At 36.2% G+C, this 123,287-nt stretch overlaps 5 protein-coding genes and 1 long non-coding RNA gene across 12 annotated transcripts; 4 read left to right on the forward strand and 2 right to left on the reverse strand.

Moving 5' to 3' along the window:
• The first annotated feature begins 7,594 nt into the window (after nucleotides 1–7,594).
• On the forward strand, nucleotides 7,595–11,593 carry LOC149930865 (uncharacterized). The gene is made up of 4 exons (XM_090158529.1): nucleotides 7,595–7,918; nucleotides 9,373–9,509; nucleotides 10,090–10,401; nucleotides 11,339–11,593. Exons 1-4 carry the CDS (start codon nucleotides 7,732–7,734, stop codon nucleotides 11,570–11,572), a joined length of 870 nt encoding a protein of 289 aa, XP_090014655.1. The 5' UTR covers nucleotides 7,595–7,731; the 3' UTR covers nucleotides 11,573–11,593.
• A 5,646-nt stretch (nucleotides 11,594–17,239) lies between these two features.
• Nucleotides 17,240–18,915, reverse strand: LOC149930866 (uncharacterized). The gene is made up of 2 exons (XM_090158900.1): nucleotides 18,784–18,915; nucleotides 17,240–17,512 (listed from the first exon to the last, which is right to left on the reverse strand). The coding sequence occupies exons 1-2, from the start codon at nucleotides 18,854–18,856 to the stop codon at nucleotides 17,259–17,261; spliced, it is 327 nt and encodes a 108-aa protein (XP_090015026.1). The 5' UTR covers nucleotides 18,857–18,915; the 3' UTR covers nucleotides 17,240–17,258.
• Nucleotides 18,916–22,173: 3,258 nt separating this feature from the next.
• LOC149930867 (uncharacterized) lies at nucleotides 22,174–23,771 on the forward strand. The gene is made up of 3 exons (XR_016474132.1): nucleotides 22,174–22,262; nucleotides 23,242–23,541; nucleotides 23,618–23,771. It is a non-coding gene; the product is annotated as an uncharacterized LOC149930867 (long non-coding RNA).
• Nucleotides 23,772–37,269: 13,498 nt separating this feature from the next.
• Nucleotides 37,270–43,004, reverse strand: LOC149930868 (uncharacterized). Of its 2 annotated transcripts, none has more exons than XM_090158806.1 (5): nucleotides 42,932–43,004; nucleotides 42,671–42,786; nucleotides 38,068–38,251; nucleotides 37,879–38,006; nucleotides 37,270–37,670 (listed from the first exon to the last, which is right to left on the reverse strand). In XM_090158806.1, exons 3-5 carry the CDS (start codon nucleotides 38,184–38,186, stop codon nucleotides 37,543–37,545), a joined length of 375 nt encoding a protein of 124 aa, XP_090014932.1. In that variant the 5' UTR covers nucleotides 38,187–38,251; nucleotides 42,671–42,786; nucleotides 42,932–43,004; the 3' UTR covers nucleotides 37,270–37,542. The 2 variants fall into 2 exon arrangements, with proteins under 2 accessions (XP_090014932.1, XP_090014931.1); XM_090158805.1 differs by having other exon boundaries at nucleotides 42,859–43,004.
• LOC149930869 (ATP-binding cassette sub-family C member 1-like) lies at nucleotides 41,591–88,602 on the forward strand. 3 transcript variants are annotated; one of them, XR_016473898.1, is made up of 8 exons: nucleotides 41,591–41,662; nucleotides 43,755–43,931; nucleotides 44,857–44,967; nucleotides 51,309–51,446; nucleotides 56,040–56,186; nucleotides 59,641–59,702; nucleotides 81,942–82,090; nucleotides 85,771–85,851. XR_016473898.1 is itself a non-coding variant. In XM_090158804.1 (8 exons), the coding sequence occupies exons 1-8, from the start codon at nucleotides 41,639–41,641 to the stop codon at nucleotides 88,563–88,565; spliced, it is 825 nt and encodes a 274-aa protein (XP_090014930.1). In that variant the 5' UTR covers nucleotides 41,591–41,638; the 3' UTR covers nucleotides 88,566–88,602. The 3 variants fall into 3 exon arrangements, 2 of the variants coding, with proteins under 2 accessions (XP_090014930.1, XP_090014929.1); XM_090158804.1 differs by lacking the exon at nucleotides 81,942–82,090 and adding an exon at nucleotides 88,538–88,602 and having other exon boundaries at nucleotides 85,771–85,908; XM_090158803.1 differs by lacking the exon at nucleotides 81,942–82,090 and adding an exon at nucleotides 86,298–86,647 and having other exon boundaries at nucleotides 85,771–85,908.
• Nucleotides 88,603–97,028: 8,426 nt separating this feature from the next.
• On the forward strand, nucleotides 97,029–119,210 carry LOC149930870 (ATP-binding cassette sub-family C member 1-like). Of its 4 annotated transcripts, none has more exons than XM_090158386.1 (10): nucleotides 97,029–97,395; nucleotides 97,765–97,941; nucleotides 98,101–98,268; nucleotides 99,571–99,785; nucleotides 105,036–105,147; nucleotides 112,706–113,251; nucleotides 116,382–116,581; nucleotides 116,825–116,951; nucleotides 117,036–117,137; nucleotides 119,018–119,210. In XM_090158386.1, the coding sequence occupies exons 1-10, from the start codon at nucleotides 97,363–97,365 to the stop codon at nucleotides 119,171–119,173; spliced, it is 1,836 nt and encodes a 611-aa protein (XP_090014512.1). In that variant the 5' UTR covers nucleotides 97,029–97,362; the 3' UTR covers nucleotides 119,174–119,210. The 4 variants fall into 4 exon arrangements, with proteins under 4 accessions (XP_090014512.1, XP_090014513.1, XP_090014514.1 ...); XM_090158387.1 differs by lacking the exon at nucleotides 119,018–119,210 and adding an exon at nucleotides 117,497–118,483; XM_090158388.1 differs by lacking the exons at nucleotides 117,036–117,137; nucleotides 119,018–119,210 and adding an exon at nucleotides 117,497–118,483.
• The last annotated feature ends 4,077 nt before the right edge of the window (nucleotides 119,211–123,287 follow it).

Below are 123,287 nucleotides of genomic sequence, written 5' to 3' on the forward strand. Positions count from 1 at the left end.
TAGTTTTAATTTGATTTAATCCCATTATCAATGATATCTATGCTACAACTGAAAATTTCTTACGCACTTCAAAACAATCCGATCAAGATAAACAGGAAATAAGGAGTCTAATCAAAAATTCGTTCAAACACGAGAAACAAGTGAAAAACTTAACTCCATCAAATCTAAACAAAATTGAAAGAACAGCTCTCAAATTCTTTAAAGAAAATAAGGACATTATTGTTTTAGAAGCGGATAAGGGTAAAAAAGTAGTTGTTATGGATAGACTTGATTATGTTCACAAGATGGCTGAGTCTTTAGATAAGAACAATTACTTAAAGCTAAAAAATGACTGTACTCAGGACATTGATAGGAAACTTAGGATTATTATAAATCAAGCGGTGAAATCAAAAGAAATTACGGAAAAGGAGAGATTTAGATTCTATAATGACAATGTTCAGACCCCTCATATTTATGAAAAACCCAAAATTCATAAGCCGAATAACCCACTACGAACTATAGTAGCTTCATATGGAAACCCAACGTACAACACGGGAAAAATTTTATGTAATATAATTTCCCCTTTAATTGGAAACAATATTTCTTGTTTAAAAAACTCTGAAGATTGTATTAAAAAACTAAAATCCCATTGCCCTGTCTTATCCCAGAATGACGTCTTAGGGAGTTTTGATATAACCGATATGTATGGTAGTATCCCTATAAATGAAGCCCTTAAATTATTGGAATCTAAATTGAGAAATGACCCTAATTTATTACAAAGATCTCCTCTTAAAATCAATACAATTCTTAAGCTTTCGGAATTATGTTTAAATAGTACTTATTTTGACTTTAATTCCCAAATTTATAAACAAAAAGACGGCCTAGCAATGGGGAATCCATTATCACCGGTTATAGCAAATCTCTTCGTGGAAAATCTAGAGGATACCATTTTTGGGTCGGACATGGACAAAAATCATTTGGCTTGCTGGCTTCGTTTTATGGATGATATATTTTTTGTATGGAAGGGAGACTTGGATTCATTAACGACTTTTCACAATGATTTAAATAATTTACATAACTCTATTCACTTCACTCTTGAACTAGAAGTTAACCACGAAATTCCTTTTTTAGACCTATTTATTAAAAATGTTAATGGTAAACTAACCTTTTCATTATTCCAAAAGCCTACTCATTCAAAAACCTTTTTAAACTTTAATTCAAACCACCCCAACCATGTAAAAACATCAGTCGTAAAAGGTTTAAAACACCATATTGAATCCATATCTGATAACCCAATTGCGGATAAATTAAAAATTAAAAATCAGTTAATTGAATCAGATTATCCAAAAACACTTATAGAAACCATATTTGACAGAAACTTAATCAGCATGCCTTCTGATATGAAAAGTAAACCTAAAGAGGAGGTTTTAGTTTTACCCTATATACCTAAAACCACAGAGAAACTTAAACGTAGTTTGAAAAATTATAAAATAAACTTAGTATCAAAAACCACTAATATACTAAAAAATCAAATTTCTCATTTAAAACCTAAAATAGAAGATTCCGCCATTCGAGGCGTTATTTATGAAATCCCTTGCTCATGTGGAAAAACGTATATTGGTGAAACAAAACGTTCCATTTTAGACAGGATACGTGAACATAAATCCTGCGTGGCTAAGGGCGATATGAATAACGGAATTTCAAAACATATTTGGTCTACGTTAAACCACTCTATTAAATGGGATGATTACAAAATTTTAAAACGGGAAACCAATTGGTACAAAAGAAAATTCTATGAAGGATTGTATATTCGTAAACTAGGTAATTTAAATTTAGATAAAGGATGTCAAGAAGTAACTAATTGGGGTAATATTGTGATTTAAAATTTTATTTTATTTTATATTTATATTTTAATAATTCACACTGACTTACATATACTTTAGATTTATCGGTTACATTGATTCTATTACACACGTAAATTGTTAAAATCAGTAAAACTTTTGTTTATTTTTTAACACGCTGACCTTCTGCTCGCGTGATATTAGAACTTGAATATGGCGCGTGGTAAAATTTTAAATCAAATTAAAACTAACGAACGACTGAAGAAGAGCCTCGGCTCGAAACGTCTTGTATAAAATAAGTTTTATCTTCTAATACCATGCCGTTTTCTCTGAATTAAACATAATTTCTACTAATAATTAGTAATGTTTTCACAATGAAGGTGGCGCTTGGAAACCTATAATTCCAATGGGGATAAAAGCTGCAGTACGTAACGGTCCCCCTTCTTTAGTACAGGCGAAAGTACACCGAGTTCTAACCTGTGTAGATAAATCGTGCCTTTACTGACAAGGTAATAAATGTTAAAAAATGGTGTAGCTCAACTTAAGTAAAAGTGTTTATGCAGGTTGGTTATTTTTTAAACTTACATGTTTTGTTAGTTCATGGTGGGGTGGCAGAATGGCTAGCACTTTCACCTCGCAGGAAGAGGAACCAGGTTCAATCCCAGCTAGTGGCACTGCGTAGGTTGCAAGTTATCTTGCCACTGGTTAAAGGGGTTTTCCTCCAAGATCTTCAGTTTCCCCTTCGTATAAAAACTTGTTGAGGTTAACGGTAATACCCAGAACCCATAGACATACTAACAATTGTAAGAATGGAGGAATGGGAATTTTGCTGGATCGCCTCCTAATCTATATTTTTTTAGGAGGGTGGGCTATAGTCTTCTACTACTAAATTGTTACTTCTATTGCCATTGAAAATTATTACGAATTTAATTCTGTAGGAAGGCTCATGCTTTGTTCTGAATTAGAACCATTTTATTTCTGCCTTAACTTTTAATATTCTGGCAAAGTAGATGGCGCGAAAGAACTAAAGACGGGTAAAAGAAAAGGCGGGCTTATTTTAAAAATATAGATTAGGGGTTTTTCTATTTATATAAAAAAATAATTTACCTGTCATTGTGCCCTGGTAGATATCAGGAAGTTATTATTTAAATTTGGGAAATAGTAAAGTTAAAAAAAATCTACTTATCCATTTTGCGCTATATAGGGTAGTTGAGAAGGCTTTGAAAAAGTGTACAAGGACGAAAAGGAATTTTTGTGGTAGAAATAGTGTAGCATTCTGCATCAAGCAAAACAGCTTTTGCTTTTCTACAATTCCTTATTTTCTTGCCCAACAATACACGAATGAGAGAATGGGGCCAAAATTTTTAGCACGCCATTTTAAAGTTTTGACCCACTTCCGTTTCAAAAAATTAATCTGGTAATATTAAAAATGGTGGCGGGCGTGAGTTTGTGTTCTACTATTACTCCTAGCAAAGGCTTAGGGATCGTTTTAAATGAGCAAGTACCTGGATCTATTGAAAATCGCTTAATTTTTCCAATTACCGGTTATTTGAAATCGCTAGAAAAGATACCAAAGCTTTCGGTAGAAATTGTTTTAGCATATTACGAAAATAAATATCACCAAACGGCAGTTCGAGAGGAGTTAAAAGTTTGCCATCGAAATTATGTGAACAGTGAAACTGTTGAATCCTCATTTAACAGGTGTGTATCATGTGTTTATCATTCTAAAGAAATTTCATTTGCGTTACATTTATTTGAAATATCATTATTTTAGTGTTTCCAATGTCGCTTATGTCAAAGCAAAATGCTTTCGAAGCCAACGCAAAAGCCTAGAACCTTACACTCCGATGGTTGCGATGTCAACTCAGCCCAGACGCATAGTTGATGGAGCATGTGAGTGCAAAGCCGGAAAGCTTGGAATGTGTAACCATATAGTAGCTCTATTAAGACTTTTGTGTCTTTTAAAAGAAAACCACCAGCGCTTGCGTGCACTGAGTTACCACAGAAATGGAATAGGTCCAGAGGAAAATGCGTAAAGCCACTAAAGCTACGTGATGTCAATTGGGGAGCGCCTAAAGAAAGTAACACCACGCCCAATATTAAAAGTCGATTATTTGAAACTCGTAGATACGGAGAAAGAACGAAACTGAATTGAAAGAGGCGGTGAAAAAGCTTCAATCAGACCTCTGCGCTAGTGGTCATAGTTCATTCTACGATAGTTTAGAACAAAATTATACCACACTAGGATAGGAAAAAACACAGTTTGGTAGGGCTGGTCTACCTTAGGTTTACAAATACCATTAATCGAATATGTTTTTGATTTCTAGTTCTCTGTTGATGTAATGCGTACAGATTCATATGCCAAAGACAATATTAATTTTTTTTTTACCTAGCCAGAGAAACAGCTCGATTTGGGAGTTAACGAGTTACTATTTACCAATTCCCGAGGATGAATATCAAATAATTCAGGTAAATTTAAATTAATTGAAATGTATTTCCTTTTTTTTAAATAATAAATATATATTAGATCAATAGTTTTTGACATGGTATAAATTTAAATATAAATTGAACATTTAGAGAAGATAAAACACGTGTAAAATAATAAAATACCACTATGGAAGAATTTACTCGTGTAAAGTCATTAGAGGGTGAAACTAATTTAGAAGAATTCACTCTCGTAGAGATGTTAGCGGGTGAAGCTGATTTGGAAGATTCAACGCTCGTAGAGATTTTAGCCTTTGAAGCTGATTGTGAACACTTAACGCTTATAGACTTTTCCAGGTGATAAATTAGACTTAGGCTGAAAATTGCTTGAGGATTTGTTATGAATAGGTGAAACATTAATGGAGCTATCCCAATCAAAAACTGATGGAATGGCGTTAGCTTTTAGACGTGGTCTTTCAGAGTCTAACGATAAAATGTCTTGACCCAACAAAAGCCACCCAGTACTGTAGTCCGAGAGAAACCAGTGCTATTGTTTTTCACTCAAGCTAGCCTTGTTTTGAATGTAACTCACAGCCTTTCCATTTTATAATAGATCTCACCTGGTCTACATTTGCTTTAGATTTGGCCCCGAGCCCACCTGATTTAAGCAGTTAATGCTTAGACACTAGTTACAAACTGTTCCATACACAAAGGAAAAGTGCGATTGCTCAATTCTTGTCATATTGAATCATAATACGAAAGAAATACAACAAATCGTGTGGAGCACATTTGATAATCTAAGTTGAAATAAAAATAATTTTATATATAGAAATAATGAGTGATGGTACATGGTTTAAAAGAAACGATTGGTAAATTTTTACCAGACATTTTAAAAATATATATGTAACAAAAAAATTAATTTTCAGTAAATTGTATAATGCTGTTTAAATCAGTGTTTGACAATACAAATTACTGAATGAGGCACAGTATTTTGTTGCTAATGTTTTTGGCACGTTATCACTTACAAGTAATTTTTTTAATTTGGAATGAGTTCAGAAGTATCTTATCCAGCACTGCATACTTCTTCTAAACTTCTTAAACAAAAAAACCCAATACTCTTTGCTAAAGCTCAAGAGCAAAGTAACTCGTGATGCAGGATCTTATAAATGCATTTTTTATTAATAAAATACTTTATCTACAAGATCCTGCACTACATATCGCTACCATAGAGCAAGAAAGCCTGAAAACCCCTATTTGAGGAAAACCAGTTGCAAGTTGAAATCTAAAATAGTAAAACAATGATAGTCTAATAGTGAAAATTGATAAAAAAGAAAGTTATTTTATTTAGTTCGATTAAAGCCCGACAAAGGGTTAAAGAACCCATCACGTTGAGAAGAGGAGTAGCGCTAATCCTACAGGTCCAAGTACGTAGCAAGGGCCTTCCGGAACTGAGCACGGCCGGGAATGTTAAAATATTTATTGAAAATTATGTACTTAGCCAATTTAATTTTAAAAACACTCTAGGATTCTTATTTTGAATTTGTTTCAAAAGTCACGTATCTCGACTCTTGCTCTCAGGTAGCGATAGTGTTTACCTAAGAGTCTATTCTATAACATATTTTATATCTTAAGTTCATCTGCTTTTTAATTACACGACGAAACCCACAGCCATCGTCTGTGTGCAACAATATCAAGAAAAATCAATGTGGATTAACTTCACAACAAAGTACGAGAATATAGGGTTAGAATCTCTGCCAACACATATTCTTAATGTACCTGACGTTCCTGAACTCTCTTTTTGGTCTACTACATCAGTTCAATTACCATCCTATGCGACCCATACTATTCATCTCTACAGAAAAAAAACATCCTAGTCAGTGTTGCATTCACTCGCAGCAAAAAGTGTAGTATAAGAAACACATCAACAAAATTGCAAAATTGGTGGTTCACAATGTAGTGATTCCGGGGCCCGTGGTTAAATTAACCATAAGGCTCAGTACACTTGAGACTAATGGTTTGGTGTTAATTATCTGGGCAAAATTTCAAAGCTAAATGTAGACCTCAGAGCCAGCAAGAGTATACTTGGTTAATATCTCTATATAATCCTTTAGAATTTAAGACAGTTTCTCTAAACAAATGTACATCTAATTTTAACAGAAAACTAACTGAAAACTTACTATAAACTAAGTATTATAAATAGTTAGGTCTATGCGACCAATGTAAAATTCCCAAACAAACAGTGAAGAAAAATTTAACTTTTAGATATGAGCTAGCTAGGTAACATATAATTTCATAACATTACCTTACAAGACTCAAGAGTGACAGAATCAGATAGCAAGGCTAATCCTAAGCCTTCCAAACTAGCCCTAAATACAGTTAACTATTTTTTTTTAATAATAAAGATAAGTTGCAACAATTACTCAAAAGATAATCTATCATCTCGTAAAATAACAAAGAAATGTTGTATTTACCATTCGAACAATATGAATTCGAAAACCACATTCTGGATAGTTGCAGCCTTCTCTCGCTTTGTACTTACAGTTAAATCCGTTAAAGAAATTGGAAAAGACCACTAATGAATCAACAACACCTGTAAATGTTTATTTGCATCAGTGCCTACGTTATTCACAAAGTAGACCTGATAAAATAAGCTTCGTGCGCGCAGCGCAGATGGCGTTACTGTCGTTTTAGCCAAGAATCTAATCGGTGCCTTGTCAGCCATTCGATTAAGCGTTCTAGTTTGTTATCCGATTTCTATGGGATTCTTATTTTGAATTTCTTTCAATAGTCACGTATCTCGACTTACTTGACTTTTTCTCTCAGGTAGCGATAAGCATGAATAAAGTTGGGGTGGCGCCGCGTCCCAGCACGAGACTTTAGCGAACGACCTATACTTAATTTATAAAAAAAAAACGTTTTCCGGGTACTACTACTGATAACGATAATGTAATTATTTAATATATATATTTTCAATTTATTTTTTAAGTGTAGTCCCAGAAAGTACAATTATTGTATTACAGTCTTTTTAGAACTTAAAGATTCCAACGGATCGAAAAATATATATTTTACTATTAAAACACATATTTCTTCGATCCATTGAAACCTTTTACCCTTCACTATTAAAAAAATATTTTTTCGATCTGTTGTAACTTTTACCTTTTTTTATTAAAAAAAGTGGCATCGATCCGTTGGACCCCCCTTGGATCGCTTGGTCTTCGGCCCACTGGATCCAGATCAATCAAAATCATCTTAACAAACACAGTAAATAACAAAATCTACGGACTTCCCTAAAAACCTTCAGCTCGTTATTCATCATAAATGCGTCATATATTGACGTATTCTCCTGGAAAAATAACAATAAAATTACCAGTCGATTTGAACTTTGCTTATCATAAACAAGGCGATTTTATCTCGTTTTCTAAATTAAAAAGAAAATAGGATACATGAAGACTTTCACCAGAGACTCTTTGGCCGACGGCCACGCAACATGTTTTTAAATTTATCCCTCGCGCTACTCTTCGCAAATGCGTTCGTGGCGTTTGGTACACCCGTTCAAGAGTTTGAATTGACTTCACGTATATCACCGGTGGAAAACAGAACGAAGGAGGTCTGCAGCTCCGGAAAAGTAGACGCTGCAACCAGAACTCAAGATGGTACCACATACTTCTTTAAAAGTAAGTACATTTCCTTAATCTACAAAATGGCTTGTGATAGTTTCCACGAGGGTGGCTTACGAAGAGTATTGGCGAGACTTGTTTTTCTATCTCGTCATTTTAACGATCAATACTTCAAATATATTAAAAAACTCAAAGAACAAATGTAAACGAAATAACTTATCGCATTTTCTTCTAAAAAGTGTTTCACACTTCAATTTAATTTTAGGAGCAATCTCGTACTTGGCGGAATGAGTTGCAATCGTACATATTAATATAAATTTTATGGCGGGTACCGATAAATATGTTTTAGAGCTGATGGAAAAATATTCAAAATTTGACCTTAGTCAAACGTTGAAGTATAACTTATAATGAATTTAAAAGAAGACCAATTTTTTGGATATAACCAAAGGGTTAAGATGTGCCTTTCCACACAGTGTTTTCGTTAGTAGAGTTTTTTGATATTTTGTTGTATATTAAGTAGGCTTTTAAATTATGACTAAATGTTTTTTTTAACGGAAACCACTAATTCAATATAAGTTTCAAACGAGGCGGATTTGTAACAATTCCTTATCTATATTTTTGGAATCTGAAACGCAGTTGAAATACTAATAAAAATCTGCTTTATTGTAAGAAACTGGTCTAAGCTAAAGGATGAGAGTTTCGTTTATTTAATGAGATATTTTATTATATATCATTCAAGGATCAAGAGGGTTTATATTGTACATTGAGGCCCTTTAAAGCGAGTTATAAAATATTTAATACAGGCTTGGAAATGCTACACTTCGTTTTCAACGCGTATAACGCCTAAAATTTATTTAATTCCTCGTATTTTCTCCAAAATTTATAAACATGTTCCATTCATTTTCATTAAATTTACTTGTCTTAAGGTAACAATTATTTTAAAAATTAAAGTTTAAAAGGTGTACAGGTAGGAACGAATGAATTTTCTAACACGGTTATACAGCGCAAAGCTGTGGTAGCTGTTACCCCATCTAGTGTCAGACACTTAAAAACATTCGCAGGTTTTCACATTAAGATTTCCGAAAGAATGTTACAGAAATTCGCCAAATTCTTAACAGCAAAGAAATTTACAGAATTTGATTTATTAAGTTTTTACTATTTAGAAACGTTTGGTGTAAAACACATTCATAAGCTAGTTATTTAAAGTCTACAATGAAGATAAGGCTAGACATATTTAGATTAGATTGATAAAACTTTATCAATCTTTTTGATAAAATTCTAATTTAATTTAAAATACAGCTGTTATTGTTAAATAATCTTTTCGAGTAGGTCACCCTTGCTATTTACATGAACTTAATCGCATGCTTAGGACTTCAACATAAAGATAAATAATATCAAAATTGCAAGTCGTACTGGAGTTCTTAGAGATTGGTTAAGTGAAAGTATTTTTCTAGAAATTTAAGGGTTTATTTCGAACAAGGCCTAAGTGAATGCTTTTTTTTAAACCAAAGGTGATTACTATTGGAAATACAGCGAAAGAGATGGAGGAATCGTGGACTTACGCTTGATAGCCGATGATTGGAAAGGTGTCAAAGTTCCAATAGACGCTGCTTTAACCTGGGACGACGGCACAACCTTTCTTTTTAAGGTACCCAATCGCATTTCCTTTAAACAAGCGATATCTTTCCTGCACACTCATTTTCTTACATTATATTTGCCAATTGTATTTTTATATTTAAGTTCTAAAAAATTTATATATAACATGACAAAAGCTTTAATAATTTACTTCATCCATTCTTCACAATGACAATGAAAGTTTATTGAAAATGCGATAACTGGTAGCAACTTTAAGAAATACACTTTTCGTTTACTTCATTTTAGGTCAAGGCCTATCGACATTCGCACCGACATTTTGTTGTCACAATTAAGCAATTCAATCTATTTTAGTTCCACAATTAAGAATAATTTAAATAAATAGTGGTTGTAGAATGAAATAACATAAATTTCGTTAAAACTCTTTAGATTTATTTCTTTTAATTTGTTTCAATTTGCTAAATATGGGCGATTTAAAATTTCAACATGAACATTCGAGTAAATATTTGATTTATGATAACAAAAAATCCCAAATATTGTTTGATATAAACACATTACGAGTGAGATTTCCATTTTCTTAAAAAATACTAAATCTGAACTTCGCCAAATCAATTTAAAACTAAGTTACTTGTCAGGGTGAAGATTACTGGAGATTCGTGAATAAAAAGGCCCTTCCAGAATACCCCCGAAAAATCAACGACGGCTTCCGAGGAATCCCGAATGACCTTGACGCCGCCCTGGTGTGGAGCAAAAACGGGGTCTCGTATTTCTTCAAAGGGGACCAATATTGGAGGTACGACCAAAAAGCAGGCACGCCCACTGATGGTAAACCCGCCCTGATCAGCTCTTGGAAAGGGGTTCCCAACCACGTTGAGGCCGCACTTCGATGGGAGAATGGACTTACGTACTTCTTCAAAGGATCCAATTACTACAGATATGATAACGACGTAAGCTTTTATCGAAAATAAAATATTTTAAATTTATTAAGCATTTAATCAGTTGACGAACATAAACATTTTATTCGTTTAATTTTGTCCTTAGTTTTATTAAAAATTGTTAATTAAATAAAAATAATTCATCGCTTATAGATAGTAACACCCATAAACGCCTGGAGATATATTATTTGCTTGATAAATTAATATTGAGAAATGCCGAAATATTTCATTGTTTTTAATCATAAAAGCATACTGAATATAGAAAAATCAATTCAGTGTAGTGACTACTTAACCATTTTTTAAAAGCTTAACTTTAGTTTGCGAAGATCCTCCTAGCCAAACCGTGTCGCAATGCAAGAGTAAAAAACTACAACCTTAACCAAAACTCGGTAACTTCTAATGCTACTAATTCCTTAAAGTCCGCAAGAGTTATATGCTTAGATTTGCAACTAAAGGAAAGAAGAACAACTAATATAATAGTATTTAATACAAATTTGCACTTAAGTCGGACTTGGTACGAAACACTTTATAATTGAACATAAAAATAATCTTAATATTAATAATTGAATAAAGCTTAAATTTTCCTTAACAATAAGCAGCTAGCAGAGGGCCATTATAAGTTAACCTTAAAATAATCAGATAAGCTACCAAAGACTCGCATAGGTCCAAGTAAACTAGCGACTTTTAATGCATTAAGTTCCGGTTGGTCAGTTACATAACGTAATAGGGTTGTGGCAACCCCTTATGTCAGAGCTCTCTCCACCCACTTTTACCCTCAATAAGTTTAACTTCTTTAACTATTGAAAAGGGTACCTGCAATTTAACGCTAAAGCAACCATTCAACGTGATCTCAATCAAATGATAAATCTGTCTTTAAAATGGCCGTGGGACCGTGTTTGCCAATCAGTGCGTTTCCATTTAATATTTACCTATTGTTATATCGTCACAGGTTGAACAAGTCAATCCTTCTCAATATCCGAGCTCTACTGTTAAAGCTTGGTTCGATTGCGAGAAGCAGACTCAGCTCTGGAAACACTTCGAAAGAGAAATGCCTAAAGAAATAGAAACAACACCCAAAGATATAATTGAAGCCATTACGGAGCTGATGAATGGCATAGAAGGAGTCTCTCCTGAAATTCAGGCTCGATCCAATTTGGTTCGATTATTTTCGAATTCCAAGTAAAAATGCGATTGCATTAAAATTTATTGCATAATAATAAATAAAATTTATTTCAAAATGTTTATGAGTAGTAAATATATTCGACTGTCAAAGAAACAAAACAGACTTGATATGAAATGAGTGAGAAATTAACGATTTAATTATCTCTATAATTATTTGTTGCGCTTTTTTTATCCTTGCGAGAAAATATTCGAAGAGTGTATTTTTCTACTGACTTAATTAATAACTTCTTGAAATATTGGCACTATTTAAATTTGTAATTTTAGTTATAGTAAAAGATATCTTTCATTTTTTTCGTGTGTGCTTCCGTAAGATTACGCAAATTGTTCTCCTAATTGCCTTTTAACCCAATCCGAAAAGATTTAAATATGCTTCAAATATTTATTTTTATTTCATTGCTCACATATGTGGCAAATAAATATTGGTGACGGTCACGCCGCTGCCGCTCCCAGCTGTAGGACCGATTCGGGGGCAGGAAGGGAAAAGGGGGACCACAAGGGAAAATCTCCTACCGGTTTTACCTAGAAAAGCCCATTTAAAAAAAAAGTCTTCACCGAAATTTTAACTCACGTCCCTCCACATAGCAGCTTTAAAAACTCTCACCTTTCCGATCTACGCCATCCTCTAGCTCGTATAAATAGCTTTAACACTTATAGTGCAAAATTGTTAGAGATTGGAATACCTAGTTGATAGGTGGAGCGAAATACTATCTTGACCGCGAAAATTTAAATATCGAGTGTCCATATCTCGCCATTGATAGCTTTTCATAAATTTTTGAAATCGAAACCCAAGAAGTTGGGCATTTGCCCAATTTACCGTTTTCGGTAGTTTGGCTTTGGGTGGTAGATATTTTGTTAAAAATTAAGTCCGGTAACGTTAAAAATTTACAACGTATGACCTGAAGTAGCAAAGAAGTGTGACACTTATCGGAGTAATAGGCGATGCTTACAACGTATGACCTGATGTAACAAATAAGTGTGACACTTATCGGTGTATTAGGCGATGCTTACAACCTATGACCTGAAGTAACAAATAAGTGTGACACTTATCGGAGTAATACGCAATGCTTATAGCGTATGACCTGAAGTAACAAATTTTTGTACAAATTCCTTAATCACCTTGTTTTTTATAATTAGTGGAACCAAAATTAGAAAACTTTAACTTGTGGCCAACCTGACTTTTGTTTCTACAGATTCCTCAATCACCTTGTTTTTTAGAATATTAGGTATATTTGCCAAATTATGATAAGCAACATTTCTAATGATAAAATAAACTTTAATGATCTTTTTAGGTATATTTGACAAATTTCTAATGATAAAATGATTTAACATTGAGGCTCTAGTTTATTTAATAAAGAAAAAATACGTACATAGGCGAAATTAAATAGTGTTAAATGAAGACATGGCTCAAAGTCATACTATTTTCCGAATATTAAAATTCCTAGCTATGATGAGATTTTCTAGCAAATTTAGACAATGTAACACGACTTGTTTTGGAGTTATTAGCGCTTTCTTGCAATTTTCCCTTTTAGGACCTTTTTAAATTTTGTAAATTTATCTCAACTTCCTATTGGTTGAATCCCATTGGGTCTACGCTACGTAGATCCAAAACGTGACGGGGAACACTTTTCTAATTGGAACCAACTTTCTAACACTTGCGGTTCTCGAGATGGTTTTTGGATGACCTTAAAGACATGGTTCAATGTCATCGAAATTTTGAAAGAAGGTTTCCCCTTACACACACTATGCGACCAAAAATTTCAAATTCGTACCTTAAACTGTTTTGGTGATATTCACCCTGGTCCAAATTTTTGTGGACACCCTGTAGTGTTTGTCGAGATAATAATTGTAGACGCTATGGCCTAACCAGGGAACACTTACAGAGGGAAAGGCAATGACCTGGCGGAGAGCGTCTAAAAATACCTTCTCGCTCGTTTCTAAACGCACAGGCTTATTTTACCTTTGCGCATGCGCGCGCTTCGAATAAGTTGCGTACTTATATTGATAGCGGTCACCTCGTAATTCGGACTACGCGGTTCTCAAGGGCATTGTAACTGCTGACAATTTTGACAGCGCTAACAATTAAATTAAACTTTTCTTTGTACAAACTACAATGAATATGGTATAAATTAATAAAATAAAGTTGCTTAGTTTTAATTATCCTTTAACTGGATCTCCACCTAGGTTAGAAGATGTCATGACCATTTTTGTTTGTTTCATTGTGATCCCTATATTTCCCTGTTTTTCATAAAACTCATTGCAACAATCATGTTTGACGATTGTTCTCCTAACTTTAAAGATAATGAATGTTCATTCACTAAAACATGTAGTAAATGTTTTTATGAATTTTGGAAACCTTGATCCGTATTATCCCTTTCCCTTGGTACACTTTTCGTGTTTTGGAATAGGAATTTTCCATTTTTTCAATAACATTCATTTTAGAAAGTTCTATGAAGCATATTTAAAATTGATATAGCTGATTTTTTTGGGAGAGGTGCCTAAGCTAAGATTATGCTATGGAGATTTCGTTCCAATGGAAAAACTGATCCTGAAGACGAGCAAACATAAAAACAACTTTAATTTTAGTACATGGATTGCGATAAATTACTATTGTATTAATATTAACTTACTTGTGACTGCGCATGCCATGAGATTGTCCGATAGATTACCCTGATGAAGGAACCTTTATTGTCCTAATCAAGTTCTCCAAATGTCTTGTGGCTTTATTGAAAATTTATAATAATTACTAATTTTATAGTCACAACTAGAGCTGATTACAATTTATAACTAACCACTATTTAAGTTGTCGCATTTTGCGCAGTTTGAACCTATTTGACTTTCAAGTTCCTTTATTCGTAGATCTCTTTTCTCTGTTTGAGTAAAATAGATATTAGCGACTATGCAAAGTATGACTAAAAAATCCAACTTGTGCATTTATGATAAATAAAATACACAACGATTAATCATTGTGTATTAAATTTAAATGAATTGTAAAAATATCATAGTAATAATTAATGACTTACTTGAAATTTTCATTATAATTCCGTTGTATAACTCATTTCCATAAGATATTTTAGTACGTGCCCCTTCATATCGGTTTGATATGAATTTTACTGCAGTTAATGGAAGAATTGTTGTCATTTTTTCTTCAATCCAGTAGATAATTGCATTTTAAGCGGCAACACGTGTTTTCTTTCTTTCTAAGCCTTGCGTTTTTTTAAGGCATTTGCATAATATTTCTTTCACTATTAGACAGAGTCTTAACCGACTAAGGTTTAAGAGGTCTTTCACATTTAAAGAAATCTTATCTTTTTTTTTAATTAAATTGAAATCACTAATTTTAGAATTTAAAGCGCTAGCGTACATTACCGTTACCGTATCATCACGCACTACGCGCCAGTTGAAGAAGCGAACAGAAGAGTAACCCGAAGCACGGTCAGCTGATTCCAAGCACAGCCAACTTTGTCTTGCACAGCGCCAACAGCATGAGTCAAAGTTGGCTGTGTTACAAGTAAAGGTAAATTCAAAGCGCGGCCAACTCTAATAGCGCTTTTGCCTACTTGGAAGTGCATTATCAAAGTTGACCGTACCCAAGGGTTTTTCTGGCTTTAGAAATATTTCACACAAAGGCAAGTACGAAAACGAACTTAGCACTTCCGCAATTTATTTAATGCTGCGAATTTGGTGGTTACTATTACTATATTCGTGTCTCTTATTTGTATTTTGTCTTAAGAACTTATCGTCCGATTTAATTATAAAAATTAGAATCAAATAATTATAATGAAACTTCATAAATATTTATAAAACCTCAGGCATATTTAAAATATAAATATAAAATTATGATTATAATTATTTTTTTTACAACAGTATACAATCTTTTTCGCGGTATTTTCTGGGCTCGTCCATGTTTGATTTTCCCCCATTCAGTACCATCCTCCATCACGGTGACCCAAAGAGTGGATGCTAGAGGGCAGAAGCAATGACCGAATAGCGGGAGGCAAGTAAGAGGGGTAAAATAAAGGCGCGAAAAAGAGTGTATATACAGAAATTTAGAAATAGGGTAAAACAAAAATGGGCTGTAGAATCACCCTTAAATTGCTGTGGAAAGTTTTAATCAGCTAATGTTATTATCTATAAAAGGCTGGAAATGCCGAAATAACAATCACATTATACAAAAGTGACAACTGTTTCAAATCGACTTCTTTAAAAAAAATTATAGGCAATGTGGTTTTTAAAAATTTAAACAATGATATATAGTTTTCTGGAAAAATTAGCGAGCTTGAGGATAACCTTGTCGAATATCCGCTTGAGTCTCGGAATATTTATAGGAAAAATCGAAGTTGAGACCAATACATTTACATCTCACAAAAAGGCTTACGTCTACCCAATAAAATAGTTATGTTTATCATTTTACCGTTATTGCATGATTCATAATATACAATTTTATTGATCAGAATTAAAAAAATATAAAAACTTAAATATTTTAGATATTAAAACACTATAAATCAATTTATTTGTGTTTTAAGTCATATGCGCTAATTGTAATCAAAATGCATGTTGCACATATGAATTAAACTATATTTTACGCTATTTAATTAGATGTTTGCAGTTATTAAATTTTACGGGGACCGCTCAGATGAAGTTGTACTACTATAATTTGTAAATGACCACCAAAAAGTACTCATTAGGAAGGATGTTAGAAATTTGAGAACCAGTAAAACGAGATTGGGATGATCAGTTATAAAAATCTACAAGAAAGTATGTAACTAAACATTGTTAATACCATCTAGAAAAACGTTTCATTAGAGTACTCTCGTTTTTCTTAACCCTATTGAAATTTACTAAATATTTATATATATTTGCATTAGGAATGACATTCTTTTAAATTAATAAAAATTAAAGTCCTCTTAGCTTTGTAAACACTTTAATTCGTATTTGCAACTAAATTACCCTATCTTGTCAAAATTTTAAATTATCCTATGGATTAATCCATGTCATATTCTGACTTATTTACAACTCTTTATGAGACCATTAACTCAAATTAATATTGAATGTTTTACTTTAGTCTGGTCTGCGTGGAAAATTTGTCCATTTTAGATCAATTTGAATCAACCAAATTTGGCCTTATGAAGCTAAATTAAATTTATATTTTAAGTTATAGCCCTACTATTTCACAACTTCATGGCCATTTTGATTAATTTAATTAAAAAAAAATATATATTTAAAGTAAATGTTTTAAGTTTTTTCAACTTCATTATGTTCCACACATAGAACAAGAGCTTTAAGTTCCACGAATTCCCATAAAACCTATATATTTCAATTAAAATAACGCATAAATATATAATTGGTGTTGGCCAAAAATTTAAAATGGTGTTACATAATATTTTCGCAAAGCATTCAAAAACCATTAACACGTTCGAATTTTACAGCACTTAAACCAATTCTAATGAAAGGCGTTAAAATCTTTCTTTAATGATGTATTGTAGTAAGTGGTATTTTTCGCTTATAAGTGTAATTTTGTGTTATTTTTATTTTCAATTTTCATTACCATAACGATTTGGCAGGCCTCCTATTATGCTATTCAAATTAATGAACGCAACATGGTAATAGTGCGGTTGCATATAGTAGGTACTATTCGTCATTACATAAATCACATAAAAATAAAAAAGAGTTCAGATTCTCATAGCAGTTTACTCGTCTCCAGGTGGACATAAGCAGAATACAAAACTTTTCGTAGTGTTACAAGTAACCTTGGTTCCTCCTTTGCAATAATCTTTAGAACAGTAGTTTTCTGGAATATCGATTACATCAGGTTTTATATGGTCACAAACGCAAAGACAAAAACCCTGTCCATGTTCAAAATCAACTGGTTTAAAGCATGTTGTCGCATCTGGTCTCCCGGCTTCTTTGCACAGATAAACACAATCTTCGTCTTTAGCGCATTCTGGAAATTGAAGCCAAACAAGAAAATTAATTATGTATATGAATTCTAAGAAATGAATCGTGCTCCTATTTTATGTTAACATTTTTGTGAGTTAATTGGAATTAATTATGTTTTACTCGAAAGCAAATTTTTGTCCGTGATGTCACTAGCATAAAATCATTTTAAATATTCTCACTTGAATACTGAGAAAACGTAAATAGTATTTTCGGTTAAAAGAAAGAAATGAAATTTTTAGTTTCAAACACGAAAATATCCCTTACCTTTCAAATCCAAGATGGCCGATATGCTTTAAACTCGTTTATCCCTATTGCTTTATTAAAAATATTAATAATTTTCCTAGAGCACCCACAAAACGAATTAAGTTCGACAAATTGTTTTTTATTTCCAAATTTATAAAAGCGCAGTTTTAGAAGCAGCCAAAATGAAATGTCTCCTTGACAAGTGTTTATAGAAACCAAAATGAAAATATAAAGATATTAAACTAAATTTTAGGTGACATTCCATTAAGGGACCCTAATTTAAAATCAAATCTAAAGAAATTATGTTTTAAGAGCGTATTAAGACGTGGGGAATCGAATTTATATTGTCACGTTCCTACAAGTGGGCTTAACATAATTCCCATGGACACTGTAGAGTTAAAATCAGAACCCCACAGTTAGTCAAATGAAAGAAAATAAACTTTAAAAAAATTGAAGGACCGCTTTGTTATTTTTGACTACCGTAAAAATATACAGCTTGGTTCAAAGTCAATAAATATCACCTTAGTTCTACCAAGAACGTTGATCGATCAAATTGGCGCCATGATGCAATCGGTTACAGCATAACGCCACCCAAAAAACCGCGTGCGGCGCGCGCTAAAGGTTTAAACCGTTTCTTGCACGCGAATTTTAGGGTGGAGTTATTCTGTAACCGATTAAATCATGGCCCAAGTGATACCTTTTGTTCAACGTTCTTATACATATACACGTTCTTAATGCTTCTATGGTTTAATCTTACTTAGAAACATCACAAAAGATTATCCTAGCTTGTATGTTTTATTCGGAAAAGTAGAATAGACTTAGACCACATTTTTTCCAATTATGATCGTAACGCTGTAGTGTGTGACCCGGAAATGATTTTCCCAGGACTAACCAATTTAATTCAATGAAAGTCACTATTAACCTTAGTAAATAGTAAAACACTGTTAAGGAGGCCGTTATAAACTGATCACACGTAAACATTTTTATGTTTTCAAAAAAAATTGTATGTGATATTTTTCAATTAATACTTACTATACTCGCTAGGTACGCCGTAATGTCCTTTTAATGACATTAAGAAGATGATGGCAGAAACCAGGTATTTCATAGTTGTTAGTCCTATAGGGTTAAATTAAACAAAAACAACGTTACTGGCGAGAGTTAAAGTTGATTCTTCCAACGAAAAACTATTACTCAGCTCTTTATAGCGCAGGTCCTTTTTACTGTACACGCTTTTTATTATTTATGTCAAGGAAGAATTGTTCACAGCGCTTTTCCACCAGCTGGCATGACGCTGGCTTTTTATTTGTTATTAGGTACGTGAAGAGCTTTATAGTAGCTCTCCATTGCCAGGTTTGAAGCGGTTCTCTTAAAAACAGGTCGAGCAGTATTTACCTTTTGTGATAAAAACAATTATCGGAAAAATATACAAACGATTCAGCTTAATTGGGACACATCGGGAACAGACCATTTTGTCCTAATAAAGCAGCTGGCCCAATTAATCGAAATTATAAAAATTAAAGTGTAAAAATTATTTAAACAACAGCATTTGTTGACTTCTGCTTATTTTAATTTCTTTTTCAAATTAACAAATTAATCAGATATGTTTAAGGCGAAAGCTGGGCTCTCGTCGTCGTCTAACTGCATAATATAACGCTGTAGTCCGACTCTAAATTGTTTTGCCTCCAGAGTTAAGTCTTTTTTAGGAATCTCAAGAGTGAATACGCGAATAAGTATATATGAAAAAGGGAAAAAAAACGCGTAACCTTAAATCGAGGGGGAAACTACTTGCTGAAAAAGTGTGCACCAGAGTAACTTTTCCATGGGATTAAATCGTATTATAGAAAATAATACGGATTACCAAACAAAATTGGGATTATTCATTTTGAAGTAATACTATTAGAATGTTAAAGATTATTTCAGTATTATGGTATATTCAATGGGTAAACCGGATCACAGAAAATAATACGGATTACCCAAAAAAAAACTTTGGGATTTTACATTTTAAAATAAAACTTGGAGAATTTTCTAGATTATTATAGTATTATGATATATTCAATGGGATTACACTGATAAAGACGGGATTAAAAATATAATTATGGGGTGCCAGACAAAACTACATGTACCAAAATAAAACGACCAATACACAAATAGGCTAAAATTTTAAAGGCGAAAAAAAAATCGGCTAACGCTCCAAAACGGCTAAAGACCCAAAAAATCGTAAAAATAAACATTTATTGTCAAACAACTATACACCTAAAAAAGAAATAATAGCGGCTATTCCCTTTAAATATCTTTCGATTGATCTATTTGTAAAGTCTTGCGCAACATTTTTCAGTCTTTTGTCCGAGAAAAATTTAGTTTTTACTATCTGGTTTTATAATATTTAATATTTTTTATTTATTTTTAGTTTTTTAGCCTATTTTAAGCATTTGCCGTTTATTTTTTATGCCTTTTTAGATCTTTAGCCGTTTTCAAACATTAGCCGTTTTAATTTTTTCGCCTTTAAAATTTTAGCCTATTGTTGGATTGGCCATTTTTTTAGTCGTTTTGTACCGGATCCATAATTATGAATTAACGGATATTAAATTTTCAAAGCATGAATTTATTGTATTACACGTATTACACAATTTAAACAGGGATAATTTAGTAGTTCATTTCTAAAAGGTCTTCACTTATAATAAATAATTTCAGTGGTATTACACTTATTGAAAGGTATAAGCTCGTATTTTAATTTACTCTATTCCAAAAAACGTTAGTTTCACCTACCGTTGTTGGTATTTTTTACCTTTTCCGAGGTGTTTAATTTGAATTTACTCGTCGAGTTTTAAACACAATTCAAATATTACTTTCTTGGAAAATGTATTTGATGATGATCATGTTGGTGCAAACATATTTTGGTGAGAACCACAATTTCTTGAGAAATTAATTTTCAAATAAATCAATTTTACCAAGGGTATGAGTATATTTCCCCAGGTGGCAATCAGTTAGGTAGAGTTTGCAAACTATCACTGGTGGCGTTATTCCTTGACTACGCTTACTTTTATCACAATAGGTGAGGTTATTACCCTTGTACCATGGACTAATTAACTACTTGTTAATTAGTCCAAATGATTAATTAAAATAATAACAAAATGTACAGAAAACTCTACAGATTTGAACTAGTCCCCTGAATGGATAGATAATTAATGTAATGAAATGATAATTTAGGGTTAAGTAGTAGAAAATCGACGCCATATGGATCCGCCCCCCAAGGTCCAACTTTGCACCCTCTTAATTAGTTCTTAAAATTTCTACTCCGAAGCTACCTAAGACTTAAATTAACAAGGAATAAAATAATTTGTTATTTCATTAAATTTTACTATTCAAAATATAGGAACCTTAGCACCAGCATAACAAGTACACAGGTAAATCTATCAACATTGTTTCACGCCGTAATATTTTATGTACTTTAACTCTTTTTAATACTATAATTATCTTTTTAATTTAATATTAAACAGATATTATTTATATAGCAAATTGCTTATGTACTTTAAAGAAAAGAGTTACTAAATACTGTTACTAAAAATGTATAAAGTTAGTTTTTGAGTTTAACTTCAAACTCTTTCATATATTTTTTTATTTTAATAAGACTAGACGTCTCACTTTAGTTTTTGGAGCTTTTTTACAACTGCCTGATTTAAATCTAAGCCGTTTTCTTTAGTATCTGGGTGCGGTATCGTTCCCCTGTAGTGTTTTAAATCTTAGTATGGAAGCAGTATTGCCGCATATGCTCAACGGTATAACTGATTAGATAATCTTTCAGTGCGTGTTCTTATCGTTTTAAAAATGATTCAAAATTGTTGTTGGGATTCACCATAAAGGTGGTCTGCTCGAGGTTGATGTGGAGGCGCACAGTCATGTTGGCACCAGAGTCGTCCGTAGTTGACCAAAGGAATGTCTTCTAATGCATCCGCGACTTCATTATGTAACAAAGTTAAGTAACGCTGCCCGTTATGACAATTTGGCAGAAACTAATTAAAATTTCAAAGGAATTTAACTAAGGGGAAAATAAATTCAATATCTGTGAGACTGCTTTAAACGGATTTTTTCCTGGTTTTAGTTGGACCCGGAAATCAACTGGTCTGATAATATGTTAGAGTTAAAGCAGATTAAATGAGATCTGATCTATCGTTATTATTTGCGAGTGTCAGTATATGCAACTGTACTCTGATAATCGGTTGAAAGCACAAGATGGTTAACGCTTAATTGCTTTTACTTACGACCAGTAAACGGCTGGTATTTTTCATCGACTATTCACACCATAAATGCATTTAGTGAATAAGATTCAAGCCTAAACCTTTTATGAAAATTTTTGTTTTTAATGAAATTAATGTTTTTTTTCGTAACATAAGAGGTTTTATTTAGTTCTTGTTGTTGACCACCAAAATAATATTCTAGAAGTGCGGCTAACTCCTTCAAAGACGTTGCTTTGGACTTTATCGACGTTGAACCTGCCATGACAGAGGAAAAGAGTAAGTTAAGAAGAAAGCTAACATTACTCGAAAACGTATTTCTCACAAAAAGCTATAAGCCCAAATTTTTTCTAATATACGAAATGTGCTAACTTTATAAAATAAGTTAGTGTTATTGTGAGGCTCTGTCTCTTCATCTCAATCATGCAGCTTTTTTAATTCTCAGTCAAAGTGTAATCATTGGATAAAACAATTTTGGTTGGTCCATTACCACAAATGAGTGTTACACCATAGACAGTATATATCCCTAAGGGGACGAGAAATCGCTCTGATTTTTAGACCCATCACAGTCGCTTTGCGGCCAGCTGCAAGAGTTCGTGTCGATGCTAGGGCCCCAACTGAATAAAGACGGCCGTACTTTAAAAACGGGAACTTTCAAGGTCATTTGAAGCGCTTAGAAGCTTACGTGTTTCCCCCCCCCCCCCTCTTTCAATAACAGATCGTCAGTGAGAGAAACAGCGACGTTAATGCAGTGGAAGGTAGGCGGTTTCTCGTCCCCTTAGGGATATATACTGTCTATGGTTACACGGCCACCTGAATTTATGGCTTTAAAACTCACTCGATGACTAAGGCCTAAGGTTAACCTTAGCTAGAACAATTGTTCCTTGGGTATTTGTCTAGCTGATTCATATTATAATTATTATTGGCTAGCCAAAGAAACCAGTTACAACCCATACTTAAGTAGGGCCAAGTTCTAAAATAACAATAAAGTAGTAATTGTTTTCCTTAATACTGGACTTTATGTTTTTAAATGAAGAAACGTTTGGTGTAGAATCGAAAAATTGTCATATCATTTTTGCCTCAAGATTTGAAAATCAGCACATATTTATGGCACTGCTTTAAGCCCAAGTAGTAATTACTTTACAAAGAATAACTTGCTCATCCAAACTATGTATTCATACCTCCTAGCGAATTGCTGATAGGATTTAAATTAATTAAGAAAGCATTTTTATTAATTTGTTAGTTTAAAACCTGACAGTTTGAAACGCCCTGCTGGGAACGGCCCCGAACCTGGTCATCGACGGAACCAGAAAAGCAGATGCGGCCGCTATTCACGTGTCGAACCTGGTTAAGAATGTGGTTCGTAAAATGGGAATACCTACAATCAGCTTATCACCTACATTCGGCCCTTGGCCAGAGGCTGCACTGGACGCCACCGAAACTGAATATCTAGTCAAAGTGCTCCCACCAGATATTACTATTGCAGGAGTGGCTAAAAGCATTTCCAGCGCTTTCGATAACTACAAAGCCATGATGTTGGTCCACGACAGCAGCTTTGGTAAGGTCGGCTGATGTAGAATATCTGTTATTTTATAATCTTCTACACTCCCTTGGTAACCGCGCTGCAAAAAAAGGAGGGTCTAATTTTCGACAACATTGGTTGCACTGTGGCCATCGAGAATCTTGAAGACAAGAACAGGACAGATACGCTAATAGGGAGAATCAAGGCTTCCGACGTCGGAAACATTTTTATCTTCGCTGAAGTTAAGACCATTCAAACACTTTTGGAAAAGGTTATAAAATCATATGTATTATATTACTATTTTAAAGATTATTAATAACGGCTTCAAAATCTCCTTTTTAAAATACCAAGCGCATATTTACCTTTTCCATCGATTGAAATAATAATAATAAAATTGGTTCATTGGCAATTAGTGGCTACTATATTGTAATATGGCCAAGTTGCGAGACAACTTTTAGGCCATGTCGAGGCGTTTTTAAACAAATTTACAGATTTAATACATGGTTTTCACACAAAAAAGAGAAAAGTCAGGGAAAAAATAATAATAACACACAAAAAATAACTATTTACATTTAAAACTAGAGTACCCTAAACTACGAACTAGACAAATAAGTTCGGACATGTTTTTTAAAGAATGGTTAATCTTGTGATGTTTTTACATTAATGGTGTTAAATAAGACGGTTGATTTACAGAAGATTGAGTTTCGTTTTAACTCGTTATTGTCAAAGGGAACTTCTAAGATGTAATTATTTCGCGTAAAATATTTCGATAGAGCACTGAATTGAAAAGGGTTGTACATGTTTATTACTATTGATTTATAATTAAAAATTAAACAAAAGTAATTTAAAATTTGGTATACTGCTGTGAGTAGGTTTAATGATTTAAATAGTTGATAAGTATAATCGCGGCTATTTTATTTGCGATAATTCGGATACTCCGATTTTAAAGATTCTTAAATAAATGAATTAGATTCATATCTGATGTGTTTCCCCAAATAAAAAGCAAAAAAGATGAGGGTATACAATACTGTAGTACAATAGTAATAGATATTTCTTTGTCAAAATAGCTCGGAGGAAAGTTTTTTTGCTACGCTATCAGTGTGCGTATTTCACGAGAGTCGGGGGTCGAAACAAAGACCTAAATATTTATACGAGTTAACTGCTTTTAACCAATTATCTCCTATTTTAATTTCGTATTCATTATCCCTGGGTTTATTTTTATTTAGAAATATAATATAAACAGCTTTATCTTCATTTAGTTTTAGGAAATTATTTATTAACCAAGTTTTAATTTTTAATAAAATTAAAATAACACGACTGATACTTCATGGTTTTAATTTTGTCTAGAACTTTGCTGATTTATTTTATAGACTATTCCGTTGAGATTCGGACTGCCGACTAATACCAGGGTTTCATAGGCGTAAAGCGTAATGGATTTGGATAGATCAGTTGACGTTTTGTCATTTATATAATTATTTAACAGAAGGGGCGATAGAATTGAACCTTGTGTAGTTAATTTTTTAGAGGAGATCAATCCATTTAATTTCGTTTGACAGGTTCTTGTGTTTAAATAAGACTTTAGCCAATCACAGACTCTACCTCGAATTCTAATTATTGCTAATTTCTCCAGAAGTCGTTGATGGTTCACAAAATCAAAAGCTTTTAGATCAAGGAGTACCTCGATCGCGCAACTAAGAGTGTCTGGCCAGTTAAGGATATTCTTATATACATTTGAAACAGCAGAATCAACGCTGGAATTATTTCGAAAACTGAAGTGTTTATCCGAAAGAAGGTTAAATTTATCAATAAATCTTAAAAACTAGTTTGTCGAATATTTTAGCGAATATTGATAGTAAACATATCAGTCTATAGCTGTTAAGGGAAAGTTTGTCACCCTTCTTAAAAACTGGAATTATGATACTCTTTTTGAGGGCATCGGGATATACGCCATTTGTGAGATATAGATTAAACAGATATAGCAAGGGCTTAGTGATTAGGTTTATTTTATTTTTATTATAATTTTGACAGAAATACTGTCATATCCTGGCGCTGAATTATTTCTTAGTGTTTTAATAACATTACTTTGATCATTTTCAGTGACGTCAAAGAGAACCATTGAATTAAAAGTTCGTTTAATGTTATCTAGGTTACTCTCTATGTTTACTTGGGGCTCAATTGGAGCTGAGTTAAATTTAAAGAAGTGTTAGACTTGGTTGGTTATTTTCCTAGTAGTTTATTGATAATTTTCCACGTGGATCTAGCATTGGATTGAGAGCCTAGGAGTTCTCGATAGTATTGGGTTCTAGCATTTTTTGGCGTTGTTATGGTGTTATGTTTTAGCAAGTTGTAAAAATATTATAAAAGTTTGCATTTCCGCAACCGGTTTTACATTCTATAATGTTTACAATTTTTGTTTTGGAAAATAAAAATATATACACATACATATATTGTTGACAAACAACAAAAAAAAACCAAGAAAAAGAGGATTATCGTATCTAGACTTTGTTAGATATTTTTTTCCCCGCAAAGCCATATCCGAAGGTGTCAGTTGCTATCATTATAGAGTTCGTGGTAATCCACTTGAATTTTGTCTGTGGGTAATTAAGGCCGTTGCTTTTTACCCCCGATTTTCGGTGGTAAATAGCCCGTTTCTATTTACCACCGAAAATCGGGGGTAAATAGCGCACCGCGCGGCCAATGCTGTTTGCCACCGAAAGTCAGGGGTAAATAGTCCCGATCGCGCGGCCACGGCTATTTGACACCGAAAGTCGGGGCTCAGCAATTTCGGTGGCATTTAGCAAGCGCCGCGCGATCGAGACTATTTTGCACCGAAAATCGGGGGTGTCTGATTTTCGGTGGCAAATAGTCCAACCGCGCGGCCAAAGCTATTTCCCACCGACACGAACCGAGCCCCGACTTTCGGTGGCAAATAGTCTCACCAGTGACGACGGCTATTTTCCACCTTAAATCTGAAGTTTTTTCGTTTCGGTGGCAAAAAGTCTTCGCCGCGCGATCCGTGCTATTTGCCCCCGAAAATCGGGCTTGTATTTTAATGCTAAATTACAAAAATACGCTTTCATAATACGGTTCTTTTTTCAGTTTATTACATATATATTTTTTAATTTCTGGCTGCTCGTAGCGTCGGCTTATAAGGATATTAAAGTAGGGGTCGTCCCTAAAGGAAAACATGCTTCATCTTATTTTTTAAAAATAAACAAACAGGGACATAGATAATACGCGAGATTTTTTAAATGTTTATCATTCGACAGTGTCCGTTATAATAATAATAATCAGCTAGGCTAATACACAAGGCACCACCTTAGGCCTAAGTCATCATGCGACTTTTGAAGCCCTTAATTCAGGTGGCCGGGTTACAATGCGTAGGAGGGTGGTGAGTCAGGAAGCTGCTGTATTCAGGTCCTTCTGTTTCACGGGAGGACCACCTTGCGGTCAAGGGAATTATAAACATCAAAGAGCAACTACCATAGCGTCGTGATTGTACGGGAACGGCTGGTGGCTGCTGCGCCAGGACGGGAACAGCTGATTGCGGCTGCGGCTGGACGGAACGGCTGGCGGCGGCTTGGAGCACCGGTCTATAAATTCTGACCACATGGCTGCAGCTGGACGGAAACGGCTGGCTGTGACTGTGGCTGGACGGAACGGCGGGCTGCGTCAGAACTCGTTGTAGAATCGGTTTATTAGACTCGAAGTCCGACTCATTCTCCCTCCCAAATAATATTTATTTTATAAATCTGATCACGAATTTGAGAAAAGTTCGAGGTCGGAAGTTATAGCTTCGTGGCTGGATGGGAATGGCTGGCGCTGTCAAGACAGGAACGTACTAATTTTGTTTTCTTGTATACTTTTGCCATTAGTGTTAATATCATATACTCTTGACCTACACCAACGATTATAATATAAAAATTCCCCTGACTTATAGAAAATACTGCTCTTGACCATCTTGTTGTCGCGTATAAAGAGTAATGTTTAGCACATTAGTAATTATTAATTACATGTAATTCGAATGTTCAATACGTCAGACTTGAAATTTCAACCCCTAATAGATGGAAACTAGCCCTTGTGGTTTAAGAGTAATAAAAATTAAAATTAACCTTTAACCATCATATAAATTTCGAGCGATACATAATAAATTTAATTTATACAGATCATAGAATCAATTAAAAACGGAATCTAAATATTGAGATATGAAAAATTTTAATAAGTGTTTATAGTGTTATTTTATAAAATAGAAATATTTAATCTTCTGGTAAACAGTTTTTGCAGAAATACTTAATTAGGTAATTATTCACAGTTTCCTTCACATGGTTACAACAAGTGAAACAAATCCAGTCTTAACAATTCTTGCACTTTAATCCTTCATCGTTCTTTTTCCTCGTACTCTGAGGTTAATCACATGTAGCGCATCTTTTTCCACGCTTAGACGAGGGGCAGGTCACTTCCATTTTGGGTGCGTCTTAATCAAAGTAAAATGATTAAATCAGGATAATCGTGATTAAATCAGGGTTATCAAGATTAGAAAATCTAATCACGATTTAATCAATCTAATCATTATTTAAACGAGATTTAATCATTCTAATCAGGATTTAATTTTTTATCTGGGTTTAATCATTTAACCAGATCGAATCGTAATTTTATAATTAAAATCAAACTAAAGTACGATAATTTAAAAAAAATAACTTATCGTATTTTATTTAAAAAATCCGAAAACATCACAGCTTTGTAACAAGTTGTTACAGCTTGGTTAAACGAGTTATCACAGCTTAGTAATTAAGGTAACATTTTAATAGGAACTACTTTTTTTCATGTAACATTATTCTAATCCGCTCGTTCTAATCACGCACAATTGTAAGCATTCCATTCACCAAAATAATCATTCTGATTCTCCTTCAAATTTCTAATCGCGATTTAATCATACTAATCATTATTAAATCGTTTCAATCGGGATTTAATTATTTTAATAAGATTTTTCATTTAATCCTGATTATATCAGATTTTTCATTTAAACATGATTAAATCAGATTTAAACATACTAATCATGATTAAACGTGATTTAATCAACAGAATTGTGCTTAAATTGAATTTAATCAAAATAATCACGATTAAAACCGATTTAATCTTTCGAGGGGTGCGTCGTTAATCAAGATTTAACAGTTTTCTTTAAAATTTTCTCTCTCGGTTTCTCCGGCCTTAATTTTTTTACACTTCCTTTTCTCGGGCAAACGTTTCTATTTGAAGTTTTGCTTCTTCAAAATACTTCATACATTCAGCACTTGTTAGATGTTGTATAGTTTTCTTGACTTTCCGTGCCGAAGTTTTATTTAATTCAATTCGTTTTGGATATGTTATAAAAGTTAATATAAATTACCAATACATATTCTTAAAGAATTAATGAATACTAAGATGAAATGAAATAAAATGAAATGTTTTATTAACGTGTTTAGCAACAGTACCGGGGTTCCTACAAGGTTAAACCCGGGGGAGGGAAGAAGGGGGAAAACAATGTACATAAATATTAGTTACATATAAGTGAATTATGTAACGGTCATACCGAGACATTAGAATAGTTTACATTTTTTACCTCTCCGAGGGGACAAAGTCCCCTAGGAGGGGTTATACAACGACCGTGTCTGTCTGTGGGTGGGTCTGTGGGTGGGTCTGTGGGTGTGTCTGTCTGTCAGGACTGCGAACGCGTTCGCATTTTCGGTGCAAAGTGTAATCACTGCGTACGCAGTTTCTCAAAGGGTTGGCAAAACCACCGTGTGACGGTGAGCGTTAACGGATGCATTTGCGGTTTGGTTTGGATGGTGTTTTTTCGCTCACCGTCGTGACGGTTTGGTGTATTACGGTTTTTGTAATGTTTATGCGTAGGTTGTGAGTGTTGAATTTGTTGTGTTTGTGTTCTGATGGTTGTGCATGTTGAGTCTGTTGTGTTTATATGGGCGTTTTATCTCCAACTTCTTCTTAATGACTTTGGGACGGACCGAGTGCTGAGTGTAATGCTACCTCTCAACGTCCAAAGGCAGGGTTTCCACCAGTTGTACACGGTATTCGTCTTAGTATCAATTTGCGATCGCATCGGGCGGGATTTGAACCCGAGACCTCCTGATTGACAGGCGGACGTTCTACCACAGAACCACCGACACTTGTTACGCCTTATTGAAAATTAGACCTTCAGCTTTATCGGAAGCGTATTTAATAGAGTACGAAATTTTGGTTTAATTGAAATAGAATTGAAATTGAAATTATTGCATCGAAGAAATTCTAATTTAGCGTTTCTCTATTGATTAAAGAAAATGCGCCACCCAGGTTTCGAACCCAGACCATTCGGCTTGGCAGTCGAGCGCTCTACCACAGAACCACCGATAGCTGCTTAGATTCACTGAAATTAAGACAGGCATCGTAAGCATAATAGGTAATAAAGTCTTTTTTTATTAATGAATTTATGAAGGCCTAATCTGGTATTTTTTAAAGGTTAAATCTTGTTTTAGCGCAGTCAGCCGAGATTAGAGGGTTAAAGGGTAGACCCTGTGGGTGGTCCACTTTCTTAACGACCTATATATAGTTCTGTTAATTCAAAGGAGATAATTTAACGTTAATTGCTTTAAAAGCTGGCGGTTAGTCAAGTGGCTCTCTGTGCTTTGTTGATGGTAAGGTTTTTGCTTCTTGTAAATACATTTGGTGTGGATATTTGGATATCTACGATTTCTAACGCAGTCAATGATTTGTTGGGTGTGCGAGTCATTATATGATATTGGAAATTGGACGGCATTGGTCTTTTTCATGTGGTATGCGTCACAACGTCAACAGGAAGTGAACGAGTCGTCCACTACCAGATATCTACGGTATCTTCATCAAGGGCGAGTGTTGAAATAAAATGAGCGTTAAAGATGCGGCAAGTATTTCGTAAGCGAGTAATTCCAAAAAGCCTCTGTAGATATTTCATTAAAATTTGCTTCGTATTATATTTAACTGATAAACTTGTTCTGTAAAAGGGTTTAATTCAATTGTGCATTGTTATAGTACGTCTAACTTACTGTTGTAACTACTTAACTTATGATATTCTGAATAAATTAAAATTGGTCGTTTCGTCTCAATTATTTTAATTATAATTAAAATTTTATTCCGGGCGGGATAGAAATGGGTTAATATTTTTAACAAATAACTCTAAATTGCGGAGATATATCTTTAAGGGTTATCTCGAGAAATTAATACCACTAGGGACAATTCTTCCGAGGAGAGGTATATTTTGGCTTGCCAACTTGTTAAATGGTGTATTGGAGTTTAAAGATCTCGCTGAATTTACAAGAAAAAATGTCTCGGTTGCCGCGAGCTTTGTTGCACGTGTCTTGCATTCTTAGTAGTGGAGTAATAATTCTTCTGGAAGAAAATGTTTGACATTGACGAGTGCGCAGATCAGGAACGTGGAAATTGATAGAGATAGTCAGTTCTGGTATTTTATAAATACGAATAGTTTTCCAGAGGAATATTAACTCGCGCTTATTGTTAAATAGTCGAATCGTGTCCATATTAAGGTTATTTAAAAGGAATCGGTAATCATAAGGTTTTTTGAATAGAAAAAAAGAATGAGACTGACGTCATCTTAATCAGTGGGAATCTTAATTTTTCAACAGTTCCTTTCCGGGCCGCTACCCAAGCTGAAACGAAGAAGAGATCCAAATACTCGGCGCTTGAGTAACACTATATGTTTAAAGGAGTGGCCATCGAAACTCTTGGCTCTTTCGGTTTGGAACTGACCAACGCTATAGGTCGTAGGATTCGATCCGTCACTCAGTTTCCTACTTAATCCAGCGCTTCACCGTCGCGGTTCAACGAGGTAATGCCTCTTGGACACTGCACACCTTCTCACCGGGAACTTCCCTGGATCACTATTAGGTCCATCTTAAATTTTTTTTGTTTTTTGGAAATTGTAAAATTGTCAATAGTTCATTATAAATAAATTACACCAATTGACAATTAAAACTCTCAGAATAATTACAACTTGGACTTAAAAAGCTAGGGAAGCACTGATTCTATGATCTGTTTAAATTATATTTAATTCTTAAGTATCGCTCGAAATTTATTCCGTCCAGTCACAGCTGCCGCCAGCCGTTGCCGTACAGCCGCCACCACCGCCAGCCCTTTCCGTCCACCGAAACCACCACCAACCGTTCTCGTCCAGCCACCGCCAGCCATTTTCGTCCAACCGCCGCCGCCGCCAACCTTTCCCGTCCAGCCTCCGCCAGCTTTTTCCGTCCAGCCACCGCCAGCTATTTCCGTCCAGCCACCACCGCCGCCAACCTTTCCCGTCCAGCCACCGCCAGCTATTTCCGTCCAGCCGCCACCGCCGCCAACCTTTCCCGTCCAGCCACCGCCAGCTATTTCCGTCCAGCCGCCACCGCCGCCAACCTTTCCCGTCCAGCCACCGCCAGCTATTTCCGTCCAGCCGCCACCGCCGCCAACCTTTCCCGTCCAGCCACCGCCAGCTATTTCCGTCCAGCCGCCACCGCCGCCAACCTTTCCCGTCCAGCCACCGCCAGCTATTTCCGTCCAGCCGCCACCGCCGCCAACCTTTCCCGTCCAGCCACCGCCAGCTATTTCCGTCCAGCCGCCACCGCCGCCAACCTTTCCCGTCCAGCCACCGCCAGCTATTTCCGTCCAGCCGCCACCGCCGCCAACCTTTCCCGTCCAGCCACCGCCAGCTATTTCCGTCCAGCCGCCCCCGCCGCCAACCTTTCCCGTCCAGCCACCGCCAGCTATTTCCGTCCAGCCGCCCCCGCCGCCAACCTTTCCCGTCCAGCCACCGCCAGCTATTTCCGTCCAGCCGCCACCGCCGCCAACCTTTAACGTCCAGCCTCCGCCAGCTTTTTCCGTCCAGCCACCGCCAGCTATTTCCGTCCAGCCACCACCGCCGCCAACCTTTCCCGTCCAGCCACCGCCAGCTATTTCCGTCCAGCCGCCACCGCCGCCAACCTTTCCCGTCCAGCCACCGCCAGCTATTTCCGTCCAGCCGCCACCGCCGCCAACCTTTCCCGTCCAGCCACCGCCAGCTATTTCCGTCCAGCCGCCACCGCCGCCAACCTTTCCCGTCCAGCCACCGCCAGCTATTTCCGTCCAGCCGCCACCGCCGCCAACCTTTCCCGTCCAGCCACCGCCAGCTATTTCCGTCCAGCCGCCACCGCCGCCAACCTTTCCCGTCCAGCCACCGCCAGCTATTTCCGTCCAGCCGCCACCGCCGCCAACCTTTCCCGTCCAGCCACCGCCAGCTATTTCCGTCCAGCTGCCCCCGCCGCCAACCTTTCCCGTCCAGCCACCGCCAGCTATTTCCGTCCAGCCGCCACCGCCGCCAACCTTTCCCGTCCAGCCTCCGCCAGCTTTTTCCGTCCAGCCACCGCCAGCTATTTCCGTCCAGCCACCACCGCCGCCAACCTTTCCCGTCCAGCCACCGCCAGCTATTTCCGTCCAGCCGCCACCGCCGCCAACCTTTCCCGTCCAGCCACCGCCAGCTATTTCCGTCCAGCCGCCACCGCCGCCAACCTTTCCCGTCCAGCCACCGCCAGCTATTTCCGTCCAGCCGCCACCGCCGCCAACCTTTCCCGTCCAGCCACCGCCAGCTATTTCCGTAAAGCCGCCACCGCCGCCAACCTTTCCCGTCCAGCCACCGCCAGCTATTTCCGTCCAGCTGCCCCCGCCGCCAACCTTTCCCGTCCAGCCACCGCCAGCTATTTCCGTCCAGCCGCCACCGCCGCCAACCTTTCCCGTCCAGCCTCCGCCAGCTTTTTCCGTCCAGCCACCGCCAGCTATTTCCGTCCAGCCACCACCGCCGCCAACCTTTCCCGTCCAGCCACCGCCAGCTATTTCCGTCCAGCCGCCACCGCCGCCAACCTTTCCCGTCCAGCCACCGCCAGCTATTTCCGTCCAGCCGCCACCGCCGCCAACCTTTCCCGTCCAGCCACCGCCAGCTATTTCCGTCCAGCCGCCACCGCCGCCAACCTTTCCCGTCCAGCCACCGCCAGCTATTTCCGTCCAGCCGCCACCGCCGCCAACCTTTCCCGTCCAGCCACCGCCAGCTATTTCCGTCCAGCCGCCACCGCCGCCAACCTTTCCCGTCCAGCCACCGCCAGCTATTTCCGTCCAGCCGCCACCGCCGCCAACCATTCCCGTCCAGCCACCGCCAGCTATTTCCGTCCAGCCGCCACCGCCGCCAACCTTTCCCGTCCAGCCTCCGCCAGCTTTTTCCGTCCAGCCACCGCCAGCTATTTCCGTCCAGCCACCACCGCCGCCAACCTTTCCCGTCCAGCCACCGCCAGCTATTTCCGTCCAGCCGCCACCGCCGCCAACCTTTCCCGTCCAGCCACCGCCAGCTATTTCCGTCCAGCCGCCACCGCCGCCAACCTTTCCCGTCCAGCCACCGCCAGCTATTTCCGTCCAGCCGCCACCGCCGCCAACCTTTCCCGTCCAGCCACCGCCAGCTATTTCCGTCCAGCCGCCACCGCCGCCAACCTTTCCCGTCCAGCCACCGCCAGCTATTTCCGTCCAGCCGCCACCGCCGCCAACCTTTCCCGTCCAGCCACCGCCAGCTATTTCCGTCCAGCTGCCCCCGCCACCAACCTTTCCCGTCCAGCCACCGCCAGCTATTTCCGTCCAGCCGCCACCGCCGCCAACCTTTCCCGTCCAGCCTCCGCCAGCTTTTTCCGTCCAGCCACCGCCAGCTATTTCCGTCCAGTCACCGCCAGCTATTTCCGTCCAGCCGCCACCGCCGCCAACCTTTCCCGTCCAGCCACCGCCAGCTATTTCCGTCCAGCCGCCACCGCCGCCAACCTTTCCCGTCCAGCCACCGCCAGCTATTTCCGTCCAGCCGCCACCGCCGCCAACCTTTCCCGTCCAGCCACCGCCAGCTATTTCCGTCCAGCCGCCACCGCCGCCAACCTTTCCCGTCCAGCCACCGCCAGCTATTTCCGTCCAGCCGCCACCGCCGCCAACCTTTCCCGTCCAGCCTCCGCCAGCTTTTTCCGTCCAGCCACCGCCAGCTATTTCCGTCCAGCCACCACCGCCGCCAACCTTTCCCGTCCAGCCACCGCCAGCTATTTCCGTCCAGCTGCCCCCGCCGCCAACCTTTCCCGTCCAGCCACCGCCAGCTATTTCCGTCCAGCCGCCACCGCCGCCAACCTTTCCCGTCCAGCCTCCGCCAGCTTTTTCCGTCCAGCCACCGCCAGCTATTTCCGTCCAGCCACCACCGCCGCCAACCTTTCCCGTCCAGCCACCGCCAGCTATTTCCGTCCAGCCGCCACTGCCGCCAACCTTTCCCGTCCAGCCACCGCCAGCTATTTCCGTCCAGCCGCCACCGCCGCCAACCTTTCCCGTCCAGCCACCGCCAGCTATTTCCGTCCAGCCGCCACCGCCGCCAACCTTTCCCGTCCAGCCACCGCCAGCTATTTCCGTCCAGCCGCCACCGCCGCCAACCTTTCCCGTCCAGCCACCGCCAGCTATTTCCGTCCAGCCGCCACCGCCGCCAACCTTTCCCGTCCAGCCACCGCCAGCTATTTCCGTCCAGCCACCGCCAGCTATTTCCGTCCAGCCGCCACTGCCGCCAACCTTTCCCGTCCAGCCACCGCCAGCTATTTCCGTCCAGCTGCCCCCGCCGCCAACCTTTCCCGTCCAGCCACCGCCAGCTATTTCCGTCCAGCCGCCACCGCCGCCAACCTTTCCCGTCCAGCCACCGCCAGCTATTTCCGTCCAGCTGCCCCCGCCACCAACCTTTCCCGTCCAGCCACCGCCAGCTATTTCCGTCCAGCCGCCACCGCCGCCAACCTTTCCCGTCCAGCCTCCGCCAGCTTTTTCCGTCCAGCCACCGCCAGCTATTTCCGTCCAGTCACCGCCAGCTATTTCCGTCCAGCCGCCACCGCCGCCAACCTTTCCCGTCCAGCCACCGCCAGCTATTTCCGTCCAGCCGCCACCGCCGCCAACCTTTCCCGTCCAGCCACCGCCAGCTATTTCCGTCCAGCCGCCACCGCCGCCAACCTTTCCCGTCCAGCCACCGCCAGCTATTTCCGTCCAGCCGCCACCGCCGCCAACCTTTCCCGTCCAGCCACCGCCAGCTATTTCCGTCCAGCCGCCACCGCCGCCAACCTTTCCCGTCCAGCCACCGCCAGCTATTTCCGTCCAGCTGCCCCCGCCGCCAACCTTTCCCGTCCAGCCACCGCCAGCTATTTCCGTCCAGCCGCCACCGCCGCCAACCTTTCCCGTCCAGCCACCGCCAGCTATTTCCGTCCAGCTGCCCCCGCCACCAACCTTTCCCGTCCAGCCACCGCCAGCTATTTCCGTCCAGCCGCCACCGCCGCCAACCTTTCCCGTCCAGCCTCCGCCAGCTTTTTCCGTCCAGCCACCGCCAGCTATTTCCGTCCAGTCACCGCCAGCTATTTCCGTCCAGCCGCCACCGCCGCCAACCTTTCCCGTCCAGCCACCGCCAGCTATTTCCGTCCAGCCGCCACCGCCGCCAACCTTTCCCGTCCAGCCACCGCCATCTATTTCCGTCCAGCCGCCACCGCCGCCAACCTTTCCCGTCCAGCCACCGATTTCCTTTTCCTCAGAGCGCTCATTCTTCGATTTTGTTCCCCTCGGCACAACGAAAACGCTATATAATTTATTTATATATATATTATTAATATGGGTTTTTATTTAGGCGCTTATTCAACTATATGGTTCACTTTTGGCTGACATTAAACAACTTATTACTGTTTCCTTTGAAAAAGAGTGCTGTAGCGTCTTTGGTTGTTTGCCACACCTGATTCATACAGAAATCTGGGGGATCGCGTCGATTTATTTAAAGGGAATATGCACATGATCTTCATGGAATTCGTTGCTAATCTTTAATTACATAAAATGGCCATCTAATTTTAATATGGTATTGACATCGAATCATGGTCAAGAAAAATTCAAGTTCCCTGGTGTAGTGGGAGCAGTAGATTGGTGCAATATTGACATCACGGAGCCTGTGGAAGATAAGAGGGCGTATTACAACCGAAATGGAAGAACCTCAATTTTATTCCAAGGTACATTAATTCGTATAAGCTCTCAGAGGTTGACTAATTGTTCCAAATACTCCCCCGTTGGAAAATGTAACTATTACAATATACGTATTATTAATTCAGTTTTGGTTTCAGGAGTTTGTGATCATGAGCTGCTCTTCATTGATGTGTGCGTTGGATGGCGTGGTGCGGTGCACGATGCTCGTGTATGGCGAAATAGCACACTTTACAAAGATTTGTGCGAGGGAGTCAAGATTATTCCTCCAGACAAGCATATTTTGGGAGATTCTGCTTATCCGCTTGATAATTTTATTTTTACCCCGTTTAAAGACAATGGGAATTTAACGCAAATGCATAAAACCTATAATACAAGACACAGTTCATCACGCCAGATGCTTTTGCTCATTTAAAGGGAAGGTGGCGACGATTAAAATACTTGGATATGTCGCTAATAAGTAAAATATCTGAGGTCATAATGACAGCTTGCATATTGAACAATCTAATCTTGAAAATAGACGGAGATTTAGATATAGATGATTATATTAAAGAAGATGAAGTTACAGCGCCAATCCACGAGATAGTGAACAATAATGTTCCTGCAACAGCAACTATTAAAAAGAACGCAATTGCACACTCCCTTCTTATAAATTAACAAAGCAATATAAAATCTGGCATTTAATAAAACCTTTTATTGGTCTTTTTTAAAACTGGTCTAAAAATTTTGACATAAGGTCATTTTTCTTGGGAAGCCGTTTCAAAACCTCTACACGGAAATCGTCATTTTTCTTTTGAGCTTCCTTTTCAATTTCTTCTGTTTGTGCAGTCCAGTCAAGAAACCATTTGGGATCATCTTCATTTTTAATCGTTTTTCTTTTCTTATCTCTCTGTTTCACATCTTCAAAATCTTTGTGTGTCAACTCATCACTTAACAATAATCCGTTGTCAGTTACCAAAGAAGAACTTCCACTTGCTGAGACAAAGCCTTCTATTATTAGGTAGAGCTTCCTGCCAGCGAGGAAGAGCTTCCAGTTGCTGATGATTTCGCCATAGAAAGAATTGACGAAGCACTTGATATCGACGAACAGCTTGAACTATGGCGTAATGATTGCGAAGATGTACCTATAAAAAGAAATAAGAAAAAGTCCTTTTTTAGCGCATGTCTTAACACCAAAATTACAAAGATAGAAATCACGAGTTGTTAAAGAGAAGCTCTTTGATGAAGCAGGCTCGCAAGCTTCAAAATATGGAGTTCGCCCCTTTTAATTTTCAGTCAGATTCTCCCATATCTGGTTGAGGATGAAAGAGCTTCACCAAAGAACGTACTAACTTGAAAACATTAAATGAACAGGGGAAATGTCAGGATCTCTCTGATAAATATTATCCATTAGGTCAAAAAAATTCCACTTTTTTGCTCCTCGTCCAGTCTTGCTATTGTTGTCCTTATTTTTCCGATAACTTTATAAAATATTAAATTATTAAATATCAGCACTTATAATATACGTAAGGTAAAATTTACCTAGATTTCAGGTTTCTCCATTTCACATCGCATTCATCTGCGCTAAACTTGTGCCCTTTTTTGTGTAAAGCTTCAGAAATTTTCTTCCACACATCTTTCCTTCTAATCGTTCTTTCCATTTCTTCTTTAAATTCGTGGAACAATGAAATAAGTAAGATTACGGCTCGATCATTCCATCTTGAGCCTTTAAAATAATAAATTTATTATTATTATCATTCAAGCGATTTTTCAAATCTAACATAATCACTTTCTATGGGATCAATGGGTTCGATAGGTCTAACGGGCTCAATGGCTTCAACGCCTAGTTCAACAGTTTCATTTGCATCATTTTCATTACCAAGTACTCCTATTTCTTCTTCATCTGGCTGAATACCCATCTCAATTGCCTGATTTATACAGGACATGCAAAATTCTTCATCTATGATAGCAGTCTTTAATTTAAATATCTTATTATTATAAATATTTATGTAGATAATAACCATTTAAACATCTTTCATAATCATTCATTAAAACGCATACAGTATAAGATTTGCCATCATTGGCAATTAATTTGACACAAACTACATCGTTAAATTCGTTATTACTATAAAGATGCCATTGTCCAGCAGAATGATGTGTCAAAATGGAAGCTGAAATTAGAGCAGAAACTTTCGTTGAAGTTTCTAACAAAATTAAGCGAAATAATCGGCCCTCGGAGCCGATTAGTCCGATTACTCAGCGCTGACAATCGTGACGTCAGAACCGGAAGTTACAAAAGTCGTTCAACAACGTTTTTCGGATCAGCGCTGTAAGCGCTGACTCTTTTTTGTACTTACTGAACGCAGCCACTGATACTAGCGGATGAGTACAGTAGATACCCCTAGTAGATAATATACCTATTTTATATATTCAAATTTGAATTTGACTCATGGCGCGCGCGAATGTAAAAACACGCGTTTTAAAATATAAAAAGGCAGTTGGGAATAAAATATTAAATCTTGCAAAACCTTCTTTGGACCCAACCCTCCTTGTACCATAGCATCACTGTCTTTCGTAATTGGACCACTAAAATCATTGGAACACTACCTTCTTTCGACGCTACTGTCATTAAACGCTACCCTCTTTGGACCGTAACCTAACTTGAATCATTACCCTTATTGGTCCCTGTTGAGATTTGAAACAAGTTTCAAGTGAAGGATTGAATTTATGGGAGAGGAATTTGGGCGGACTGAAACACCGATGGTAGGGACCTTAATAACACTGCATCTCACACTCAAAACTTCCGTTCACTTGGTTTTATTTGAATCTCGCTTAGCCTCCTTTCTTGCCGAAGGAGAAAATAAAACTTTTTACAAACGATTTTAGTTCGAGACTGATTTTATTTATTTTATTTCGCGTGCTATGCACCAGCTCATGCCAAAAAAGTTTAAAATATTTTTACAAATTGTATACAACGTTTTTATACGAGTTGAAATGTTTTTATAACGGTAAATTTGAAATTGTTATAAACCATGTTGAAAATTCAATTTCCTAGCAGTGCAATTAACTCTTGACGCCAGATTTTTAACACTCCCGCCCGAAATGAAGCATAGCATTTCTAATATTTTTACCTCTCCGAGGGGACTTTGTACCCTAGGAGGGGTTATACAACCACCGTGTCTGTCTGTCTGTCTGTCAGGCCTGCGAACGCGTTCGCATTTTCGGGGCAAAGGATAATCGCTGCGTACGCAGTTTCTTAGAATTAGGGAAAAGGTTTTTCCAAAAGGGCCCGTTTTTTGTTGTCATTGGGTGTAGTATAAATATTTTTCAATTTGCGTTAGTACCGGGTGGGATTCGAACCCGAGCCCTCCTGCACGTCAGGTGAGCATTCTACCACAGAGCAACGGATACATTGTACACTTCACTGAAAATTAGAAACTCTTCCGAGGAGAGGTATATTTTGGCTTGCCAACTTGTTTTAATTGCACGCTTCCAATTTTCAAATTTCCGACGGTTCAGGTGTTGAATAGGGTTTCTCAATAAGGTACCCTTTGATGTGCGCACGACCAATTTCTGTCAACGCAAGCATTTTAAAATTATTTTTGTTGCATTATATTAAGGTATGTACTTGAGCCAATTAGGGTATTTGATATAATTTCATACATGAAAAAAAGCATTTCTTAACACACAGTAAGCAGAATACTCAGTGGCGGATACATATGGGGGCACGTTGTGCGCCCCATTGACGCTTAAGCTTTACATGTGACTTGATGATTTGTTACTAAACCCATAGCTCAAGATGTCTTTTAGCGCCCCCGCCCTTGAGTTTTTTCTGTATCCGCCACTGAGAATAATTGATGTAAATATATTTGAATAATTTATAAATACCATTAGGTTTTTATAAAATACTCAGACACCTTTAAGGCATGTAAATACATAGCTTTAATGTTTACAGAAAAGCCTTTTCTTTAGTTTGGTAATCAAGAAACCAAAAATACATAAACAACATTTAACACTGGCTTAATATAACTAGCTAAAACCCTATGATTAAATGTATTAAACCTGTAGAAGTTGCAAAAAATAAACTGGAACAGTCCATAAATCTGAAATTCTTAGCTTAGTTACGAAGCAAGGATTTTAGTGGGTCTATTAATTTGTAATAATAAAAAACATTTTTCTTAAAAATATTAAGGAAATATTTGATCATAACCCACAACTTTGATTGACGAAAAAATAAACGATGATTAAAATTCCTTTAATAAAAATCAATTAAGTTAACAACTATGTAAAAGAAAATAAAAATATAAAAAGTTGAATTATATAAAACTATTAAAATCATCGTCCCGCTATGTAATCTGATTGAGACCGATAATATTTATAACGAAATGGCAACATCAGCCCTTCTTTATGATTATCAGACTATCATAAAGACCATATACTGTTTAGTGAAACAAACTATAAATAACTGGGATTTATGAAAGATGAATTGTTTGGAAAATTTGGCCTCTCTTTCGTTGGTTGAAAACGAAAGACGTATTCGTTACAGAGAGAGGATGGAGACAGGAATACTGCCAAGAGTGCTGACACACACTTTAACAAGATAAATAAAAGACACAACTCCTATCAGAAATGTGTATTTACGCAACGTATAACGTTAGCGAACACAAAATAAAATAGTAGCACGAAATCATAATCTATATTCTATAAATACTACTCAAATCACGTTTGGTTCATTTGATAGTGAGAGATATCCCATAGATGGAATTTAAACACTAGCATTTGGAAATAACCGTATTACATCAATAACGATAATAAAAGAAATCTATAGAGTGTTAGTTTAGATTATCAAAGCCAAGGATGGCGCCTTATAAATCTGCTTCTACTGTTTTGGATATAAACAATCTCCAGACCAGATTGGAAGGAAAATGGACACTAGTTGTCTTAAAAGATCAAATTTCACAAAGATAAAAACTATCAGAATATTTGCATTTTTAAAGTTATATTTTTATTACTCATCTAATTTTTGCATCTCTTGTAAAGAATTTTAACGGTGTTTATTCTATCTTTCGTTCAATTAAAAGCACAACTAAATCTGTTAAAATTTTTCCACAACATGTTTTGCAACAGTACACTATGGGTAAGGAATAATAATTCTTTATACTTATACAATTACCATTCCTATAATACTAATATTTATTAAGACATATTATTAATAGCGATTTTTAAACCATTTTCTACTTTAAATTTATTTTATATATGTTCTGCTTTACGAATAAATAACCTTATTTTACAAAATATTTTATCGACAGAGGAGTTCGCTTGGAATAATTTTTCACAACGTGGTACGGGTAAAGCGCGGATTTACGACCGTAAATGTATGGTAGTAGTAAAAACGGTTGGTTGTTCGTAGCAATGTCGTATTAGCGACTAGTCGCGTAATATGTTATCTTAGTATAAAAACTTTTTGGTCTTGTTTCAAACAGTTTTTAAAATGACAAACGTTCTGCAACACATCTGTAATTCGAGTTTTTGGGTAAGATTGCGTATTTAAACTTTTATTTCAATGTCTAAGAAACAACTTAGTATTATTTCATATATTTTTGAAAATTTATTCAGACAACTTTATAACTTGATATAAACACGTTAGCTTACTTAGATAAAAACTTTAAACTATAGTTGACATTTTACTGCGATATTTTAATTTAAACTCTAAGAAAATATTAAATCATTTCACGACATGACCTAAGCATTCTTAAAGACTGGTATCCGTGTCGTTTAAACATCCCTCAAACTAGACTAACAGGTTTAAAAAAAAGATTTGCATTAAATTGTAAAGAAAATTTGTTAAGAGAAAATGTTATTTTTTTTGCCGAGCGCTTCTTAATATTATGTTTGAAATTGGCTCATATATAATTTGAACGGGCTTTTCCTCTAAACCATACGATAAAGTTAAAAACAGAAGATTTTAAAAAGTACATCCGTAAACTGCTTATTTTGTGAAACGTGAATCATCGCTTTTTCTAATTTTTCAAAATACGTTTCGTAAGAAATATTTGTGTTAGGTGAAATATATCATAAAGTTGTGTGTTACTTTGACCGTGGGAAAATGGTTTATAACGTCTTAAACATAACTACGCAGTTTTACCTCTACAATTAACCTGTACTTCAAAGTAGTAACGGCATTATGGCATGTGCACATCCAAGGCTAGGCGGCGTATTCCCTCCTATTGAAACGGGCCCTGTTGATGTCTCAAAGGAAACCTAACCATAAAGAGATATATTTAAAGGTTGGGTAAAACTTGGGTCTATTTGAAAGATCATGTTTAAATATACTCAAAAATATCTGTTGTAAAATTGTATCTTTTTTTAATGACGAGAAATTAATTTTTAAACGAGCCAAATTTACCCGCTAAGCGATCTGCCATTTTGTTTCGCGGTCACGTTTTAGGACTTTAATCACGCGCTGTTCGCGCTATAACAGCGCTCTGTTCCCTGCGCGCGCTTGCTCCGCGTGCGGTCTGCGGAGGGAAGGCGAAAGAAATAGGCAGCTCGCTTGGCGGGTAAATTTCGCTAGTTTAGAAATTAATTTATCGTCATTAAAAAAGATACAATTTTACGCCTGATATTTTTGAGTATATTTAAACATGATCTTTCAAATAGACCCAAGTTTTACCCAACCTGGACTCTTCCCATCAATATTCTTAATAAAATATACACAGGTGTCTTCTATTTTCTATTTTAACATGTCCCCATCAGATCGTTATGTATTTAAATTTTCAAAACAAGATTGGTACCCACCGGCATGATTTTAATTTTAATTGTTTTGTGTAATTATCATTTCTTGAAACAAAATTTCTTAATTCACCTTCATTATTTTTCTGCCTAAATTCAATAATAATAATAATTCTAATAATCAGCTAGTCTAATACGCAAGGCACCACCATAGGCCTAAGTCATCAAGCGCCTTTTAAAGCCCTTAATTCAGGTGGCCGGGTTACAATGCGTAGGAGGGTGGTGGCATGCCTTTCATGATACGCATGCCAACAGCTCTTTACACTAACTATTGCCGCTTACCTTAACAAGTTTTTATGGAAAGGGATACCAAAGACCTCGGGGGAAACCCCTTTAAATCAATGGGAAGATAACTTGCAAACTCAACGCAGAAGGGGTTGTTTCGAGCTGCTGGGAGGCGAAAGTGCTAACCAACTGACGATAAATTTAAATTTCAGGATTCCAATTTAACATGGTACACCAACAACCCCGATTTCACGCCGTGTTTTCAAAGCACCGTGTTGGCTTGGGTTCCTTGTTTTTTTCTTTGGCTGTTTCTTTTTTTCGAAGTTCGGTCATTCAGGAAGTCATTTAGAAGGGTTATACCTTGGTCCTACCTTAATCTTTCCAAAATGGTAAGCAAAAACGTATAAATCATTTTCAAAAATATGTATTAGTTTTTTTAGTATTCGACATTGTTTGTTATTTGGAATAAGGATCTCAGTTAGCAATTTAAAGTTCCCCTCATGTAAAGTTTCATCAAATACTTTTAAATAATCTCTAAATTTAAACTAACGTTAGTCATGATTTTTGTTTCATATATAGTGTAGATATTAGAATTGGCAAAAATATTGGTGGACCCTGTAATAGGTAGCTTCCAAAAATGTCCATTTAAATTAAGCGTCTGCGGCAGATATTAAACCGATCCTACCTTGACCGCTATTTGTCAAATGCTATCGCCGTACCAAGCGGCTGATCCTTTTACGCAGTAATTTAACGTGAAGCTTCAGACCACGCCCGAGAAGCGTGTTCGCCGATTGCTCAGTGATCAGCTCTAGTAACCATGTAATATAAAATAATAGTAACTACGGTATTAATGGACTTAACTATAAAATTTTACAGTTATTTTCAATAAAATGTTAAAAATTAGCTTAAATTGCCTTTTCTGGCCAAACTGACTTTTTTGGCCAGAAACTATAGTATTGAGTAGCATTTTTTCTGTTAATTGGTTTATGTAAGATGAAAGCTACGGTATTTACGCTTAAAGTAGCAGAGCTTTAAAGGTGATCTATGTATCGCATTTTTAAAACTTTAAACCTTTGAGATTGTTCCGGTGATAATTTGGGTTGGGTTCAGCAAAATTCGGATTGAAATGACAGTACTAATATCCTTCGGAAACTTGTTGCATCTCATTTATTCTCAATTGATCTCGTTGTACTCCGTGGCAGTAGAGTAAAATTTGTTCTAAAAAAATTCAAATCGTTTATTTATTTTTGGCTCCGTCTTTATAAAAGTTGATGAAACTCTCACATTTTGTAATTATCGTTTTTACTGTTTTAGGGAATAACAATTGTCCTTATAGCTTTAAGTGTTGTAAAAATAACCTTCAAGACACGCCTTGAAAATATATCAGCGGAAGTTTTGGCGGAATTAGTTAAATGCCCTACATATGTAAGTACAATTTTAAATTTTACATCGTTGTAATATTTCCATCTAAAATCTTTAATTTTGCGTCTCGTTTGCCGGAAAAACTCTAAAATAAAATAATGAAATTCATAAAAGTTTGCCATGCTTAAACTAACAAGATATTTCAAAAATCCCAAAGATACATCATTTTGCCAAGCATTCGAAAACATTTTTGTGAAAGCAAAATAAAAATTTTGACATATCATTTGAAAAGAACATGTTTTAAAATTTTCACTTCGAAAAATGTTCGTTGCATTAGAGATAGTTTGTGTTAAATATTATAAATCTCAGAAAATTGGTGTAATTTTTGTTAAACTCAAATACCTTATGACATTTCAATGAAGATACAAATGAAGCCTGGCCTGGAAAATAAATTGAGGAAATTAAAATAAAACACCAGTTTGTGCACAATTTAGTTAAAGGGACTTTCAAGAAAGGTGTGAGGGGTCAACTATTACTTTTATTTTCAATAGTCATCTGATTGGTTAATAGGCTTGGTGTATCCCTGTTTATTCGACTATCCGCTAAGCAATAAGATAAATCAGATAAAGTAAAAAATATGATCAATCGAGATAATCGTTTTGGTGTGATAGAGAGACGTGCAAAAGTGATAAAGGTCAGGACAACCCTTAGCGGTCCCAATCAGGTTAACCCGAGACTTGATTTCATAGTTGACAAATTGTATTCAACCCTTTCTGGCACTTCTTGGTATTTGACCATGTACAGCTATTCCAAAACAAGAGACAGATCAGTTTGGTCATGAAAAGTACCAAACAATAGGGAAAAGCCAAACTATTTCTTAAGCTCCTGGTAATCTCAGAGCTCAATTTTTAATGTTCCCCCTAAATAAATGTAGTGGTCAAAATTGTATAAGACAAACTATTAGCTGTGGTATGAACAGAACCTATTTTGAGTTTACCTACACTTTGAGATTCTCAAATATTAAGATCAGATTTATTATTTTATCACTAATAGACTTTCGAAAATGACACAAAACTTTTGATGATTAAGAAATAATTTACATTGAATGTTTGAATTTGTTTTAAAACATATGATATGATTTTGTTGCGATCCAACATTTTAAAGTATTGAAGACAAATAAAATTATTTCAATGCTCAGTAGCTGTATTTCTGGTATAAAACGCACTCTTGCATATTTTGTGTAGGTGTCCAACAGCTTAATAAGTAACTTATCACTTTTCCAGTAGGTTATTTGAATTATACAACAAGTAAAGGCTGTCGCACACTATGTAGTTTCCCGTACCGGCAACAGTTGCTGGTACCAAAACCGGCGGCTGCTTTCGCCGATGTATATCGCACACTATGCGAGTAAAATATGAGGCTGATACCGGCGATCCCGCGCTCGGATGAAATCCGTCACCCGTACCGAGTTCAACTAGCCTCAACTTTTTGTCGCTCCTCTCGAAGAACCGCTCTGACTTCACGGCATACCTTATCGAAACAACCAATTTGGAGAAAGAAACTATTGCACAACTTTTGAAACAACAGCGTGTTGGGATATTTCTTTCTTTCGAAAGGGTTTATTTGTTATCCGTATTCGGTCAGTAAAAACATGGCATACAATGAGTGTATGTCCATTTTATTAGAAAACGGTAGGGATGTGACCGATTCTGTTGAATCAGAGGAAATATTATTAGAAGACGATGAAAGATTAATAAAGTTAATTAAAGAAAAAAATTTACTAGATTGTTGTCTTAATACGTTTAAGGATCTTAGGATAGACAAATGAAACCGAATGTATGGCTGTAAGTAGCTGAAAAAAATCAAAAACAGGTTAGCAGACTTTATTTGATTATAATTCATAAGTATAAATAATAACTATAAATTAATCATTATTATAGTTGAGTTGGGATTTGGCAGTGCTACGTCACAGTTTTTTTTTCAATAGTTTTTATCGTGGGGAGAAAAATATTACCACAATGGCGGCCATAGCCAAAGCTACGGAGTGCCAAGTCTCTATTCTGCCAAAAGAGATGAAAGGCTCTACGGAAAAGGTTCAGTAAAGAACTTAAAGGATTAAAAATGCCCAGCGGGTCAGGGACCAAATAAAAAAAAGCAATGGCCACTACTAGAACAAATGATGTTTTATGAACACCTCATGGTTGATAAAGTGTAATAATGTCGTATTTAATTTTTAAGGATAGCAGTTTTAATCATGTTACTAAAACAATTTTCACAGACAGTATTACCGGTAATCTCAATTTGGATAAGGCTATTTTAAGTATTGTTGGTACAAACAATGGAATTGCGCAACAATTGTCAGATAGCGCTAGTATGTTTTGTCTATCATTAGCAACAATAATAAAAAATTAACTTGTATTGAGCAAGAAAATTGTAAGGCTGAATTAAATCAAGTTGTAATTAAATATTTAAAAGAAACTGCTCAAAATCAATAGTTAAAAATTAAAAGGGCCAAAGATTTAAAATATATTCAGTTTAAATTTTATAAATGCAAATGTTGTAATTTTCTAAATGCAATTAATTTATTTCTAATCCATAAACATTTTGATTTTTTGTTTTCTATTAATAACCATTTAAATTAATCATATCCAGTTCTCCCGCGAAGCTGCCATGGGAAAGAGCCCACTTTAGCTTCAAAATACTGATCAAAATAGTTTCTGATCGTTTCGGAGTCTCTGCCATGGGTATTTGTAAGATTACCATAATTTTCCAAAGCACCTCCAGCATCATTTACTCCTCGCCACTGACCTCCAATAACCTCTCCTAAACTATTTTCCCTGTCAACATATATTGGGTGCTACTTAGGCTCTCTTCTTTAAACTAAATTAGAAAAAATGTTAACGTTTTATATTAGATAAAAATTTTGGATGATCACCATTAAATAATTATGCAGACAGATAGTGGCTTGCACTACTGCTTCGCATGTTTTGATTTTAGCAATAATTGGCCTTCTATAAACCCTCCATTTCGTTGAAAGAATTCCAAAAGCATTTTCAATTACCCTTCTCGCACGACTTAATCGGTAATTGTCCATTCGTCTTCGTAAATTTAGTGTACATCAATAATTGGCATATTAAGATTTGGCATAAAATATAAACTGACTCCTAAATTGATTTTTTAGAGGAAAAGCCTAATCCCCTACTATAACATAGGGAAATTCAATATCTTTTGAACCTTTGATAGTTCTTGGAGGTGGAAATCCAAGCTGATTTTCATGGACAGCCTGGCCAAAGTCAGAGTTTGCAGATACTCCTCCATCCCCTGCCCGTAGCTCCAATATCAACGAGAGTGAATCTGAAAGGTTTTATTTTAAAAAACACATTTTATTTTATCATTTATGATTGATGGTTAGTATTTCCTTATGTCATAGTTAGCATCACACATTGCAAGTAAAACGATGCTAAATGTCCCTTTATAATTGTAAAACATTGATACGGTGTTGGCAGGTGCTTGGATCATAACATGTTTACCATCTACGGATCCTTTTTCAAAAACGTTAATGTAATAATAAGCCAATTATACATTTTGGTAAGGAACCAGCTCCTTCTCTGGCTACACCACCGACCTGTGCAATTAGGAATTTCTTCAAATTCCTCAGCTATCCACCTAGCTGTATTTGGAGGGCTTAAAAATAGTGGAGCTAATGCACTCCAAATAGATTTTGCCGAGGGGTCGGACACTTGCCATTATTTTGTACGGGATTTCGGGATTTCGTAGAGATTTTGGCGATTTTATCATTACTTTTTGAAGTGATTTTGGGATTTCAATGTTAATTTACCTTAGAGTGAGTTTAAAGATTTTGCGATTTTAGACAAAGTGTACGGGATTTTGGTAAATGTCCGACCCCTCGGAATTTGCCGTGTGAAAGACAATAAGCGAAATTGTCGAGGATGCAGCCCTATAGTTAATGCCAATTGTCAGCATTGCATCTCCGGTTGTTAAATAACTAATAAAAGTACATTAAAAACAAAATGTTAAAGGCATCAAAACCAATTTAGGTATACCTACCGTCGTTCCCCAAGAGAAATAGCACTACGAAATTTAGTTTATTTCTTCAAAATAAGGGGACCGACCATAGCTCATCAAATTAAGCGGGTACCATTCTAAAATACACATAAAATATATCGTGGTCTTCAAGCCTCATTTCCTGTACGAGGCGATGATATACTGCATATTGTTATCTTTTTCTATTAATCGCTCAAACCCATTCCCTTTTGTTTATTATCTTCTTTCTTCGCCTTCCTTGTAACAACATTAATTAACTATTGTTCGTGTTAGCTAAATTTTGTCGTATCCCTAGGAAATTTACACCATCTTCAGCTTGATTTTCCATAACCAAGGCTAAAAACAAACAATAACTTTCGTTATATTCGTATATCCATAGCAAATAATTAAGTATTTTTTCTTTCCTTAATAAGTTCAATCTACGCAGCTTTATCAAATAAGAATGTTTCACTAAATAATATAACAGTTATACGTCTAGAAAATCAAATTTAAATATAATATCTACAATACGAAAAGGGAAAAATTGTAATACTAGAAACCAAAAACGGATGAGCGCGCACTCCCGGTCTCGTGTATTTTATATCAGTGCTTCCTCCTAGTGTGCGTCTGCACGAAAAAATTCACCCAAAAAAAGTTTTCATGCCAGTACCAATTTCAAGATTTTTTGTATATTCACACGGGCAGTGTTTTCCTGTTTTTCTCGTTTTACCACCTTTTCCCGGTGTGCTGGCACACGGGAAAACAACTGTACACAAGGACGAAACTTGCCGCCAGGGCTGCCGGTAAACCAAAAAACGGAGAAAATAATTTTGCATTATCTCTATTTTATTTCCCTGGTTTTTAAGCACTTTTAGCTCGACCAATCAGCGAGCCTTACGTTGTCAAGTGATATAAAGAGTGATTTTGAAAGTCTTTAAAAGAAGGCTTGCTTACGAATTTTAGCATTTTTCACGCAACGGCATAACGCTTGCTGATTGGTCGAGCCCAACGCGCCTCAAAAAAGGTCCTCCGATTTTTCATTAACCGGCCGCGCTCTTGGTGTAAAACCAGCAACTTATGCACAGTCGTTTCCCTGTGCGCCAGAACGACGGGAAAAGGCGGTAAAACGAGAGAATAGAGAAAACCGTTTATTTAGCTCATTAAATAGTAATTTTGTATGGTTAAAGGTAGCGATATATGATAGGAAACTGTTTAAGATACTTTACCAATTCTACATGAAAGTGCATTTCAAAGCTTTGGTGAAACAATTATGTTTGTAGTCATAAATAAGGCTTTTGAAACAGCAAGGTAGAGTTGGAATAAAATAAAGAAATCTCCATGTATAAAAAAAAGATAATATATTTAAAAAACCTCTCGGAAAGTTCTAAATATAAACGAATGAAAAATCCGTGCAGAAGAAAAATAAAAAAAATATTTTATTTCTAATTAAATTAAAATTAAATTGATAATTAAGAATAAATTTTGAAAAGATAAAATACATTGCTGCACCTTCAAGTTTTTTTATGGAATAAATAAATTTGGTATTTTAATATTTAAAACTTAAAAATAAATTAATTAATTAATATATTTCATATATAGTTCATTTTTAATTAATTTATAATAAATACAAATTGAATACACATTTAATATACATATAATATATATAATATATTTTGAATATATAATTATTATTTTGTGTCATGTGTCATGTGAGTGCGCAGTTTCGTGTCTTTTCTTATCATCGATTAACTGATATTCCAAGTTGACTTTTACCGCGCTTGTTGAAGCTCGACGGCTCGACCGAGATATAGTAGGGCTTCATATAACAATAAAATATTAAAAAGGGAAATGTTTGTGCTCTCTTTGGCCATGGCGATTGAAATTGATTTTTCAACCCTAAATTTCAATGTTCTTATAATTCTTTATGGGTTTTATGCCAGGAAGTTTAAAGTTTTAATCCAACAAATTTCCACTGAGGGAGATTTTGGTTTAACAAAAATATGATAAAACTCCTTAACTGTCAGATGCCATTTTCGGTATTTTTCACTTATTTTTATTTAGAAAATAGAAGGAATTGAAAACTTAAAACACGAACTTGAAAAAAAATATTTTACACTATGAATGGTTCCTATTTTGGAAGATGTAATTAAAAAACATAAAATATAATTAACAAAATATGCTATAAATTAAACTTATACGAATAGCTTTTACAAATGAAACATGTTACATGTCACACAGTTTACATCGGAATCACGATAAGTTATGATTTTATGAAAATATTTTATATATAATATTGGTTTATATGGAAACCTTCGCTTTGTACTAGTAATCAACTCGTTGAAACATGTTTTTTTTTAAAGGTTTTGGTGATGATATTGCATTTTTTGGGAAAGAAATATGGCATTCGACGTTCAGGAATTCTAATAACATTTTGGTGTTTTTCATCAATATCAGTACTCATCACGTTAAGATCTTTTATGATGTCACACGACTACGTGGTAAGTACCGATACATGTCCATGTAAATAGTTATAAACACATTTAGTATTAGATTAATATTTATTGTAATTGTTTTTATTAAGCCACGCGCAGCCTCTGTAAAATCTATTAGTTCTTGAACCGTTGTTTAGATTGAAATTGACCCCGCTCTCTACTTACCTGATATCTGTGTGTACGTTCTATTACGGATTCAGGGTACGATGAAAACCAATACGATAATAGTCTTCAACAGAATGACCAAATTAAAAAATTTAAATGACAGTTCGGTTCAAAATACATTTAGGTACCCAAAATCACGGGTCCTAAAAGATGCTATTGCGCTTATGTGGCAAGACCTTGGATTTAAGATGAATCAATTCAATTTTCCACATTTCCTGATGGCAGAAACGCAAACAACTTTTCCACATTGATGTCGGAAAAAATGTTTTTTAGAAGAACTTATAAAGATACTATTTCAATGTAAAATAAAATTTTTGTGCTCATTAGTACTGTGAAGGAATCTAAGCTGTCTTAAGACATAAGGACTAATATGCTATCAACCAATATGGCGACACAGATGCGTATTAAACAAGCCAATCGAATTATGTTATTGACAAATGGGATGTTCTACTCCCTTGAAATGATGTAGTCCACTTTGTTATTTATGATTTGGGTTTCATAGAATAAGACTAACCATATCTTATAAGTTTCTGTACCATTTAAAAATGTTCGATTCGATTGTATTTTGTGATAAATAAAACCGTGGAATGTGTTAATATATTAGTTCTGACCTCGATAAAACATATACAGGGTATTACGGATAAGTATATCACAATATTTGAAGGGGTGTTCTTACGATCCTAGTGAGTCAAAAATGTCCGAACAACGTGGATCTTAAAATAATTTGTTTCCGAGTTTAAGGTCCACAAAAACCGGCCCAAATCCAAGAAATAGCCAGTAATGAGAAGTTCGGTGTTCTGCCTTGAACCCAAGAGTTTCTAGTTATTGTTAATTTGAGTGTTAATGGTTAAGTGATAAACACCAAAGCAAATGCCAAAATTGCATTTTTGAACTAGCAGAAGTGTGCCTAATCCTACAATGATTTAATTACATTACAAAAATTGTTTAAAATGGCCACCTCCGGCTCTAATACAAGAATGATCTTGTCGTACAAAATATTCTCGAACTATTTGAAAGATACCAACTGTGTGGCGAATAGTTTAAAATCCATCAATTATCCATTGTAGACGGTCGTCATTGTCCCAAACTTCAGTCTTGTATTCTAAGTAATATGCAGATTGGCACCACCTTAGGCTGGGTTTAATGCGTAGTAGGGTGGTGGCAAGCTCTTCATAACAAACGAGCCGACGGCTCCTTACTCTCAATTGTATCGTATACATCTTAAAGTTTTTATGAAAACGAGAAACCGAAGAGCTCTGGCGAAAACCCTTTTATAAAGGGGGGTGAAAACTCCGAAACTCAACGCAGAAGGAGCGGTTCTGAGTTTTCATCCAGTGCCACATGCGGAGATTGAACCGGGCTCCTATTGCTGCGAGGCGAAAGTGCTAACCACTCTACCACCCAACAACTATAAAATAGCCCCAGAGGAAAACGTCACATGGGTTTAAATCGGTAGATCGGGCTGACCTCACAATTGGTCCACCCTATCTTATCCACCTTAAAGAAAAATGAAGAGGAGAAACCACACGCGCCTTCTCGTTTCTATTGGCACGTTTTTAATTAGCTCGGGTTAATTATCTCAACAAATTGAAAGTATGCCTGACCATTTTACCTAGGCAGAAGGAAAAAAGGACCAAATAAATGGTTAACAACAATATCACAAAAACAATAATACTTAAATGCACTTGACTTGATCTAACACTAGCCCGTTGGGGTGTTTTCTTGAATGCACTGGTGAGTGTTGTGCAAATTGAGTAAGCCGTTATGAAAAAAAAACAATAATACTTAAATGCACTTGACTTGATCTAACACTAGCCCGTTGGGGTGTTTTCTTGAATGCACTGGTGAGTGTTGTGCAAATTGAGTAAGCCGTTATGAAAAAAAACAATAATACTTAAATGCACTTGACTTGATCTAACACTAGCCCGTTGGGGTGTTTTCTTGAATGCACTGGTGAGTGTTGTGCAAATTGAGTAAGCCGTTATGAAAAATTGGCTTGATGAACTGTTAACAGAAAACTCGACCTTCATTGTCAACTAACAACAGAGAAAATACAACTCACCCAGTATAGTCTGCGTCGTTCAGAGCTTTTCAAGGTGGTACTCGTGAGTGAGATGGATGACCATTTAGACTTTGGAACACCATAACGTCATTTACATCCAATTGTCTCCCAACTCGCCAGGTACTTGTCCCAGGATCGTTGTTGGCAATGGTAAGAACCTAAAGTAATTACTAATAAATCCACGTTGCTAAAGTAATTTACTAAATTTTAAGGTAAGACGAGTCATATCTATCAAAAACTAGTTGAACTTAATTGGTGTAGGTACCTGTTCCTCAATATCTTCTGATACGTTGTGCACTCTCTCACGAGTTTGTCCTGGTTTAACTTGTCCGTGTTCTCTCAAGCGTCGATCTGGTACCGGTCTTTGAGGGGACTGTACTCGGAATAATGTTTGGGCTTCTACACCCGCACATTAGGTACTGGGAAATAAAAAAAATGCACCGTACGTTTCAAAATATTTGATAGAAAATAATGGATTTTCACTACAGCACTTTATTTTGCTCTTTTAAAAGCACCCTACCTTTAATAGTAAAGAACAAAGTCTAAAGAACCTAAATGACTTTCTTAAAAGCAAATAAGGAAATTAAATTTTATCCCCCTGACCTAATGCGTTCAGATGAGATAAAGCTAGATACCACCTACACAACTTGGGGTAAATCTAATTAATTACAGATTAGGCAAAAACGTTCGGTGTGGTATTGTCAGTGTAATTTTTTATTTCGCTCTCGTATGCAGGGCCGCCGATAACCGACTCGGGACTCAGTGATATATAAGTTCTGGGTCCCAAAAGAGCCGTTTTCACTGGCCATTCTACTCGTACAAGTTGCTTGTTTAACAGTGTCGATTAAACTCGATTAAATAAAATATTGTAACTTAGCATTTATAAAATCATTGTATGATTTAGCACACTTCAATAATGATCTTTTGGCAATTTTTATTGCTTCACTGATAAAAGCAACTTAAAATTGTTGTTTTGGGGCAGGGTGTTTGTGGGCCCAAAACTCTGAAACAAAGGACATTTTTGAATCATTAGCATCCAAAAACACGTCCTTCAATTTAAGATAAGCTTTTACTCATCCGTAACACCCTGTATAGTTTAAATGTATGCTGTGATATGATAATTAACCTTTATCTTTAGTTTATTTTCTAAATAAAATATTTAATAGATTATTTTACAGTAGATAATTTAAATCGATACAAATGTTTAAAAATCTAAATACATAAATGTATTTATTTATACTAACGGAGAATGAGTTTGTTGAAACGATGCGTCGTGGCTAATTTTCCCACCGACCTGAAAGGGGGAAGGAAACAAGCCACCCAAGCTTGCTTCATTCGGAAACTTAAGCTTTACGGAACCAAAGTAAAAATGGTCTTATTTTATTAGGATAATGAAGCTTACTCTTCCAGCATGAATGGGTTTCAATCAACGATTAAAGTTGACTTCACATTTTCCCTGAGTATAAAACACACATTTGTTAAAGAGAAATGAGCATTACTTTAAGTGGATTATTTCACTAAAGTTCATTTAAACAGTTTAATACGTTTTACCCGACGACAAATTTTTGATGAAATTAATTAATTTCAGACGATTTAAATAGTAAATCATAAGATAATTAATATAAAGTTTACGTAACTAGTTTTTGAATTTATCTTAAGTGAATAATATTAACTTTTATTCATAAGAGCTTCCCTATACTTTCTTGCAATTCTTTTGAGAAGAGGATCTTTGGGAGAAGGTCACTTCTTTTGAATATTGATCAGAAATACACCTTTAGACAGTTCAACACTATCAAATTAGAACTGTCGTCGCAGGAAGATGAACGAGCACCGCTACAAAGTATGTTGATTAGGCAGTGGCGTAAATAGAGCCCCCGCAGACCCCGTGGCGCGGGGGGTCCCCCCGAGAACAAGGGGGCCCCCAAACTTTATGATTAAAATCGGTGTAATTTTAAAGGGCCAGATTCGTTTTTCACAGGGGGGGGGGCGAAGTTCCTAGTTACGCCACTGTGCTTAGGTCCTCTCGATATCAGAGTATGATTGTGGACAGACAATCCGATAACCATCTTGATCAAAAGGAAAATCTTGGCGTTGTTGAGAACGATCCGTGATCTATGAAGTGCACATATAGTTAAATTATACATGTATACGATCAAAATGGGCATATCTTTCAGAGGTATGGTTTTTAAAATGTAATAAGGAATAAATAAAGAACTAGCTCGGTTTTAAAAGGAGAAATAGATTTTCCGAAATATATTCTACAGGTAAAATTTTGATTTTATTTTGAAATAACATAATGTTTTAAACAATGGAAACTGGTAGCGAATTAGCTATAGTCTTGTGATTTTAAATGAAATTCCATTTCTTTCTAGGATTTTACGGATGAGCCATTTGATTTAATATTTCACATTGTTCAACTTTCATCTATAGTTCTTCTCTTCTTTTTATCATTACTAAACGATAAAGAAGCCAAGTATTTAAAGCCCATCGAGCAGGGTGGAACCTTTCTTCAACCAAAGGTATTCATTTTCTTTAGTCCTAAATATGAATACAAATGCTAAAGCAGCAGAAATATAAAATTTGGCGGTGCATAATTTGCCTGAAATAAAACCACATCATCTCACATTTCAAGTGAAGTTCAGGCTATAGTTCCGGTTGAACTGAGGTTCGGTTAGGTTAGGTGGCTGCCGCAGGCCTAAATTAGGCATATTTAATTTTTTCATCTTAATCGAACGGCCGAGAAGCTACGATTCGCTGTTTGACTGGAAATATATTCCTAAGATAATAATTCGACGAACGATATTTCACCTGAGGAGAACATGAAAAGCATGGGTATTTTCAGCGCGACAGGACCTTAATCGTATGCTAGCAGTTCAGGTGGATGCTTGATAAGGTAATTTAAAAAAAAACCCACAAACAACCCTTTTTCAAGGAAAAATGGTTTAATACGCCATATTTACCTCATGGCTTAATAGAGGCTTACAATATTTACGTCATGAGTAGCCGCGCAAACAGGCCCGTAGCCAGCGAGGGGGCCTGAGGGGGCCTGAGGGGGCCTGGCCCTCTCAAAAATAATTTGTGTCCCCTCAAAAAATCTGAGAGTGCCCCGTGGTGCCCCCTTAAAAAGTATCGGTGCCCAATTCAAAATATTATTGTGCCCTTAGAAAAATTTCAAAGTAAGTAAACAAAATCAAAAAATATGTCCTATTTACATATTATATTTAGTTCAGTCCAACTGTACAAAATATATTATTAGCTTTCGTGTACCTCGCTTTACTATATAAGTTCCCTTCCACGTGCGCCAAGTTGAAAATTTAAGCTGTAGCAGAAACAATAATATGAGACGTAATCATGTACAAATGTTGATCTGACTATACTAATTCAGGTTAATTTCCTAATTGCAAATGGTCGTCGTCGTCGTGTATTCATATGTATCCAAGTTATCCAACTAATTATGGCAGCGTATTTCTCAGTTTACAACTGCTTTAGAAAAATACTGTCGAAGAACGGACTTATCTTTATTCGATCTCGTTGGCAATTTAATCAGTATATAACATGAAATTATCGGTTGAACAGAACCAACGAAGTACGAAGTAAGGAAGAAAAGCAACTTGTTTGTTGTGAAATTAGTCCAAATCGTAAATTTTGAATGTAGTCTATATCGAAAGGCCATTATGGAGATTCAGTAGCGGCGCCAGGGTTTTTGGGGAGGTAGGCCAACCATTTGGAGGCCCCACCAAAATTAAAGAGGCCCTTCCCTCCCCCCCCCCACCACAATTTTTTTCAAATCCGTCCCCAAGCATAATTTAATTTTTTTTGAAGCAATTGGTGAAATATTTGGGTAAAATGGGTAGGCGACGAAAGAATTAGAGTTAATTATGAATATAAACATTACTAAAAACTGGGTGTGTGTTGATCCTCTTTTGTGTACCGATAACACTTAACAAATGAGGGGTTATTTACTTATTTCTACGACTGAATTCCAGTCTATCAATTTACATTCATTCTTTCGGTACTTCGCATGTACATCCCTTACAACAGAACGTACAACTTTACGAGAATGAATGTACGTAGGTCGACGTAGGTACACTAAGTAAAGTAAGTTTAATAACCATTAATTTGAAAAAATAAAATTAAAGATACAATTTCGATATAGTAAAACTTAAAAATCAATTATGGTCAAAGAAAAGTTACTCGTACCTTTGAAAGGAATAAAAACAGCAGTGTCGTTAAGCGAATCACTCGTGTTGAATATTGGGAAATTAAAAAATAAGTAAATTATTTCGCAAACAAATTACAGAATATTTTTATATTAAATAATTTGGAGGCCCATATATTAAATTTTGGAGTCCCCTTAAGACGACTTTTGGAGGCCCCTACCAAAATTTCAAGTAGGCCCAGGCCTACCCCGGCCTATTGCTGGCGCCGCTACTGTGGAGATTTCTAGTTGTTTAACAGACTTTAACAGAAGGGGTCTCTTACTTTTATAAAGAATTTTATCAAGATATCAGAAGATAATTATAGGTACTAATCTATTAGGTGTCAGTTTCTGTTACTTAATATTTTTAAAGTTCGCAACAAACAATCAAAAATTGAAAAGTCAGTTTATATGTGTGCTATTGTTACATGATTATCGTTTATTATAAAAGTTAGGCATATTGAATAGTTCTGCTATCCTAACATATTAGTAATTAAAAAACTAAGCCTTTCACATTAGTTTTGGTAAAATACAACTAACGGTAAAAGTTACGAACAGTAATAGTCCTATTTATAAAAAAAGTTACAATTTTTAAAAACAGGACTATTATTGACACAGTTCCTAACTTTCAATAAAAGTGTTTTAGTAGAAAATGTCTTAACGTAAAGCCATATGTAACGTAATCACTCATAAGTATGCCATAAAAACATTTTCGTTAATGAAACCTTGTTCACGCCGGGATATGACGTAAATTACGTCACTTACAACTCCGTGACGAAATACGCGTCATCCATTTTACTTATTTGAAACGGAAGTTAGTGAGAATTCCTCGTGCGTTTCTGGCTTTGCCCATGTCAAGTTTAGTTCGTGCCTCGCGATCACATGATTTCATTTCCATGGTAACCTTTTCTATAGCACAAGGATTTTAAGCATTTTTGCATTTTTGGGTCCGCTTAATGTATGTTCCGCGTGAAACAAGGTCTCATTGATTTTTTTCGATGGAAATGTTATACAGAGGCATACTTATGAGTAATTATATTACATATGGTAAAGCGAATGGCGATTATTATCGGAAAAGGAAAAGAGAAGCCGATGTAGAGGCTTATAAATCCAGTAAATTCATCGTGATTAAATCATTTATATTTCAATATAATTAAAGCAAGTGTGTAAAGAATACTTGTTCCTAATTTACTTTAATTGGGGGCGCCGTATACACATTTTGAACGAGGCGCCACAAACCCTCGGTACGCCACTGAGCGTGCCAATTTAGGAATTTTTCAGGCCCCCTCAACTGAAAAATCCTGGATACGGGCCTGCGCGCAAATGGAAACCCGCGGTAATGGGGAAAAACTAAGCATTGTAACCCGGCCACCTGAATTAAAGGCTTTAAAAGTCGCTCGATGACTTAGGCCCAGGGTGGTGCCTTGGGTATTAGCCTAGCTGATTATTATTATTATTATCTGCGCAAACAGTGAATGGGTAAAATGAGAAAACTGCGAAAACGAAGAGATGCGCAAATAAGAAAACCGCGCAAATTGGAACTTTGCAAATTGGAGCCCGCGAAAATGGGAACTCCGCATACGGACCCAATTCTATGCAAAATGTGGCCACTCTATAGAAATTTGAAACCCACCTTGTACCTATACTCCTAACAAAGACGTAAAATCCTTTCTGGCCAGTAAGATGATACTTTCTTTTTGGTGCGGAATCTTTTATTTATGTCGCACTGTGACAAAATGCGTCAAACAGTACTTTTATTTTTTCTTAATTTACAGAATGCACCTTTATTTGAAGATATTCATCTTATGTCAAAATTAACCTATACTTGGTTAAATAGGTAAGTGTGATTTCCCTTTTTTATTTTTCAGTTAAATTTTAGTCTATTACGCTTTAAGTTTTATATTTTAATGTTTTAAAATTTTCTTTTTTAAAAGAGTGTATTTTAAAACACGTAGACAAAAGATCTCACAAAAATTATGAATAATTAAGGAGCAAAAATGGTCGAAACCATTATTTGGCCGCTGAGGATAGAGAAATAAATAATTTCCAGCAAAATAACTGTACTCCTCAAAGCGTCTGCCCTTGTTTAACTATTAATTAATTCATGCAAATTCTACTTTAAAATAAAAAACTTCATTTCAATCACACAACCAAAGTAGTTTTTAATAATCTTTTGTGAAAATATAAAAATGTTTTTATATGTATGAAACAAATACTGTCGTGTAAGCTCTCAGTGATTTTTTTAAGTACAGTCTGTCTGAAAAGTTTGTTCGTCCTATAATTTAAAAATTTAAATGGGGATAATTTATTTTCTAGAAATGGTAGTAACAAAGTTCCTAGCTTGTTGAAAAGAACAGAAAAGCCCTACAATACACATATTTTGACATAAGGAAACGTATAGGTTTTGACCTATTTTCGTCTAAACTTTTTAAAAAGGGGAATAGTAATAGGAGAGAATACGCATTTAACTAATTGGCGCAGCACGCAATACTAACATGTAAAGAAGGTTGTTTCGTCGTTGCACTTTTATTCATCGACTTCTTAATATGTTAGTATTGCGTGCTGCGCCAATTAGTTAAATGCGTATTCTCTCCTAATATTTAAAAGGACGTAGCTCGCGAACTATTGGTTGAAATTAAAAAATTCAAACACTTTTCCTATTTAAATCGACCCAGAGGAATATGAAAATGACAGTTAAAAATCAAATTTCTAAGCGGCAAAAAAAGTAACTATTCCAAATTTTGGAAAGTTTAGACGAAAGTAGGTCAAAACCTATACGTTTCCTTATGTCAAAATGTGTGAATTGTAGGGCTTTTCGGTTCTTTTCAACAAGCTAGGAACTTTGTTACTACCATTTCTAGAAAATAAATTATCCCCATTTAAATTTTTAAATTATAGGACGAACAAACTTTTCAGACAGACTGTACATTTCGGAAAACAAATAGTGCCATGCAAAGAAATCGTTCTATAATCACCAACCTTTCTAATCGACAATTGACACCCGGCGAAACTTTGCTACTAGAAAAGGGTCTTAACTTCAAACCAACACAAACCAATCCCAATATCAATGATATCTATGCTACAACTGAAAATTTCTTACGCACTTCAAAACAATCCGATCAAGATAAACAGGAAATAAGGAGTCTAATCAAAAATTCGTTCAAACACGAGAAACAAGTGAAAAACTTAACTCCATCAAATCTAAACAAAATTTAAAGAACACCTCTCAAATTCTTTAAAGAAAATAAGGACATTATTGTTTTAGAAGGGGATAAAGGGAAAAAAGTAGTTGTTATGGAGAGACTTGATTATGATCACAAGATGGCTGAGTCTCTAGATAAGAACAATTACTTAAAGCTAAAAAATGACTGTACTCAGGACATTGACAGGAAACTTAGGATTATTATAAATCAAGCGGTGAAATCAAAAGAAATTACGGAAAAGGAGAGATTAAGATTCGAATCATTTGGCTTGCTGGCCTCGTTTTATGGATGATATATTTTTTGTATGGAAAGTAGACTTGGATTCTTTAACGACTTTTCACAATGATTTAAATAATTTACATAACTCTATTCAATTCATATCTGATAACCCAATTGCGGATAAATTAAAAATTAAAAATCAGTTAATTGAATCAGATTATCCAAAAACACTTATAGAAACCATATTTGACAAAAACTTAATCAGTATGCCTCCTGATATGATTAGTAAACCTAAAGAGGAGGTTTTAGTTTTACCCTATATACCTAAAACCACAGAGAAACTTAAACGTATTTTGAAAAATTATAAAATAAACTTAGTATCAAAAACCACTAATATACTAAAAAATCTAATTTCTCGTTTAAAACCTAAAATAGAAGATTCCGCCATTCGAGGCGTTATTTATGAAATCCCTTGCTCATGTGGAAAAACGTATATTGGTGAAACAAAATGTTCCATTTTAGACAGGATTCGTGAACATAAATCCTGCGTGGCTAAGGGCGATATGAATAACGGAATTTCAAAACATATTTGGTCTACGTTAAATCACTCTATTAAATGGGATGATTACCAAATTTTAAAACGTGAAACCAATTGGTACAAAAGAATATTCAATGAAGGATTGTATATTCGTAAACTAGGTAATTTAAATTTAGATAAAGGATGTCAGGAAGTAACTAATTGGGGTAATATTTTGATTTAAAAATAAATTATATTTATATTTTAATAATTCACACTGACTTACATATACTTTGGATTTATCTGTTACATTGATTCTATTACACACGTAAATTGTTAAAATCAGAAAAACTTTTGTTTATTTTTTAACACTTCTGCTCGCGTGATATTAGAACTTGAATATGGCGCGTGGTAAAATTTTAAATCAAATTAAAACTAACGAACGACTGAAGAAGAGCCTCGGCTCGAAACGTCTTGTATAAAATAAGTTTTATCTTCTAATACCATGCCGTTTTCTCTGGATTAAACATAATTTCTACTAATATTCACCATGGTAAATAATAAGTTAAATATATAAAAAAAAAGTGTTTTGCGCTAGTGCCTGAGTGAAAGTTTGGTTGTTAATTTTGGTAAGGAAAGGTACCTTACAGCCATATGGTCCAAAACAGTGGAGTCACTGATTTTCTAGCTCCGGGTATTTATGTACGGTAAATCTTTGAAGCCGTTTTCGATTTCACCCGTAATGGCGGGCCACTTTGTGTAGTATCGGTCCCCCGCAATTCTTCGTGGGTGCCTGAGCGAAATGTTGATATTTTGGGGCCATCTTCGAAATTCCTCATTAGATTAAAGGCGCTTCAATAGAAAGGAAATGCACATTTATCCCGATCTTGATGACTGTTTGGGCCCTGAAAGTGGGCCGTTAATACGAACCCTTAGATTCTCAGAAACCACTGTGGCGAGAAATAAGCTACGTTCGCACGTTAGCGGGAGAAAATGGTTTAAATCGGTTTAAAAGATTGAGCCCAGTTGGTTTTCCCAACTCCTTAGAAACGTTTTGATTCGATTGGAATCGATAACAAAGCAAAGTGTGAACGCGGCTACATAAACGATAGGAAAATATATGGTCAAATGAAATCTTTCTTGCTTGCTTAGCGTGTTTCGGACGTTAAGTTTCCCTTAAATTTGGCTCCTAAGTTCTCAGCAGCGCTTAGGTGACAAGTATGAACATGAATTTATTCATTTTACCCATGAATATAGAACTGTACCTTATCTGTATGGTGCTATCCCGATCCGGTAGAAGGCAGGGCTTACGAAGCTATGCCGCTACTACGTCAAATTGTTTAGCCAATTAAAAGATAGAGGAAATGCCGGACATCTCCATACAAGAGTAGGGGTTCAAAAATCAAATGGCTCTGCCGAACGACGAACTGTGTTGCAATTCGGAGACTTTTTAATAATTTTAGTGTTTGTACTCTACTATGAATTTTTCATATGATTGTTAGTAAGTTTCCAGGTTTGATTTAAGACTACTTTCATAATTTTCCCTTAATTATTTCACTCGTAATCTACTTTTCAAGTCGACGAAAATTTTAAGGCGAGGAAATGAATTCCCCGCCTTTGGGACCTGTATTTGTGCTAGGCCTCGGTTTTCATGTTTGGAATTTAAAAATCATTGCGCTATCATTGAAAAAGGCTGGTTCGTTACGCGTTTGCACCTATAGTGGGGTTTTAACTGTGAAATGAATTGGATATTAGGGCATTAAATGTTGTTTATGCTTTGTCTCTCACAGATGAAGAACATTATCTTATTTCCTATTTTTTCTTTGTAACCCAATTGGCAGTAAAAGAAATATTTACTATATTCAGAATTAACCGGGCTGTTCATTGCTTGAATGAAGAAGCTGCTTTTTTTTAAAGCAGAGCAAAGAAAAGATTGAAAATTAGATTAAACTTTGATTATCAGAGAGATAAGTGGGTGCGTCTACCGATAAGGGGCACCTGCGGGCGGGGGAAACGGGCCCCTATAGGGGCCCCATTTTGCGGCAATATTCGGCGGGGTCAAAAGGTTAGATGATTTACGATGTTAGGTCAATAGGTTATCTGCCCCTATGGCGGTGTGGACAATAAATAAGGGTGAAACAGGCCCCTGTAGGGGCCCCCATTTTGCGTACATTTTCGGCGGGTCAAAAGGTTAGGTCAATAGGTTAGATGATTTACGATGTTATACCACCTCATAAAACCTAGGTGGTAACCCCCCATTGTGGGTTAATAGGTTATCTGCCCCTATGCCGGTATGGACAACGATGTTATGCAAACAGCTATAAACCGTTTAATAGGGTGAAACGGGCCCCTGTAGGGGCCCCCATTTTGCGGCAATATTCGGCAGGTCAATAGGTTAGATGATTTACGATGTTACCCTGGGTCAATAGGTTATCTGCCCCTATGGCGGTGTGGACAACGATGTTATGCAAACAGCCTGCCCGTCATAGTTAATATCTGGAGGCACACCATTTTAGGTCAAAAGGTTAGCTGATTTACGAGGTTAGATGATTTACGATGTTATAACCCATAAAACCCAGGTGTTAACCCATTTTAGGTCAATAGGTTATCTGCCCCTATTCGGCAGGCGGTGTGGACTGACACGATGTTATGCAAACAGCCATTAAATAGTTTCCGTCATAGTGAATGTCTGGCACCTGTCTTTCGAGTTGGTAATAAATAGTTCAATGGGTTTTCGCCGACAAACACTTTCAAACACTTTCGGGCCCCTAAGGGTTGTAAAAGGGTACCGTAAAATAGCGGGTGGTCATCGGTAAAAGTGTTTTGGAAAAAAAGAGCAGAGTGTATACAAATTATAAGGTTTTATTATTGCTCCCAATCGCTAGAAATTGGCTTTTTTTTCCCATTCACTATAAATCGCAGCAGTTTGCCAGAATTAGTTTTATCTCTCCGAAATAATTAATGTACCCAAAATTGGACCGCCAGTTTATTATTCTTTTTAGGGGGATCTCTATGGGCGTTTAACATTACAATAAAGCTAAAAGGTCCAGTTTGGGGTACATTTGGTCCGAAATGGGGTACATAGGGGCGAAAATGGTGACTTTGGTCGTTTTTAGGGTACATTTGGTCCATTTGGGTCCATTTTTGGGTACATCCGAATTGCAATTGGAAAAACGAAGAGCCGTAATTTGTTCCACCCATCCCTAAACTCCTTAAATTTATTGCTATAATTTATTTATCGCTGGCGAACCCTAGAATATAATTAATAAGGACAAGTTATTTAAATTTAATTTAGAACTTTTGTTTACATGATTACGACTAATCCGATATGATATATAATCCGTTTAAATCGTAATTTATCTATATAATTGTAATTAATTCGACATTTTAAAGGGTTGAAACGAACTACCTTCTGCAACTTGTATAAATAATTTAATTAAAAGTTCTAACTCACGTATTTGTAGTGTCTAGCCGCAGTATCGTCTGACATACGAGGGACAGCGACTTCCCACCCCACCACACCCCACAGTCGCATTCGAATCTTCTTTAACTAAGAACTCTCTGCATAATTAATTTTTATAAAGTAAAAAAATAACCTTATTAATAGTTAATTAATAAGATATATAAATAATTATGCTTTATATGCTTTACGTAATGTGTTTACTTCTATATTAAGCTATTTTAAATACCATTATTGGGCTCAAGTACATACCATAAATATAATATAGCAAATTTGAGGGTGTGTATTGACAATACAAATACCAAAACAGTAAAAAAAATAACCTTGTTTAGCGTTTTTCGATTAGAAATTTATTATCAATGATCGTTATATAGTGATATACCATTTCTTATCTTGATAAGTTTACAGATAGAGGTAACCATTATTACGTTACAATGCGGTTTTTGTTATGGAACCAATGACAATAAGCTTTAAAATTTGCTTATCTTTGAAAAAAGTCTCTTATTTCCAAGAACTATCTTATCGTGTGTAGATGCTCTAGAATTTTTAAAGAGGAAATGGCTGTGCGATATAATATTATTTTGGCGTATTTCAATAGGTTTTGCTATAAAATGTTCAACGGCCGGTCTCCGTCACGCAACGCCAACTTCACTAATAAAAGTTGGCAGTACTTTTTTATTTCCTCTTGACCATCGAAATCTCATATGTATCTAGAATGCTGCCGCCTACGGCCGAGCTTGTCGCCAGTTCGTTTTGAACCTTCAGCCAATGAGAGGCCGTAGAGTGGTTCCACCAAGGAGGATAATAATTCTCCTTGGTAAATATAATAAAATATAAACTTACTTTTTTTTCTCTTTGACGGTACAAAGGGATACAATATTTCCATCAACGCGACTTCCCACCCCACCACACCCCACAGTCGCATTCGAATCTTCTTTAACTAAGAACTCTCTGCATAATTAATTTTTATAAAGTAAAAAATAACCTTATTAATAGTTAATTAATAAGCTATATAAATAATTATGCTTTATATGCTTTACGTAATGTGTTTACTTCTATATTAAGCTATTTTAAATACCATTATTGTCTCAAGTACATACCATAAATATAATATAGCAAATTTGAGTGTGTGTATTGACAATATAAATACCAAAACAGTAAAAAAAAATAACCTTGTTTAGCGTTTTACGATTAGAAATTTATTATCAATGATCGTTATATAGTGATATACCATTTCTTATCTTGATAAGTTTACAGATAGATGTAACCATTATTACGTTACAATGCGGTTTTTATTATGGAACCAATGACAATAAGCTTTAAAATTTGCTTATCTTTGAAAAAAGTCTCTTATTTCCAAGAACTTGTATAATTATCTAGAATGTACTAGAGCTATTAGATATTTTGGATGAAAGGCGATCTAAAATTTATGCTTGTTTACTTAATTATTTCATTTAACCTCATTTTGGGTATGATCATTCTAGTACAAACATTGATCATAATCGATATCCTGAAACAATCATCAAATTGATAATATTATAATTTTAATGATTAATTAATCGCTTGTTTTATTTTTTATTACCTTAAGACATTTTCTCGTTATTTAATAAATTAATTGTACATTATTTATCGTTATTTAGTTTTTCGTTGAGCAAAGTTTTTTGTCTATGATTATTTGATAAAAAACGTCTCTTATTCACAAGAACTTGTATATTTATCGAGAATGTACTAGCGCTATTAGATATTTTGGAGGAAAGGCGATCTAAAATTTATGTCTATTTACTTAATTATTCCATTTCACTCTAGCCTTAACCCAACCAGTGTTTATTCTTTATATTTAAATAAAGCATATGATGTTTTTTATATTGACAATATTCCGATTAAACAGAAGCGAAGATATAAGAAAAGGTTTTTATTGGAATATCCATTTCAGAAGACCAACGTCAGTGAATGAATTGGGCTAAATTTGGAATGATGTAATGAATAAGGGAATTATACATAACATAAAACTGAATTGTTGGAAGATACAGGGTTATATCAAATGAAGGTGCTGAATAAGTAAACGTTATCTGAAACACTTAACTTGGAAGAAAATCAAAATAGGGCTGATATTATTTCTACCCTCAGAACCCACATTTTATACTTTATATACGGAGATCCCTCAAAAATCGAGAACAGTTTATGAATAGACTCGGTTCGAGTAAAACATATGTGTTTGTCTTCTTCGAATATAATCCAAATGGGTGGAAACAAATATATTCAGTGTCCAAGTTGCGAGAAACGAATACGTGGCTATAGATTAAGAACCCATAAATGTAAACGTACATCGTGTACAACATGCAATAAATCGTTTAAATCACAACTGAGTCGGCATATTAGACGGTGCAGTCTAAGCCCTCACAAAGTAAACTTGGGTAAAGTAGAAGCGGAAATTGATAAACAACGAGTCCGCGCAGAAGCCGTTGCTCGATCGGGACTACCATCGCATCTTTTTGGAAATTTGACAAGTGCTTGGGTGGAACAAATGAAAACCCCTAAACGAATAAACAAAGATATAGAACTTAGACCATGGCAGAAAAGTTTATTGGAACATTTAATTCTCTCAGACAGAAAAATAATATTTGTAATAGGAAAAGATGGAAATGAAGGAAAATCGTGGATGTTAAATTACTTGAAATCCCGTAAGCCCGACTTTGTACATTGTCAGCAAGTGACAGTTTCGGGGAGTGAAATGCTTTTTCAATTGAAAAAAGTTTGCTCTGGTGTGAACCACTTTTTCTTTAACACCTTGAGAAGTATAAAAATATGCGACGAACACTTGGCAGTATTTGAAAGTTTAAAAGATGGTGAAATTGTTAGTACGAAATATAATTGTGTGAGTATAAATATTAGTACTCCAAATGTAGTTTGTGTTTTTGGAAATTATATGCCTGAATCTTACGGTTTAAGTTCTGATAGAATTGTACGATTTTATATAAAAAATAATTATTTATGTAAAAATTAATTATGAAATATGTATAGTAGAAATGTTAATATAAAATTTGCATAATTGAGGACGTGTGAATATAAAAATAGTAAACTTAAGGTTGTTTGTGTTTAATTCCCGATTTTTTTGGTATATGTTCATATTATAGCCGTCCTCAGGTTATCTATATAAAAACAAATGGTTGTACAAAAAAATGAAAAGAAAGAATAATAAAATTGTTGATTTCAACCAGAAAAGGTATGTCGGTCAAATGTTTGAGTTTTCTTAAATTTATTTCATATACATTTCTACATGTTTTTATTTCACTGTAATAAAGTCTCTAACACTTATGAATAGATAATTGTATAATTGATTTACAAGTTATTAGAGTTAGAAATTTAGTCTTAGCAATTGTTTTTTCACGCTTTATTTAAGTCAAGCAATAACATTTTTAAAAATGAAAGCTGTTAAACGAAATAAAATAAGCATTTCTGAACTTTTTATATTAATTATGTTTTATTATTTATAACGATATGGATTTCAATACATTTGAAGAAGCGAGTAAACTCAGCTTATCAGACTTGGGCAAAGTGGTTTTTAATTGATGGTGTTATATAATAAAATATACTTCAGCTTTTGAATAAGATTTTTTTCTATCCAACCGATATCCTTTATATAAAAGCTGAAGTAATTTATCCATTCAATTCAACAAGCATTAAAAAACCCGGTTCAAGTCAGAATAGCTGTGCAAAGTACTAATAACGTAGAAAATGTTTTTGGGGGTTCCATTGACCTGATGAAAAATTTTCATAAGATAAAGTTACTGGACTGATGGAAGCTTCAGTGTTTTCAGAGCGAAGTCTTAATTGCATATTCTAAGTTTTTTTAAAAACAAGTTTATTTCTAAAAATGAAAAGGACATGTTTTATCGGGGGCAAACTTTTTCCGTGCGAATGGAGAAATGATAATTAAAGAGTTAGCTATTTACGATACGGAAACGGAGAAGCATAACGTCTGGACCTTTAAACCACCATATCCATATTCCAGTCTTACGGAAGACGATAAATGGCATTGTAGATGGTTGTATTGGAACATTTGTGATCTCCGTTGGGACGACGGACAGGAAGACTACAACAGCCTAGGAGCCATCGCGAATTATATAAAAGAACAAGGGTTAAAGTTTTTTTTTTGGAAAGGTTTAGTAAAGGCCAAAGTTTTATCGGATTTCATAGGAGTTAACGTCAAGAACGTCGAGGATTTAGACTGTCCTACCATTCTTTGTATAAGTGCTCCTAAACATTGTCATTTTCACCGTGACCCTAATAATTTCGCCGTTGTGAAATCTCACAAAATCGCTGTGTGGTACCGAAAAATCGTGTGTAAGAAAATATAAGTCGTTTTAAGATTATTTTTGCTACTTTTTCATCACATTGGTTTTACGTTATGTCTGTTTTCTAAAATTACGTTTCTTAAATAGCGTAACGTATTAAAGTTGAATAAAGAGTTTTTCATTTTATTTTAATTTTAGTGTTTTTATAATATCTTTCTGACTACATGTGTATTGTTTAACTTCTTTCATTTTTAAAAATGAAATTGCTTGATTTAAATAAAGCGTGAAAATTATTAGTTTCGAAATGATATTTACAAATCTTATCCAATCTAAAGTCCATCGTTCGGGTATTAGTAAGTATTTCATACAAACTAACTTAATTCAGTATTTTTAGAAGTGAAGAGAAAACACATTGTAAAAAACCAAATGAAAAGAGGCTTTAAACGGTTTTAAAAATCTTAATATATATATTTAAAAAATCCAACGTTTCGGCAGTGTAGCATATGAAAGTATTAAGTTTCAAAAAGTGCATTTAAATTGAAGTGCGGCCTATTTTGGGATTCCCCTTGTTCCTCCTTCTTTCATCTCAGCATGTTTCCCCTTTTATCATGGTTTCTCTCCAAAAAATAGCCAAAAATCTTAAATCAGTAGGTCTCGATCCTATTTATCACCCACCGCCCAAATTGTCAGCTTTATTATGTAATAACAAAGAACCAACAAGGCCATCATTTATAAAATCTCCCGTGTTTGTGGTGATTATTACATGGGGGGGGGGGGCAATGCCGTAGCCCATTTCATCAAAGGCGTAAAGAGCCCCAAAATTATAAACAACCCGTACAATAATTCTCCCCCTTAGCGAACACCTTCGTGTTTTTGGTGCCATAATGCTAGATGGGACTCAATAGACATACTAGCTCAACCCAAAATTACATAAAACTCATTTCAATGTACGCGAATCCATCGAAATTTAAAAAAAAAATCTGCGCAATGTTTAAACCGTGACGATGGTTCCCTTTAACGTAGCCACGTTTTCTCCACTTTTTAAAACGTGTTTATGGTCCTCACCCTCTCTCACACACACACACACAACAAACCAATTCCTCCTCTCGCAGAATCCACCATTCCGACATAAAAGCCTCGAGCGCGAACGAAGATATCGAGCCCATATAACACTTCGACGGGGTCGACTCGCCTTTGAGAAAAAACGCTCGCGGCTAAAGAACAGTAGCCCCCACTATATGTATGCATAAATATTTTTTCGTCCCAAAGTTTTACCATCGTACTGTCAGACTTGTGAAAATCCCATGAAGAAGGAGGAACAGTTCCTCCGAAACGTTCGATTTTTTAAATAAATATATTGTGAATTTTAAAAACGGTTAAAGTCTCTTTTCACTAAGTATTTTTAAATATTTTAATATCGGAATTGTATTTCATTGCGTTAAAAGTAGAGTTTAGATGTATAGTCGTTTTAAGAAATACTCGTGATATAGGTTCAAGTGCCAAGCATATTTAAGTACTACAATGATATTAAAATAAAGTTACTTTAACAACGAATATTCTATGACGTCAAAACACACAAATCCATGTTTCAAAGTCAAATTAACCGCGCAAAACACTTAAATCTATGTTTTCATTTGATTTTTAAATTAACCGCGACGCGCCCCCAGACCGCGCCCCCCCGAGAAATCCGCGCCCCAGACCGCGTCCCCCCAGGGGAAATCAGCGCACGCGCGCAAGACGGCGAGGTGGGGAGGGCTTCGTATATCAACATATTGTGTTCAGGCCAACTTGTTCACTATGCTATATTGTTTTACTAGTCACTATATAATGTCTGAGTTTTACGCGCACTGTGATTTTCGCAACTAACCATTAATATATTAGCATCTCTGTATAATGTATATAAACAAGGTATTTCACAAGGCGTCGGTTAACGCCTTGCAGTTACATAAACATCGCTGCAAAATATCGCGCTAATCATTCAATCAATCAGCTAAACCACATATCGTGATGACTACATGTAAGTCGTTCCGGCTTCGTAGGTATGTCTCTTAAATAAATAACTAAATAAATAAATAAATCTAACCGTCATAAAAACATTTGTAACTACACATAGGGCACTTTCATTACTTGAAACTTCAGATTAGTTAGATTGTCTCGCTAATAATCCACTGAATATTTTAGTATCCCGTTTTTGTGAATAATTCCAAGCCGAGTTAGTTTTTGTTTGAAGTTACGAGCAGACCTGTTTCAATAAAGTATTAAAACGGAATTTATTTTTCCTGTGTGACAGAGAAAAGATTCGTTCATACCAAAAAAGGTAACGTCGTCCATCGTAAGTTAATGCGAACTTGCCCTATTGTCGAAAACGTATACCGTTAAATTGTTAAAGCTTTTAAAAGTTGGTTTCCGCTAGGGCAAAAAGGACATACCGGCGACGTCGACGCAAATACTTCCCGGAGCTCATCGGTTCTCCCCTTTCGATAATAACTCGTGGAGGTTTAAGATAATAATATGTAATGACTAAAGTGGCTAAACGCTAATAGTAAGTTTTGACTAACGTAGTTTAATGATAATAGTAAGTAATGACTAAACGCAATATTTAACCATGGTTAATTTAAACTAGTAAATAGTAATTAATATACTATAGAGACAGATACTTCATGGTTTAAAATAAACTTTTATTAAAAAGAATATTGGGGAAGCTTTTTCGAGCCCACTCGTTCCTTTTCAACCCAGATAGAAATGGCTAAAAAATCCAAATACAAACAGATAGAACGCGGTCTGGGGCGCGGATTTCTCGGGGGGGCGCGGTCTGGGGGCGCGTCGCGGTTAATTTAAAAATCAAATGAAAACATAGATTTAAGTGTTTTGCGCGGTTAATTTGACTTTGAAACATGGATTTGTGTGTTTTGACGTCATAGAATATTCGTTGTTAAAGTAACTTTATTTTAATATCATTGTAGTACTTAAATATGCTTGGCACTTGAACCTATATCACGAGTATTTCTTAAAACGACTATACATCTAAACTCTACTTTTAACGCAATGAAATACAATTCCGATATTCAAATATTTAAAAATACTTAGTGAAAAGAGACTTTAACCGTTTTTAAAATTCACAATATATTTATTTAAAAAATCGAACGTTTCGGAGGAACTGTTCCTCCTTCTTCATGGGATTTTCACAAGTCTGACAGTACGATGGTAAAACTTTGGGACGAAAAAATATTTATGCATACATATAGTGGGGGCTACTGTTCTTTAGCCGCGAGCGTTTTTTCTCAAAGGCGAGTCGACCCCGTCGAAGTGTTATATGGGCTCGATATCTTCGTTCGCGCTCGAGGCTTTTATGTCGGAATGGTGGATTCTGCGAGAGGAGGAATTGGTTTGTTGTGTGTGTGTGTGTGAGAGAGGGTGAGGACCATAAACACGTTTTAAAAAGTGGAGAAAACGTGGCTACGTTAAAGGGAACCATCGTCACGGTTTAAACATTGCGCAGATTTTTTTTTTTAAATTTCGATGGATTCGCGTACATTGAAATGAGTTTTATGTAATTTTGGGTTGAGCTAGTATGTCTATTGAGTCCCATCTAGCATTATGGCACCAAAAACACGAAGGTGTTCGCTAAGGGGGAGAATTATTGTACGGGTTGTTTATAATTTTGGGGCTCTTTACGCCTTTGATGAAATGGGCTACGGCATTGCCCCCCCCCCCCCCATGTAATAATCACCACAAACACGGGAGATTTTATAAATGATGGCCTTGTTGGTTCTTTGTTATTACATAATAAAGCTGACAATTTGGGCGGTGGGTGATAAATAGGATCGAGACCTACTGATTTAAGATTTTTGGCTATTTTTTGGAGAGAAACCATGATAAAAGGGGAAACATGCTGAGATGAAAGAAGGAGGAACAAGGGGAATCCCAAAATAGGCCGCACTTCAATTTAAATGCACTTTTTGAAACTTAATACTTTCATATGCTACACTGCCGAAACGTTGGATTTTTTAAATATATATATTAAGATTTTTAAAACCGTTTAAAGCCTCTTTTCATTTGGTTTTTTACAATGTGTTTTCTCTTCACTTCTAAAAATACTGAATTAAGTTAGTTTGTATGAAATACTTACTAATACCCGAACGATGGACTTTAGATTGGATAAGATTTGTAAATATCATTTCGAAACTAATAATTTTCACGCTTTATTTAAATCAAGCAATTTCATTTTTAAAAATGAAAGAAGTTAAACAATACACATGTAGTCAGAAAGATATTATAAAAACACTAAAATTAAAATAAAATGAAAAACTCTTTATTCAACTTTAATACGTTACGCTATTTAAGAAACGTAATTTTAGAAAACAGACATAACGTAAAACCAATGTGATGAAAAAGTAGCAAAAATAATCTTAAAACGACTTATATTTTCTTACACACGATTTTTCGGTACCACACAGCGATTTTGTGAGATTTCACAACGGCGAAATTATTAGGGTCACGGTGAAAATGACAATGTTTAGGAGCACTTATACAAAGAATGGTAGGACAGTCTAAATCCTCGACGTTCTTGACGTTAACTCCTATGAAATCCGATAAAACTTTGGCCTTTACTAAACCTTTCCAAAAAAAAAACTTTAACCCTTGTTCTTTTATATAATTCGCGATGGCTCCTAGGCTGTTGTAGTCTTCCTGTCCGTCGTCCCAACGGAGATCACAAATTGTCCAATACAACCATCTACAATGCCATTTATCGTCTTCCGTAAGACTGGAATATGGATATGGTGGTTTAAAGGTCCAGACGTTATGCTTCTCCGTTTCCGTATCGTAAATAGCTAACTCTTTAATTATCATTTCTCCATTCGCACGGAAAAAGTTTGCCCCCGATAAAACATGTCCTTTTCATTTTTAGAAATAAACTTGTTTTTAAAAAAACTTAGAATATGCAATTAAGACTTCGCTCTGAAAACACTGAAGCTTCCATCAGTCCAGTAACTTTATCTTATGAAAATTTTTCATCAGGTCAATGGAACCCCCAAAAACATTTTCTACGTTATTAGTACTTTGCACAGCTATTCTGACTTGAACCGGGTTTTTTAATGCTTGTTGAATTGAATGGATAAATTACTTCAGCTTTTATATAAAGGATATCGGTTGGATAGAAAAAAATCTTATTCAAAAGCTGAAGTATATTTTATTATATAACACCATCAATTAAAAACCACTTTGCCCAAGTCTGATAAGCTGAGTTTACTCGCTTCTTCAAATGTATTGAAATCCATATCGTTATAAATAATAAAACATAATTAATATAAAAAGTTCAGAAATGCTTATTTTATTTCGTTTAACAGCTTTCATTTTTAAAAATGTTATTGCTTGACTTAAATAAAGCGTGAAAAAACAATTGCTAAGACTAAATTTCTAACTCTAATAACTTGTAAATCAATTATACAATTATCTATTCATAAGTGTTAGAGACTTTATTACAGTGAAATAAAAACATGTAGAAATGTATATGAAATAAATTTAAGAAAACTCAAACATTTGACCGACATACCTTTTCTGGTTGAAATCAACAATTTTATTATTCTTTCTTTTCATTTTTTTGTACAACCATTTGTTTTTATATAGATAACCTGAGGACGGCTATAATATGAACATATACCAAAAAAATCGGGAATTAAACACAAACAACCTTAAGTTTACTATTTTTATATTCACACGTCCTCAATTATGCAAATTTTATATTAACATTTCTACTATACATATTTCATAATTAATTTTTACATAAATAATTATTTTTTATATAAAATCGTACAATTCTATCAGAACTTAAACCGTAAGATTCAGGCATATAATTTCCAAAAACACAAACTACATTTGGAGTACTAATATTTATACTCACACAATTATATTTCGTACTAACAATTTCACCATCTTTTAAACTTTCAAATACTGCCAAGTGTTCGTCGCATATTTTTATACTTCTCAAGGTGTTAAAGAAAAAGTGGTTCACACCAGAGCAAACTTTTTTCAATTGAAAAAGCATTTCACTCCCCGAAACTGTCACTTGCTGACAATGTACAAAGTCGGGCTTACGGGATTTCAAGTAATTTAACATCCACGATTTTCCTTCATTTCCATCTTTTCCTATTACAAATATTATTTTTCTGTCTGAGAGAATTAAATGTTCCAATAAACTTTTCTGCCATGGTCTAAGTTCTATATCTTTGTTTATTCGTTTAGGGGTTTTCATTTGTTCCACCCAAGCACTTGTCAAATTTCCAAAAAGATGCGATGGTAGTCCCGATCGAGCAACGGCTTCTGCGCGGACTCGTTATTTATCAATTTCCGCTTCTACTTTACCCAAGTTTACTTTGTGAGGGCTTAGACTGCACCGTCTAATATGCCGACTCAGTTGTGATTTAAACGATTTATTGCATGTTGTACACGATGTACGTTTACATTTATGGGTTCTTAATCTATAGCCACGTATTCGTTTCTCGCAACTTGGACACTGAATATATTTGTTTCGACCCATTTGGATTATATTCGAAGAAGACAAACACATATGTTTTACTCGAACCGAGTCTATTCATAAACTGTTCTCGATTTTTGAGGGATCTCCGTATATAAAGTATAAAATGTGGGTTCTGAGGGTAGAAATAATATCAGCCCTATTTTGATTTTCTTCCAAGTTAAGTGTTTCAGATAACGTTTACTTATTCAGCACCTTCATTTGATATAACCCTGTATCTTCCAACAATTCAGTTTTATGTTATGTATAATTCCCTTATTCATTACATCATTCCAAATTTAGCCCAATTCATTCACTGACGTTGGTCTTCTGAAATGGATATTCCAATAAAAACCTTTTCTTATATCTTCGCTTCTGTTTAATCGGAATATTGTCAATATAAAAAACATCATATGCTTTATTTAAATATAAAGAATAAACACTGGTTGGGTTAAGGCTAGAGTGAAATGGAATAATTAAGTAAATAGACATAAATTTTAGATCGCCTTTCCTCCAAAATATCTAATAGCGCTAGTACATTCTCGATAAATATACAAGTTCTTGTGAATAAGAGACGTTTTTTATCAAATAATCATAGACAAAAAACTTTGCTCAACGAAAAATTAATAACGATAAATAATGTACAATTAATTTATTAAATAACGAGAAAATGTCTTAAGGTAATAAAAAATAAAACAAGCGATTAATTAATCATTAAAATTATAATATTATCAATTTGATGATTGTTTCAGGATATCGATTATGATCAATGTTTGTACTAGAATGATCATACCCAAAATGAGGTTAAATGAAATAATTAAGTAAACAAGCATAAATTTTAGATCGCCTTTCATCCAAAATATCTAATAGCTCTAGTACATTCTAGATAATTATACAAGTTCTTGGAAATAAGAGACTTTTTTCAAAGATAAGCAAATTTTAAAGCTTATTGTCATTGGTTCCATAATAAAAACCGCATTGTAACGTAATAATGGTTACATCTATCTGTAAACTTATCAAGATAAGAAATGGTATATCACTATATAACGATCATTGATAATAAATTTCTAATCGTAAAACGCTAAACAAGGTTATTTTTTTTACTGTTTTGGTATTTATATTGTCAATACACACACTCAAATTTGCTATATTATATTTATGGTATGTACTTGAGACAATAATGGTATTTAAAATAGCTTAATATAGAAGTAAACACATTACGTAAAGCATATAAAGCATAATTATTTATATAGCTTATTAATTAACTATTAATAAGGTTATTTTTTACTTTATAAAAATTAATTATGCAGAGAGTTCTTAGTTAAAGAAGATTCGAATGCGACTGTGGGGTGTGGTGGGGTGGGAAGTCGCGTTGATGGAAATATTGTATCCCTTTGTACCGTCAAAGAGAAAAAAAAGTAAGTTTATATTTTATTATATTTACCAAGGAGAATTATTATCCTCCTTGGTGGAACCACTCTACGGCCTCTCATTGGCTGAAGGTTCAAAACGAACTGGCGACAAGCTCGGCCGTAGGCGGCAGCATTCTAGATACATATGAGATTTCGATGGTCAAGAGGAAATAAAAAAGTACTGCCAACTTTTATTAGTGAAGTTGGCGTTGCGTGACGGAGACCGGCCGTTGAACATTTTATAGCAAAACCTATTGAAATACGCCAAAATAATATTATATCGCACAGCCATTTCCTCTTTAAAAATTCTAGAGCATCTACACACGATAAGATAGTTCTTGGAAATAAGAGACTTTTTTCAAAGATAAGCAAATTTTAAAGCTTATTGTCATTGGTTCCATAACAAAAACCGCATTGTAACGTAATAATGGTTACCTCTATCTGTAAACTTATCAAGATAAGAAATGGTATATCACTATATAACGATCATTGATAATAAATTTCTAATCGAAAAACGCTAAACAAGGTTATTTTTTTTACTGTTTTGGTATTTATATTGTCAATACACACCCTCAAATTTGCTATATTATATTTATGGTATGTACTTGAGCCCAATAATGGTATTTAAAATAGCTTAATATAGAAGTAAACACATTACGTAAAGCATATAAAGCATAATTATTTATATATCTTATTAATTAACTATTAATAAGGTTATTTTTTTACTTTATAAAAATTAATTATGCAGAGAGTTCTTAGTTAAAGAAGATTCGAATGCGACTGTGGGGTGTGGTGGGGTGGGAAGTCGCTGTCCCTCGTATGTCAGACGATACTGCGGCTAGACACTACAAATATGTGAGTTAGAACTTTTAATTAAATTATTTATACAAGTTGCAGAAGGTAGTTCGTTTCAACCCTTTAAAATGTCGAATTAATTACAATTATATAGATAAATTACGATTTAAACGGATTATATATCATATCGGATTAGTCGTAATCATGTAAACAAAAGTTCTAAATTAAATTTAAATAACTTGTCCTTATTAATTATATTCTAGGGTTCGCCAGCGATAAATAAATTATAGCAATAAATTTAAGGAGTTTAGGGATGGGTGGAACAAATTACGGCTCTTCGTTTTTCCAATTGCAATTCGGATGTACCCAAAAATGGACCCAAATGGACCAAATGTACCCTAAAAACGACCAAAGTCACCATTTTCGCCCCTATGTACCCCATTTCGGACCAAATGTACCCCAAACTGGACCTTTTAGCTTTATTGTAATGTTAAACGCCCATAGAGATCCCCCTAAAAAGAATAATAAACTGGCGGTCCAATTTTGGGTACATTAATTATTTCGGAGAGATAAAACTAATTCTGGCAAACTGCTGCGATTTATAGTGAATGGGAAAAAAAAGCCAATTTCTAGCGATTGGGAGCAATAATAAAACCTTATAATTTGTATACACTCTGCTCTTTTTTTCCAAAACACTTTTACCGATGACCACCCGCTATTTTACGGTACCCTTTTACAACCCTTAGGGGCCCGAAAGTGTTTGAAAGTGTTTGTCGGCGAAAACCCATTGAACTATTTATTACCAACTCGAAAGACAGGTGCCAGACATTCACTATGACGGAAACTATTTAATGGCTGTTTGCATAACATCGTGTCAGTCCACACCGCCTGCCGAATAGGGGCAGATAACCTATTGACCTAAAATGGGTTAACACCTGGGTTTTATGGGTTATAACATCGTAAATCATCTAACCTCGTAAATCAGCTAACCTTTTGACCTAAAATGGTGTGCCTCCAGATATTAACTATGACGGGCAGGCTGTTTGCATAACATCGTTGTCCACACCGCCATAGGGGCAGATAACCTATTGACCCAGGGTAACATCGTAAATCATCTAACCTATTGACCTGCCGAATATTGCCGCAAAATGGGGGCCCCTACAGGGGCCCGTTTCACCCTATTAAACGGTTTATAGCTGTTTGCATAACATCGTTGTCCATACCGGCATAGGGGCAGATAACCTATTAACCCACAATGGGGGGTTACCACCTAGGTTTTATGAGGTGGTATAACATCGTAAATCATCTAACCTATTGACCTAACCTTTTGACCCGCCGAAAATGTACGAAAAATGGGGGCCCCTACAGGGGCCTGTTTCACCCTTATTTATTGTCCACACCGCCATAGGGGCAGATAACCTATTGACCTAACATCGTAAATCATCTAACCTTTTGACCCCGCCGAATATTGCCGCAAAATGGGGCCCCTATAGGGGCCCGTTTCCCCCGCCCGCAGGTGCCCCTTATCGGTAGACGCACCCACTTATCTCTTATCAGCTCATTTTGCCTTCCATTTTAAAGTTAAAACGAGTAACGAAGCAGCCGTTTTAAATTATTGCGCAATGGTTTTTAAATTCCAAATATTAAAACCGAGGCCTAGTACAAATACAGGTCCTAAAGGCGGGGAATTCATTTCCTCGCCTTAAAATTTTCGTTGATTTCAAAAGTAGATTACGAGTGAAATAATTAAGGGAAAATTATGAAAGTAGTCTTAAATCAAACCTGGAAACTTACCAACAATCATATGAAAAATTCATAGTTGAGTACAAACACTAAAATTATTAAAAAGTCTCAGAACTGCAACACAGTTAGGAAAACAAAGTCCCGTAGGAAAAGCATTGGGGAGAAAAACCAATTTTCACGAAAATTCGTCGGCAGAGCCACTTAATTTTTGAACCCCTACTCTTCTATGGAGATGTCCGCTCCTATTGACTGAAGGCAGTATCAGTCACGTGCTTCCTCCATGGTATATCCGTCACGTGTCAGAGGGGCGGAGCTTATAGTTCCGCCTCTTTCCGACAGAGATAGAAACATATCTAGAGCGGTTCTATATTCATGGGTAAAATGAATAAATTCATGGTCTGAACGATAATTGGATACACGGGGTATGCTCTTCTTTCTCAAAAGTGAAACCCGTTTGAAATTTTCATATCTCGGCAATAATAACGGGAAAAACTACAAAAGATCATCAATATATAGAAAATGAAAATTATTCGTGGTCACAAATTCAATTTGACAAATAGGGACCGATATATTTGACCATTGAATACACATACGTCGATGCGTAACTTATACAGGGTGTTACGGATAAGAGTACCGAAACTTTCTACATGCATTCTATGGGTCTCTATGCGAAAAAAAGTCTAATAAACATGGGTCCTAAAGTGCTTCGTTTCCGAGATATGGGCTCCCAAAATACCGACACAGCCTTAAATCTGGCAAACAATAGTCTTCCTTGAACCAAATTGTTTTCATTAAACTATCAATTGTTTGTTATCCGTGAGGCGAGAAACTTTAATAACAAGTGGCAAAAGGTCATTAATGTCCTTTTGGAAGTAAAATGAGTTTGAAGACAAAGCCATTTTAATTTAGTGATACGATTTTAATTATTTAATTTAAAGATACAAATGTCATAAAAATTCTAAAGGAATGGTTTTAAAAATTGTGTAATTCGTTCTGTAGCTAATATGGCACATTGGTCTTGGAACGCTTATTGCACGGACGGGCTCAAGAAAAATGGGTTAGAAGCTCATAGATGCAACCAGCAGTAGATACCTAAAAGACTGGCGTTTGAGTCTGTAGATAGACGGCGAAGAGAAATACAAGACATCAAATGAACGTCCTGGATACGTCCCGATTAATCTGATATTTAACCATACTAAATACTGTCGGACGTCTTTAGGCTTAACGTACACTCATCCTCGGGATGTTCACTAAAAAACCGACGGACGTCTTAGTACTGGTCATCGCGACGTACTTTAGCTCGGAGAAAATCAGACATATGCTCGTCTTTTAACCTCCGAGATACGTCAATATCTCTATCTCCATGAGGTTTTCGGGACATCATACGGACATCTGTTTTATAAACAAGGTACTCCAGATATCCCCAAAGAAAAAAATCTCAAGGGTTTAAATCGGGAGATCGAGGTGGCCACGAAATAGTTCCTCCTCGTCCTATCCACCTTAAAGGAAATGTTGCATCAAGGTGATCTTGCACTGCGCGGCTGAAATGTGGTGGCGCTCCATCGTGCAAGAACCACATTTGCACTCTAGTTGCCAACGGGACGTCTTCCAATAGCTCTGGTAACGATTCCTGAAGAAATCGTAGGTATGACTTTCCATTTAACCTAGGCGGAAGAAAATATGGTCCAACTAGATAGTCTCCGACAATGCCAAACCAAACGTTGAGGCTAAAGCGCTCTTGGTGAGTTGCGACTGTAGTTCCATGTTGGTTATTTTGGCTCCATTGATGATTATTGTGCAAATTGAGTATGCCGTTCCGGGGAAAATTGGCCCTTATCGATTGTTAGGATAATACTCGCGAACTGTGGGTCATTCAGTACTCTGTCCCCAAACCACTGACAGAAGTTGGTTCGTCTAGGATAGTCGGCGTCGTTCAAGTCTTGGACTTTTTGAAGATGTAAAGGGTGAAAACGATGACCACGTAGAATTCTCCAGACCATAACATGATTAACACCCAACTGTCTTCCAACTTGGCGGGTACTTGTTCCCGGATCATCATCGAAAACTGTAAGTACCTAACATTTTAACAGAAAAATGTTAAAAAATCATAACTAAAAAGTAGTTATAAACCGAGGTAGTTAGCCGTTCTTCCACGTCCAGTGGAATGCTATGCACTCTTTCCCGAGACGGTTGAAGTTGCCCGCGCTCTCGAAGGCGCCGGTCTTAAGCTTCTAAAGTTCGCCTATTCGGTACCCTTCTTTGTGGGTATTGTTCTTCTTTCGGCTAGTCCGTACATCAATTGCATATCCGCGTATTCAGCGTTAGAAAAATGTGCCATCAATATCGCAATTGTGGTTACAAAGTAAATAAGTTTCCCAAATAAACAAATATTTTATACTGATTTATTTGAAAAAAAGTTCAAAATACAAAGTTTAAACACTGTTTTTTATGATTGGCATATAACCTGGAGAGAGATACAAATAATATTTCGACTGGTTTTACCAAATAGACTAACGATTGAATCTTTGAACTTCTGACCCAATAAACCTTCTTGGACGTGCCATATTAACCACAGAACGAAATAGACAAACTTAAAAGCATTCTTTTAGAAATCTTATGACATTTGTATCTTTAATTTTGATTATGAAAATCGTTCGTAACGACAAAATGTTTTTATTTTATTTGGAACCGTGTCAATAAGATTAAAATTTCTTTGTCTTCAAACTCATTTTACTTCTAAAAGGACATTAATGAACTTTTGCCACTTGTTATTAAAGTTTCTCGCCTCACGGATAAAAAAACAATTGATAGTTTAATGAAAACAATTTGGTCCAAGGAAGAATATTGTTTGCCAGATTTAAGGCTGTGTCCGGGTTTTTGGGGTAGTTTTTTGGGAGCCCATATCTCTGAAACGAAATACTTTAGGACCCATGTTTATTAGACATTTTTTTTCTCATAGAGACCCATAGAATGCGTATAGAAAGTTTCGGTACTCTTATCCGTAACACCCTGTATAAGGGCTTTTTTTACTGGTTATTTCGTAGTTGAACAATTTTATCGTTAGAGATTTATTCTATATTTCGGATATAAAATATTTAAAATCAATGCTTCGTACGCCCAGGGAGTACTGAACGGGAGTCGTTTTGCCAGATCTTTTAGGGTTCTCAACCAAGAAGATAGAGAATCGAGTTGGGGTGGGTTGAAGGTGGGACAAGATACGGCTTTTTGTGCCATCTACCTAATTTTTGTGGCTTTTTTGTTTATGGAGGAAGTGGCTGCTGCTGTTTTTCATTAGATAATTTAGATCCTAATTGTAAATATTTAAATTATCTTACAACTGGCAATATTCCAAGTTTCTAAGGTAAAGGGTATCATTTTTAGGATACAATACAAATTAAATCATAGTACTAAATCAATGTAAATATAATTTTGTATCATATTTCAAACCTTAAGCCTTCAATCATGGCCTTATTAAACGCATTCCCTAAAATAGAAAAAAAATTGTATACAATGATATAAAATAATTATAAGATCTGTTAAATATTATGACGTGAGGTTAGTGAACATCAATTTTAGGTGAACGCTTCGATAAAAAATAGATCTAGAAAGACTGATAAATCTAGACCACTTCCGCTTTGAAAAAAGGCACCTACCCGCGAAAATTTTATCATCAATAAATGTTTTGACGTTCAAGACCAACTGTAAAGCAATTAGATACATAAATATCTATTAAAAAATTAATTATTTTAAAATATTATCTGATTTAAATTTACATTTAACAAATTATTGAACACCATTGTTCATGTATAAACCTATTCGGTTCCGGGAAGATCACGTTGAATAGCTAAATTTTCCCTCTTTAAATGTGTGAATTAACAGAGGGAAAATTAGAATTTCAATTGCTAAGAGCTAGATTTTCATGAATTCAGGATGACTTTTTTATTTACAGAAGCCTGCCAGCGAAATTTTGGGTAGACCACGATGATTATACTGTGATCACCCCAAATAATGAAACTTATTGGGGGTGTGGCCTATCTGGACGTGAAGAAACAATCCCACGCTACAATCTAAAACAAATCCGAGTACACGTCTGGCTTTCACTATTGGGGCCAACGTTAAAATAGATCTTAAAATTAAAGCTTTGTCTAGGGGTATGATTTGGAATAAACACTAAAAGGGATTTAAAGGTTACCAACTAAAACATTTATTAATAAAATACTTAGAAAATATAATTCAACACTACCTAAAACTAAAACTACGGTGCACCTATATAATTAACTAACTAATAAAATAATACTTAAATCTAGAACAATAAACAAACCTTTTAGGCAGGCTGTACCACGCGAATATAAAAGTTACAACGCACTCTCGTTAGGCGAGATGTGCTGATTCGAATTGGGATGTTAAACTAACAATGAAGCGAAGAGGAGATATAGCTTATAGTTTTTTGCATTACGATACTCAAGTGTTCGAGATATCAAAGAGGTGGATCATACGCTACTGGTGTAACACGTTGGAGCTTTGGTCCGCTCACTCACAGGAACACAGCAGTCACACACCTAGCCTGCGGTTGACTGAACGACGGCGATGTCCAGGTGCCACCCTCAGCGGTCGAGTATCAACTTGACTGAATACACTGGCGGGTTGACTGTAGATTTCCGATTATGTCCCGTCAAATCCTTAGAACATTTGCTGCGTTCCTGGTATTGACCGTATTAAATATTTGACTTCTTCACCAAGAGTTTAGCGGTACAAATGGAGGTAGAAACTTGGGACTGCTATTAATGGCAGTTCTTCGATCCGAGAGAAAGATTAACGAACTATAATAAGATTATTAAATAAAATAAAAGCACGAATTATTGCGTAAGTTAAGTTAGAGATTTATTCTATATTTCGGATATAAAATATTTAAAATCAATGCTTCGTACGCCCAGGGAGTACTGAACGGGAGTCGTTTTGCCAGATCTTTTAGGGTTCTCAACCAAGAAGATAGAGAATCGAGTTGGGGTGGGTTGAAGGTGGGACAAGATACGGCTTTTTGTGCCATCTACCTAATTTTTGTGGCTTTTTTGTTTATGGAGGAAGTGGCTGCTGCTGTTTTTCATTAGATAATTTAGATCCTAATTGTAAATATTTAAATTATCTTACAACTGGCAATATTCCAAGTTTCTAAGGTAAAGGGTATCATTTTTAGGATACAATACAAATTAAATCATAGTACTAAATCAATGTAAATATAATTTTGTATCATATTTCAAACCTTAAGCCTTCAATCATGGCCTTATTAAACGCATTCCCTAAAATAGAAAAAAAATTGTATACAATGATATAAAATAATTATAAGATCTGTTAAAATAATTACATTTTTTTCTTTTGACTTTTGAAAGTCGATTTATGTAACAATGATCCATGCTTATTTTCACCACGTGAGTGTAAAATTTGAATTTCTCAACAAAAACCGCATGGCCGTGGATAATAGCTGGCGTTAAATAGTCGAAGTGTCCCGTATTTTGCAGAGGCGCCTGCTAAAGTGTAGCTCATTGCAGCAGAACCAAAAAAAACCCTCTTTTCATCCCCCGTTTTGTACTCCAAAAAATAGAAAATTAGTTTTAAAAAAGCTTTTCTTAGATAAGGTTTTAATCTAAACATTCAGATTTATCCATTTAATATAAAAGAAATTTATCAGTCATAAATTTAGTTTTCAAATGAATAACATAAACATATATATGTTTATATACTCCCAATAGTTTAATGAAGAAGGGATTTAGAAATCAACTTAGCATTTCCGATTTGACCATTTTGAAAGCGGATTTAAGGGCAGAACGAACCAGTTCACTTCTCGAGAAATATCTCTATCCAACTTCCCTCTCTAAAGAGGAAAATAAGTAAGTATACGTTGATATATTTGAAAATATTTTCTCTAATAATGGTTTCTGAAGTTACATTTTCGTTTTAATATGTGGCAATAACTCGCTAAAGACTTGAATTTGAGATTATCAAAAGTCATTAAACTCAAGTTAAGTTAGATTTGGTCCGAGTTATTAGTAAGTTCTGTAATTTCTTAAAACTTGTTGAGGATTTAGCTGTATTATCCCTTTTAATTATGGACAAATCTACCTTTTCGCGTATTTTATCATTAAACTTAAGGCAAGCACAACAATTTTTTAAACTGTGTAACGTGGAATTCTGTTTTCAAAATTTGATTGACTATTTTAATTTTATTATTAATTCTACCATCCAGAATTCCACGGTCGTTTAAAACCTATATTTCTAGGCGCTTGTCACTCAGAGATTGTGTTTTGGGTATTCGAGACTTGTCTGGCCAGGGAGTTCCGATACCCGCGCTCGACCGTGGAATGTTTCCATCCATTTCTGGCGTTCACGTTTCCCGTTACTAAAATTTTTTAGCTCCCATTCATTTTCAATTATTCTAAATAAAAGGTTGCCAACATTATAAAAATTTTGAATAATTTCTATACGGCACGTGCCAACAAAATTCTTTAGTTTAATATGGATATAAATTGACTCTGTATACGTAAAACACGCGCGGAGGATTTGAAGTTTTGGCTCGTGTCCGAATTAGATTTTAAAAAGGAGAAAAAGTCGTTGAGGAGAATTTGATATTAGGAGAAAAGTAGTTTGTTAATTTTAAGCATAATTTTATAAATGCGTTTTATCCTTACGCTACTTGTATAATAAGATTATTAAATAAAAGCACGAATTATTGCGTAAGTTAAGACAATGGCCCTAACCACGACCAACTTAGATCTGTTCTCGCTGTACTCGCACAAGAAGGCCCGCCAGCTTGAAACGACTCAATGTTAACGAGCGTATGAGAAATTCACGTTTTACTCGAAAATATTCCGCTTGGGGCGCCAAAATACGGGAGAACCTTCCTAATGCTTTCCTATGGGAAAATATTTTGTAAAGTGGATCACTTTTCCGAACCTTTTTCGTAACTTTACCGATTTACGTCAGTGCCGAGTCTCATATATGATGTCAAGTAAGTTTCATTAATAAATTCAAGCCTAATATCGTAATTTTCCATCATTTGGTTCGCTCACAATCTATTTTTGAAATCACCGATATTTTTAATGCGAGGAAGCGTCTCCGCAATCCGCATCGGATTTTAAGCCTTGGAGTCGTCTCGCGCGTATCCAAGGTCCTCTACGGTGGAAGGTGCCGCCCAGCTCATCATTTGCGATTGATACCACTTTCTCGTGATGGTTTAATTTTTCCGCTTTTTCTCGAATTTGTTACTCATTATTATGTTGGTCAATTTTCTTGTTTAGTCTCCAAATTGTAGAATTGAGTTTATTTACAGTTTCCTTGAAAGCCCATCTGATTCTTATTGATAAATTATTTTTGTCATAAATATATAAATATTCTATGGTTTCCTCAGTGAGTTCTTTATTTAATACTTAAATTGAGTGCGCTTCTGGGTTTTCAATGATAGAAACTTTTGAATTGATCATAGTTTTTTCACTGTTTTCGGATATAAATAGAGATAAATCAGATCTCTCTACGGTTTTAATTGTGTTCTTGTTATCAGTTATCCCCGTAGATGTGATCTTGAGACTTTTTTCACCTCGCTTTTTCTAGACATACTTTTCAACTCAAATGCAATTTATTTTATTTTTTCTTTGGTAAACTATTGTCCTTGCAATGGCTTTAAGCCATTCATTACATAAGATAGGATTATTGGGAATCTAGAGGAAACTTTCAGGAAAGACAACCCAGCGGTTTTATTTTTATCTGTAGATTTACAGAACGGTAAACAACAAACTATTACCATTTTAAATGATTTTTATTACGGGGTTTTTATTGAAACATAATAATTGAAGTTAAAAAAAGAGGCAAAACTGTGTTTTATTTACTATTTTATTTACTGTTCTCAGTTTTACATTTTCAAATCTCACGCGTGCGAGACGACTCCAAGGCTTAAAATCCGATGCGGAGACGCTTCCTCGCCTTAAAAATATCGGTGATTTCAAAAATAGATTGTGAGCGAACCAAATGATGGAAAATTACGATATAGGCTCGAATTTATTAATGAAACTTACTTGAAATCATATAAGAAACTCGGCACTGACGTAAATCGGTAAAGTTACGAAAAAGGTTCGGAAAAGTGATCCACTTTACAAAATATTTTCCCATAGGAAAGCATTAAGGTTCACCCGTATTTTGGCGCCCCAAGCGGAATATTTTCGAGTAAAACGTGAATTTCTCATACGCTCGTTAACATATGAGTCGTTTCAAGCTGGCGCGCCTTCTTGTGCGAGTACAGCGAGAACAGATCTAAGTTGGCCGTGCCCTAACACAGCCGAAACTAGTCGAAAAACTTAACTTACGCAATAATTCGTGCTTTTATTTTATTTAATAATCTTATTATAGTTCGTTAATCTTTCTCTCGGATCGAAGAACTGCCATTAATAGCAGTCCCAAGTTTCTACCTCCATTTGTACCGCTAAACTCTTGGTGAAGAAGTCAAATATTTAATACGGTCAATACCAGGAACGCAGCAAATGTTCTAAGGATTTGACGGGACATAATCGGAAATCTACAGTCAACCCGCCAGTGTATTCAGTCAAGTTGATACTCGACCGCTGAGGGTGGCACCTGGACATCGCCGTCGTTCAGTCAACCGCAGGCTAGGTGTGTGACTGCTGTGTTCCTGTGAGTGAGCGGACCAAAGCTCCAACGTGTTACACCAGTAGCGTATGATCCACCTCTTTGATATCTCGAACACTTGAGTATCGTAATGCAAAAAACTATAAGCTATATCTCCTCTTCGCTTCATTGTTAGTTTAACATCCCAATTCGAATCAGCACATCTCGCCTAACGAGAGTGCGTTGTAACTTTTATATTCGCGTGGTACAGCCTGCCTAAAAGGTTTGTTTATTGTTCTAGATTTAAGTATTATTTTATTAGTTAGTTAATTATATAGGTGCACCGTAGTTTTAGTTTTAGGTAGTGTTGAATTATATTTTCTAAGTATTTTATTAATAAATGTTTTAGTTGGTAACCTTTAAATCCCTTTTAGTGTTTATTCCAAATCATACCCCTAGACAAAGCTTTAATTTTAAGATCTATTTTAACGTTGGCCCCAATAGTGAAAGCCAGACGTGTACTCGGATTTGTTTTAGATTGTAGCGTGGGATTGTTTCTTCACGTCCAGATAGGCCACACCCCCAATAAGTTTCATTATTTGGGGTGATCACAGTATAATCATCGTGGTCTACCCAAAATTTCGCTGGCAGGCTTCTGTAAATAAAAAAGTCATCCTGAATTCATGAAAATCTAGCTCTTAGCAATTGAAATTCTAATTTTCCCTCTGTTAATTCACACATTTAAAGAGGGAAAATTTAGCTATTCAACGTGATCTTCCCGGAACCGAATAGGTTTATACATGAACAATGGTGTTCAATAATTTGTTAAATGTAAATTTAAATCAGATAATATTTTAAAATAATTAATTTTTTAATAGATATTTATGTATCTAATTGCTTTACAGTTGGTCTTGAACGTCAAAACATTTATTGATGATAAAATTTTCGCGGGTAGGTGCCTTTTTTCAAAGCGGAAGTGGTCTAGATTTATCAGTCTTTCTAGATCTATTTTTTATCGAAGCGTTCACCTAAAATTGATGTTCACTAACCTCACGTCATAATATTTAACAGATCTTATAATTATTTTATATCATTGTATACAATTTTTTTTCTATTTTAGGGAATGCGTTTAATAAGGCCATGATTGAAGGCTTAAGGTTTGAAATATGATACAAAATTATATTTACATTGATTTAGTACTATGATTTAATTTGTATTGTATCCTAAAAATGATACCCTTTACCTTAGAAACTTGGAATATTGCCAGTTGTAAGATAATTTAAATATTTACAATTAGGATCTAAATTATCTAATGAAAAACAGCAGCAGCCACTTCCTCCATAAACAAAAAAGCCACAAAAATTAGGTAGATGGCACAAAAAGCCGTATCTTGTCCCACCTTCAACCCACCCCAACTCGATTCTCTATCTTCTTGGTTGAGAACCCTAAAAGATCTGGCAAAACGACTCCCGTTCAGTACTCCCTGGGCGTACGAAGCATTGATTTTAAATATTTTATATCCGAAATATAGAATAAATCTCTAACGATAAAATTGTTCAACTACGAAATAACCAGTAAAAAAAGCCCTTATACAGGGTGTTACGGATAAGAGTACCGAAACTTTCTATACGCATTCTATGGGTCTCTATGAGAAAAAAAATGTCTAATAAACATGGGTCCTAAAGTATTTCGTTTCAGAGATATGGGCTCCCAAAAAACTACCCCAAAAACCCGGACACAGCCTTAAATCTGGCAAACAATATTCTTCCTTGGACCAAATTGTTTTCATTAAACTATCAATTGTTTTTTTATCCGTGAGGCGAGAAACTTTAATAACAAGTGGCAAAAGTTCATTAATGTCCTTTTAGAAGTAAAATGAGTTTGAAGACAAAGAAATTTTAATCTTATTGACACGGTTCCAAATAAAATAAAAACATTTTGTCGTTACGAACGATTTTCATAATCAAAATTAAAGATACAAATGTCATAAGATTTCTAAAAGAATGCTTTTAAGTTTGTCTATTTCGTTCTGTGGTTAATATGGCACGTCCAAGAAGGTTTATTGGGTCAGAAGTTCAAAGATTCAATCGTTAGTCTATTTGGTAAAACCAGTCGAAATATTATTTGTATCTCTCTCCAGGTTATATGCCAATCATAAAAAACAGTGTTTAAACTTTGTATTTTGAACTTTTTTTCAAATAAATCAGTATAAAATATTTGTTTATTTGGGAAACTTATTTACTTTGTAACCACAATTGCGATATTGATGGCACATTTTTCTAACGCTGAATACGCGGATATGCAATTGATGTACGGACTAGCCGAAAGAAGAACAATACCCACAAAGAAGGGTACCGAATAGGCGAACTTTAGAAGCTTAAGACCGGCGCCTTCGAGAGCGCGGGCAACTTCAACCGTCTCGGGAAAGAGTGCATAGCATTCCACTGGACGTGGAAGAACGGCTAAACTACCTCGGTTTATAACTACTTTTTAGTTATGATTTTTTAACATTTTTCTGTTAAAATGTTAGGTACTTACAGTTTTCGATGATGATCCGGGAACAAGTACCCGCCAAGTTGGAAGACAGTTGGGTGTTAATCATGTTATGGTCTGGAGAATTCTACGTGGTCATCGTTTTCACCCTTTACATCTTCAAAAAGTCCAAGACTTGAACGACGCCGACTATCCTAGACGAACCAACTTCTGTCAGTGGTTTGGGGACAGAGTACTGAATGACCCACAGTTCGCGAGTATTATCCTAACAATCGATAAGGGCCAATTTTCCCCGGAACGGCATACTCAATTTGCACAATAATCATCAATGGAGCCAAAATAACCAACATGGAACTACAGTCGCAACTCACCAAGAGCGCTTTAGCCTCAACGTTTGGTTTGGCATTGTCGGAGACTATCTAGTTGGACCATATTTTCTTCCGCCTAGGTTAAATGGAAAGTCATACCTACGATTTCTTCAGGAATCGTTACCAGAGCTATTGGAAGACGTCCCGTTGGCAACTAGAGTGCAAATGTGGTTCTTGCACGATGGAGCGCCACCACATTTCAGCCGCGCAGTGCAAGATCACCTTGATGCAACATTTCCTTTAAGGTGGATAGGACGAGGAGGAACTATTTCGTGGCCACCTCGATCTCCCGATTTAAACCCTTGAGATTTTTTTCTTTGGGGATATCTGGAGTACCTTGTTTATAAAACAGATGTCCGTATGATGTCCCGAAAACCTCATGGAGATAGAGATATTGACGTATCTCGGAGGTTAAAAGACGAGCATATGTCTGATTTTCTCCGAGCTAAAGTACGTCGCGATGACCAGTACTAAGACGTCCGTCGGTTTTTTAGTGAACATCCCGAGGATGAGTGTACGTTAAGCCTAAAGACGTCCGACAGTATTTAGTATGGTTAAATATCAGATTAATCGGGACGTATCCAGGACGTTCATTTGATGTCTTGTATTTCTCTTCGCCGTCTATCTACAGACTCAAACGCCAGTCTTTGCGGGGGAAAAAAGGGCCAATGTCTCAAAGTGTTCTAACCTCGATCGCTCAAGGTTTAATCTACGCAGTTTCTGGTGGACAAAATTGACCTCCTAAGCACTTTTGCTTCCGTTTGATATAAAGTCACTTATCGGTAACGTTGAACTTATACGCATATACATCAGATTAGGCTACAGTGTCTCTTGTACCGTTTTCGAAGAAACTGACACTGCTTTGTGTCTCCATAAACTACAATCGTCCGTGGAATCAAATATTTTCACTTTGAAACCATAACAGGGGGAGGAACTTCACATCGTGCCAATGGTAACAGAATTCAAGCAGAAATAATCGGCCCGAAGCTAGACTTGCCAATTTTATATTTTAAAAAGACAAAACAAAGAGCTATAACAGATATTTCACTTCCTTTACCGGATAACTTTGCTGGGGAGAAATGGGGTCCTCCTCCTCCTATGGAAACAATTTAAATAACGAATGATGAAAACATCAGAAATTCTTAACTTAAAACATATTTATGGATCTTGAACCGAAATTTAAATTCATACACTCCAAGTTGGACGGACTTTAACATTATGATGAGAAGCATCGTTGAAATTCTTAAAAATTCAATTGGCTATCTACCACCTATAATCGCACCCGCGACAGACTTAAATTCCGTCAATGAAATTCTAGAGCGGTTCCCAAAGATAATGTCTTAACTTGGAATATAAAATGTAGTTTTCGTTTTCGACCAAGCCATATATACACGCTAAAGCGACGGAAATTGCCTGAAAACACCCCGAAAAATTTAACAGAATAGATTTGTGAATTGGTGAGGTACACACCATTTTTGTCCTCCGTTCAACAATTGGTAAGAAGTTTAAAGATTCGCGGCTTCGGGAATTATGTGTTGAATCTGGCAATATAACTAAATTAACAGTTGAAAGCGTTTTCGAAGGATGTCAGAACAACAGAGGTGTCCGAATAAATAAAAAAAAAATTAAGATCTAATAAAGTTTGACTGAAAGGAATTTGAATTGTGGCTTTTACAAAACCACCCAGGAGAAGCTGAGACCACAAAACTTTTAAAAGAAAATTTGGACAACAGTACCAATGACATGAAAGAAGAATCCTGGCAAAAGTTTTAGTTTTCTTTCCTGAGAATATCTTAATCGTATGCGTAATGGGAGCAAAGATTAATTAGCTGCATATTGTATGTCGTATATTGATAGGCTTCAAATTATGTTAGACATTTTGAGCGCTTCGAGAGAAGTTATTTCGAATCTACATTTGCACTAGAATCGAGCTATGATTCCTTGGGTATTTGCCTATGATTAAGTGAACTATGCGCGATATTTACCAGCTTATTAGGTTGTAAAACTAATCTTGAAGAAACGCATATCAACGTATTCAAACGTTTCAAGAATGGTGGAAATACGAACCCATTCGGAAAAATACCTGCAGGCTGCAGATCAAACTATAGAAGTCAATATAAACAAAGCTACACAGATGGCTGGCGGTACCAAGGGTTTCAGCCTTAAAATAGGCGTCATTAACCGATACTATTTAACAGCAGAAAACTATGGTCTTCGCGTTAAACAGTTGAGATAACTTATGTATTTTTCTGGCACTACGTTTTCACACAAAGACTTACAAAGAAGCCGAATAGACGAAGACCAAAACGCTGTTCAAACTTTAAGAGATATCTACATCGATGCTAGCTGCCACGGAAGTGCAAGTTAACCTTTTTAGAAGAGACTTGTTTTAAAAGAAGACACAGACAGCAAATTAATAGATGTTGTCTTAGACGTTTATAAAGAGCAATCCTTAAAAATGTTGGAGTGAAACTTGGGTGGATCCGACGGAGGACCTAAGTTTATGAAAATCGCACCGTCTCACAAAGTAAAAAAGTGGAGAAAGTTCCTAAGAGTTTCTTTTAACAAAACAACATTTATGGTCGAAGTGTGACAACAGCCTGCTTTTAGAACGAAACTGATGGACAGAATAGTTGTTGTGACGAACAAAGACAAGTAGGATTGGAATTAAAATCAACTCAAGAAGAGGACGATACGAAACAGGACTATAAATCTATCATTTTATCACCCGAGGACACTGACATTCTATTCATTAGCCAGTCGCTTTGCAGTGAGATACCTAGTCAGATGTTTAAGAAGGTAAATTACAAATGTCGTCGATATCTCCAAGCAACACAGTGCTCTCGGATCTAATGTTTGTAAAGCTAAAGTCGGTTTGTTCGTCTTTACCGGTTGCGACGCAGTGAGTGCACTTGCCGGTAAAGGTTAACTAAAAGCACTCGAAATTTTAAAAAAATTCCAAGAAACCTCCACAAGACTGGAATAACCTTGGGAACTCCCCAGAGGTTTGTTGGATCAGCTTAACTAGTTAACATGTTAGTTATACGCTCCTAAAGAAATACCTGTGATATTTATGAATTTGTTATTTTGCGACAAAAAAGGAGAGCCATCATCTGCTCAACTGCCTCCTTGCTGAGATTGCCTTCGTCAGCATGCACTATGAGAAACTACCAATATGATCTATGCGTAAGAGCCTTTAAAGGTTGCTATGATATTCCTGATCCAACCAAGCACGGTTGGAAGATTGACAGTAAAGGACATATAGACAAAGAATGAATGACTGGATCATAAGCTCCCGCTTCTGTCTTGCAATTTATGTAATTTAATTGCAGCCGAATTTGCAAAGCAGACCCGTGTAATTGCATACACAATGGCCTAAATTGAACCAAACTGTAAAGGCTTACAAAATGTGAAAACTAGGAAATACTAGAAAGTATTTAATGCCATACGTAATAATATAGTTAGTCTTACTTACGCTCGTGAGATTCATCAGGGCTGAAGCTTTCAGTCTCGAAGACTTTATGACCACGAACCTCCGTCGGGCCTGCTCGACGTATTATGAAAGATTGCCCGATGTTCGACATTGAAAAACTCTCTTTTACCGGAGTGCTTGAACTTGGAACAGGTTGCCCTCTGTCATCCAGGAGAAGGCCAACGAACACTCTATTCCTGAGTTGCGTCTACTAATTTCTGGATTTCTTTTCGCTCATTGGATGCTTCAAAATTCTCATTGACGTTTTCTTTTTTTTTCGATTATTTTAAATTGCTGTACTTGGTTTTTTATTTAATTACTGTTTATTTATTACATGTCTCGGTAACCACCTTGAATAGGCTTTGCCTCTGTGGTTGCCAGCGAAGCGTTTTATTCTTTGCGAAATAAATATTATTATTATTATTAATTTAGTATTCAAAATATGTAGCGTTTATTTCTTCCTTAAAGTAAGTCTTTTATTATTTAAATTTCCAATAAATATTTTTTAACTTAAGTGTTTTCTAAAAGTTGATACAATAAGCAGTTTAGTTGTTAATTTGACCTTTTGTACTTTTTGATAGGATTAACCATGGAAATTAAATGGAAAATGCATTAAGGATCTCACGTGAACTGAAGATTTAAAAAACAGTTAAAGATTATTTTGCGCATGTCTACACTGGCTTTTAAATTTCTCAGTTGTTCCGAAAACCCGTTATAAGCGTTTTTACAGTACTATAGTTCGCCATCTAGTGGCATACACCTAAATTAATAAAAACTAAGAGCAATAGATGGCAAACTAGGCACTGGAAATTTTTATATTTAAATACATCTTGGAACATTGGATCTTTGAGTTAGGATAACCCAAGAGACACAGCGATATTCAAATTCCCCAAGACGAAAGCTTTAAAATGCATACCCAAATGAGTATTTTCAACTAAGCGGTTACGTTTAAGAGGTCAACATGCGTCAGCTGGTGACCAATTGGTCGACGACCAAAAACAAATATATGTGTTAAAAAGCCCGTCGAATTATGAGTACCATGAAATCGGACGTAAACTTAACGAACTATAGCCAAATGAATATTTTATAATTTGACCTCTTGACCTCTCTGACCTGATAATCCAATCGAGACATGGAAATTCTAATTCGACAGGACGAAAGCTTTTAAATTAATATCCTGTTGACTAGTGTTCAACTAAGGGTTTAAATAAACTTTAAGTGAAATTTGACCTACATGTGACACCTGGCTATCGGTAAGTCGTCGACCAAAAACAAGATATGCGTTTAAAAGCCCGTTGAATTATAGAACAACGAAATAATTTGAGTTACAATCGGATGTAAACTTGAAGAGCTGTAGCTTAATGAAAATATTGAAATTTGACCTCTGTATTTCGCTTAAACTCCCTCCGCCAGAGGGCTTTCATGGCATAAAATTATACTAGTCATATGCTATCACGTGGCTCAGTTAGAATTTGGCCAATACGGAGGCGACCGGTAAGCCAATTTCATGTGTACGAGGTGCTCGAGTTTTCCTCGTCAACACTCTAACTGTATCCCACACAATTTTATGATATTGCTCTAATATCATTACTTGCCTTTTTCATGGATATCTTATTCTGATTTTAAAGTATTGTAGTGTGTTTAATCCCGATATTTTTTTCAAACTCGGGGCTTAAGTAGACCTTTATGTATCTTGATAGCTCCTAAACGGAAAAGTTTCAATGGCCATTCGTTTTGCTCTTGTAATCAAAAATTATTTTCGCAACTCAAAATTAATCTTTCTTTACATAAAATAGCATGGAAAAATCAAGGATTGTAAACCCTTACGATTTTTCCGAATTTTATTGATTTTAACCATTTTTATCAATTAACCCAATTTTTTGCCAAAATTTTAGTTTTTAATTTTTTTAAAATGGCAAAGAGGAAGACATTTACTATCCGTGATTTTCCCCTGTTCTTTTACGTCAACAAAGTTTAAACTTGAGTTGTGAAACACATTTTTGGTTGCGATGGCAAAACGAATTTTCCCTTTAAGAGTTTTCAAGGTATATGAAGGTTCATTCAACGCCCAAGTTGGAATTTTTTTTGGGAGAAACACTTCGGGATAACTCATTGTAAGAGTTGTGAATAACCTAATGTTTTGAAAGAATTCGGTCAGAAGCATTGATTGATGTTTGTGGTGTTGTAAAATATTTTTTCTTTAATTACGTTTTCTTTCTTACTGTGTATTTCTTTTTTCAGCGGTTGAAATAATTGGAGGTTCGTTCAGTTGGGAAACTGAGCTCGATCCTGTTCTTAAAAACGTAGATTTAAATTTTCCAAAAGGAGTTTTGGCAGCTGTTATTGGAAGCGTTGGCGCGGGAAAATCTTCCCTTTTATCAACTATTCTTGGAGATATGGTTAAAGTTTCGGGAGAAGTACATGTTCAGGTAGCTTTTTTATCGACGTATTATATCAGAATATTGTTAGTTATGTATCGTAATTAGGTAATCAGAATCGGATCATCTATAAGATCGGTTCGATTCTTTTGAAAACGTGATGCCCAAATTGACGAAATAATTTTTAATACAGAATTGCTTAATTTTAGTCATGTGTAATGTCTTATTAATTGTTGGATGAAAGGTAAAACAAGGTATTGTTTGCGAAACTCTCGAGAAGATACTAATTAAAGTATCAGGTAAAAATTTAATTTGCACAAGATTTCACACTGTCTTATTGCTGTACCAGTTGGAAATTTAGCTAGTATAATTGTTTCGTGTACGATTTTTTTATATGTTTAAACCAATTCTTCTCTATAGGGCTCCGTAGCTTATGTCCCTCAACAAGCGTGGATACAAAATCAAACACTAAAAAAAAACGTTATTTTTCATGACCGCTGTGAGCCTCAAAAATACGAACGAATCATTGAAGCTTGCGCGCTGAAGGATGACATCGACACATTGCCAGCCTTCGACGAAACGGAAATTGGGGAAAAAGTAAATATTTAAAATCTCAAATACCAAGGGTAATTTGGGTTTATCCATGTAAATACAATTTGGCTAATTTCTAGAAGACTTTGATATTTGTTCGGATGATAAATTCAAGCTTATGGAAATAACAACTTTTCTATTAACTGATTTTTTACGCTTCTGAAGGGAATAAACTTAAGTGGTGGTCAGAAGCAGAGAGTGAGCTTGGCCAGGGCGCTCTACTTGGACCGAGACATTTACCTGTTGGACGACCCTCTCGCCGCTGTGGACTCCCACACGGCAAAGCACATCTTCGCGAATGTGATCGGACCGAACGGATTACTAAAAGATAAGGTAAATTTTAATTGTCAACGAGACCTTAAGTGTGGGTGGGCATATAATATTAGCCTCTTAAGCAAATAAAAAGTCATGATATAAAATTAAATATGTTATATCGAAAAGAAAGCGAGTCATAACCCGAAAGGATGAAATATTTTTGATAAAATAATCAAAATCAAAATAAGATAAAATCATATTCAGAAAGAAAAACAATATTTTGAATCTAAATATCTTGTTCGGGATAACAGAAAACGTTTTCTTTAATACGATGTTCCCAAATATAAATACATAAAAGTAAATCAGATTTGTTTGTTAATAAATATTTTATCGCTACACTTTAATGAACCGTCATACTTATATAATATCTTAGCTTTATAGTCGTATCAACGTTAATTTTTTCTAGCAATGTGCATTCATAATTCTTTATTGTTAATGCATAATATTAGTATTGTTCTGATAAGAGATTGAACACTTTACCTAGCAGATAACGGATCAAAATATTTCCTTGTTCTGGCTGACTTTAATTTTTTTAAATTGTATTACTTAATTTAAAGTATTCCATTTCTGACCTTTCTATTTTTCGATAAAATAAATTATATCAACATTGCATCAGATTGAGATAAAGTTATTATTTTTTCACTGTTGGTTCTGTCCAATTTTTGATCCAATCTGTATCAAATAAATTGAAACAACATTTGATCAAAAGCAGATTCCTCATTTCTCTAATTGTTCTGTAAAATATTCTCAAATAATTATCTTCGTGCGGGAACTGTCGCATTTCAATTTATGGCGCCTTTTTTTAACATCCCTGAATGTGAATGAACCTGGACTGGTTTTCCAGCAACTTCTCAAACTTAAGCCCCTGCTTAAGTGAAAAACTCCCAAAAGAATAACGATAATTCAGAGAGCAAAAAAGAAAATAGATTTTAACACTAAAATGATCTCTCCGGTAAGTATAAGAAAATTTCCGAATTTGTTTGAACTTTATTAGAGTCTGAAACTAAATCTGTGTATATTTAAATAAAAATGATCAATTATTTAAAACGGAATCGTCGGAAATCGATCATGGTTGAAATTTTAAAACAAGAGCCCTGTCTGCCTTCATGCGTTATGCTAAGTTTTTAGCAAAACGTCTAATCACAAATATGATTTACAAAACTTTCATTAGCTTTAAAGGTAAAACAATCAGTTCATTTTGAGCTTTCCGTCCCACTGAAAAAATATTTGGCGTCTTCGACTGAAAAGTATGCGGGGCGTGTCATGCAGGCCGTTTTCCATTCATGTTTTTTTAAATAACATTTGATATTTATTTCACAGACGAGGGTGTTAGTCACTCACAACTTGGAAATTTTACCTTATGTCGATGTAGTTTACGTCATAGAGAATGGAACTGTAGTTAGAAATGGCCCGTCGGAAGTTATATCCAGAAATGAACTGAGCTACTCATCTTTACCGGAAAATTGTTCACAATCATCACATGATAACATTGTTATAACGAAAAGTGGAGGATCGGTCAGCAATATTACTGAAGGGTAAGTTTTTGTAACGTTCACTTCAGATGTCCAGATAATCAATACATTATATTACTTATTATTAATATATCATCCGCTTTAATCTACCGTATATTTTTATCATTTTAGTTAAAATGAAAATGTAAAATACTATCTATTATAATTGGTTAATAGAAAGAAAATCATTTGTTTTGAATAACGTTCCTTTGAAGAACAGATGAGTCGAAGATAGAATACATATTTTATTCTGGAAAGGTTCGCGAATTTAATATTCTCGAACGAAACACTTCTATGAAAAAGCAGTGTTTTTATTCTGAAGTTATTAATAAATGTTATAATGGTGAAAATAGTTAGAAACATCCCCTTAATAAACGTAACAACTAGAGCATTAAACCCAGTTTAATTGCTTGTATACTATTGGACCGAATCCCGTTTGACCGAATCCCATTGAACCGAAAAGTATTTTCGTTTATAGCCCAACATGGCGGGATTCAGTTGAATGGGAAATTTAAATCTGGTTCGTTTTCACTTCGGGTAGGTTAGTTCAGGTTGGGTTAGGTTAGGTTAGGTTAGTTCATGTTGGGTTGGGTTGGGTTAGGTTAGGTTAGGTTAGTTCAAAATAAACTGCAATAAAAGAAGCGCAAGAAAAGTTACTTGAAATCCCGAGTGAAAGATTTATAACAGAAAATCACACATAGAAATCGCAAAGGGACAACGAGTTTCCACATCAAGTCATTCAAGGATCTCAGACAAGACATCAATGACATTGAAATGAAAAAAATTGACCCAAAGGATATTCTTTCTTTAAGAACGTGGGAAACAACGAACATGATAGTAGAGGTCGGCGTTTGGATAAAAATTAACCGTTTATTTGGATAATATCCATAAACAAAAATTATCCATCAAATAATCAGTTATTTTTGGCTTTTTCCCATATTAAATCGTTTCTATCCATGGATAAACGGTTAACCGCAATTTTTATGATTAATTGAAATTTTGCCAGTTAATTTATCTGTTACGCCGATCTCTAATGATACGCAGACAAGCTAAAAGACAATAATGTTATGACAAGTTTTTACTGTCTTGCCAACGTATGCAGTTTTTTGGTGACTTTTCATGTGTAGTATTCTGAAGTTAATTATTTCCTTAATAATTTGTATTAAGTTTCACTTAGGCCTGTGGCAACTAGTGACTGAAGAAATGGTTACGAGTTTTTTCTTTGTGCCACAGGCTGGGATCGAAGTTAGCTCCTCTTGAATGCTAGGCGAGAGTGCTAGCCACTTCGCTACTCGACGCTGGTAGCATTGCTCACTCTGGATACCACCGTTTGATTTTACATCTCTCCATCAACCTTTTCATATCTGTATTAGACATGGATTATATTAAAGAATTTAGAGTTGAATTAAATGTTTCCTTTTCCCTCAAAAGCTTTAGTTGAAAATTATATGCCCCAAGGATATTAAAAGGATCCTTAAAAGAGGATAATTATAGATTTTTAATAGTTATTCATAGAATGATCACCCTCGTTAGCAGCCCAAAACCTTACATAGTCTAATATCAAAAATATAACATAATTTAATTCCTAGTTGTAATTTATCCGAGGAGTGTAATTTCATTTTTATCTGGAAGAGTGTCTGGTACACGCGTTACAAATCAGCCAAATTAAAATTTGCCATAAGATGAGTTTTATAATGTGATTTCCGTTAAAGGGTTTTTAATAGAGGACAAACTGAACATAAATTAAATTTGCCACCGTTTTAAAGATAAGAGTGCGTGATATTTTTGGCTATAACCTATTTAAAATAGTTTAAGAGTTCTAACTAGTTTTTTACTTAAAACCTAATTTAGTTGATTATAACATTTCAGTATTTTTAATGTGGTTTGTGGGCAGTTTGATTGACCATCTCTCCAATTCTTTAACAGTCCACTAAAAATAGAGCAATATATTTAGTAAACAATGATTAAGTTTTGGCAAAGAAACTGTTCGAAAAATTACTATTGAATTGAAAACTTTCCTTAAACAAACCTTCCTCAGTCGCTTCAGTGTAAATCAGAATATCAGCCCAAATTGTTTAACATCCAGCGATTTTCTGTCTTATTCAAATAATCAACTTTTTACTTATTTTTAAGCAGAATCAAGGAAATAATTGAACAGTGTCTATGATTTCCATTTTGCGTATATCCATTTCAATCACTGATGACGTAGCCTTCATTTCCAGGGATGCCAGATTGGGCAGGAAAGCAGCCAATTGGGCTTCCTTTCAAAAACATTGGCTGGAAATAGAAGGGTTGACTATTGACGAAAATTTGGGCTCTTCGTGATTTAATTTTAGACTTTTTGTACTTAGAAAACCGCTAAGAACCAAAATCCATTAAAATTTAAATGAAATGAATGAAAAAATCCACTCTTGTCTTCGTTTAATTTGGGGTTTTATCCCCTTTTGTTTCTATTTTATTATAGCACTCAGGAAAACGGTCATTTCCAAGCGCAAGGCAAATGGTTAACCAATCAGGAACTCACAAACTCAACAACCTATGCCTTCTACACAAATATTTCCACAATAACTTAGCTCTTGGCTTTTCGGACTATTTTTTCCTCGGCACATGTTCCCGTTCCAGGGGTTATTCCCGCAAGGTAGTCAAACCCCGTGCGAGAATCACTCGACTGGAATGCTTTCCCGCAAACCATTGTCACAATTACTAACTACGATAAATTTCGTTCCGCCTTGCGTGTCCACCTTCAAACCACTTTGAAAACTCTTATTTTCTGTATTTTTACCATATCTTCTCAGTGTTACTTTATTTTACTTCATTCTGAATTTTGAATTTATTATTATACATGTACTTCTTTGTACTGTAACTGCCTAATATATATACCTGCGAGTCTGCGCATAAGTTGGCTTATCAGCTTCGCAGGCCTTCAGTGAGAAAACTTTTTCGGTAATTCTTTTGGCTTTGGTTACTTTTCTAAATAAAGATAGGCGTTGTTTTGGCGGGTTTTGGATTCATAATCTGGCATCCCTGTTTATTTCTGAGATATCCTAAGTAGTTTCATTTGGATATAAAATTATTGCATCACCACTTGCTCCTATAAACCAATATTCGGGCATGAGTGACAATTCGCTTGGCTTCACTCGGAAGTTAAATAAATTTCCATATTTTGCTATAACAACCAGAGGTGGGCATTATCATATTTCAATGTTCAGAAATGAGTGTTCAGAATTAAAAAACTAACTTTATTTTTGAGTGAGTTATCAAAGATATTCAGCAACTGTGACAGGTAAATACGTGAGCGCGCTCATTCTGAGGGAGACACATAGACAACAGAGAGCAAACTCCCTCTAAGCAAGGACGTTCCGCGTTCTCCGGCAGCTGCTCACGTCGGGGAGAACGAAAGCTGATCTTGTTTGTTGTCATCGTTCTAAGGGCAGAAGAAGACGAGTGATTTTACCTTGAAAGAAAAGGGTTCTTGTTCTTTTTCATTGTTCTAAGCGTCGAGTTCAGTGTCGTTTTCTCACAGAAGACGAGTGATTTTATCCCGAACGAAAAGGAGTCTTGTTCTTTTTCATTGTTCTCAGCGTCACGTTCAGTGTCGTTTGATTACACAGGATGAGCTATGTTATCTCGAACAAAAAGGGTTTTTGTTCTTTGTCATCGTTCTGAACGCCGCGTTCAGTGGCGGTTGCTTACTGAGGACGAGCAGTTTTACCCCTAACGTTTTCATCGTTCTCAGCGCCCAGAAAACCGACTTTGAGCATTGCCGCATCGCATTCGGGGGCAGTTGCTAACGGCGCGATGAACAAACCAATCTTTTAGACTTAAAAATACTAAAATTCGTTTTATTTCTAAACTTGAACTAGACCATACCCGTTATTACTTTCTAAACCTACTGTCTCTATCTCAACTTTCCCACTGTCCCTATCTGAACTTGCCTCAATGGGGTAACTGGATCCGCAGGTGCGATCCATACTCTATAACCTTTCGGGGAGGGCTAAGGAGTGGAAAAATAAGTCACTCTATTCCTCGGCTGTGCGAGGATGGGTCCCAGGCAGCCATGGTGTCGCCTTTTGTTGGGCCATGATGAGGGCGTTTGTTTGCTATATGTGAGGCAGTCATGATGGCTGTCTCACTGGCCGAACGTTGTTTCGCAAAGCGCACTTTTTTCCTGGTCTGGCGTGGAGGTGGGCAGCGGGCGTTTGTTCAACAAACGAACCATTAAACGAACCTGTAACCGGCTGCACCAACCGCTGGCCCCCAACGCACGCAAGCCCTCCACCCCCATCATGACAAGGCGTGACCTCTAAGGGCTTCGGCAGTAATAACGGGTAAGGTCTATTTCAATTTAGAAATACAACGATTTTATCATTATTAAGTCTAAAAGATTGTTTGTTCATCGCGCCGTTATAAACTGCCCCCGAATGCGATTTGGCAATGCTCTAAAGCGGTTTTCTGGGCGCTGAGAACGGTGAAAACGTTTAGGGTAAAACTGCTCGTCCTCAGTAAGCAATCGCCTTTGAACGCGGCGTTGAGGGAGTTTGATCTCTGTGGGCGGAGATAATTTTGCCCGAGCTATATGTCTCTTGCTCAGAGTAAGCACGCTCACTTGTGGGTTGTCCAGACTATATCTGGTGAACTTTCAACTAATTCGTGTGTCTCTCTCTGATAGTGCGGACGATACTATCTTTTCTTTCGCTTTTTTTGTGAATAATCGTGCGAAAAACAGGTCATTTGTTTCTTATTCAATGAGCGTGATTACTGGTTTTTAAGCTTTTATTTGTTTTGCCCACCACTGATCACCGCACCAATTGCTTTTTCGATAACTCCGATATAATCTTTCTAACGCCATTTACCTAAGAGTTTATATAAAGTTTAACTTAAGTTTTTACACTTCTTTACATTTCGCTTCACTAAGATATCTTCATTAATTTCTTAGTGTCGTTTCACACCAAAAACCTTCAATGAATCAGCTCTACATCTGTGCATGCGCCAAACTTAAATCGAATAGGCTTACTGATCGGTGTTAATGCGGTGAAACCAAGAAATACATTTTTAACGTTATTTCCAGAATGGTCAAACTTCATAAGACTGTCTTTTATGTAATTTATTTGTTTCTTTTTACATAGTTTTCAGAATAGTCAAACTTCATAGGACTGTCTTACTTGCGAATTGTTTATACACTCTTATTATTTTATAATGAAGCAAATATAATTTTGATAAAATAGTAAAATGGCCACGCCAAACTAAACTTAATTTTATTTATAAATTCTTTAGGGAAAGCGACATAAAATCTTTGGAAAGAATGTTTTCAAATCAATATACATCTAGCAGAAATATTTTGGTTGGCAGGAATCTAATTGAAAGTGAAAAAACAAGTCAACGCATTGTAAGTACTTAAGAACCCAAATTGTGGCGTTGTGAAAATGCAAAAAATAAACTGAAAGCTCCCTTAAGCAAAGAGTAAATGAATAAATATTGTATTTTAAAACCCTTACTTGAGTTACAGAATTGATGTCACTTTCAATAAAATCTATGTTCCTAGATTGATACTTGAAATCTGAGATATATCCGTTATTAAAAAATTTTAATAATAAATATATTTTTCATTCTTAATGGTTAGCTAGCCTTTGTTGAGGTATATTACACGCGGCTTGAACCATAAATTATTTTAGTAATATAATAAAAGATATGGTTCCTTGTACGAAATTTATAGTACATTTTTTCTATGTTTTATAAGTTTTATGTACCAACGTGCAATATATGTAATAATGAGCATAAAATTCAAGCAAAACGTGTCTTAATGACAATATTGAAAGGAGTTTTTAAACAACCATAACTGAAGCTAGAAAAAGTGAGCTACTGAGATTTTGTAGATGGTTGCGTATAAAATGATCTGAATGGTTATGAAAAGCGTAACTTTGAATGAAGATGTAAAAGTAGCCCAATCTAAAGAAATTGAACTGACATTACAAATACCAAATCTCTAAATTAAATTTTATGGTTTTAATGTACCTAAAAGGGAGACGACCCGACGTGATGCTAACTGATTTTGTTCAAACTCAGAGTTCTAATAAACCTTCATGTGAATTATAAAAGCCCAAAGGGAAAAATTTCCACAAGCTTCCGTTTTGCCATGGCCACCGAAATTGTTTATCAGAACTCAGTTTAAAATTTTGTTCACGGGATTTAACATGGGAAAAACACTGATTTGGCAGTATATTTTTTTAAACTTCAAAATTTGGTTTTTGCAAAATAAAAACTCAAATGAACCAAACTATGAATATATGGTCGAGATCAGGTCATTTTGGGTAAATGCAACTTACATTTTGTAAAAACGACTCATTTAAGGAAAATGTCAATAAATGTGATAAATGCTAATAAAGAAAGATAAATTTGCTAGGTATCAAGTATTTGGAAATTATGGTGTACTTAAAAAATTGGGAAAATAGATAAAATTAGGTAAATGAAAAAGAGGGTAATTGTAGGAATATTTAATAAAAGGCAATTGAGTAAAGGCGCAAGTGAAGTGCTCTGAAGAAATAAGTCCAGTTTATTACGTTGATGGGAATAAAATTAGAGAGATCTAGCTCGTTATTTTATTTCACGAATTTATGGGCTAGAGTAACATAGGAAGATACATTTTTGTTAAAGGTCTTCGCCATTTGTAACCTAATGGTTTTTGGGTGGATTTCACACCTTTTTGTGTATATACCATATAAGCAAAGTTATTATGGTAAGACGAACTTAGATGAAGATGGAGGAACGGATTCACGTTTTGTACGGTGTCTATTACTCCTTAGCGTCGTTACCGACTTGCCGAACTGTACATTTTTCGCCGTAGCTCAAGAACTATAAGAGATTTGGAAGGCCACAATGGGAGCCTAATTGAAAATGTATACCAAATTTCATTTAAATCAGTTCAGTAGTTTTTCTGTAGAGTGGTCTGCGTGGAGAAGATGAAAGAAGAAGAAAAATTAAGCCAAACTTGGACTCATTAATCCCACAATTCGAGTCAACCTTGTTTGATGGAATTAGTAAACGTTTGTCGCGTGCCTGTAACCTTGCAAACATTTGAAATTCTAGTGGGTAAAATCGGCTTCATTCTGGTTCGAGATAATATAGCAATTTATCGGGTAGCTACTCTATACCCGGACCTTGCATAGGAACAACCGTCCCTTTTGATCAGTAAAAAAATATTTTGGGCAGTAAAATGGTGCTGATTCAGAATCTGAACATAGTAACGCCTCTTCAAATAGTTTAAATGCTTGCGGCGTATGATTTCCCATGAATTGAACTAAATAAACAAGGCTATTCTAAATTCTTATGGTTAATGAATTGAATTGGATACATGTTTGTTTTAACTTGTATTTTTCTAAATCATAAATTATTTATTTATTAACAAAATCTATAAAGTTTAAGCTATAACACGTAAATATATATTGAAATCTTTTTGATTTATTGACGTTTTAGTGAATTCGTGCCTCCATTTTCCAAGATGGTGGATTTTACCAGCTGTTCCGTTTAGAAGGTATTTTTTAGAAACCCTTAATTGATAAAGGGCGTATCCATGATTTCACTTCGGGAAGGGTTTTTATTGATCAAATTACTTGGATGAGGGGTTTTAACTAGTAAGGTTCCTTAAATACGCTTTCTGCTTCATTACCAATTTTCTGTCTAAACCTATGATCAACTATTCCTGGTTTTCTTCCCATTTATTTAATTTATTTATTGAACAACAACTGCAAAGCCAAAGGCTGGCTTATGTGATAAAAAAGAATGCATTAAAGAACATATTTTCAAAATCGACGTTGTAAAAGAGGGACAATTTTGAGCGGAATTTGAGATATTTTTTTCCGGTTACAATATCATTGGGGAGCGAGTTTCAATCAATAATTACACTGTTTGCAAATAAATTAAAACGAACAGAAGATTTACATGTAGGTTTGCGAAGTTTGAGTGAGTGCCCACGGGTTCTAGACTCCGCACTTAAGGAAAAATAATCCGACAAATTAAGTTATAATTTGTTATTAAACAACTTGTGTAGAAGCTTTTCAAATTTGGAAACTAATTTTGAAAATTGATTTTGCGCCTTTTGCAAAGCTGAAAGATCAGTAGATAAATTCGGAGTCCAAACGGGGAACAATAATCCAAAAGCGGGAGAGCAAGCGAATTGTAAAGCTGCTTTATAAGTTTAGGGTTCCGAAAATTAAAATTACGTCTGATAAGACCAGCCATCGAACGGACTCGTTTAGAATCTTTATTGGTATGCGTAGAAAATTTAAGGCAAGGGTCAACCAGACCCCCATGTCACGCTCAGAGAGCGTAGAAATAATTTGAGTATTGTTGATATAATATACCAAATTCGGATTCCGGCGACCCAAATGCATTTTGTAGTATTAAAAGAAAGACCGCGGCAATCAGCACAGCGAACAACCACATCCAAGTCACGGCAGCGCGAGATTGTCAGAACGTGAACGAATTTTAAGGAAAAGTTAAGAAACGTCGGCAATAAGTTAAAAAAAAACGCCAATAACACCCAGTGGGTAAAGAATTAATAAAGACGGTAAAAAGTAAAGGACCTAAAACAGACCCCTGAGGAACCCCCTTACCAACAGTACACCAAGCAGATGCTTGACCCTGAAGAACGACTCTCTGCTTTCGATTCGATAAATAATTTTCAATCCACATCAAGGCATCACCATCAATACCCGCGAAACGCAGATCATCAAAATGACTAGAGTGGGGAATGCAATCAAAGGCTTTAGAAAAATCTAAGTATATAATATCAACACTATAGCCGACTTCAATCCACTGAGACCAAGCATTTCTAACCTGGAGCAAGTTAGTTAGGCCAGAGCGCCTTGAGAGGAAACGTAGAAAGGATGTTATTTGGTCAAACACCAAATGCTCACTGAGTTTTGGACCCTGGTTCAGATTGCTAATAAGGTAATAAGTGGTAGGATTCGATCTAGGGCCCTTCTTATGAATCGGCGTAATGTGCGCCTCTTTCCAGGAAGGGAGGAGCTCGCAGAGAGGAAATGAGAAGATAAAGTGGGAAAGCCAAAACACTATTATCAAAAATAGGTGGAGACCCAGGAGATTTAGAAGTCTTAAGTTTACCCAATAAAAAGACAATATCGACAGGCTCGCACAAAAAGTTCATAAAAATATAACTGGGGCCAGCAGACACACTGGGGTTTGACGAAGTGAAAAAAGACTTAGCGGCCACTATGATCCACTAGAATTAACCATGGAAGAAAAAAAATCTTGAGAACTGAAGCAACCTCAGATAAGGTAGCAGTAACAGAACCATCAGGCTTTTGCAGCTCAGAGATAGGGACTCTAGAAGCCCGAAACTGATTAACATGAGCCCAGAAGGTCTTTAGCCTGGTTTCCACCAACGCGCGTAAGAGCGCGTCATAATGTTAATTTTTGGTCGCGCGTAAAAACGTTTGCACGTTTCAAAGTTGAGTGTCGCTTTTTGACACGTGCTGGTGGAAGCCAAGCTTTAGGGTTGTCTAACATGGGAAGTGAAAGCGTAACGAGCAGCACAGTACTGATTATGAATGTCATACAAAACACACAAAGGGGCCAAACGTTTCTTAGCTTTAAGAAACCGTTTCCAGGCTATAATTTTAAACTCTCTGCTACGGGCCGCGCGATGGCTAGACTTGGGCTTAGAGGGAGGCCTACGTAACTGAATAAAACGGGCTATACCAATATTGAGAACATCAAGAATGGCGGACCAGGAGTCGGACAAGTTACCAGAGCATAAAACAAGTGACCAATCAACAGAGGCGAGAAAAACGCGAAAAGACTCATAATCCGCCTTAAAGAGAGTAGGCCTATGGGCAAAAACAGAACGAGACCCACGTTTCTAAAATTGAAAAAGGACAACACCATGGTCACTTTTACCCAGGGCAGCTGATAACTCAACCACAGGGTCAAAGGCAAGGGACTGGCTGGAGGTGAAAACTAAATCTAGAATATTTTCCTTATAGTAAAGACAACCGTTCCTAGCAGGGGAGACAATAATTTGTGCAAGATAATTTTCGATTACGCAATACAGAAAGGATTTTGTAAACCGACAGGCTTTAGGGGTATGAGCAAAAGACGTCCAGGATATGCAAGGGTAATTAAAATCACCAACAATTATTAAAGAGAGTTTACACCGAACTTAATAATCTTTAATGGCGATAAAAAAAGGTTTGTAATAGGTCATGGTTATTAAGTTTGGGGTTATTAAAATAGCCAGGCCCTGATCCCTGGGAGTAAAGGGATCTAGGTTAATGTCCAAAAAAGAAAGAGTACTTGCGACGAAGGAGGTTTCGATATAAATAGCAACACTTCCATACGCACAAGAACACCGATCTTGATGGAAAATAGTGAAACGAGAAATTGAGTGCTCAGCGTCGAGTTGATCCGGCGTCCAATGAGTTTCGGTAACTGCGGCGAAGGCTACCATGTGCGTTTGAAGAATATGCGTAAGTTCAAGTGTTTATACACATAGACTAGCTCTTGAGCAATGGTGATAGGCCAAGTATTCTCCAAGCATTGGACATACAGAGATTGTGTCGGTCGAAAAGTAGCAGCACGCGCACTTCGACAGTTGAAGGTGGTGGAAAGTGGCAAAATTGAGTCAATTTGTTGAGAAACACATTCTTTCAATATCAGAGTAGATAGATTGGTACTGCAGCGTGGTATAAAATGCATGATAGGCAGATGACTAATAGGTGAAGAAGGAATAGTCGGCATTACACGTTTTTGGAAATGGTGCAACCATTTTTAACAGAGGACGGTTATGAACTTTGCTGCGAAAGTTTTGATCGAGATAACAACTCTATCGCGAATAATCAGATTACACTCGCCAGCGGCTAAACCTCTACGTTATTCTTCAACTGCTTTGGGATGCTTAGTTTGTTGAAGTTAATTTCGGTCTATTGAGCATGTAAGCGACAACCGTGGATACGACGCTTTAAACGAGTATAGGAAAAACTAGCTTGATGAGTCGTGGAGCCGCAATTTTTTACCCAGTCGCTCAACAAAAACATTAGAAAGTTCAGAGTGTTGAAATCCAATACCCGATAGTATACCACGAGCATTAGAAACAGCGTCTTCCGGTGAGGACTCCGGAAGATTGCGCAGAATTGCTTTGAATTGGTGGCGATTAATTTCCTCACGTTCGTTAAGAGATTCTTCTATACGAGTGTTCAAATCAGCGTGATCCAGTGACGGAGTCGGATAACGATCCTCCAGTCTCCTAAGATTAGAAGTTAGATAAGCGACAGTTTCATCCGTATCTTTTATGGCCGAATAAATAACGGAAAAGTCAGAATGAATAAACGAAAAATCGTTACGCAGATCAAGCTTCATAGCGTCAAAATCCGACTGGATGTCAAAAATTTCCTGACCCTGTACAGCAACGTCAGTTGATAGTACAACGAGTATTTCCTGATGGTGCGAGAGCTTCATAACATCGCTTTCACGATGGGGAATCAAACTAAATTTCAAGGGCAGCAAGGTGTGCCTCCAAAATTTTACAACGAGCAGTATGAGGGCAGCTTGAGCATATTTGGTCAGTAGAAATAGGAGAAATAAAGGAGATATCAGCGGATATAATCATTACCTCCCCAGAGGATTGCAAAAGAGTGAGGCTTTCAACAAACGGCAGCGATTTCTCAAAAGGAACATCCTCCATAAACTCCGAAAGGACAGCAGTGGGTTGGCTATTCATTGTCATTTGACCATCAACAAAATCAACGGAAGTTTTCAAGCTCGATCGCCAATTCATCCTTGGTTGACTAACAGGAGCCAATGTTGTATAATTCAATGTTTTATTACGTGAGCAAAGGTTAGGTACAACAATGGACAGCGGAATTTTTTATGAGTCGACGCGTAGTTCGAGGCGCGCGAATAAAATAAACAAAATTCAAAAGGCATTCGGGCCTAAAAAACCGTAAAAACTGATTTTCGGCAAACCAAAAAACGGTGTTCTGATCCGAAAATATCGATTGAATCGGAAAAATGACTATAAAATTCGATAGCAGGATAGTTCACGCTTTATGATAATATCAAAATCGCCACCATAAGGCTTTTTTAAAACACGGAGCGCCGTAAATCACGGATTCCACCAAATGACAGACCAAAATATTTGTAAATACCCAATTATCCTGCTTTAATCCAAATTTATTCGCATTTTCCCAAATTTCCTTGTTTTTACTCAAATTCACCAACAGTTTTAAAGTATATATTCGCAATTTCCAACAGAAAATACTATTTTTACGAAACTTATTCGCAATTAACCAATTTGTTCTCATTTAGCCAAATTTAAATGCATTTCCTACAATTTCCCTGGATTAACCAAATTTCAATTAGCCAAATTTTTATTTATACCAAAATTTCCAAATTCTTTTTCCTTGGCATGTATCACATGAATCGAAATTTTGCTAAATAAATTATTTAAATAAAATTAGTCGCATTTACGCAAAATGATCTGAATTCGACCAATAATTCATAATTTGGTTTATTTGAGTTATTTTTTTTAGAAACCAAATTTTGAAATTTAAAAAAGTTATTTACACCCTTAAAAGCAATTGATTTTGCCATGTTAAATCCCGTAATAAAAATTTTAAGCTGAGTTGAAAAACCAATTGCGGCTCCCATGGGCCCGTGGTTGCCATGGGCTCATGGCAAAATGAAAGTTCATGGTCTTTTTTCCTTTGGGAAATTTTCAAATTACATGAAGGTAAGTTAAATCCTTCCTTCTACAACTTGATATTTATAATAACGTAAATTAATTATTTTATTTCAAATACTGATATTTGAAATACAAAATTATAAATACGAGCTTTACTTGGTTTATCCATTTGGCTCTTTCTTATTTGATCACACAACTCAAATTTAGCAAAACAAGCTATAATATTATTGATAAATTTTTTTAACAGCCTTCACTTTCGGTTTTAAAACAATTTTTCAAACTGATTGGAATCAAATGGTGCTTGGTCATAATAATTGGTGTCGCAATTGCGCAGTATCTCTCAATCGCTTCGAAGTTTTGGTTGGCGGGCTGGAGTGATAGCTTGAATTCAGTTGCCATTGAAGCTGGAAATATCACCAAAAACGAACTAACATCTAGTCAACCAGGATATTTAATTTTTGGACTATTTACACTTGGGCAGTGCATGTTAATACCCGCAATGTCATTTGTTTTGTTGTTCTCTTTCTTAAGAGGCTCGTTTAAATTGCACCGCAAGTTGCTCAAATCCGTTTTAAGATCGCCCTTACTCTTCTTCGATACCACACCAGTTGGGCGAATTCTGAATAGATTTTCAAGCGACGTACAAGACGCTGATCAGACCATTCCTACGGATGCCAATTTTGTTTGCTCTTCTGCGTTTCTTTTGCTGGGATATGTTATAGCAATCGTTTGTGAAGTTCCATTATTCATTTTGGGATTTTTCCTCTGTTTTATACCTTTTCTGTTTGTACAGGTAAATATTTTTATTATTACGATATTTTGAATATATTTTTAATAATTCTTCTTTAAATGGATGCTAATGTGATTAAAGAATAAAATGTAATTTTTGTACTAAATCGAATGTGAAATAATGTTCAGGCCAAATATGTTTTGGGATTTGTGCAATTTCATATTCTACTGCTAGCAGAGGTAACAAGATATGCCCCTGCTGCGTGAAGGGGTTTTACCTGAATTCTTCGGTTTCCCTTACCAAAAAAAACTACATGAGGATAATGGTAATATACAGGGTCTTTTTTTTTGCTCGGAAAAGTGTTTTTTTTCAAAAACTATTTATAGTACCGATTTCAAATTTGGAAGGTCAATTCTCTATACCGGGGGACATCAGTTTGAGAAATTTGAGCGTTTTCGGTAATGTTTTTCACCAATTTTGAAAATTTATTTTTCGACCACTAGGTGCGAGATAAAAAATTTCTATTATAAAGTTGTAGGCCGTCATCGAAAACCCTTAAAAATTGTTCACTCGACGAAAAACAATTTATTTATCAGTGAAAATTCGAGCTTGAAAAATTTACAAGTTGGTGAAGCCAAATTACGATTGTTTGAAACGATAATTGAAACCGAATTACCTAATCCAGTTGAAACTTTGGTTAAAAAAACGACCGGATTTAAAAAACACGAGGCTATAGGTCAATCCTAAACATGCATTGGGTATTTAAAGGAAAACTTTGGGAGATTATTATCAGTGTTTGATAATATTTCGAACAATGCCTCGTTATTCAGTAGCTGAGCGTACCGAGATAGTTGCCATTTACTATGGAGAAGCAGCGCAAAACCTTAGAAGAGTGACTGAAATCTTCGCAGAAAGACATCCAAATGGAGCACCATCTGTAAATACAGTAAGACGAGCAATTCACGATTTCAATCAATTTGGTCACTTGCAACCTAGGTTTCGCGGATTGGGTCAACCGGATTTAGACTTCGAGAACAATGTACTCGCGTACTTTGTGGCATATCCTCGTCACAGTTGCGCTAACGCCGCTGCTGATTTGGGTTGTTCTGCAAATCGTGTGTGGAAAATTCTTCGTAAGAATCGCTATCACCCATACAGAGCTACGCTCCACCAAGGACTAATTGACGGAGACCATCAAAGACGTTATGAATTTAGCAACTGGTTACTAAATGCTGTCCAAGAAGATAGACAATTTTTGCGCCATGTTTTGTTCTCCGACGAAGCGTCATTTTCTAGAGATGGGCCCTTTAATCATCAAAACAGTCATCTTTGGTCTGACATCAAACCACATTGGGGTTTTGAATATCATCACCAGGTTCAATTTGAACGGGTCAATGTTTGGGTTGGACTTGTTGGAAACCGTTTGATTGGTCCCTTTTTCCTGCCGACGAACCTCAACGGCCAAAGGTATTTACATTTTCTACAGAACGAACTGAGTGACGCAATCGACGACCTTCCATTGGCTGAAAGACGTCAGTTGTGGTTTCAGCAAGATGGTGCCCCTCCGCATTTTTCCCGGCAAGTAACTGAGCACCTCAACAACGAGTTTCCTGAAAGGTGGATAGGGAGAAATGGTCCAGTGCATTGGCCAGCAAGGTCACCTGACCTAACACCGCTGGATTATTTTCTCTGGGGATTCGTTAAAGCAAAGGTATACGCCACGCCCATTGAAACTAGGGAGGAACTCATTAGACGAATAATCAGTGCTTGCCGAGACGTCACACCAGAAATGGTAGAGAAAGCGTTTGAGAACTTAATTGTCCGCGCACAAACCTGTGTTGCAGCCAATGATGATATTGAAAATGTTTTGTAAAAATTTATGTGAATAAAATATCTGCATTTAAAAACCAAACGTGTACATTTTTTCAAGTGTGAAAACTCTACTACGTTTGTATTAGACTTGTTCCCTTTTCAATTATCGTTTCAAACAATCGTAATTTGGCTTCACCAACTTGTAAATTTTTCAAGCTCGAATTTTCACTGATAAATAAGTTGTTTTTCGTCGAGTGAACAATTTTTAAGGGTTTTCGATGACGGCCTACAACTTTATAATAGAAATTTTTTATCTCGCACCTAGTGGTCGAAAAATAATTTTTCAAAATTGGTGAAAAACATTACCGAAAACGCTCAAATTTCTCTAACTGATGTTCCCCGGTATAGAGAATTGACCTTCCAAATTTGAAATCGGTACTATAAATAGTTTTTGAAAAAAAAACACTTTTCCGAGCAAAAAAAAAGACCCTGTATAGAGTAGGAAGCACTGCTGGCTAGCGTGCAATTAATGGCTGCCTAAGCATTGTAACACGACCACTTGATTTAAAGGAATTTGCAAGTCGCTAGCTAATTTTGGCCTAAAGCGATACCTTAAGCCTAGCTTAATGATTATTATCATCAAGTTTTCTTCGTAACTTTGATCTGTGGATTTTTTTTTAATAATTTCACTTTAAACTAGGAAACGCCGAAAACACCTAGGTTATTTTGCTTATAAAAGTAAAGTGAACCCAAATTTTAATATTTTCAAAACAAAAACCCTTGAAATAATTGAGACAATGAAAATCGAGAAATAAAACGAACACAATAAAAAACTAATTGTAAAATGTTTTAAGAGATTAGATTTAGTTAGCAGTTTAGCGTAAAACGTTGCCCATCTATGTACATAGAATGTCTTTTGACTAGATTAAAAAAATATTTAATAATTATCGGATCCTTCCGCATTTAAAAGTACCATATTTGTTTTAGCTTCCATATTAAGTACTTTCCATTTTGATAAAGAAATATGAATTGAGGGAACTGTTTTCCACCTATCTCCGGTTCAACGAATCGAAAAATCGTTTCAGTTTTAGATGATATTAGCATTATTAATAATATAAAGTTTTAATTCACGGCTGCACTACATTTTATAAACCCGATTAATTTAAGTTAATTTCCGTTTGGGTAATTGTTAAATTATTCATTATTTCTATTTCATAAGAATGTAATCATCTGTCAACTTCAAACATTAAATAGTAATCAAAGTTAAGCCTTACGTACCAATTTCGATATGAAGTTCTTTCTACATAATTCCTCACTAATCAATCAATAGTTATTAGACTAACGAACAAGCTTAAATTAAAACCGGGACCTTCTTTTGCAGAGCTATTTTATGAGATCCAACAGCCAATTGAAGAGGCTGCTGTCATCCGCAAATTCGCCCCTTTATTCGCACTTCTCCGATTCGTTGGCTGGCGTCGGAATCATCCGGTCACTTGACGCAATGGACGTATTCACGACACAAGCCATTTCGCTCATCAACGAAAAAGAGACACTAAGTTACAGTGTAGAGTCCGCTCAAAGGTGCGTATTCATATTTTATACGCCGAGTGACTTAGCTAGGTCAAAGCGCAAAATATGTCGCATTGAGGCCCACAAGGGGGCCACAACTGTCATGGCGTAAGTATAAAAGGGTACCCATTTTCCCATGTTGCGGTGGGGCTAATCTTTCTATCTGAAGCACGGATGATATTAATAGAGATACAACCACGTAAAAATGGAACGTGATAATGTTTGCAGCAATTGAAGAAGAGTTTATTTTTTCAGGTGGTTGAGTGTGCGAATTAGTTTATTAGCAAGCTGTTTGCTGTTTTTTGCCGCTTTAAGCAGCGTTTTTGCAAAGGGAAGCCTTTCAGCCGGAAGGATTGGATATATTTTAAACAACGCAAATTTAGTAAGAATTATAATACGAGAAAATCAATTCAGAAAGCCATATATCTTGAAAATGTTGTTTGTGTAAATATGCAACTCTTTATAGATAAATAGCATGATTTATGTCACTGTACTTCGAGCGACAAATTTAGAAACAAGCTTTGTGTCAATCGAGAGAATTATCGAATATTTATCTTTGACACCCGAGGTAAATTTAAACAAAAGCATTTTACACCGTGTCTTTTTTACTCTGACTGAGCATTTTTCTTAAGTTATTGGAAAATTTTGCATTTTTTTGAAAAACAAATTATGGCGGGAAGGTGCTGGACAAAAAATTCCAATGCGAAATTTCTAACGAGCTTTTTGCATGTGATTTCTCCAAATGTAAAAATCCCAGGCATACTAATAAAACCTTTTCTGTTGCTTTTGCGCAAAGGTTGTGTTGTCAGGTCGTTTGATGATTTAGGCTTAAGGTGGTGCCTTGGGTATTATTAATAAATCAAAATCTTTAGTTGTTAACCATTCTCTAACATTTATTGAGTCTAATCAACAACTTTGCCATTTAAGGTCGAGTTATTTTACGGAGATGATAATCGTAACGCTCATATAGTAAGTAAGCCAAATGTTTATCCTGACAGCAAACCAGGCCACAACACTGTTCTCCGAGCTATTCGATAATTCGACAAATACGGATAGGTAAATCGCAGGTTCCGTGGACAAGGTCATCAAAAAAATCAAAATGAAAAAATCGTTCTACCCTAGCGTACACTCGAACAAGTATTAGAGGTGCAAGCGACGAGTTTAGATTATTTAGGAACTACGTTTGGAGAACTCTTAACAATCACCACTTTCATCTGAATCGAGCTACCCTCTACCACACTCGAAGGAGATATGGAACGACGATGTTAATTCTACAACTGGCTAGTTAACATGTCTGATGATGACCTAAATTTGATCACTCATCTTCTGGTGATCGACGATTGTTCCTTTGGGAGACATGGACCTTTCAACCACCAAAACAACCTTACCATCATCAACAACAATTAAGACTGAATGTTTGGTGCGTTTGAACGGAGATAAGCGTTGTCAGCCCATTTTTCCTTCCCAATCGTCGTTATGGACAAAGTTACTTTGCAATCAAGATTGTAGAACGAAGAAGCAGACGCGTATGACGACATTCCGCTTTACACTTAGAGACAACTTTGGTACCAACATCCACCTCGATCTGTTGTGGAGCATCTCATAAACGAGTTCCCACATCATTGGATAGATAGAAATGGTCCCGTTCGATCAGAGGTCGGAGACGGTTAAATTGATTTTTTCCAGAAAAAATGTTAACAAAGAGATTTATCAGTTAATATTTCGGAAAATAATTAAAAAACGTCGTTTTTCCGATTAATTTTACAAATTTATCAAAAAATTAATCGGATAATACAGAAATATAAATTACTTGATCAAAACGTTTTACGAATTATTTTGAGAGCTTTATCTATTGAATAAAAGTTAACCATCCCCGACCTCTACGTTCTATGGCTTCCGAGGTCTCCAGACTTTCACCTATGGGCTTATATCAAAAAAGAGTTTACGAGACGCCCGTTGCGAGCATAGATGATTTACGACTCTAAATTATTGCAGCTTTCGAGTTTCTGATATGATCGCCAGCTCGTTTTGAGAGATGCTACATCGCGCCGAAACATGCATCGTCGCCAACGGAGATATCATTGTACCTTACATGTAAATGTTCAGATATTATTGTACGAACTTACTATCACGTCGTACTTCGTGAAAAATTGGTCTTTTTCAATGGAAAATTTTTCTTTGTACATTATCAACAGTGCTATAAACTTTTCTCCAAAAAACATTTCAAAAAACTTAAAAATGTTCCAATTTATCTTTAAATTTGGATTTTACGCGTTTCCGTACTAGACATAATACCCTAAAAATTTCGTAACTTAAAATCTTGTAGTTGGTGAGAAACATGTCCAGTTAGACCATAAACAGACACCCTGTATAGAAAGCTATCTCAGCTATAAAAAACTATTAAAACAAAATTATTAATGTTCTTAAAAATTAAATTTTCAATAATAGGCTGCTTGGAAAACCGCGGAAAGAAAATTGTCAAAGTCTTGGCCTAACGAAGGAAAAATTGTTTTTTGGAAATACTCGACAAGATATCGTGAAGGGCTAGATTTAGCATTAAACGATCTTTCATTTGTTATAGAACCAAAACAAAAGGTGAGTTAATATTGTCAAACGTCGTCTGTTGTAAATCTCATTAAATTGTTATGGAAGAAAAGTACAACAAACGCGAAATCAGTTGTTATGTTTCACCACTTCCTTTCGTTTAATAGCTGCATATTTTATCCGAATTTTAATTTCATATTTAGAATTAAGTCTGTAGGATTTGTCGCATTTTGAAACATTTAAATAAAAAGAAATCGTTGTGAACACATTGAATTCACATTTCGCAAAACGCTCCTTCGTAATTATTTCATCTTTTTTTTAACTCTCCGCCTTAAAAATAGAGTAAAGCCAATACTTACTTTTCGCCATGAACACACGCTGAGGATAAACGAACTCTCACCATTAGTAGAGTATCCTACTGTCGATGACAAAGTGCACTTGTTGGACGCGCAATTACTCATACGTTTATAGACGCAATCTGACTCTAGATTGAAAGAAATGCACTGTTGTGCAGATTATATTTCTTTCATGAGCTAATGACAAATTACTCTTCATCCTAGTTTGAAACTTTCAAATTATTTAAATTGAAATGAACCATTCAGATTCATTACCTTTAATCCTGCCACAATCGATGGCCACAATGTAAAGCGTATTATCCAATGTCAAATAAGTTTACTATTAATTTAGTATTTAACACACGCAGTAGAACAAGCTTCCGATATGAATTTTCGCAAATGATATTGATAAGGTAACTTATTTGGTCCGTGGTGAAATGTCCATAAGCACCAACTAGTATAAGTTTCCTTATATACTGTGAATATTTTCCCTTCGTCGTCTGCTAACGAATCTAACCTTTTTGTTGTAAACAGGGCAGGAAATAAGAAATTAAAGTTATCGGACATTTGACCAGCGCCCCCCCCCCTCATTTCAAAACAGTTATAGGACATTGTCCAATGACCCCCCCCCCCCAAAAAGAGTTAAAACACTTGAAAAACAAGTTCAATATTTATTTAAAATGAGATCTATGCAAAGTTAGTTTTGATAAATATAGGATATATATATATTTCGGTTACTACCATGGCCGTTTGCCATATGCAAACCCTGTCGGAGGGCTGAGCCCAAAACCCAAAGAAGAGATCCTCAATTTTTGATTTTGACATGTTCCTTTGCTTTATGCAGACCCTGTCGGAGGGCTGAGTGCCAACAACCAAGGAAGAGACCCTACATTTTGGTTCCTGTCATATTCCTTTGCCTTATGCAAACCCGGTCGGAGGGCTGAGCCCAAAACCCAAAGAAGAGATCCTCAATTTTTGATTTTGCCATGTTACTTTGCTTTATGCAGACCCTGTCGGAGGGCTGAGCTAAAAACCCAAAGTAGAGCCTCAATTTCGGTTTATTTCATGGCCGTTTGCCATTTGCAAACCCGGTCGGAGGGCTGGGCCCAAAACCCAAAAAAAAGACCCTCAATTTTTGTTTCTGTCATCTTCCTTTGCCTTATGCAAACCCGGTCGGAGAGCTGAGCCCAAAACCCAAAGAAGAGACCCTCAATTTTGGATTCTGTCATGTTCCTTTGCTTTATGCAAACCCAGTCGGAGGGCTCAGCGCCAAAACCCAAAGTAGTGACCCTAAATTTCGGTTACTACCATGGCCGTTTGCCATATGCAAACCCTGTCGGAGGGCTGAGCCCAAAACCCAAAGAAGAGATCCTCAATTTTTGATTTTGACATGTTCCTTTGCTTTACGCAGACCCTGTCGGAGGGCTGAGCGCCAAAACCAAGGAAGAGACCCTAAATTTTGGTTCCTCTCATGTTCCTTTGCCTTATGCAAACCCGGTCGGAGGGCTGAGCCCAAAACCCAAAGAAGAGCTCCTCAATTTTTGATTTTGCCATGTTCCTTTGCTTTATGCAGACCCTGTCGGAGGGCTGAGCCCAAAACCCAAAGTAGAGCCTCAATTTCGGTTTATTTCATGGCCGTTTGCCGTTTGCCATTTGCAAACCCGGTCGGAGGGCTGAGCCCAAAACCCAAAAAAGAGACCCTCAATTTTGGTTTCTGTCATCTTCCTTTGCCATATGCAAACCCGGTCTTAGGGCTGAGCCCAAAACCCAAAAAAAAGACCCTCAATTTTTGTTTCTGTCATCTTCCTTTGCCTTATGCAAACCCGGTCGGAGAGCTGAGCCCATTACCCAAAGAAAAGATCCTCAATTTTTGATTTTGACATGTTCCTTTGCTTTACGCAGACCCTGTCGGAGGGCTGAGCGCCAAAACCAAGGAAGAGACCCTAAATTTTGGTTCCTGTCATGTTCTTTTGCCTTATGCAAACCCGGTCGGAGGGCTGAGCCCAAAACCCAAAGAAGAGATCCTCAATTTTTGATTTTGCCATGTTCCTTTGCTTTATGCAGACCCTGTCGGAGGGCTGAGCCCAAAACCCAAAGTAGACCCTCAATTCCGGTTTATTTCATGGCCGTTTGCCATTTGCAAACCCGGTAGGAGGGTTGAGCCCATATCCCAGAAAAGAGACCCTCAATTTTGGTTTCTGTCATCTTCCTTTGCCTTATGCAAACCCGGTCGGAGAGCTGAACCCAAAACCCAAAAAAGAGACCCTCAATTTTATTTTTAGTCATGGTCCTTTGCTTTATGCAGACCCGGACGGAGGGCTGAGCCCAAAGCCCCAAGTAGAGACCCTCAATTTCGGTTTCTATCATGGCCGTTTGCCATATGCAAACCCGGTCGGAGGGCTGCGCCCAAAACCCAAAGAAGAGACCCTCAATTTTGGTTTCTGTCATGTTCTTTTGCCTTATGCAAACCGGGTCGGAGGGCTGAACCCAAAACCCAAAGAAGAGACCCTCAATTTTCGTTTCTGTCATGTTCCTTTGCCTTATGCAAACCCGTTCGGAGTGCTGAGCCCAAAACCCAAAAAAGAGACCCTCAATTTTGTTTTTAGTCATGGTCCTTTGCTTTATGCAGACCCGGTCGGAGGGCTGAGCCCAAAACCCCAAGTAGAGACCCTCAATTTTGGTTTCTATCATGGCCGTTTGCCATATGCAAACCCGGTCGGAATGCTGAGCCCAAAACCCAATGAAGAGACTCTCGATTTTGGTTTATTTCATGTTCCTTTGCCTTTGCAAACCCGGTCGGAGGGCTGAGCCCAAAACCCAAAAAAGAGACCCTCAATTTTGGTTTCTGTCATCTTCCTTTGCCTTATGCAAACCCGGTCGGAGGGCTGAGCCCAAAACCCAAAGAAGAGACCCCCAATTTTGGTTTCTGTCAGGTTCCTTTGCTTTATGCAAACCCAGTTGGAGGGCTCAGCGCCAAAACCCAAAGTAGAGACCCTAAATTTCGGTTTCTACCATGGCCGTTTGCCATATGCAAACCTTGTCGGAGGGCTGAGCCCAAAACCCAAAGAAGAGATCCTCAATTTTTGATTTTGACATGTTCCTTTGCTTTATGCAGACCCTGTCGGAGGGCTGAGCGCCAAAACCCAAGGAAGAGACCCTTAATTTTGGTTCCTGTCATGTTCCTTTGCCTTATGCAAACCCGGTCGGAGGGCTGAGCCCAAAACCCAAAGAAGAGATCCTCAATTTTTGATTTTGCCATGTTCGTTTGCTTTATGCAGACCCTGTCGGAGGGCTGAGCCCAAAACCCAAAGTAGAGCCTCAATTTCGGTTTATTTCATGGCCGTTTGCCATTTGCAAACCCGGTCGGAGGGCTGAGCCCATATCCCAAAAAAGAGACCCTCAATTTTTGTTTCTGTCATCTTCCTTTGCCTTATGCAAACCCGGTCGGAGGGCTGAGCCCAAAACCCAAAAAAGAGACCCTCAATTTTGTTTTTAAACATGGTCCTTTGCTTTATGCAGACCCGGTCGAAGGGCTGAGTCCAAAACCCCAAGTAGAGACCCTCAATTTCTTTTTCTATCATGGCCGTTTGCCATATGCAAACCCGGCCGGAGGGCTGAGCCCAAAACCCAAAGAAGAGACCCTCAATTTTGGTTTCTGTCATGTTCTTTTGCCTTATGCAAACCCGGTCGGAGGGCTGAACCCAAAACCCAAAGAAGAGACCCTCAATTTTGGTTTCTTTCATGTTCCTTTGCCTTATGCAAACCCGTTCGGAGTGCTGAGCCCAAGACCCAATGAAGAGACTCTCAATTTTGGTTTATTTCATGTTCCTTTGCCTTTG

Source organism: Leiobunum rupestre, chromosome 9, assembly GCF_980474605.1.
Source record: "Leiobunum rupestre chromosome 9, qqLeiRupe1.1.hap1, whole genome shotgun sequence".
NCBI lineage: Eukaryota > Metazoa > Arthropoda > Arachnida > Opiliones > Sclerosomatidae > Leiobunum > Leiobunum rupestre.

What these genes read in the sequence shown, in the direction of transcription:
- LOC149930870 (XM_090158386.1), top strand. Translation starts at nt 97,363, where the DNA reads ATGGTTAAAGTTTCGGGAGAAGTACATGTTCAG. An exon ending in GTCAGCAATATTACTGAAGG is followed by an intron (nt 99,786 to 105,035) that starts GTAAGTTTTTGT and finishes TAAATTCTTTAG; the next exon opens with GGAAAGCGACATAAAATCTT. An exon ending in ATTTATCTTTGACACCCGAG is followed by an intron (nt 117,138 to 119,017) that starts GTAAATTTAAAC and finishes TTTCAATAATAG; the next exon opens with GCTGCTTGGAAAACCGCGGA.
- LOC149930865 (XM_090158529.1), top strand. Translation starts at nt 7,732, where the DNA reads ATGTTTTTAAATTTATCCCTCGCGCTACTCTTCGCAAATGCGTTCGTG. An exon ending in TACCACATACTTCTTTAAAA is followed by an intron (nt 7,919 to 9,372) that starts GTAAGTACATTT and finishes TTTAAACCAAAG; the next exon opens with GTGATTACTATTGGAAATAC. An exon ending in GCACAACCTTTCTTTTTAAG is followed by an intron (nt 9,510 to 10,089) that starts GTACCCAATCGC and finishes GTTACTTGTCAG; the next exon opens with GGTGAAGATTACTGGAGATT.
- LOC149930868 (XM_090158806.1), bottom strand. Translation starts at nt 38,186, where the DNA reads ATGGAAAGAACGATTAGAAGGAAAGATGTGTGGAAGAAAATTTCTGAA. An exon ending in TGGAGAAACCTGAAATCTAG is followed by an intron (nt 38,007 to 38,067) that starts GTAAATTTTACC and finishes TATTTTATAAAG; the next exon opens with TTATCGGAAAAATAAGGACA. An exon ending in TGTTCATTTAATGTTTTCAA is followed by an intron (nt 37,671 to 37,878) that starts GTTAGTACGTTC and finishes TTCTTTTTATAG; the next exon opens with GTACATCTTCGCAATCATTA.
- LOC149930866 (XM_090158900.1), bottom strand. Translation starts at nt 18,856, where the DNA reads ATGAAATACCTGGTTTCTGCCATCATCTTCTTAATGTCATTAAAAGGA. An exon ending in CGGCGTACCTAGCGAGTATA is followed by an intron (nt 17,513 to 18,783) that starts GTAAGTATTAAT and finishes TTCAATTTCCAG; the next exon opens with AATGCGCTAAAGACGAAGAT.
- LOC149930869 (XM_090158803.1), top strand. Translation starts at nt 41,639, where the DNA reads ATGTTTTGCAACAGTACACTATGG. An exon ending in TAGTTAAATGCCCTACATAT is followed by an intron (nt 44,968 to 51,308) that starts GTAAGTACAATT and finishes TTTTTTTTAAAG; the next exon opens with GTTTTGGTGATGATATTGCA. An exon ending in TGATGTCACACGACTACGTG is followed by an intron (nt 51,447 to 56,039) that starts GTAAGTACCGAT and finishes ATTTCTTTCTAG; the next exon opens with GATTTTACGGATGAGCCATT.